Here is a 119,303-nt window from a genome sequence, read left to right as displayed (position 1 = left end):
ACCCCAAAATAACGACTTTATTCAACAATATCTGAGATGGGCGATTTTAAAACATTTCTTCATGAAGCTTCGAAGCTTTACGAATCTTTTGTTTCAAATCAGTCAATGGAAATTCTTTATGAGGCATCTACATCTGATGTTTCAAATCAGTTCAAATCAGTGTATCAAACTGCCGAAGTCACATGAACCACTGAAATTTCGAAACATTTATGACATAACGAAGCCTTGTTTACTGAAATCACGTGACTTTGGCAGTTTGATACACGCTCAAAGCACTGATTCAAAACAGAAGATTCATAAAGCTTCATGAAGCAGTGTTTTGAAATCGCTCATCACTAGATATTGTTGAATAAACTGCCAAAGTCACGTGATTTCAGTAAACGAGGCTTCGTTATGTCATAAATGTTTCGAAATTTCAGTGGTTCATGTGACTTTGGCAGTTTGATACGCGCTCCGAACCACTGATTTGAAACAAAAGATTCGTAAAGCTTCGAAGCTTCATGAAGCATCGTTTTGAAATCGCCCATCACTAGATATTGTTGAATAAAGTCTTTATTTAGTTTTTTTTGGTGCACAAAAAGTATTCTCGTCACTTCATAACATTAAGGTTGAACCACTGTAGTCACATGAACTGTTTTAAATATGTCTTTAGTACCTTTCTGGGCATTTGAAAGTTAATTATCTTGCTGTCAATGAAGGCCTCACTGAGCCATCGGATTTTATCAAAAATATCTTAATTTGTGTTCTGGAGATGAACGAAGGTCTTACGGGTGTAGATCAACATGAGGGTGAGTAATGACAGAATTTTCATTTTTTGGGTGAACTAACCCTTTAAATGTTTTCTTTACTTCAGTATGATATACAGACACTCCTTTTTCCACCCTGGCTTATTATTATATTTCTTGTCAGTGTATAAAATATGGTCTACTAGCCTTATACACTGCTCCCACAATATCACATAGCACAAAAAACTGTACAATGAGAAATTTCATTACAATTCACATCTGTACACATAATTGCATCTCTGGGTAATACCACCTCATTCAAAAGGGTATCAGTTTTCCCATATGTTATAAGGGCATCCTCTTCCATAAGTTTGATCCAGTCTAATTTTACCAAACCGGCCCTCTTAAACTCATAATTCATCTCAAACAGTCTTTCAATATCAGTAGTCATTAAAATGATATATGATCTGATGATCAGATGTAGATGCCTCATAAAGAATTTCCACTGATTGTAGAGCAGAATGAGCATCAGCAGTACTAATACAGTGGTCAAGCCATGAGGCTGTATGCCAGGCTTCATTTGTAAGTGTATAGCTATGCATAGGTATGAGCAATTGACTGGAAAACATAACTGAAACACAAATTAAAAGTGTTTTGTTTTCACATTTCACAAGTAGTTTTTATCTACAGTCCGTCTGACAGTCACTAAATCACTTTTTCTTAGCACTTTGCCACTTTCCTGTCAATTAATTAGATACTGGCATGCTGCTCATCTTCTCTTGTAGTGGTGTATTTGTTTTGTAAGACTCTCTTAAATGCACTGTCACTGTCTGTTACAGATGCATTTAACTACTCTGGAATTCCCATTGCTTAAAACATCGTTTAACAGATTTCCCAATCGTAACATTATTTACATTTGTGTTTACATACTCTATGCCTGTGATTTGTTTGCACAACCTATTGTCTGTATTGTTAATGTCCTGCAATCTGAGCCTCCTCAATGCCCTGCTTTAAAAATGACAAAAGGGCAGTTGACATGAATTGCGTTGACGTGCAATGTGGTGTGACATCTTAACTGTTTTTGCACACATTTGCATTTTACATGCATTATTATGCAAGCGGCTTATGAGCTCATTTATTGAAACGCATGGAAATTTGTATTACAAAACATTTCATGCATTATAGCATGACCATTTCAAATGATAGCGAGAAGAAGGAAAAACAAATGGTAGGCTACAATATACACGTTCATATGAATTTTAACCTAAAATCTTGAGGCTGATAATAAAAGTCCATGTTCAACACAAAAGCAACTTGACGCACATTTCAACGTATAAAAACTACTATTCCCATAATGCATATCGCAACCCAAGCTTTGGGCGAGTCTATTTTGTAACTCAAGGGGGGGATATCAATTGTGAAATTATGGTTTCGACAAACTGTATAAAATGTTTTTCATTATTTCCACATTACGGTAGTTATAATATATTACTTGAAACGTTTGACATTTTACCATCTATGCAATGCATGTATATGGCGGTCTAATATGAACACACGTTTGTGTTATTTCCCTGTATCTTGAATAATAACACAACCTCAACTCAAACTCTGCACATGTTGGTTCTACGCTCATGAACTGAAGAATACTTGCTGAACTGTTAACGGTACAGGGAATAGCCGGTCAGGCAACAGTCCAGCTTCCCCTCACACTGGAAAGTCACGGAGCTCCCGCCACTTCCAGGGATAAAGTTACAGAAACGGTTTGATTTGACCTTTTTGTTGTTTATCTTTTGCCCGCGAGGTATTTCTGTATTCAGTACCGTGGAGAGGCCAAGTAATATCGGATGTGGTGAGTTCTGCATACTTATGTGCCTAGCTAATGCTAACTAGCTAACGTGTCCACAAGAACACAGTTACAGCTAGCCAAAGCCAGGTTTTTACCGCTGAAGTCAGCTAGCCAGGCGCAACAATTTGCCTGTAAATTTTAAGTGGCCACTTTAGGAACATCCAGCTAACAGCATGCACGAGACAATGCGCTCCATGCGCGCATCACGAGCCGGGGATAAAAGAAACTAACTCATCCTTGCGGAAAAGTTGGCTAGTTCTCCAGTCATATGGTTTAGGTTATTTTTCAGAATTCCTTCATGCTCTGCAAGAAGCGTGTGCTAAGCTAACAAGCTTCGTTTTGCAGGCTAACGTTATCGCAAAATGTCCTCGCATCGTTTCCAAGAAAGCTAGCCTGGAGAGATAGCGAGGTAATCTGACTGCCCATATATCTGCACGCTTCTTAGATTACAGTCTTTAAAACATATCTCAAGATTCACATTAGGAAAAATAGACTAAATACTGAATCAAGCTTGTAGGGATGTGGGGTACCCGGTCATTGCTTTGCTTCTCTGGTTAGATCACCCATCATTAAGCCTCAACCTTATGTAACCCTGTGCATTGTTAGCATCGATTTGCTATACTGTAAACTGCAGCTTGTTTAAATCCCACGATCCCCTCTTTAGTACGCATATAACTGCAATCTGAAACTATCATCTTAAGATGGTGTTTTGCAGCGAGCTAACTGGCTCACGCGAAGTGTGAGGTTTTGACTATCAAGTGCAGGTGCGTGAGCGGCAGAATGATGCGATGCGTTGGGGGTTGTTTACATTATTTGTACCTGCTGTAAAGGTAACTCACACAGGGGACATTTGCTGCTTTTATGCTCCATAAGCGAGAATAAGCGGCCCACTTGGGCCTTTGTCACAAGCATCACCCCATCCCCCAACGCTTATTCCTCTCATTTACAAGAAAGCCCGTGCCTAACCCCTCATTTTAGTAGTCATTGCTTTGAAAAGGCACAGTTTTCTATGGGTTGTTGGTTTAGGGGAGGTAAACTGGTCCATGCAGGGCAATGAGGGAGATTATTCAGAGGTTATGAAAGCATCATTGCATTTAGGTGCATTTAAACTTTGGATGAGTGTAGACGTTCTTACAGGCTTTTATGTTATGGCTTTATTTTACGCCACTCTTTATCCCCATATGCATGCAGGATGAAATATTTTACCCACTTGGTTTGTGTCAAGTATGTCTGCTCCTTAGTAAAATAGTTGTGACCTACTTTACAGAGTCAGCTGTCAATGAGCAGGTTGTATGTTTACATTAGGTAGAGTGAATAAGTGCAGGACCTGCTTTAGTGTTTTGGTACATGATGTCTATTAAAATATCTCTTAAGCATCAAATAAGCGCTTTTCAGTTCCTCTGGCCATTTAAAAATATTCTGTAATTTTGAATGATTATTTATTTCAAAAAAGGTTTTGCATGCTATAATGTACTGTAATGACTAGAATGCTGCTTGTCTGACCTGACAGGAGGTTAGTTCATACTGTTTCCCATCACTAGTAATAAATATTCACTATTACCAAACTCACATGTACATTTAATTTTGGCTTTTAATTGTAAATAAACATTGCTGTAGCCTAAAGTGCCATTGAGAGACATTCACAACAATATCTTTAAAAATGGTGTCTAAATTTATGAGCATAAACATTTTCCATCCACAACAAGATTATAATTGTACTGTTTACATATAGCATTTGAAGCATGTGTATAACCCTTAATTGGGCAGGGACATTAAATATCTCAGAAAATGCTTTTGTTATTTTGCAATACATTAGGACTCAAATAATACGTCATATTTTTCCTCAAAAAATCGCTTTTTACCTTCAGTACCGTTTGTATCTCCCATGTAATTCCTATAGGATTTAAAACACATTTAAAAGAATGTGTTCGCCCAAAAAAGAAAATTCTGTCATTTTCTCATCCTTCATTGACTTTCTTCTGCGGAGCATGTTGGTAACTAAATAGTTTTGGTTACCACTGACTTCCATTTTATGGATAAAAAAAATTTCACAGAAAAGAAAAAAAACAGTCGCGGTATTAAAGGGATGGTTCACCCAAAAATGAAAATTTGATGTTTATCTGCTTACCCCCAGGGCATCCAAGATGTAGGTGAATTTGTTTCTTCATTTGAAACTTTGTTTCACAAATGATGATTTTTAACTCCAACCGCTGCAGTCTCTGTCACTCGTATAATGCATGGCAATGGGAACTACATCTATGAGAGTCAAAAAAACATGCACAGACAAATCCAGATTAAACTCTGCGGCTCGTGACGACACGTTGATGTCCTAAGACAGGAAACGGTCGGTTTGTGTGAGAAACCGAACAGTATTTATATCATTTTTTACCTCTAATACACCACTATGTCCAACTGCCTTGAGCATCAATGTGTCGTCACGAGCCACAGGGTTTAATTTGGATTTGTCTATGCATGTTTTTTTGACTCTTATAGATGGAGTTCCCATTGACATGCATTATACAACTGACAGACCGCAACGGTTGGAGTTAAAAATCATCATTTGTGTTCTACTGAAGAAACAAAGTCACCTACATCTTGGATGCCCTGGGGGTAAGCAGATAAACATCAAATTTTCGTTTTTGGGTGAACTATCCCTTTAACATTAAGTGGCATGGCATCTTAAGCACAGAAGCCATTGGCACGTGCTTAGTGGCACATCCGGTTTTCATTGGCATGTGCGGATAGTGGATAGTGCCATGTGCCACTAAAACTTGTGATGTGCCAATGGACAATGTTGAGGAACATGTCGCCGTATGTTGTGGTGCCTCCAGTAGTGACTGATGGATGAGTTGAGTACTGATGTAATTGTGACACAAGATCCTAAATAAATAGCCTAATTTAGTGATTTTTTGATCAATTAAATGCATTTACAAATCAGAAATATTTTTTAAACATGTCAGTTTGTGGCACATCTGTATCTGAATGCTATGTAATAACAGTGCCACTGTATGTTGTCGATCACGCAAACTGCCCATTCTAGGAAATACACAAAATAAATCTCTCATGGGTCACTATGAATACCGCATTAAAGGGATAGTTCACCCAGAATTGAAAATTATCCCATGATTTACTCACCCTCAAGCCATCTTAGGTGTATATGACTTCTTTCAGACGAACACAATCGGAGATATATTTAAAAATATCCTTAGTCCTCCAAGGTTTATAATGGTTGTGAATGAGGGGCCGGTGGACGACCATACGCAGAATGCGCAAGTCGGCCGGTGTATTTGTTTGTGAGTTAGATGGTAGCACAAACAAGTAATCAGAGTCTAAGATTGATCTAAATAAATATAGATATAATTTAATATGTGGTAATTGGTTCTCATTTATGGCTTTAAAGGAATAGTTCACCCAAAAATGAAAATTGTGTCATCATTTACTCACCCTCAAGTTGTTCCAAACCTGTATGAATTTCTTTGTTCTGCTGTACACAAAGGAAGATATTTTGAAAAATGTTTGTAACCAATCAGATTTCGCTCACCCATTTACTACCATAGCAGGAAAAATAAATACTATGGGGAGCAGAACAAAGAAATTCATACAAGTGTGGAACTACTGAGGGTGAGTAAATGATGAAACAATTTTCATTTTTGGGTGAACTATCCCTTTAATATTGCACAAATAATGTTATGGAACTATATAATAAGAAATAAAAACATTTTTATCAATGTTAACATGCATTCTTTCTGGAGATGCCTGAAGGTTTTGGTAAAGTATTTGACTTGCTGTAGCCACATTTTAATAGACATCTAGTTTAATATAATATAATATATCTACAGACCTACATTACTCTGCATTTTGAAGAGCCAGTGTCAAGGTCCAGCACACTTCTGTATGGTGGGTCAGTTTTCATAATGCATTTCAGAATGGTGGGTGTCACTATAATGGTTTGTGGCATTTCTTTCTCTCATGTTAGTTCACAATATGAAATACCTGATTGGTAAGTGTTAATTTGGTGGCACATACCCCTGCTGGTTTCACTTTTAATTGCGGCCACCTATCTAAATAGTGTCAATATCTTTTTTTTTTAGTTGTGGCCACCTATCTAAATAGTGACTATATTCTTTTATAAAATCAAATGACAGCTGAACTGTCATTCCTATGCAAGTTGAAATAAAGTTATCAAAACTGCAGTTACAGTATGTATAAAAATACATTGTAAAAATGTATAAAAAAGAAACTTATTATAATAAATAAATATAAATACATACAATGGGCCAAAAGGCAGATGGTTTGAGGCAGCCTAATGGTTGTAACCATTAACTCTGGGATGTAATAAACCCTATATTTAAAAGCAACTTCTTATATTAATTAAATGACACACTGCCGAATAGTGCGTTTTACACCATCTACATAATGTGCGACAGACAGCGGCATGTGTCACTAGGCCTGAACCTGTCCTGGAGCGCCCCCAGTGCTGCACATTTTGTATGTGTCCCTCGTCTAACACACCTGATTCAACTCATTAGCTCATTAGTTGAGACTGCAAGATGTGAAATGGGTGTGTCAAATAAGAGAGACATACAAAATGTGCAGTGCTGGGGGTGCCCCAGGACAGGTTTGAGAACCCCTAGGCTATTGGAGGTGCCACAACATACAGCAACATGTTCCACAACAATGCCAGTAGCACATGATGCAATCCAACAGCAAGTCACAAGTTTTAGTGGCACATGCCAGTGACAACTGGATGCCCACTAAGCATAGCGGCATTCTGTGCGTAAAAAATGCCATGCCACTTAATGGTAATACTGCCTCAGAAAAAAAAAAGACATTTTTCAAAAAAACTTTTGTTTTACAGAAGTCATGCAGTTTTGGAGCAAATTAAATTATGACAATTTTTTTTTTTGGTTCACTGCCCTTTTGCAGCATGGGCTCAGTACTTTATCCACAGCATCTTGACAGTGGATAACGTGGTTCAGTTTAATATGCGCATCTGAATATCAGTTACAGAACTCTAAAGTCCCGGCATATACTGTGTACGTACTTGAAGTGGGCGGGTTTTCCGTAAAGTCATAGATAGGACAGCCAATGGGCGACTGCAGAGGATTGCAGCACTCTTGGCGAGTCCACCTTTTCCTGTTCCTCCTTATCGGAGCAGCTCCGCCCCTGTACCACAGCTGCCATTTTGGTTTTGTTCCGTTCGCTGAAACAAAACCAGAAACGCGATACAGGCAGGCAGCAGACTGAACGACACAGTGACTCGGCAGGATAGTGAAGGGGGCTTTCTCACAGCATCTCGCCCAGCGCTGTTCGTGCTGTTGCTGTCCGTTTTCTCCTCGCATCTACATCAGCCCACAATCCGCACCATCTAAGTTAGTTTCACACGAGGAGCGGTTTGCTGACACTGAGAGTGGACTGAGAAGGATTATTGGTAAGAAGCAAACCATTGCACTATGAGCTAGCTCAGTACAAGCAGCTGTCTGCTTGAACAGAGCTTTATATCGTGTATTTCCTAGCCTATGCTCGTATAATTGTGCGGTGTTTGATAGGTATAAATCAGATCGTTGTATTTGTGCAGGCGCGGAGTTCTTTCATTCACTGGTTAGCATGCGAACTTGTTACTAGTGAGCTAGGCCTCAGGCTCAGTAAACTGCCTGCACCAACTATTACAAAGCATGTAGCAGGCTAGCAAGCTAGGTGTCTAAGAATCCCCTCGTGTTGCCTGCTAGTTTATCATCCGGTTAAATTAAATCAAATCGTTGATTAGCGGCACGCGCCCTGTTTGGATTTCACTTGGCGTGTCCGTTTAATTTAACGTTTGATGTCTTGCCATACTGCAGACGATTTTTTCTGTCTCGTCGAAACGGAAGTGAATATCTGAAATATACCAAGCAGGTGTAACCGTTGATGTTTACGTGATAATCGTAGATATTATATATTTTTTGCTTATGTCACGCACGGATTTATTCATGTTTCGGTTTTGCTTGGGTCATCCCAAATCAGAGGGTGGGCGCCTCAATCTGCCCGTACCGTAATTTTGATGTGCAAGATTACGTCAAAATATTAAGTTAGCTCGCCATCTGTACGTTAATGGAATTTGTTGGCATTCTTCTGATTTTGTTAAAGGGACAGTTCACCAAAAAATAAATGGTCATTTTCTTACTGTCACGTTGTTCTAAACCTGTATGACTGACTTTCTTCCGGGGGGGAAAAATGGAGTTGTCAGGCAGAATGACAGCCTCAGTCATTACTATGGAAAAAATGAAAGTGAATGATAAGTGCTGTCATTTTCTGCCTAACAACTCTTTTAATGTTCCACAAAAGTCATACAGGTTTAGAACAACATGAGGGTGAGTAAATGATGACAGAATTTTTATTTTTTGGTGAACTATCCCTTTTACAGAATGAAGTGTTCTGTTGACAACGGCACGATTGTATGCGGAACTCACGAGCGCAGTTTGTAGTCATTCTAGAATATACGGTTTGATTCAGTGGCCGTTGAACTCGAACGAAACTGAACTTCATAATGCTCCTTAGTTTCATTGTGAGCTATATATGTGGATGGATAGGTAACCGTAATGTTATAAGAGTTTGTGCTACACGGAACAGGTCTTGGGATGTGACATTCTCTGCAGTTTTGTTTTAATGAATCAGCGGTTTTTGTTAAGGCAGAATGGGTGAGCCAATAGATGCTCGAGCCATTCACCATAAACACAACGCTTTTGTCCGCGAGCTATTTATAGCCGAAGAGCTTAATCTTGCGGCAGAAATCAGGCTCTCCTTGTGCTGTGGAAAGACAAACCTTATTGTTGTAAATCCTCACATAAGTGATTTTAATGTAGTTTGGTGCTTTCCTTTTTTATTTTATTTTCATAGTACAAGCTCATTTAAATGCATTTATTTGTGAAATATGAGTAGTCTTGTAATAAAACTCCGCCTTGGTTTTATAGACCAGAATTCCCTTTGCCCTTTTTGAATGACACTGACTTCACTGCATTGCTGGTACAGTCTATTTTATACTCTTAAAGGAACTGTCCAGTGCTGAAATAACCATTTATCTGTATAATGAGGGCATATTTCAGCATTCTCCTAACTGCACACATTACATGTTTTACACGGATGATCATTAAGTTGCATTGCTGAAATTTTTGTGCCCTTTTGTTCCATCTTGGCTGTATACCCAGATCTTAAAACACGTTTTTTCAATAATGAACAAAAGTACAATTAGTAGAGCATATTTTTCCTTGTGCTTGCATATTAAATAATGTATTCAAACCATCTGGATGTTGCTATTATTGTTCATTTGCGCCACTGCTTTCCACTTGTTTGTGGGAGTAACACAAGAGCTTTTGGCAAGTCCGACCTAGAGCAAATAACCTGAAAATGCTTTTAAGCCTCTAAGATGTTAATCGGTTTGTCTAATTAGGAAAACTGATATGTTATTCCACCAAAACTAAGTGACCTTTCAGATGCTTTTCTTTTAATTTTCTCTGTTAGATGTTTAATGTGATCTGCAGTGTTTGTGTAATAATATTTAGGCACTTCAACCTCATAATATTTGCTTAAGAAACACAGAGATTACATTTTCTTTCTTCTCTTTTAGATGTCCAGCTCGCCGCTGTCCAAGAAGCGTCGCGTGTCAGGATCAGAGACGAAGACGGGATCCCACTGCTCCTCCTCTAACTCTGTCAGAACCGAACTGTCCCACACACCAGCTAACGTAGGTTCAAGTCAGGCTTTTCAAAACTAACTTGTTTGGATATAACTTGGACATGTAGATAATCTAAATTAATATTGATTAAGTTGAGGTGCATTTTTTTTTTTTTTTTTTTTTGGTTAAAAAAACTTTACTGTGCCTGGTTGTTGAAAGGCAGACAGTTTCATAAGTCATGTGCTTGACTGTCTATTTATAGTCTGTTAACTGTGGTTTTGGTCTCTGCAGGGCATGGCTAAGAATGGAAATGATGCTGAGATCGACGAGGGTCTGTACTCCAGACAGCTGTGAGTTTGGCCTTCATTTCGGTTTGATGTAGTCTTGTAATGTTCTTTTTGAGCAAATAAGAGAGACTTGATAACATGAGGAGTGGCTAAATTTAGTATGTGTCTCTCAGGTACGTACTGGGCCATGATGCTATGAAGCGCATGCAGAGCTCCAATGTTCTGATCTCAGGGATGCGAGGTTTGGGTGTAGAAATAGCCAAGAATGTAATTCTGGGCGGAGTCAAGAGCGTCACCCTGCATGACCAGGGCGTGGCCGAGTGGAGGGACCTTTCATCACAGGTCAGTGGTTGATCATGACTCATAATAACTGCAAGTGTGTGAATGCAACACACAGCCATTGCTTGTAAGCATTGAAAGGAAGCTAAAAATAACTAAACTAAAACAAGCATAAAACTAATGCTGCATTTGTTGGCACAAACAACAATTGAATTATGATACGAAAGTATCATAATTTCCCCCCAAGGAAATTAATGCTTTTATTCAGCAAGGGTGCATTAAATTTGTCAAAAGTTATAGTAAAGACATAAAATTACAAAAGATTTCTACTTCAAATAAATGTTCTTTTGAATCATGTTCTGTTCATCAAAGAATCCTGAGAAAAATGTATCACAAAAATATTAAGCAACACAACAGTTTTTAACGTTGATAATAGTAAGAAATGTTTCTTGAGCAGCAAATCAATGATTTCTGAAGGATCATGTGACCGAAGACTGGAGGAATCATTATGAAAATTCAGCTTTGCAATCACAGGAATAAAATATTCAAATATAAAACAATTATTTAAAATTTTAGTAATAATTCACAATATTACGGTTTTTACTGTATTTTTGATCCAATAAATGCAGCCTTGGTGATCCAGAGACTTTTCAAAAACATTTTTTTTTTAAAAACCAACCCCAAACTTTTGAATCATATAACCGTGTTCACTGGATTAAAAATATTAATAAAATTGAAACAGCAATGTAATATTAATAGTAATAAGTGTTTGTTACATGTCTTAGTTTTACCTCCGTGAAGAGGATCTTGGGAAGAACCGTGCAGATGTCAGTCAGACTCGACTGGCAGAACTGAACAGCTATGTGCCTGTAACCTCCTACACTGGCACCCTCACCAACGAATACCTGACCCAGTTTCAGGTACTGCCGTTATTCTCCACTGGACTAACACCCATCAGCTGAACACATGGACTAAATCCTACTTTTTCCACATACATATGGAATTTTGCATTAGTTAGTTTAACCGAATTTGAATGAGTTGCCTAAAAGGTGTTTGTGTTTGACCAGGTTGTTGTGCTCACCAACTCTAGCCTCGATGAGCAGACACGCATCGGGGAATTCTGCCACAGTGATGGCATCAAGTTGATCGTAGCAGACACACGTGGGCTGTTTGGGTAAGAATATCCCCCTTGATTTGTGTGCAGATATTCATGTTTTTGGATAATATTCTCATGTATGTTCTGTGTTTGAATAGGCAACTATTCTGTGATTTTGGGGAGGAAATGTTAGTGTTTGACACCAATGGTGAGCAGCCGTTGAGCGCCATGATCTCAATGATCACAAAGGTAAAAGCCTGTGTGATGGTAGCATTAAGCCTTGTTTATTGTAGAGTCAGAATGAATAAAGTGTCACATTGTCATTTGTTAAATTTCTTTTGCTCTCTTTGCGTTGTGTGTGTGAAAAGGACAGCGCTGGTGTGGTTACGTGTCTGGATGAAGCACGACATGGATTTGAGAGTGGAGACTACGTCACTTTCACAGAAGTGCAGGGCATGACAGAGCTCAATGGTTGTGAACCAGTAGAGATCAAGACACTGGGTGAGTTATCAGGGGTTTTCTTGCTGTTACAGACCCAGGAACATCCACCCAGGTTCTGTCAGCCCAGGAACCCCCAGAATACAAAATAGTTAAAAATAAAAAAAAAAAAAAATAAATAAAAAAAAAATGGCTTTGTCTTATGTTAAATAGTCATTTTGAGTTCTCCATGGAAGTTTAACCCTACTACACTGTATAATGCTTAATTGAGCATTAGTTAGAAAGCTAGATATTATTTAAGTTAATAAAAAGTCAGTGTACACACTTTTCCACAGACCCCTGATTAAACACTAGTTGTAGATGATACAAAACAGCTAAATAATCAACTATTGAATGTCACTTAGCAAAATAATTGAATAAGCAAAGAGCTTGACAAACTTCAATGTTCAAACTGTGTTCAGTGGATTCTTCTTTGCCTCTATCATCTTCCTCATTGTGTGTCAAAACCATATGCATCTGTGTCTTCATCCTTGCAAATGTACAACCTTTTCAGATGTCTGGAGACATCTAGTTGTTTTGACAGGTTTTACTGCTGTTTATGTTGGCCTACTTTTTAGAATGTAACTGGATCAGCATGGGGCAACAAGCATCAATCACTTAAGCAACTGATCACATCAGTCAACTACCTCTTTCCTGAAGGAACAGGATCTTATGAATGACAGAAAAAATGATCCTGGAGTCTAATGGCGCTTTTCCACTGCGTGGTACTGCTCGGCTCGGTACGGCATGGCTCGCTTTACTTTCGGTTTGGTTTTCCATTGCAGTTTTAGTACCGCTTCAAAGTAAGGATGGGCTTTTTTTTTTTTTATTTTTTTTTTTTGCAATTTTTCATTTCGATCATCGATAGGTTTCAAAAACAAGTAATCGAGTACTCGGGGGGCGGGGCATGGCCATCATGGAGATAATGAAAATATCTGAAGACTGTTATGAAAATGAATGTTAAAAATAAAAATATGACATGAAAACCTGTCTATGAAAACATGAACACGTGATTAGATCACTGTTAGATTATGATTATAATGCAGCAATGTTATTAAGAAGCATCTAAAAGGAATAGCTGCCTGAGGTGAAGAGTGACTTTATGCCAGTAAACTGAAGCCTGTTCTATGACACTTCCTATGATATTAATCAGATACATAACATAGACGTAACATTACAACTTGTATCTGCATAAAAGGATGCAAATGCCAGGGAACTTTAAGTTATGCGCTATAGCGAGAGTGAGAGAGAGCTCCCGCCATGATGCGCTTTCATGACAGCGCGATGAAACACGGGCAAGGATTTCTTTAAAGTTCTCATTATAATGCTATGTTTATGGCAGATTTGTGCTTTTTCATCTACATTATTATTATTACAAATTTCATCTGCAAAAAGTTTGCGAATGCAAACGTGAGCTTGACTGAAAGTGTAACTCCGATTGCGCTTTAAAACGAAAGCCAACGAAACGAAAACAACAAATTCACATTCTATTAGGCTACATTAGTGTCACTATTGTTACCATATAATGTCACAATTTTTTATTTATTCTAATATTTTAGCAATATTTTGTATTCAATTTGCACTTTCTGATCAACCAAAATGTTATTTTATGAAAATCCCTGATCATAAGCGCCAATTTATGTTTCTGCCGGTGGGTGCCCACTCTCCATGAGGAAAAAGCACGTTGAGATTCGTGACAGGACAAAGTTTGAGCGTGTCCAGTGCAAGAGTCAAAGAAATCCGCATCCGAGCAGAGCGATTCGTGCTTGTGAATTACATGGATGCGCTCTCGTGTGCGTTACAAATATGCTCTCGACATTAACGAAATAGAAACTGCCTTAAATGGACTATAAAAACGAAAAGAAAGCTGTGTCTGAAGGCTTCAATCGATTTTTATTGGTTGAAATGAAATGAGAATATCTTGTTTTTTTTTCCGTGGGTGTTCGGGGGCTCGGCACCTATGCTGAAGATTATTGCTAAATTAATTATGAATATAATTTTAAAGGATATTTTCAGCACAAGATAAAAGCTTGGCGCTGCACAGCTTGCACTGAACTGTATTTTCATCTGTCTTGTCAAAGTGAAGCCAGACATTCTCTCTCGTCTTTTGACGCATGCTGTGGCAAGCTAAAATCAGAGCTCAGGGCGATGGTTATAGCAGCACTTTGGGCAATCAGGAGAAGGGGGAAAAAACCCATTTCGATCATCGTTTACATGATCGATCGTCGCTGTCACGGTCGAGTACTCGATCACTGTTGCACATCCCTACTTCAAAATGTGGGTGGAATTATAGACTGATCATATAGTTTCGCCGCCTCTACTGCCGTGGATCTGCTCCTCGTCTACCAATGAGTCTGCACCTCATGTACTGACCACAATACATCCATTTCTTTTTTCAAGTCCTACGGTCGTTTCGAGCAAGTCGTTTCACAAACAAATGATACTACGGTGGCTGTTACTGACTATTTAAATCTAGCAGGTTTGGTGTCTCATGTTTCAAATCCAATGATGCTGGTAGTGAAGATTCTTTCTGACCAGTCAGTGATCTGCAGTGTTTACACGTCACATTTAGTATCGGTACGGCACGCTTGGAACCTCCACTGAGGTGGTACTATTTAAGCGAACCGTACCGAGCTGTCCCATGCAGTGGGAAAGAGCCAAAAAGTGAGCCAAAGTGAGCTCTACCGAACCATACCATGCAGTGGTGCATTGAACATTTTATTACTGTTACGAAGTGTGCCATTAACCGTACATCATTGAAGGTCAGTGGGCTGTTTTATGTGACTGTGATATCCTCTGTCTTCAGGTCCTTACACCTTCAGCATCTGTGACACAAGCTCATTCTCGGACTATGTGAGAGGTGGTATTGTCACGCAAGTGAAGATGCCTAAGAAAATTGCCTTTGTAAGTTCATGCTCCTGCTGAGACTAACAATATGGAAATCATGTAAAGTGAATATTTTACTGGATTTCATATGCACGCTTCTTTCTTTGCCCAGAAATCCCTGCCCTCCTCCATGGCCGAACCAGAGTTCATGCTGACTGATTTTGCCAAATTTGATCGTCCAGGCCAACTGCACGTGGGCTTTCAGGCGCTACATGCATTTGAGAAGAAGCACAGTCGTCTACCGAAGCCCTGGAGTCAGGTGAAGACTTTTGTTAGTTTTGTGTAGCCATATTTCTGACAACTGCGAATGGATGAATCCACATTCAAGCTTATTCTGGCCAAGAACTAATATATCTGCTCATACTCAGTGACTCCGCAATGATCTTTCTCTCTGTACTTCTGCAGTCGGATGCGGACGAGTTTGTGACTCTGGCTGAAGAGGTGAACGCTGCACAGACCGGATCTGCCAAGCAGGAGCAGCTGGACCAGGCAATCATCAAAAAACTGTCCTGCATGGCTGCTGGAGACCTGGCACCCGTCAATGCCTTTATTGGTGGGCTTGCTGCCCAGGAGGTTATGAAGGTAATACAGTCTCCCATTATAGCTTTGGATCAATGAGATATATCAGGAACGTTTTGCATTAGCCTCATCTGTCATGGTCTGTTAAATGTTGTTTTTTTTTTTTGTTTTTTTTCTTCATCTGCTCAGGCCTGCACAGGGAAGTTTATGCCCATCATGCAGTGGCTGTATTTTGATGCTGTGGAGTGCTTACCTGAGGCTGAGGATGTCGTTCTTACAGAGGAAGAGTGTGCACCTGTGAGTGCCTCTTGTCAATCACCTTCATTTTGCCGATATTTCCGTGTCTTCCGTATTTGTTTGATATTAGTGGAGTTGACATTAGTCAAATTTTGCAGCACACTCAGAAGATTGTGTGTTTCATACAAAGAATAATTTATTCAATCATCTGTTTTCTACAGAGGAATTGCCGGTATGATGGCCAGATTGCTGTCTTTGGATCCAAGCTGCAGGAGCTGTTAGCCAAACAGCGATATTTTCTGGTGAGGAACTGAAACTGGTCATTTATCAAGATGGGAGACAATTACACCATGCCAATTATGCAATTGTACCATGCTTGCTTTTTCCCTGAAGTTATATTGAGCCAATCAAACAAAATTGCTGTTATTGTCAACTAAAACTTAAAAAAAAAAAATAGTTTATTAAAATAAATCTAAAATAAAATATTAGATGGAAAAACTAAAACTTGTTTTAGTTAGGCAACGTTTCTAATTTTAGTTTGAAGTACTAAAATTACTAACGTAAAAAATTAAATCTGTTTAGAAGTATAAATGACACAAGCACTTTACAATTACTATAAAATTAAGCTAAAAAAAAGTATAAAAACACAAGCTAATTCAAAATATTAACAACTATAACAGTTTATAAATTAAATTAAAATAACACTGCTTTAGTCTCTGAAGTGTTAATTTTAGTGACTTATTTCCTGTATTCAGGTTGGTGCTGGAGCCATTGGCTGTGAGCTGCTGAAAAACTTTGCCATGATGGGCTTGGCGAGCGGTGATGGGGAGGTCATAGTCACTGACATGGACACCATAGAGAAGTCCAATCTCAATCGACAGTTCCTCTTCAGGCCCTGGGATGTCACGGTGAGATTGACCTGACACATTATTAGACTGAAGGAGGATAGAATTTTGGGGAGAGAACTTGATTATGGCTTAATCTGTGCACACTGTATGATTTTGGCCATCTGAGACAAATTTTGTGAATCCTAAAAGATTGCTCTGATCCTAAGCCAAAATCTGAAGCCTTTGAGTGCTGATTTGACATGTTCGCCAACAGCCGATTAATGACCATTGCGAGCAAATTTTACGGTTTGTCAGAAGATATGACGCACAGTCCTGTAGTGTGACTTCTACGACAACCGTCAAATCAAAAACCAATAGGAGCACGGAACTTGACGCAGTTAGCGAGATGACAACAAACCACTACTTGCTCCACTCACATCTTTGTTTTTTCCAGTTTTATTTTCAAGAAAAGCTATGATCAAAATTAACGTGAGATTGCTTTTATTTGCTGTCCACCATTTCTATCCTGCATGTAAATGCAGCACAGTCACCCAACGGCTTGATGTAAAACTCCGGACGAATATTATTGCGTATGTCCGTTTTTACCGCTTCTTGACTGCCGTACAATCTGACATTGACAACTGAGATCCTACAGTGGGGAACATGTTCATACAGTTTGACAAGCAACAGCCATAAATTGTACAGTGTGCATCTGGCTTATGGTAGCTGATGACTTTTTTCCTCCTTTGAGCAGAAGATGAAGAGCGAGACCGCCGCTGCAGCCGTGAAGCAGATGAACCCGACAGTCCGAATCACAGGCCATCAGAACCGTGTAGGGCCGGACACAGAGAAGGTTTATGATGATGACTTCTTTGAAAGCCTTGATGGAGTGGCAAATGCTCTTGACAATGTAGATGCCCGTAAGTAAGAGTTTTAGAAAGTAAAGTGGCTGGTCATGTAGGTCACTTCAAAATGTATTGGTCAAATAGCTGCTTGTGTGAAATCGACCCGGTATGCTTTGATTTTCCAGGTATGTATATGGACCGGAGATGTGTGTACTACCGTAAGCCATTGCTGGAGTCTGGTACTCTAGGCACCAAAGGGAATGTGCAGGTGGTCATTCCCTTCCTGACAGAGTCATACAGCTCCAGCCAGGATCCTCCAGAAAAGTCCATTCCTATCTGCACACTCAAAAACTTCCCTAATGCAATCGAACACACCCTCCAGGTAACAAGTAATATTGTGATAAACTTCTGTTGTTTTGAGCCTTAAGTACTTTCATTGATCTGAACTGACCTTTTACTGTTTATTCGTCCTCTCACTCTCTTAGTGGGCTCGTGATGAGTTTGAGGGACTTTTCAAGCAGCCTGCTGAAAATGCCTTGCAGTATCTGACGTAAGTTCCCGCCACCCTAAACAACCCTGTAAATTTGCCACTCATGGTGCTGTCAGTCATTTTAAAATGTAATATTCATATCCCTCCCCAGAGACCCAAAGTTTATGGAGCGCACGCTGAAGCTCCCTGGAGCTCAGCCGTTGGAGGTGCTGGAGGCAGTATACAAGAGCCTGGTGACAGACAAACCACGCAACTGGGAGGACTGTGTAGCTTGGGCTCGCAACCACTGGCAGTGTCAATATAACAACAACATCCGTCAGCTACTGCACAATTTCCCCCCAGACCAGGTGAGGCCTGCCTGTTCTCATTTTATCAGCTCTCAGTGGACTATGCTTTAATTTTCTGAACTTTAAAGAGTCTGACATGACATCTATTTTCTTATTAGTCTGATTGGATTTATTTATTCAAATACATTAAAATGCTATTTATACATACATTGACTTGAATAAACATCTTTTATTAGGTTTTATCATGTTCATTTAAATTTCTGAATTCATTTTATTGAGGCATAAAGTCAAAATTGTCAAGATAACTGTTCTGAGATCATAATGAGAGAAGCCTCATAGGTTTTTTTTTTTTTTTTTTGTCTCTCTTTATGACAAGTTCAGTTCAGGTGATAAAATGTCAAATGGTGTGACACCCCCCAAAAATTAATAATTTGTAATATCTATAAAAACTACCTTGGTTAAAAAAAAAAAAACAACAACAAACTTTTTTTTTAAAATAGTTATGATGTGTACATGTGTGGATGTAAGGTGTATGAGATTGACAACATTTGTGCATCAAGCTTACATATTAAAAAAAAAAAAAAAACCTTATATATATATATAAAAAAAATATAGAATTTGTGATGTAACAGAAGTTTTTAAAGAAACTGATATTTTCATTCAGCAAGGATCCATTAAATAGATTCAACAATGTTTAATATATTGATTTACAAAGATTAAGCATTGTTGATTTTTCAGTGCTGTAGCCTTTGGCGATTTTGAGGTGTCTTTGTTGAATCCCCAGTTTAGTGCTGTCCTGATTTGCGTCTTTAAGTCATGAGTCCATTCCATCTCAAATCTTGCTTTTTTGGATGTTAGTAAGTGTGATGTGCCTTTTATATAGGTATGCTCTCTGTCCAGCTTTGTAAATGTGCAATAAAAAAAAAATGTAAAAAGACTGTAAAGACATTTATAATGTTAAATAACATTTAAAATAATTTGAGTTCCTTTTTTCCATTTCATATTTCTATTTCAATGTTTACTCCATTAAAAAAAAAAAAAAATCCTGATTTTAAAAAACAGTGTTATAATGTTGCAGACCATTTTCTTTTGCAAGTAGTTAAGTTTTATCTTGTAAATCTGTCATTTACGCGCTTTAAACAAACGCCGTCCAAGAACACTTCAACCCCCTCCCCCCTTTCGAAGATATTCCAGCACCCCCTGATGTTCTCCAAACGCCCCTGTTAAAAAAAAAAAATGCTAGTTTATAATAAGGTCTTTAATGTGCATTTAGTAAATAGGGTTAATTTCCATGATTTTACAACTTTATTGAACCTTATTGTAATATCTTCCATTCTCTTTGTCCAGCTTACCAGCTCTGGGGCGCCATTCTGGTCCGGCCCAAAAAGATGTCCTCATCCATTAGAATTCAGCACTAACAATGTGAGTATTCACTGTGAAGACTAAAATAATGAAATTATGCACAGTAAAAAAAAAAAAAAAAGCAATCTTGATATTATTGTGATTGGCAGGATCTTCACATGGACTACATTATGGCAGCAGCTAACTTATATGCCCAGTCATATGGCCTGCCGACCTCAACTGACCGCCCGGCTCTGACCAAGCTGCTGCAAGAAATTAAAGTGCCTGAGTTCACACCCAAGTCAGGAGTCAAGATCCACGTGTCTGATCAGGAGCTGCAGAGTGCCAATGCATCAGTCGGTAAGAGAAGAGGTGATTGACAACATTTGGGTGGGCGTGGATTTGAAACAATATTTGAAAAAGTGTAAAAAGACACTAAAGCAAATGCAAGGTTTTACTGTCCTTGCATTGCTCATTCTATTATTGATGCAACTTGGTCTCTTTTTAGATGACTCTAGGCTTGAAGAACTGAAGACACTGTTGCCTTCTGTAGAAGCGACTTCTCAGTTCAAGCTCTGTCCCATTGACTTTGAAAAGGTGCTGCTTATAACCCCAATTTCCTGGCCAGTAGAACTTCTGAACTTCAGTTAAAATACTAAATACACTCTCTTCCTCAGGACGATGACACAAACTTCCATATGGACTTCATTGTAGCGGCTTCTAATCTGAGAGCAGAGAACTATGACATTCCTCCTGCAGATAGACATAAGGTGAGAGGGCAGCTTAAATAGTTTCTCAACTGTCTTGGGAGTTAAATCACAACATTGCAGATCCTCACCTTTAGTTTTCTTATTTCAGAGCAAGCTCATTGCTGGAAAAATCATTCCAGCCATCGCCACGACGACAGCTGCTGTGGTGGGTCTTGTGTGTCTGGAGCTGCTGAAGATTGTTCAGAAACACAAGAAGCTTGAGTCCTACAAGAACGGCTTCATGAACCTTGCTCTACCTTTCTTTGCCTTCTCTGAGCCCATAGCTGCCCCCAAGCACAAGGTATGCTGCAGCATTCTCCATTACAGCAGCGATGTTGAAATCCCTTTAAATGACTAAACTAGTCTAACTCTCTTGCCGCCTTTCACAGTACTACGAAATTGATTGGACGCTTTGGGACCGTTTCGAGGTGAAGGGCATTCAGCCCAATGGAGAGGAAATGACACTCCGACAGTTCTTGGACTATTTCAAGGTAATGTTTGATGCTCATTGTTGAAGTGTTTGAAGAAACAAGGGATGGGCACTGAAGTTGATTTATTCATTTGAGTACTCGACAGATAAATCAGCCGATTTCTTCATTATCCTGGACTAGGCTTGCTGCGATAGTCTGTTACCGGTGTTCAGCCACAATACTGGTTATATCACTTGACCATCGTGACACCCCCCCCCCCTCCGTCGTTTTGATATGTAACAAATCATTTAGTTCAGTTAGTGAACAGACACTACAAATAAAAACTGAACGCGTCTGCTCAATTGAGCGTGAGCTGAACAAGAGTCGCAGCGTGAGTCAGATTTCATTTCATTTCCCATTTTGCCTCACTTTTGACGGACAAGACAATGGCGGAAGATTTGGTTTCAAAGCAAAATGTAAAAGCGCCTATTTAAGTGAGTTTGTTATTGTACTGTTTTGTTGTTGTGTTTTTTTTAAGAATAATAATGAACCCACCATTCAAGCAATTGCTGCCCCGAATTAGAAAGCGAAAGTAAAATGCGCATAATGGTGCGTGTTCACTGCAAGCATTGTTTATTCCTAGGGAAGTTGAGCTTCTATAGGAATTAATTGAAAACGCTCGCTCTGCTCTGCGCCAGTGAACATGCACCGTAAGCAATTTAAAAGCGAGGTGGGAAAAAAACTGATGCTAGTATTACTGGTGTTGTCATATGTCAATTAACCGGTGGGAAAATTTCCTCTGTCACATCCCTATCCTGGACTATGAATGACATGTTTTTAAGATGAACAGTTTGAAGTGTTAAAAAGGGACTTTTTTTGAGTCTTGATAGTCAATTTGGTTGATTTTAAAAGTTTCATTTGAGAAAAGCTGTCATCTCTTGAAACGCAAAGGTCTTCATGACAACCTGCCGAAATAGCTGTTTGGTGTAACTTGAAGAAATTGACAGAATTATATTACTATTGTATAGTAAAATGTACATCTCAGAGTTATAATATAATTATATAAGAAATATCATACAATCAAGATATTTTTAATTTGTTTAATTTATACAATATATTTTTTTTTTTCATCTCATGCAATGTGTAAACTAAATGCTATAATTTGTTATAAATTATTTTCATTAGATTACTTTTTTTAAACATTGAAAGTAATTCGTAACTTTCTTAATCAGACACCATTTTAGATACATTTGTATTAAATATAAACAGAATCCAGAAAAAAAAAAATGAAAACATATTTGAAAAAAATAAATAAAATGGATTTCAGAAATGGAAGCTTACCTCTTAGAGTTTACATGTAAACAAACATGTTGTTTACATTAATTCTCAAGCAAACGTCTTGAATGCATTTCCTTCTCCATTAAAGCTATGACATGAATATTGTGATTAAATATTGATGTAGAATGACATGGAAAAAAAATACTGTGAAATTAGGCCATATCGCCCAGCACTGTTCGTGCCCATCTCTTGTATAAACAGGCAAACTTGGGTCTTTTTAATCACACTCTGTTCTTCCTTCAGAATGAACACAAACTGGAGATCACTATGCTCTCTCAGGGAGTTTCCATGCTCTACTCTTTCTTCATGCCCGCGGCCAAGCTTAAAGAAAGGCTGGAACTGCCGTGAGTTTTTTTCCTATGTTTTTAGACATATAGAATTATAATCATAATGGCATATAGAATTGAAGAAAATTACATTCTTTAACTCTGTTTTGCTCTATAGGATGACTGAGATTGTGACCAAGGTGTCCAAGAAGAAACTGGGGAAGCATGTTAAAGCACTAGTTTTTGAGCTCTGCTGCAATGATGACACAGAAGAGGATGTCGAGGTCCCCTACGTCAGATACACCATCCGCTGAGAGGGCTGTTGGGGTAGGGAAGGGGACATGTCGGAGGAGGGAGAGGGCGGCCCACTGGGAATGGGGAGTATCAGTATGCTTGGAGAGCCCAAAGAGAAATCAATCTTTTTTTATTTTAATTTTTTTTTTTTTTTTATTTAGTTACTGAATAATATAAGAATTAAATCTCAAACACCCCCCTCTTTCTCTATTGGTTGAGCTCTCTAGGGTATGAATTAATCAGGCTGGTTATCATTTGGAATATGGGGAGCATGTGAATCTTTGGCTGTAACTTATTTGAACTGGTTGTTGTAACACAGCTTCAGTGTATGAATTAATCTGTACACCGATTGTCACTCCCTCCCTCTCAATCATCTTTTTCGCACTGATCTCTGTTTCTGTCCTCATGATACATTTCTGGGCAGCACCATGTTGCTTTGTATTCTGGAGAAAAATATTGACTAATGCCAAAAAATGGAGTACAAAGGAAAAATATCAGTTATGTTTGCTTAATTTTTTTTCAAATCGCTTCCTTGGCTTGATGTCACGTTTAAATGTAACTTGAAATGCTCTTTTTGGCCAAGGTCTTGGAGCGAGTTGGTCCACTTACTGAACTCCTGCTCTCCCATAGGCCCAGTGGGAACATCCCTCTGCCTCTCTGGCTTCTGTATGGGTTGGGTTCAGGAACTTGCACATAACTTTTTTTTTTTTTTTTTTTCTCCCCATTTTTTAATTTTCTTTTTTTTTTTTCTTTTTTTTGGCAAACTTCTGGTGTACACCTTGTAGAACATAAACTCTGTATTCTTTCTACTTTGTTAAACTCCAAAAAAAAAAAAAAAAACATTACAGTACAAAAAAGTGATTTTACTCTGTAATGGGAGCACTTAGTGTGTTAGTGAATAAAGTTGAAAACATTTCCTTGCTTTATTGTCTTTTCTTTGCTATTGTTGTTTTTAAAATGTATCTATAAAGTTAATAAAAAGAATCTGCAGTTAAGCAAACTGGTTATCAGGAATATTTCAGTGTTTCTATCACTAAGCTGCACAGTACACATTCAATCCAGAGTATTTTTTTTGTTGTTTATAGAAAGAAAAGTCAAAATATAAAATCTTCCACTTAAAAACATTATTTTCGTAAGCTTTGTTAAAATATTTCACAACAATAATAAATAGTCTGGGTCAACATTTGATTAGGATCAAGTCTTTAAATGAATATAGATAATAGAATTTTCTCCAATTGTTGACAAAGTTTTTATGTGCTGTATTGTGAGTCACTCCACTTAAACTGGGCCACTTCATGACATGAACCTTTTTAGTTTAAATTCCCTCCAGTTTGGCCGTTAAACTGTTCTGAGTCACTGTTTTATTGAAAATTAAATTATCCAACTCCCACTTGCCTTGCAAATTACAGCACATTGTTTTTTTCATATGAGTTGTAACTTGTCCCTCTTTTCTATTGATCTATCTCAACCCTACTGCAAAGAAGTTCAAAGCGTGATGCTGCCACCATTAGGCATCACATTGGAAACTGTCTGTGGTGCTGTTTTATTTTTACTCTTGCTCTTATCTCATTACAGAATCATTCTCCAAATGCTTGTGGGCAAACATTTGGTTTTTATTAATGGTACTTTTCAAGAATAGATAAAGTTTGGTGCTTTGTTACTTTTTTTAAAAAAAAGCATTGGAGGCACCATGTTTTTTTTTTTTTTAAATTAACCTAGCATCTAAAGTAGTGAGTTTTAAATACAATAAATGTGTATTAAATTAAAATATAAGCAGAAAGACGCGTAAATCCCATTCCACTTACTCCATTTTTATGTAGTTTGTGTAGTGCTGTTCACATTTGGTAAGCTCAACCATTCTGTTATTGAGGAAAAAAATCTGTAACCCTCTGATGCTGCTCACGTGGCGGTCAAAAATGACAACTTTTTTATTTTAATGAAATGAATACTATATTTTAGTTTTATACTGTTTTTTTTTTTTTAATATATATTTTGTATTTTTAGGGGATTTTATGGTACTAGATTATATTTATGTAATAGTTATGATCCATTTATTACCTGTTAGTCACTTTTTGAGCATATACCTGAAAATTAAACTGTCATAAATATTGATTGCTTTGGAGCACAGACTTAAGTTTGGTCTCTTTTTACAGAAGACACTTGAAAAAAAGTTTAAAACAAAAGAAAAAAAAAAGTTGTAGAAGTTTATTATGAAAAATGCATAAAATACTATTTTTAAATTGTATATGAAATATATATTTTCCAAAACATGTTTTACTCTAAATTTGTGAATAAATCAAAGCCATAAATCTAAAGTAAGTCCAAATTTGTGGTTGATATCTCAAAAAATGAGCTTTCAGTAAGATTTTGTTTGGGCGCCGTACCAAACGTTTCCACTAGATGAAATTCACTTCCCATTCATTTCCAATGCGGTCATATTTGACTGCGAACATTACAGGTGTGACTATTTTCCAGGACAATTTAACCTTTCTGAAGCATGTCCATGATTTTGTGTGTGTTTTCACATAGCAAGTGCCAAAACCTTCATACCATTCCAATGAAGTAAAACATTTCTTAAAAAAAAAAAAAAAAAAAAAGCACTAGAGGGTTAAGAGAAATGTGAGCTAAACAATTAAAAACTAACATTTAGTCTCAAACTAGTTGGCCTCTTCTGACTGAATTTAGTCTAAACTTGCAACCATGTTAACTAATTCTGTTTTTATTATTATTTTGATTGTTGTAAATTGTTGCTAGGAAATAATGAAATCAGAAGGATTAGGGTTTTAAATTTTTAGATGTCTTAAATTTTGGTAACAGGGCTACAAAAATGTTCAAACCTCATTTAAGTGAATACGAATAGAAACTGCTCGTATAATATATAGTTTGAACATCAACATTTTCTAAAGGTTCTCAAAGATCATAAAAATAGGCCTTAATTTCTGTGAATTCTTTTTTTGAAAAACACTTTCTTCCTGACATGCTTTAGGAAAAGCCCAATTTATGACACGTGAGCATCTCTGTCATGTACTGAGCCAGTCATGATCTAATCAACTGTATCATTTTCAGAAATGGGTCAGAAGATTTGGTTTAACTTCCGTCCTCTTCAATGATGGCGTTATGTATGACTGGCGTAATTACACAGAGAACCAAGGATCTGTCAGAGACGTTAAAGAGTGGTGGTTTGGCTTCGTTCTGCCTGACAACAGGAAGTACACTTTTTTTTCTTGCACAGGATGTGGTTTCAGACATGCAAGTGTAAGAGGAAGAGGGGAGGGCTGGAAGAGAGTGCACATTAAGTTTTTTGTCTTTTCTTTGAAAAGTTGTAACAGGTGCTTCTAAGATTTATGGTCTGATTTTTAACGTAATACTCTTTCGTTTACCGGCGTTTCTATTCATAAGCACATCAGAAGATGCTATGAGAGAGGAAAATATGGAGCCTGAAGAGACGGAGGTTGATTCACCACCTTCCTGGTATGACTTTTTTTTTTTTCACAGATCATCAATAGTTACTTAAACTAAATCATTTTGGTGTCTAAATATCATTCTGATTGGCTGTTGTGCCCTATAAATTCACTTTAGTCTAATGTCCGTATACTAACGACTAAAAAAGATAATATTTGCATTATATTTTCTAAGATTATGTCTTTTCAGTGTAATAATACCACTTATTTGATATTACTTTTTCAGGTCTCCTGTATCTAGAGACAGACTCCTCACATGTGCCAACTTGTCAGATTACGCAGGGGTAAGATTTGTTTTGGGCATAAATCTTCTACAAAAAATTTTGTTGGACAGACCTTGCACTGTAGGTCTTGTTCCTTTGAGGGAAACCAATGTGTTATCTGTTGGTTTTCTGAGCAGAAGAAAAGAAAACAAGACCCAAGTAGTGATGCTGAGAATTCAGCCCGAATCTTGGAGGACTGTGTAAGTTGTTGTCTATGATATTAGATACAACATGTCTGTTGTAAAACATTTCTGAAATTGTCTTATGGAATATACTGGATGTCTGAGTGTGATAATTTGAGCATCTGTTACAAAAAGCCGCAATGTTTCCTGTTAGGCTGTCTTGAGGTGATCTAAAGATGATCTACTCAGATCTACTCAGGTTAAAGCTCCTCCCTATAAGCTTTAACTTAATAATTGATTATTTATGACGATTAATGGGCATCGATTGAGCAGTCTAATGTGGTGAAAGTGGTCTGCTTGTTTGTGCTCTACACCGGAAACTTGTTAAGACAGACCAGGTGACTTCATAACAATCAATGGTTTTCCTGGTCTGTTACACAAGGCATCTAGAGAATAGAGCAATCATAGCCATTTTTTTATAGAATTGAAGGAAGGCTACAGTAAAAGAATTAAGCAACTTGTTCTCAGCTGAAAAAAAAGCTGACAGGAAAAAAAGCTTTACAACTCTGTTTCCTGTCTCATTCCGCTACATGCACACACTTTGAGTGATAGAAGTCTCGCTCGCAGTTGGCATTGTGTTTCTTCAACTACCTTCATTTTTGGCTCTGTGGACTTATAAAAAATAATCTCTCTGAAAACATACTTAATGATCGATAAAAATAAAAAGATTGGATGTGGAAGCTGTGCAGCGGTGTGGTGAACAGGTAAAGCTGTTAATATAAGGTGACTTGAATTTTGTTTCGACCAATTAGCATCTAGGACCAGAACTATGTGTCTAAATTGGGGCTAATCATATTCTGTGGTGGAAATGATGTGGCTGAAAGGCCTAGTTTTTGACAGAGGCTAAATTAGTTAGAATTTAATATATCCTAAATACACTCAATATTTCACATTTGGAATAATTTGGCAAAATTACAGAATTTATTGGAAATGACACACGGTAAAAATATTCTGTGATATTTATCTTATCTTCACACAATGCATGGTTCATTTTTCATATTGAGCTCTTCACCGTCGTTGTCATCTCAAAATTTTTGATACAACTATATATTTTGATAATTAATTTTTGCTGTGGAAATTAAATCATAATTTGTCTTAAGGCGTTAAGATATTGATATAAAGACAATAAATGTATGAGTATTTATTTTTTAGATTATTATAGTTTTTAAAATGGATTTTTACGATTTGTTTTATATTTCACAACTGAAGTCTGGGTCTGGGGCAACAGTAAAACAAATTAAAAACAAATTATGAAAAAAGAAAGTTTCCAAAAACCATTATAAACAACCTTCGTATAGAAAAAAGAAAAAAGTTTTAATAAAAAAAAATGCATGTAGCTGAAGAAACACCCACTCTGTGTGAAAGCAAATATTTACTGATATTTAGATATATACATAGACATACTTTATATATACCGTATATGTTTACTGCTTTTATTTGATTGTTTGTGGTTATGGTCGTGCTGACATCTGTGCTATACTTCACGTCTCTTTCAGGAAGACGATGACTTTCCCATCAGTGACCACATACAAGATTCTGAGGTACAGAAATTATTATGCATCTTTGTTCCTAGTACCTTTCTGCTGAACACAGAAATGATCCATCAACCTTCATAGTAGTCAAAACATCACAATCAAAGTCTGAGAAAGCTGTGTCGGTTAACTTTCTCAGTTTCAGTAAATGTCTTGGTGATGCATGCTAGACATTTCATGGTCCATGTAAACATGTAAATTTTAACCTTGACCCTCATTCTCTGCTGCTGGCCTCATATTAGGGTCCATGTAACAAAAGAGTCAAACCAGTAGACAAAAGTGCTTCAGTCACTGGTATCATAACACCGGTGAAGACCCCTGCACTGAAACGCTTGGGCCAATCCATACAGGTGAGTTATGCACACATACTGAAACCAGTCAGCTTTTTCTCATCCATCTTATTTAGCCAAAATGTTGAAACTTTTTTTTAGTTTAACTATCATCGGCAATAACAATGAGAGCTACATTTTTGAGGGTTTTGCTAGGTATTATATATTTTTTAAATCAATAAAGTACATATTTAACATAAGGTAGATATTATAAATGTATTTAAATTAATAAGTTACATATATGCTACATTTATATTTAAATATATACAGTCAAACCAAAATTTATTAAGACACCTTCAACATTTCATTCATTAATACAGTTTATTCACTAAAGTTTTAAAAAATGGTAATAAAATATGACAAGATCTCAGAGTTAAACTGTGTCAGAAAAAAATAATCTTAATTATGATAACACTTAAGCAAAACATGGTCAGGTCAAAGTGTCTGAATAATTTTTGGGTATAATATGTCACAGTTTATTTTGCTATCCTCACTTACATAAATGAACCTGCACCCACTAGTAAAAATATATCAAAAATATAAAAAATGTCTGAATAATTTTTGGTTTGACTGTATGTATATATATATATATATATATATATATGGGGATTTATATAACATGTTTATATATCATCTTAATATATATATTTATATTTTTAATGTACATGAATATTTTACACACTCTTTCTCTCTCACATACACTGCCGTTCAAAAGTTTGGAATCAGTAAGACTTTTTTAAGTCTCTTCTGTTCACTAAGGCTGCATTTATTTGAACAAAAATACAGTAAAAATTGTGAAATATTATTGCAATTTAAAATAATTGTTTTCTGTTTGAATATATGTTAAAATGTAATTTATTCCTGCATTATTTCAGCATCATTACTCCAGTCTTCTGTCACATGATCTTTCAGAAATCCTTCTAATATACTGATTTGGTTCTTAAGAAACATTTCTGTTTATTATCAATGCTGAAAACAGTTGTGTACACTTTTCTTTGATAAATAGAAGGTTCATAAGAACAGCAATGATCTGAAATAGAAATCTTTTGTAAAATTATAAATGTCTTTACTGTCACTTTTGATCAATTTAATGTATTCTTGCTGAATTTAAGTATTAATTTTTTTCAACAAAAATCTTACCGATCCCAAACTTTTGAACGACAGTGTATATTCATTATTTTTTGATAATTTTTTAAAAATATATTTTTCAGTCCTTTTTTTAGATCTGTTTTTATACGTTCCATGAAAATATAAATTATATCAAATTTATGTATAATATATATATATATATATATATATATGTGTGTGTGTGTGTGTGTGTGTGTGAATATATAAATATTTGTTTTGTTTTGTTTGCTCAGCGTTCAATCAGTTTTCGGACAGAGGCCCGGCCATTGCCCCCAATGCCAATAAGAACACGTCAGAAGGCCTCTTCATTTCCACGGCGGCGGAGCAGCCAGCTATGGAGTGATACAGTGGACAGTCTGAGCCACGAACTCAGTACCAAAGAGATCAAGCGACAAGAGGTGTGGTAAAGCTGCTTGAATTAATGCCACAACACAAAGGAATGCTTCATACTCTAAATGTGTTTTTTGCATGATTAATTCAGCTCTTACTTAAAGTTACATTCTCATGCTTTGGCTTTAATTAAAAGATTCAAACTAGTAGTATGTACCTTAATACCTTTTTAAAGAGCTTACAGCTGCCCAACTCTGTCTTCACTACCTTAGTTGTGAAACAGGAAGTGAGCTGGTATATGAGGCCATGTTCTCTATTTCAGTGTCAGAATTTCCTCTAAAAGAAACTAGCTCTACCACACAGTAGCAATGAGCACTGGCAAAACTGACTGGTAACTTGTGATAGTAGCACAGTTTTAAATGTGTGTGTGTTTGCGGTACCTTCTACAAGGCCTCATGATAGCTACCTGTACACTTTTAACCCTTATTTGTATGTCATTAACCTCTTTATTTTCTTCACCTGCAGGTAATCTATGAGTTAACTCAGGGAGAGAAACAGCTCATTGAGGATCTAAGTCTAGTGAAAAAGGTTTGTCCAGGATTCAACAGGTTTGTCTTTATGATTTATATAATAGATTTTAATTTCAACTGTCCTCGCAGGTGTACTATGAACCGATGCTGAAATTAGACATCATGACAGAAAGTGAGCTGGGACAGATATTTGGAACCCTTGATTCTTTAATACCCCTTCATGAAGGTAAATGTCAGTGAACTCTTTGTAGGTGTCTCTTTGAAGTGTAATGATGTATTCACTACTATTTGCCTGTGCGTTCAGATCTTTTAGCTCGTCTTGAAGGTCTTCGTGGAGCTGAGAAGACTGTGCAAGAGGTCGGCCCGACCATGATGGATTGGGTTAGTCTAACATTAGATAGCCTAGATAATAACAAACAATTTTTCGTAGTCTGTATTTCATTCTTAAAACATTTTTGCCTCTGTTATTATTGATGCACATTCAAGTTCACCCATATAACTTCATGAGAACATCTGAGGTGTTATAAGCTCTTTGCTCTCCTTTTATAGTTTCCCTGTCTGGAGGCGTACATCACATACTGCTGTAACCAGGTTGGGGCAAAAGCTCTGCTTGATCAAAAGAAACAGGACCGGCGGGTTGAGCATTTCTTGCGGCTGTGCCAGGAGTCATCCTTCAGCAGAAAGCTGGACCTGTGGAACTTTCTGGACTTGCCCCGCAGCAGACTGGTGAAATATCCTCTGCTGTTAAAGGAGATCCAGAAGAGCACTCCACCTGACCATCCGGATGAGGAAGCGTTGCCTCAGGCTGTAAGTTCAGATGCTTCCACATACAAACTAACATTGGATATCAGGGCTTGACATTAACACCCGCCAAATGCGGGTGGATTTCAGCAGTGGCGTGTAATGCAGTCACTCCTACTAGCCCTTTGGCAGGTTGAATTTTATATTTAATACATTTTTCAATTGTAGTCTTTTCAGCATCTGAAATAATAAACTAAGTGCAATGTAGTGTTGTCAAAAATATAGAACTTTCAATACATGTCAATACTGAAATATTTGAAATTCTTCCAATACTAATTTTCCGCAGAATAGATACACGATACCAGCTGCGCTTTCTCGCTCTCTCATCTCTCCGACAGCGTGTTGACACACAAACCCGCCTTCCCTCACTCAGCCATTTAATTTGATCCGGATGAATATTGTTGGTGTTACAGGGCTTGAATTTCGGCACGCACATAAAGCCATAACTAAAATTTTTGCTGCTTATCACACTTAAACAGTCAAATACACACAAAACAATGTCAAAATGCCGGTCTTGGTGAGTATTGTTGTAAATACAGTCTGTTATGTTTTAAGTGAACATAAACAGTTAAGAAAGAAAAGGCATGTGTAACAGTATATTGGATCCATGCATCAGGTCTTAAAGTGACAGCAGCCTAATATACCTGCTGCCAAATTATGAGATAATATTAAAAATATCTATATGGCAGTTTTTCTCCATGGTTTTAATGTCAAAATTGTGGCCAGCAAAAATGCTGAATGGCTAGTAACTATGGAAAACCACTAGCCGCAGTGGCTGGTGAGCAAAAAAGTTAATGTCAAGCCCTGTTGGATACAAGTCACTTGTTTGGTTCCTGAATGAATCAGTGTTTTGAACAAATTGGTTGAGTGATTGATGAAACGATTCACACTTAAAGCCAGTGGCTGAATTCGGAATAGCATACCAGCATATTCTTTTTTATTTGTGCCATATAAATGAGAGAAAATGTAAGAGTAGTATGCTAGTATGCTACTTGAATTCAGCCAGTCACTTCAGAGTTCTTATTGTTAACTAAAACGAAAACTATTAAAAATAGTTTTTGTTAATTGAAATAAAGCTGAAATAAAATAAAATATAAATATCAGATGAAAAACTGAAACTTAAAAAAAATTTAAATGTTGTCTTGGCAACTAAATGAAATAAGAAATTCAAGTTGAAGCACTAAAATTGCTAAAACCGTTATTAAAAAAAAAAAAAAAAGCTAAATAGAAATATTAAAAAAAAAAAATAATACTAATAAATATGACAAATGCACAACAAAATTACTAAGATTAAAAAGAAAACTGAAAAATATAAAAAATAAGGCTAATTCAAAATGTTAATAAATACTATAATACTACATAAATAATACTTAAATAACACTAGTTTAGTTTCTAAATGAATCAGTGTTTTTAACTGTGCAGTAATCGATTTCTGAGAAACACTGTTGATATTAAAAATCGACACCCAAACAAGCACACCCCTTCCTTCATTGCTCCGCCCCCAAAATAACAAACACACTATGCAATACAGGCAACCAGCTGGTGCATCAGACAGCTCGAGTGAGTATGGATGAATCAGCGGTGATTCAACAACAACAGCAGCATGCAACAGCGTATCTTGGTTCTGTGAAACATAGCAACAACCAATGTTACTCACGTATCGAGCAGAAACAAAGCAACAGGCCTTCAGGCCTTCCCACTCTCTAACGTCTCTCCAGCGCTGGAAATCTTTTCCAATATTAATGCCGATTGTAGCTCTTGCCTGATTGTAACCCTTCTCCTTCCAAATATATTCCTCAGACCTTTTCCGCTTTGGTAATATTTCAGCCATCTCTGTTTCTACAGTCTTTCTACAAAAGAAAGACTCTCTCTCCCCCATCATGAGTGTATACGCCCCCTACTGCTGATTGTTTACAAGAGTATTTTGGTTCTTTGTGGATGATTGGTGATACACTTTGTTTTTTTTTCTCCTATTTACACAGCCAGGACTATGTACAAACATTTTTTCAGCAAACACAAAACAGATGTTTAACAATATTCATTGTTTGTTTAGGTGTTGATTTAAATTTTCAGCAGTGTTTCTCAGAAATGTGTTTCATGTATTCACTCATAAATACAGTCGTTTTTTTCCGCCACTTACTGGTGTAACAATGCAACCAGCAGAAAGAGTCACTGAAAAATCCCCACCGCTAATACACTGACTGACATTCTTTCAGCAATGCGCAAACACGGACAAGCGGAGTGATATAAACAGTGAAAATTTCCAGTGCTGTTGGACTATTTTAGGAATGCCGATCAGCCAATCAAATTCAAAGACTAGAACTGTTGTAATTCATAAATAAAATAATCTAATTATTAAAGCATTCTTTTATTTCTTGTTACCTCAGATGGATCTAATCCAAAGGATTATAACAGAAGTCAATCTTAAAACTGGGGAGGCTGAGTGTCAGTTTTACAGACGGGGTCTGTGCTACTCAGAAGACAGCCAGAGGGTTTCAGAAATACAGGCCTCTCGTTTTTTGTACTGTCACGGTGAATTGAAGAGTACTAAAGGACAGGTAACTCATACATTGTAATCTGTTTACAAAAGAGCTTTTGAATTAACACAGCAGGTCTAATAACTAAACGCAGTCCACACTTATATGCTACTCCTCCTTTCTCCTCTGTAGAAGCTGCATGTGTTCCTCTTTGAGCTGGTTTTGGTTTTGACTCGACCAGTGGCACAGGACAGGGAAGGACCGGTCCAGTTCCAGGTGTATCGTCAGCCCCTCCCAGCTGCTCACCTCCATCTGGAGGACCTACCCGATGGAGAGCCAAGCAGTTCTGGAGCCTTTCGTGGGGCCTTTACGGGCAATGATAAAAGTAATGGCATTGCATCTTACACTTGTAATAATAATAAAAAAATTAATAAAAATATTAACCATATTTTAACCAATTTTGCTTGCAATCAATAATATGATTCAAATGAATAAACATTATTTTAAAACAGTTACAGTCATATCAGTTATTTAGTTTGACATCAGTGTCTAATTAATTTCTTTTCAGGCAACATACCTAAATTATTAAATTTTTCGATATTAATTGATATATTATTACATTATTTTCTTTGTTTTGTTTTTTAAAATGAAAATTTAAATTTGTATTAACCCTCTGGTAACCCTCATTTTTGGCCAAAATGTTTTGCTGTTTTATATTTATTTTTTTAATTTTTACTCCATCAGAATAGTACAAAACTTGGTGACTTTTGTCCCACTTCCTATATGAACCCACAATAAATTGGGGACGTGATTCGAAAAGGCTAAATGGCCTTGAAAAAACATAGTCTCTGTTTGCTGTCAAAAGTGATTGCTATAGGCAATTAATGGAAAATATGAAAACAGAGCATATTCTTGTCACAATCTACAAATCTGCCAAAAAAAGAACAGCAATAAAGGGGTTAAACTCAAAACATCAAAAGTGCAAAATGACACTCATTGACGTACATACTTTCACAACCTCACACGCACACATATGAACTGATGTGACTGTAACAGAGCAAATTTTTGCTAAGTTGTGAAATAACATCAATCATTCAGCCACAATACAGGAAAAAGCACACAGCAATGAAGGGCAAACAGACACACACACACATACACACCACACACATATACACACAGAAATTAACTGGTGAGACTAACAAATGAAAAATAATAATAATAATTTGCGTACATCCAGAAACTTTAGGCAGGTGCTCGATCAGATAAAGCACTTCACTGAAAATAAACAAGAATCGGCACACAAGCCCTTGAAAAAGGTTTATCCTTTGTTCCTAAAACATATCATAATGAATTCTGTCTTTGTAGATTTTCAGAAGTTTTTTAGAACGTTATGACTTAAAAGTTTTGACATGAACAGCGTAATAAGAATTTGCACTCCTCAAAATGTTAAAGTAGTTCACCAACTAACTCTGGAGTTTTGCGTACTAAATCCACATTTTTTCCACCAAAAAAATTGAAATCCTTCATTAGAAACATACTGTCAATTGTTTGAAAGGGATGTGGGACAAGCTTTTAATAAAAAATGAGATTAATTTTAAAGAGCTTTTAATAATTTACCAAAAAGAGCTCAAAGAAATGCTTTACTGGGGTTAAAAAATAATAAAACTCAGTATTATGATCAAAAAATGTATCGACAACATGGAAATTAATCTTTTTACGTTAAGTTGAGAGGTGATCCAACTGCAACTTTTAAAGGGTTAGTTCACCCAAAAATGAAAATTCTGTCATTTATTAGTCACCCTTATGCCGTTCCACACCAGTATGACCTTTGTTAATCTTCGGAACGCAAATTGAGATATTTTTGGTGAAATCCGATGGTTCCATGAGGCCTACATAGGGAGCAATGACATTTCCTCTGTCAAGATCCATTAATGTACTAAAAACATATTTAAATTTATTCATGTGAGTACAGTGGTTCAATATTAATATTATAAAGCGACGAGAATATTTTTGGTGCGCCAAAAAAAACTAAATAATGACTTATATAGTGATGGCCGATTTCAAAACACTGCGTCAGGAAGCTTCGGAGCATAATGAATCAGCGTGTCGAATCAGCGGTTTGGAGCGCCAAAGTCACATGATTTTGGCGGTTTGACACGCGATCCGAATCATGATTTGACACGCTGATTCATTATGCTCCGAAGCTTCCTGAAGCAGTGTTTTGAAATCAGCCATCACTATATAAGTTGTTATTTATTTATTTTTTTTTGGCGCACCAAAAATATTCTTGTCGCTTTATAATATTAATATTGAACCACTACTCACATGAACTGATTTAAATATGTTTTTAGTACCTTTATGGGTCTTGAGAGAGGAAATGTCATTGCTCCCTATGTAGGCCTCACGGAGCCATCGGATTTCAACAAAAATATCTCAATTTATGTTCCGAAGATGAACGAAGGTCTTACGGGTGTGGAACGGCATGAGGGTGAGTAATAAATGACATTATTTTCATTTTTGGGTGAACTAACCCTTTAAGATTGTGATACATGAGACATTGCAATATTTTCTTCAAAGTGCTGGTGATATATCAAAAAATGAATTCAAATTTTTAAAATTTGATTATACTAACCACACCTGTAATATATATTTATGTACTTAAAGTACATAAAGATATTTTCAAACCACCAGTTTGACCTATCATTAGCAGAAGTGACAGTGTGCTGATTCTTGTTTATTTTCAGTGAATAAAACAAAGTAAATTTTGAGAATTTGTTAAATAAAATCAGTAATTCATCCAAAATGCAGAACACACATACAATAATGAAGGGGTGACATTGTAACATATCCAGAATGCACAATGTTCAGGTTTGACTGTAATCATAATGCAAAAACTAACACTTTAAATCAACATTTAAAAAAACAAACAAACAAAAAAACACTAAACTTTGACAAAAGTAGCCTTTGATAATGTCTACATACAAGTGTACAACCCAACAAGTGTGAGGCCCAAATGAACAGTACCAGAGGGTTATAACATGAAAAATTTTTGATTTACCATGGCTTTTATAATGCATGTGATGGCTTAAAAGTTCTCATTCTAATTCCACATTTTCTGCTTTTGCCGTTCCCAGTGAAGAATTGTTTCCGTGTGAGCACGACAGGCCGCTCCAAGTCTCAGTCCCACAGCCTGCAGGCTAATGACTCCTTCAATAAGCAGCAATGGATTTCTTGTCTGCGCCAAGCAATGGTCCAGTCACGGGACAGACAGGCTCAATCCAGCCACTGCAAACCCTCCGAGCGTTTAAGCCCTGACCCGGCACTCTATAACAACATCGCTGAACTGAACCTTAACTCTGATGTGGAGATGCCAGACACATAGGCCAGGGCTACCGGTGCTCTCCAGGTCAATGGTTCATTCACAATCACAGGATTTCACTTGTAATGTGATTGTGACCATGACAGCCAACTTTCACAGGACAAATTAAATCACGCACTTGCGGTTTCACGCCCTGTCTTGGAAACTGTGAGAATAATGTCATGTAGCTATTTTTGTATACTTCATATGTGGATGTTTGTTGGTGTCAGATGTCTAATGTAGGAAATATTTTGTATTAGATGTTTGCTTTTTGCTTAACCTGTTTATTTTTTTACATTGAGAATTTTGTGTGATATTTGTTGAATATGGGACATGTGAACCATCTCTCAGTTCCTCGTTCCTTTAAATTGTGTTTAAATGACATATCATTCCTCTCCATCTGATCTGGTCAATAAACATTAGTGCAATCTGAACGGTAACTAATCTTATGTGCGGCCAGGCATTTTGTCGTTGCACTTTGGCAGCATTAGGGCTAATAGTACTGCAAGTTTTTATTGATATAACCTGAATGTAACCTTAATGCTTATTTTTGCCATTTCTCTTAATTTAAAGGTACTCTGAGCCATTATAAAAAGGTATTTGTTTCCATTTTCCTTTCAGTGCATAATGGTTACCGTTTTGTTTTCAATAAACTGACAACTTCCATAAATGTGGACCTATTTAGTTTTTAACAAAACACAGTTAAGATTATTTGTAGCCTATGCATTGTTTCAGCATAGAATAGTACATATTGTCACACTTTTTACTCCAAAGTATATTTCTCATGGTAGGTTTAGCCTTTATTTTACAGTTACAATTACTATATGGGCACATATCGTAAAGTCTTTTTTCTACATTTCACTGTTATTTTCCAATAGTGGGGCATGTTGACACACTATACAGTTGTCACAACTGAATCAGCTATAAATCTATAAATTTAAACCAGAAGGGCGACCCCTAGGTGATCTGTGGTGGTAATACAGTTTGTCTGCCAATTATTGTTAGATAGCTCGGTGTAGCTGCTGTCAGATCCAATACAATACAGCTGACTGCTTCATCTGTCAACTAAAGTTTCTTTGCAAACTCTCCATTACTGTGCTTTTTTACAAAACAATCTGCAGCCATATTCTCAGAACAAACATATTTCTCAGACGCGATCCATGACGCCATTAAAAATACACCACCCATTTGTTCCTGCTCAGTTTTTTTTTTGCGCAAATGAGCTGTTTAATGAACGGGCATCTGTATGCTGTATCCAGTGTAGACAGCTTCAGTGATTATAATGAGTTCTATTTGCTTTTGAAGAGACGTGACGCTCGTAAGTGTCAAGCCCTATGGTCAAGCCTTGTTAACGGCTTGTAAAACTATTCGTCTATCATGTCTTGCTCTGGTAAGAATGTTTTTTTGTTTTTTTTTTGGCCAAAACTATATTTTGTTTAGTAGGCCTACTTAAACTTTTGCAGATAAAATCATTTAACTTATATTATATTAAATTGTAGTTTCTCAGGCAAAATGTGATGCAATTTTAACCTGTTAATTTAAAGCCATTATAATAATATGGCTAGCTAAACAATGGCTGGCAGGGATGGGGTGGGTTGATGCTGCGTTCCAGGCAGGTTTTTGAGCCCGTAAGTCATGACTTAAAACCACAACTCACGACTTTGTAGCGTTCCAGGCAAGTCATGCCAAGCTGCCTGAGCACAAGGAATTGTGGTAGCTAGATGTAAACAAACCAGCATGGCGGACCGCACGGGGCTTATGCTCATTTACAATAATTTCTATCGTTTCAGATACATAACATTGTAATACATAATCGTGTGTGTATTATTTATCATTATTATATTATTATTAATTTGATTGCAACGTTATATTGTCCTAAAACCAATTTCTCACCATGTACCACTTGCATAAACACCGCATCCGTAGGGGCTGCCATTGTTGTTTCGCGGGCTATGTGACGTCATAGCGCGGAACTGGGAGTCACGGGTTTGACTGCCGTTCCAGTGCACTTTCACGGGTAGAAGGTTGGACCCGTTATGGTTCCAGGCAAACCACGGGTTATGGTTTGCCTGGAACGTGGCATGAAACACAACTTTGAAAAATGTTACAACCATCCCCTTGCATACAACTAAGAACATTTTCTTTTTAATAATTTTATTTTACTAGAAAATGAAAAAGAAAGACGGATAGAGGTGTGCCTGTCAAATATTTTTAACTGATGAGGTTTCAAAGAATATACCCTGAATTCTCGGTTGATTAACCCAAACCTTGCTTACTTGAGGTATGCTGGTTCCAAAAACGCGTCTGGGAAATATTTCCCGTGACACAATACGGCAGAGGAATGGCATGCATGGGTGCTGTCCACGAAAGAAGCCTTTCCTAAAACCCAGGCACAAAAAAAGCCCACCTAGAGTTTGCCAGGCCCCATGCTGACAAAGATGAAGACTACTGGGACTCTATACTCTGGAGTGATGAGACCAAGATAAATGTTTTTGGAACTGATGGCTTCAAAACTGTATGGCGTCGCAAAGGTGAGGAATACAAAGAAAAATGCATGGTGCCTGCAGTGAAACATGGTGGTGGCAGTGTCCTTATGTGGGGCTGCATGAGTGCTGCTGGTGTCGGGGAGCTGCATTTCATTGATGGCATCATGAATTCACAGATGTACTGCTCTATACTGAAAGAGAAGATGCTACCATCACTCCGTGTCCTTGGTTGTCGTGCACTTTTTCAACATGACAATGATCCTAAACGCACATCTAAGGCCACTGTTGGATTTCTGAAGAAGAACAGGATGAAAGTGATTCAGTGGCTCCTGATCTGAACCCAATCGAACACATATGGGGAATTCTGAAGAGACAAATTGAGCATCACTCTCCATCCAGTCTCTAAAAGAGGTCATTCTTGAAGAATGGAAAAAGATAGATGTTGCAAAATGTCGGCAACTTGTTCATTCCATGCCTAGAAGACTTGGTGCTGTCATTTAAAATCATGGAGGCCATACAAAGTACTAGATGTAGTAGTTTTTGTTGTGGGGTGTACTCATTTTTGCATCACCCTAATTTGAGTAAAACTGAAAAATGTGTAATCTAAGTTATATTATTAACCTTACTTTCATGGTATAAGTTAAACAGATGTTATATTAAACTTAGTCTTGTCAACAGTTTGGAAATTGTTTTTGTGCTCATTGAGATATTGTTTAAATTTTACTTTTCAAAGGGGGTGTACTCATTTACGCTGAGCAATGTATACTGTATAATATAACATTGCATATATAACTGTAACTATATAACAAATTTAGTTACATTAATATAACTATATTAATTATATAACACGCATCTGAATACCTCTTAAGCAAACTAACCCTGTACATAACCTGCTCGGGTAGGTTTAGTGATATGCAAAGTGGGAGGAGTTGGATCTAGACCCCACCCCCTGGATCTTGTGTTCTGCAGTGAGAACCATCTCCAGATTTCATCAAAAAGATCTTCATTTGTGTTCCAAAGATGAACGAAAGTCTTGTGGGTTTGGAACGACATGAGGGTGAGTAATTAATGACAGAATTTTCATTTTTGGGTGAACTAACCCTTTAAGCATAAATATCGTTAAGGAAGTTTGTTCACACACTCCTGAGTCAAACAGTAAGTAGATTTGAGCTGTTGTCAGTCACAGAAAGAAAGACATCGTTCTGTAGCCTACTGTTCTTTTGGATTGTTCCAATAAACCTGTTTTGAAGCATTTTGCATGGCTGCTGTTTTTGCTTCTTTTGTCTAATTGTTACAACTTACCCCAGCATGTGTTACATCCTACCCCAGTAGTGAAGTATACACCATGTAAATGACATTAACTCATTAGGGCTGTGATATTTTTACAGAGGATTGAATCGGTGCTTTTTATAGTAAATAAACGTAGGTACTTTGTATAAAAGTTTGAGCACTCTAGCTACATTTAAGTTACAGATGCTGAAGTAAAAATTGTTACAACCATACCCTATACTCTTTATAAACATTGAAACTGGCATGCTTTCCATCATTTTTTCATAACATGTGCTGTAGTTTAATATACTGACTGTAGGTTGCGTGTAGACACGCTATGTCAGTGTCAAAGCTGTTCTTAAGCAAAGGAGAAGACATGGCTAATTATAGAAGGTCCTACAGAGAGAGAGGAAAGATTAGCCATGATTAAAGCTTGTTCACAAATACAGCGACAGGACAGACAGGTGAACAGCGGGTGTATTGAGAGGACAGTAACGCTTAAATGTTTAAAAATTGGGCTTGATGTTTAGATAGAAACACTGGCGCTCACTTACCATCAATCAAAAAATTAGTGGAGACAATACTGGGTTTCTAAGGGTGAGTACACAAAATGTTTGTGTGATCGTTTTATGTAATTAATGTAAAAATCATTTAATATACCTTTTATTTTATTTATTTTATAAACGGTTATGCTATTTGAATGTTTCTACATATTATTGCCAAGCATTGAAACAGTGCTGTATTCTCTATAGCTAAGTGAATTTTCACTTCTCTTTATATTCACTTTAAATAGAAAGTGGTTTTGTCAATAATTTATTAATCAGTCAAAATAGATGACGTAGCAGGCATTTTTTTGAGTTGTCAACTTCCTATCACTGCAAAACTGACACACTGTCAAACAATGTGACCATATTAAATATTCATGTTCCAGTGCATGCTGGGAAGAGGACTGAATCAAAAATTAATATTTTCAGCAATATTTACTATCTAAGAATGATTTGTTTTATGGTGTAGACTATTTCCACTTCGATTTAACACACGGCACACTCAGACAATCATAGCCGCTTAACATACTTAGTAAATAACGTATTCAAATTCGTTTCATTATTCGTCATTTCATTCACAGGCTCAGTGGTGAGGTTGCGTATTATGAAGACGTGGTAATGCCAAGATCTGAATCCACTGCAATGGACAGCTCTTGTCAGGCCTTGTGCCGCACCTTAGTCTCTCAAAACGGCCTTCAGCCAGAGAACGTGGACATTTCACAGTCTGTACTATACACGTCCATCATGGGACTCCTGCTGGTGACGGACAAAGAGGTGAGACAGTGCTGTGCCGTTGACACAATCTGTCTTATTAGTGTGTTTGACACATGGTATATATTATATATAGGCCTATCCTGTCAACATTTATATGTTGGAAACCGAAAGGCTTAGCTTGTCTGCAAACCAAATTAATAATTAATATAAAAATAGATGTGTTTTGGCACCTGTATGGGTTCTCACTGCCGTTTCTCCAGTGAGTTAAGTATATCTGGTCTTAACCTCAGTGTCATATGTGATAGTGTCTTCCCTCCCTCTTATAATTGGATCAGAGATCTATAAATGGACACTCAATCACTGCAGGAGGAATGCTAAATGGCAAACCTGTCACTGCTTGTGATGTAATTGAGGAAGTCACGCTGACAGTCATTTGCTGTCACTTTTTTTCCCACAGAGAGAGCTGCAATTGGGAAATGGACAAGTTGGACTGCGTAACATTGGAAATACTGTATGTTCTAATTAACAAATATGATGTAATGCCTATGTTTTAAAAAATGGTATCGTCTTCCATACATATTCACACAATATCTTTTGTTTTTAGTGTTTCCTCAATGCCATCGTGCAGTGTCTCTCCCACACTCGTAGTCTTCGGGACTACTGTCTGATGAAAGCTTTCCTTCAGGACAAGCACTCCAACCAAGAACCTGTGCTTATGAATGGTCAGCTGTCATTTAAACATTATTTTTTGAGGTGTAGTGGTACCAAAAAAATCAAAATTTGGGGCAGCATGATTATTTAAAAAAAACACACACACACACACAAATGTATTATTATTTATTTATTATTATTATTATTTTATTATATTACATTTTGTTTTAATTACATTCTATATTATTTTATCACATTTTTGTATCAGTTTAAAGATTTTAAAATCAGACATTCTTTCTCAGGTACTCTCTTTGTAATATTTTTGTTTATGATTTTCTCATAGAATTCTCTAAAGTTTTGTCTGGCCTGTGGGAATGTGATGGTGGGGAAACCACAGTGAATCCTGGGAAGTTTTATCGCGTCTTTAAAGAGTCTGTGCCTTACTTCAGTGGTTATAGGTATGTTCAATACAAATTATAACTGAATAACACAATATTCAAAATGTGTTAGTGTATTAACATTTGTCAATATTATTGGTATGTACCGTATATAATATGTTGCAATCAAATAATCTACTCATCTCATTTCTTTCTCTCACACAGTCAGCAGGATGCTCAGGAGTTCTTGCGGTTCCTCCTGGACAGGCTACATACAGAAATTAACCGTCGTCCATCCAAACGTCCTACAGTTATTGAAATTAAGGAACCAACATACACACGATTCAGGTACTCCATGAAGAGACAGATCCTGCAAAGAACAAACTGAGCTGGAGGTATTCAGATCCTCTAAATCACTCATTCTCTCCTGCAGGATTTCAGAGGAAGCCTTTGCAATGTGGCAGAGGCATCTTGACAGGGATGACAGTAAAATTGTTGGTAAGTAGCAGCGCTGTTAAAAAAATGATGGTATGATGCAACAGTTTTTCCAATAAAATGACTGGTTCTTTAATAACTTTAAAGGGTTAGTTCAACCAAAAATGAAAATTCTGTCATTAATTACTCACCCTCATGTCGTTCCACACCCATAAGACCTTCTTTCATCTTTGGAACACAAATGAAGATCTTTTTGATGAAATCTGAGAGCTTTCTGTCCCTCCATTAGACAGCTATGTGGACAGAATTTTCATTTTTGGGTGAACTAACCCTTCAATTTTAAGTGCCATCTGGAGGGCTTTGCATTACATTACTGTGCATTCAACAGTAAAATTTACTTAATATTTAAATGTTTTGGTTGCATAAATTATTAACTTTTTAATTCACTGCTGTAAAAAAACCTAATACTGATATGTTGTGCTATCTTTTTTCTTTTCTGTCCATCTTAAATCCTGATCACCTGGTACCCAAACATTTTTCCCTTGTCACAGATTTGTTCTCTGGTCAGCTGCGCAGTTCCTTGCACTGTTCAGTCTGCTCCCATTACTCCAACACCTTTGATGTGTTTTGTGACCTGTCACTCCCCATCCCAAAGGTAACACTCTCAGGTCCTGTCCTCACCTTCTGGTGTTGTGTGGATGATGTGTCATTTTGTGTGTGTGTGTGTGTGTGTGTTGCAGAAGAGTGATTATGGCCGAACTGTCACTCTGAGAGATTGTCTAGACCTCTTTTCCCAAGAGGAAAAACTTGATAAAGAAAACTCGCCGGTAAGTGAAAAGCATGTCCAGTTTGCTTGCATTTAAAATGGGCTTTTTACGCTGATACCTGTGGATTTGTGTGTGTCTTAGATGTGTGAGCGGTGTAACCGTCGCACTGAGAGCACAAAAAGACTGACCATCCAGAGGTTTCCTAGAATCCTGGTAATACGTATCCTTTTCAGTTTGTCAATGCTGAGTTAAAGGTGCAATGTGTAAAATTTATGAGGATCTATTGACAGACATTCAATATAATATACATAACTATGTTTTCAGTGGTGCGTAAGACCTTACATAATGAACTGTTATGTTTTTATTACCTTAGAATAAGCCATTTTTAACTCATACACCACGGCTTCCCCCTCCATGTCAAGTCGCCATTATGCATTCGTGTTTTTAGAGGCAACTTGTATCGTCACTACGTTGAGTAAGCACGAAAAAGTAGTAGTAGTAGTAGTAGTAGTCGTCATCTGGTTTATTAGAAGCAGAAATCGTTCTTTGTCAGAAGTAAGAACAAACCTCATTGCTTCACACAGGCTAATCTCTGCTGTCTCAGATGACGACATCTTTGTCTTGTGTCGCCCAGATGGCCACTGTAGCTTCTCCAAAAGGGAAGGGTGAGAGGGGTGTGTGCTGTTAGTTGCAGTTCACAACCTCACCGCTAGATTCCGCTAAAATTTACACATTGCACCTTTAAAGGGTTAGTTCACCCAAAAACGAAAATTTGAATAACAGAAGACATTGATTCATTCCACTGGGGTCATATGGATTACCGCCATGATTGCTGTGTGTGGTTTTTCAAGCATCAGCAAAGCGCCACTCATTCTTGCATTATATACAGTGTTGGAGAAAGTTACTTTTAAAAGTAATGCATTACATTATTTCGTTACTCCCTAAAAAGTAACTAATTGCATTACTTAGTTACTTTTTGTGAAAAGTAATGCGTTACATTACTTTTGCGTTACTTTTTCTTACCTGGGCTAGGCTTGCTTGTTTGTTTTTTAATATCAACAAAAAAAGTTCTATTTTTGGCAAATGTTAAGGCCCTTTCACACCAAAAGTGAAATGAATAAGCCTTAGGCTGAAGGAAATCCATATTTACGCCTGTACAGTAGAGGGCGCAGCTCAAACAAACCTTTCATCTGTGCTGCCATTCTGGATCGAAGAAGAATAGGATACAGGAAAAGGAAGTTCAACACTCTTATTTACTAATTTTTGATAATTAGTATGGTTGAATTAGATCATTGAAGGTCAGCAGCAAAGACATTGGTTTATAAAGTGAGATTAAATACAGAAAGTATATTTGTGTAATTTAATATAGTTAATTATTACAGGTTTGCATAAAATTCTGAGTTTGCATTTCACTGTTTTTATTCATTTTGAGGAATAATAAATGTTTTCGTGCAAGAGAGATGAGTAAATGCATGTTCACATTTAGTGTAGAACTACAATAACCATCATGTTCACACAGCGCACACAACACCTCTGCACTTTATTTCTCTCAACAAGGGGACAGGAGAGCTGTCAGTCAATAAATGTGAAAAAATAACTTGCGTTACTTATTTGAAAAAGTAACTTAGATATTTTGTTGTAAACTGAAAAGGTAATGCGTTACTTTACTAGTTACTTGGAAAAGTAATCTGATTACATAACTCATAAGTTACTTGAAATGTGTTACCCCCAACACTGATTATATGTCCCACATAGATTGATTATTTTTCTAAAAATCTTTGTGTTTATTGAAAGAAAGAAAATCATATACATCGGGGATGGCATGAGGTTGAGTAAATGATGAAAGAAATTTTATTTTTGGGTGAACTATCACTTTAATCAAACAGTAATGGAGCAGTAAGTGTAAGATCGTGTGACCAAGTACGTGCTTTACAAAAGGTACATGCTTATTGACATTGACTTAACTTGCCATCTCAGACTTAAATCGATTTACCATGTCAAGGTACTCAATCTCTAAAAGCACAGTGTTCGTTTCCTTCCCCCTGACCGGGCTGGATTTAGGGCCATTTGGACCTGTTGACTGTGGTGAGAACAAGAATGAGTATAATGTACTAACTTTATACATGATAAAGTTTGAATATTGTTATGTTTAGTGATGTATGCAATAAGGCTGAATGTTTGCTTTCAGGGCCAGTGCTGTATGATCTGTATGCAGTGTGCAATCATTCGGGCACGGTAAATATGGGTCACTACACAGCCGCATGTCGAGAGGAGGAGGGCTGGTGCTACTATAATGACTCATGGTGGGTGTTGTTTTTGCTCTGACCTTTTCTATACAGTAAAACAATGGTATTTAAAGGGCAATTCAAAGAGAAATCCTCTTACAATATACAAGAATAGTAATTTGCTCCTATTAGAGATAAAATAGAAAAGATTATATTTCTTTGTTTGATGACATTAGGATTTTTTTTATCGTAATAAAGAATTAATAGTTATTTTGATTAATAGAGCAGAAAACATTAATGCTCTGTTCCTTTCACAGTGTTGATGCAATATCAGAGGAGAAGCTTCAGTCCAATCAAGCATATGTTCTCTTCTATGAGCTCCAAAGCTGCAATATCACCAGAAAATGAGGGCAGAGAATGTATGTTGCTATGAGAGACTTCAATGATTATTTGGCAAACTTCCACTGGAAAAAAGTTGCACTGTGATATGGTTTAAAAAGCTAATGAGCAAGTCTGGTCATTTTAATTCATTGTTAAATTTCATTATTAAAGCCATGTTATTGAGGTATTTTTTTACTACTGTAAATAATGTTTGTATTAACTTATTAACTTAATGTTCATTCTTTTAGACAAAAAAATGTATGTTGTAAAAAAATCTGTAGATGTGTATGGACTTGTTTGCATCAAAATTGTTTTTGTTTTAATTTTCTTGCATGTTCTTATTCTGCAGTTAAAATCTGAATTTTGTTTTAATGTTGTTTAATTACGCAGGGCTAAACTAAACAAGGGATTTGTCTGGCTTAACATATATGAGGACTTCCATCATATAAAAGCTCTTGTGATTCATGCAATGACGTAAAATACCGTGCCATAAATGAATTCCTCCAATTTAAGTTTAGTCTATAGGTTGATTATAGCCATGTATTAGATATAGTTTTAAACTTACTTTGATTTAACATATATTCACTGCATATATGTGTTAAAAACCTTTAATGTTTGTTTTAGTTTAAATGTAGAAGAGTTAGTATAGGGAGTATTTTACTGCAGGCCACCCACATATAATTTAATAAATTAATATTTTATACATCTGACTCCAGTTCACTTATTTTAAAGGCACAATATGTAAGATTTGTGGATTACAATATCAAAAAACCACTAGAACAGTGTTATATTTGTTGTGTACTTACATTATCCCAGATGTTTCCAAGAATGTTTAAATCCTGAGAAATAAGCAATTTTAACCAGGACACGGAAAGTGTCCGTGCGTTGCCTATCAAGGGAATAACTTGATAGGCGGAATAACTGTTTGGATACATTTATAGACAGAAAACTAATAATTATTATATAGCTCAACACATTTAGTCTTATTGTTTGAATCTCGTTTTCTTGTTTATATTAATATGATAATATAGATCTAGCTTACTGCAGTGTGCAACAAGTGTCTCATAGCAGCCACAGAGCGAACGCACAGAGTAACATTATAACATCATTTTCAACACACTCAAATATATCTAATATGATAAACAGCGCTGCGTTACCCCACAAACGTTTGACCGGAGGAAGTGGAAGCATCGACTGCTCTCGAGCCACGTGTCGCGTTTGTCTCTCATTAATAATTGCTCCAGCGGCCTTGTTCAGCTTTCACAGCACTCGGCCCTGCTCTGCTTCATATTACAGTAATGTTAATAATCTCATCCATGAACTCGAGTCCCGTCAGATTCATTTCCCCTGGCTGTAAGGTGAAGACAACCTCCCCCATGATTCTGCGCTCAATCACGGCATCATCAAGCTACACCTTTGTTTTGAATAGGCGACGTCTAGCGGCGAAAAAATACATACTGTGCCTTTAATTCACTGTGTTACTGCATTAAATAAATATGAGCTTCAAATGTGATTGCTTTTACAATAATAAAATTAACACACACACTTTTATTTATCAAGGATTTATTAAACTGATCAAAAATATCTTTTTTTTTTTTAAATAAATGCTGTTCTTTTGAACTTTCTATTCATTTAAAAAATCCTGAAGAAAAAAACTTTCACGATTTCCACAAAATCTCAAGTAGCAAAGACTGTAACTGTTTCAGAAAAAAACCCATTGATATTAATAATAAAAACCATTATTAATAACTGAATAAAGAAAATAATTGAGCATCGAATCAGCTTATCAGAATAATTTCTGAAGGATCATGTGACACTGAAGACTGGAGTAACGATGCTAAAAATTCAGATTTGCCAACGCAGGAATACATTACATTTTAAAATATATTCAAATTGAAAACATTTATTTTAAATTGCAGTAATATTTACACAATATATAAATGAATAGTTGAATAGTTCAGTCATTCACTGCTCTATTCTAAACTTGGTTGCTTATTGATTTATAGGACAAACACCGCCATCTGCTGCTGGGTTAATGTGAAGTGAAACTTCTCAACGCAGTCTTCTCTCCCCTCTCTGTCCATAATGGTTTAACCCGTTGCCTAGGCACTCGGTCCAAGCTATTGCGAGCAGCTGCAACAAAACACTTGGTAGGCCTCATGAGATACGGCACTCTAGTGTTGCATCAATATTTGCAAACAGACAGGCATAATTAACCGGCTCAAATCGATGTTGAAGGACAACGACAATCTTAATTTGTTTTATTTTTAACAGCCGCCTGGAGGATATGAAAATAGGCTTGTGCGTAATACCTGCGGACTAGCCCGCTAGCCAAAGTTAGCGGACTGAGACTGTGCTAGGGTTAGAAAACTTTTTATATTGTAGTAAAAACCCGAAGCAACATTATTCCTGTCATATACACCCGTGACTGCAGATAAATTGTGAATATGAGAGAGAAAGTTTTTATGACGGATGATAATGGATTTTGGATTATGCAGAAGATCTTGTGTAGTCATTTGTTACAGTTGTATTGTTATTAGTGTATATAAAAGTTGTTGCTTAAAGCTGTATTGTGTTCATTTAAAGGCATGCAAACTATGGTAACACACTGAGTTATGTTTTATGTTTCTCTTTTCTTCTTTTTTTTTTATAGTGAAGTGATTAGGTCAGAGACTGCCATGGGCGGACGCAAATGCTGGAAACCACAATCTAAACTTTGTTCTCATAAACACTTCTGGCTAATTTGCAAGTGATGCACGGACTCCAGTTCAGCTGTACTCGGTCATGGAAAAAAGAGAGGTATGGTGTCGTCGTTTTTATATTTATAAATACGATATAAGTAAGCAGGAAACAGTACATTGAGACCATGTAATATGCTAATAATGGCAATTGACAATATGACTGTATAGTATGGCAGTAATTCTCAACCTTCGTAAAAAAGTTACACACAAAATTTCCTCATGTACGTCTGATTAAATTGTTATAAAAAAGCTTCCCTCCTCCCATAAACTCTATTTTTATCAGATACTAATTTATCTCAAGATATTTTAATGCATTATCACGCTGTCCTGATGCTATGAAAGTTCAGTGGTTCTCAAACATTTTGACTTGATATGTCTGGTACTTCCGCTGTAATGAGAAAGCTGCTTGTTCTATTTATAGAAAATACACTGTCGATCTAAAGTAATTATACAGAAATTATATATTATATTTAAATTAATTAAAATAGTTAAATTCTGTAATTTCAGTAGATTCAAGAACTGAGTGTTCATGGTTCAGTAATGAATTTTAATGACTATGTGGAATAAAGTTTTTAAAATTATTTGAAATTTATGGCAATTTCTCAGCAAATTCTACTACATATTATAATTTCAACATATTTCAGAGCTTGTTATAAAAATAATTTCCATTGCTTTATGATATTATTAGTTTTCGTAACTTTTCCAGGTCTAGAAATCTCATATTCAAAATTTCCTCATATATGCAGCTTTCCCAAGACTAAGGGAACCCCAGTTCTTAAATAAAAATGACAGTTGTTGAGGAAAATAATTAAAATAAAAATATATCAGTTGTCATTTTGATTTTTAGCTGTTTTGGTTTATTTAAAACCTTGTTTTGTCTTATTTTAAAACTTTTTAAGTCATCTTGCAGTCCCCTATCCAGCCCCCTGGTTGAGAATTACTGATCTATACACAGATACAGACATTAATTAAATAGAATTTATTTTGAAGCATTTAAAAACATTTTGCAGCCCCTTTAGAAGTTCAGACACCCCCTAGTGGGCCCCCGGCCCCTCATTTAAAAAAAATGCTTAAAGATTTAGTTCACTTCAGAATTATGTCCCTTTTCACAAAATCTAATATCTATCTAATATCTAATCTAAAAGTCTCTGGTGTCCCCAGGATGTTTCTGTGAAGTTTCAGCTCAAAATACCCCACAGATCATTTATTGTAGCTTGTCAAATTTGCCCCTATTTGGTTGTGAGCAAAAACACACAGTTTTTGTGTGTGTCCCTTTAAATGTAAATGAGCGGCTGCTCCCTGCCACTTTCCAAAAGAGGGCGGAGCTTTAACAGCTCACGCTTCGGTTGCTCAACAACAACAAAGCTGGAGAATCTCACACTGCCAAAATGACGATTGCTACGGTGTTCAGCCTTACATTGTTCAAACCGGAGTCGGACACTAATGGAGAGACTCAAGAAGAAGTTACAACTTTGCAACTAGATGTTTCTGAATGGTTAGTTGATAAATTTATGTAGTTGCTGTGAAGACTTTTGCCATGGCCTTAGAACTGGTACTTGCTGTACTTTTTGCCTGCGAAAACAAAATGAAATGGCGCCGTGGGTGGAAACGTGCAGATTAAGGGGCGGTAATATTATAATAAGATCCCCTTCCTACGTCACAAGGGAAGCGAAATTTGAGCGGTTCGTTTTTTCACATGCCTACAGAGAAAGGCTTGCCAAAACAAAGTTACTGGGTTGTCCTTTTTCATGTTTTCTGGGTTGGTAGATACACCAGGGACCCGATTATAGCACTTAAACATGAAAAAATCATGTAAAGCCCTTTGAAGCTACAATGAAATTGCAGTTGGTAGCCGTTGAAGTCCACTATTTGGAATGTTTTCCTCAAAAAACCATAATTTCTTTTTGACTGAAGAAAGAAAGACATAGACATCTTGGATGACATAGGTGAATAAATTATCAGGAAATTTTAATTCTGAAGTGAACTAATCCTTTAATGATACAGTTACAGTATAGAGAGATATTAGGCACCTTCCGAGACCTGCTTCACACAGAACAATTAGACACGCTGTTGACAGGGTGACAACTAGATGGTGTCAAGTAACCCAGGCCTCACTTACACTGTTCAAGAAAAAAAAAAAAAAAAGAAGTCTCATTGTTTCATTTCCTCCTAAGGAAAAGGAGCTGGACGAGATCACCCTGCGCTTGCACAGGGACGGTGTGTCCCCTGAGGCTTCAGCAGAGGAGCGAGAGCGGCACCTGTGGTGTTTGCTCCAGCGCAGTGAGGGCAGCCTGACTGCAGCCACTGAAGACCTGCAGACTTTGCGCACACAGCAGGCCAGCGAGATGAGAGAGGTGAGCCAGCAGATGGCAGGCCGGGCCTCGACCATAAAGAATAGCTAATCATGGTCTCCCACATCAACATTGTAACATGACAACACTGTTTCCTGACCAAAATAAACTCCTTCTGTAGCTAATGCCTTTGCTGTGCCGACTGGTTGTTTGATGGGTTTTTTCAAGGTGGAAAATTACGTGGAGCATATTCGAAACATGCTGGAGGAGCGGGAATCTCTCACAGCGGAGTACGAACGTGACAACGAACAGCTCCGTGCTGAACTCGCTCTAATGAAACACCAACAGGGTGAGGGTTTTATATTGATTTTTAGCATACTTAAGACTGTGTTCGTAGTAAACAATGTGCCTCGCATTTTTTTCCTTGCCTGTTTTGCGAATAGCATAATACTCATACTATTTCTGCATTATACATACTTTTTTTGTATCCTTAGAATAGTTTTCTGTAGTCTTAGAACACATAGATCAGCTACCACATTTGTCAAATGTGCAGTATATAACAGTGTAGATTCATGGTCCAGAATTAATATCAGCCACAACTCATTTGATCTGGCAAAATGTTTTTACCAGTGTTAAACGGAAAATTTTTAATGCGTCTTTGGCCGTTCATTTACATGTTATCATCTCCATGTAAACTATAAAAACGTGAATTTGTGAAAATGGTGACGTCATGCACATGCATATTACGTTCAGTCTATAGGCAAGCACTGTTTCTTTAAAGTGTCATCGCCACCTATTGGCCTGGCATGCATAAAACAGCGTTTTTAGTCTTCGATCTGTGTGAAAGGGGATTGTTTTGACAACATTGTTGTCTGTACGCGAAAAACTTTAACGTTTTTAGTACGTTGTTGTTGTGTAAACATACCCTTAATGTAAGTGATATATTATTATAGTATTTATTAATATTTTGATAATATATTTTGATATTAATAATAATATTATTTTAATATCTTTTTATATTAGCTTGTATATTTTCAAATTTCATTTTAGTTTTAGTTATTTTGTTATGTGCTTTTGTCATTTTTAATTAGTTTTTTTAAAGGCACACTATGTAAGATTTTTGGATTAAGATATCCAAAAACCTCTAGAACAGTGTTATATTTTGTTGACTTGTGTACTTATATTATCCCCGATGTTTCCAAGAATGTTTAAATCCAGAGAAATAAGCCGTTTTAACCAGGACATGGACCGTGTCCGTGCGTCGCCTATCAATGACATCATACCTGCGTCACCAAAAATGCTTTAATATACATTTTTGTTATTGTTATTGTATTATTATTGTTTTATTGGACAAGGGAACAACTGTTTGGATACATTTATAGACAAAAAACTAATCATTGTTAGATAGCTCAACACGTTTAGTCTTATTGTTTGAATCTCATTTTCTTGATTATATTAGTATGATACTCTAATATCGATCTAGCTTACTGCAGTGTGCAACAAGTGTCTCATAGCAGCCGCCGAGTAAATGCACGTTATAACATAATTTTCAACACACTCAAATGTATCTAATATGATAAAACAGCGCTGCTTTACCCCACATACAATTGACCGGAAGAAGCGAAAGTGGCATAATAAATGTTTTGCTGCTCTCGAGATTGCGCTCGTCTCTCATTAGCAATTGCTCCAGAGGCCTCTTTCAGCTTTCACAGCACTCGGCCCCGCTCTGCTTCAAACTACAGTAACGTTAATAATCTCATTCATGAACATGATTTCTGCCCATGTCCCGTCCTGATTCTTTTTCACTGGCTGTGAGGTGAAGACGACATGTCCCATGATTCCGCGCTCAATCTCGGCGTCATCAAGCTACGCCTTTGTTTTGAATAGGCGACCTCTAGCAGCGAAAAAATACATATTGTGCCTTTAATATTCATATTTAGCTTTAATTTATTTTTTATTTCAGTGTTAGTTTTTAGTATTTTTAGTACTTCAAGTTAAACTTATTTTATATTATTTAGATGCCATAGCAACATTTTGTTTTGTAAAGTTTTTTTTTTATCTAATATTTATATTTTACTTTATTTTTTTCCGCTTTTTTTCAATTAACAAAAATGATTAATATTTTTAGTTTTAATTAACAACACTGGTTTTTACATAGAATTTCATTAAGAATGCAAAATAATGTTTATTGCAGAAATGAAAAAATAGTATGCAATATTAGTATGCTAGTATTCCATTCGCAACATAGCTCTTGCATTCTGCACAATGCTCAAATTGAACCCACTTAAAGTCCAGTAAGTAGTCCTTACGTACCTTGTGTCTGTCAGACTCCCAATGTAAGGAGGTGGTGGAGATGCTGGAGCAGGAGGGTCTAGCAGAGATCAGCCAAAGCAGTGCCAGTGAGCAAGTGGCCTATTTGCTGGTGGAGAGAGTCACTTTGCTGGAGAGACTGGAGGCTGCTGAAAGAAAGCTGGACACCCAGACCCTCACCGGCAACCTCAGAGAGGTGCATCTACAGGTACTATGAGAAATAAAGCCTAACTTCAGTAATAGTGTTCTTAAAAGTGTAGGTCAACAGGTAGACCATTATGCAAAAACTACATTTAAATATTATTGTGTGTATTTAGGATACAGAAAATGCTTGAAGAGCCTATAGCAACATAAAATGTATACCTTTAATGCACTTTGGATGAAAGAATGATAATAATGCCAATATACGTGTTAGAAATATGTGGACTCTTCTCTTGATAGTAATGCCTCACTTGTGGCTTATTAGTTTTATGGCCATTTTAATATCTCCTCTTTTATGGAAATCAGGAAGAGCTGGATCATATCCGTCACGCACTGGAAGAGGAACTCAGACAGCAAAAGGATAGCTTGAATAAGGTGAGAAGATCTGAGTGTCCCATGAGCAGGCAGCAATTTCAAAAGCAGTGGATTCAAAGAATATCCCATATTATCAGTGTCTCATCAATATTTAAGTTTTTCATTGTCCAGCTCTCTATATGTTTTGCATCATAATTTCTCCTGATTCTTTGTCCCTCCCTAAATGGACAGGAGTCATCAGTTCAAAGTCCTTGGAGGAAGTTCTTTGGTGTGCGCAAGGCGTCACTTAGAGCACAGAACCTTCCTGTACGTTCCCGTACCTGTCATAACTCGATTGGACTCATAAAAAATGCATGATAGAAGTGTAAATCAACAGAGGTGGAACCTTCCGTATTGTCCTTGAGAGGATGATCCACTTAAAGCAGATTAGGGCAGCATAATGCATGCCTTGGTTGAACTCAAAGCAGAGAATAATGACATCTTCTCACATGCTGAGCATAGCATGATCATATTAACACCTCTTATTTTCACTCTGGAGCGCTTTCTTTCGGGGTGGTTACTAACCAGAGGCTGTTTGTCCCAATGTTACCATTGTCTCTGATGGTTATAAGGGAGAGCAGACACATGTTAAACTCTGTTCACACTGGAACATGATCCACATTCAGCTTCACCTGTGTTCTGTGGCTCATGCATGTTAAAAACGCTTGGAGGCCGACATGCTTCTTGCTTGTCCAACCAGTACAGCCAGGTTTATGTCTCACTGAAAGCTCTGTCCCCTATAGGCCCACGGTGAAGAACTCGGTAGAGAGCGCACAGAACGGCAGAAGCTAGAAAGGGATCTGGAAGAGGCGTCAAGTCGTCTTGCTATGGCACATAAAGAGATTCGCCACCTGACAGATGAACTAGATCTCGCTCGTAAGGTCCAAAACTTGTCTGGTAAGTGAATAACAATTCAGATCTCAATATTGATAAGCTGATAATTACTTTCATATTATGCCTGATGACCGATAAGTGGCAGTATTAAAATACATATACGTAAATTAAAAATAAAACACAAAGGAAGATATTTGGAAGAATGTTTGTAACAAAGCAGATCTCGCCCCCCCATTGACTACCATAGGTGGAAAAAATACTATGGTGGTCACTGGGGGGCGAGATCTGCTTGGTTACAAACATTCTTCCAAATATCTTCCTTTGTGTTCAGCAGAACAAAGAAATTTATACAGGTTTGGAACAACTTGAGGGTGAGTAAATGATGACAGTTTTCATTTTTGGGTGAACTATCCCTTTATATTATTAGTGTTTTGAAAAACTTCAAGTGAGCATTAGATGCAGTGTTATTTTAGTATTCAACCCTCTACAGACACACTGAAGCTTGAGTCGCCATTGGCTAGTACATTTTTATTTTACTCGGCAGACTTTTTACATGGAATGTAAGAATAATGCAAATGAAAAAATTCTACATAAATATAATTTATAAATTTCAAACACTATTAAAGTCAAGTAAACAGTCTGTAATAAAATAAAGTCAAATAATCAAACTACAAGCAATAGCACAAACAAACACAATAGAAAATATGCCAATTAAATAAACAGTGACAGTTCTGTCAAAGAGCCTTGCATGTGCTCTTTCCCTCACGTTTAGTGTACATATGCGAGAGAAAACGACAGGGGGCGCTCTCAGCCAAACGACGGTGCGTATAGCTCAGTAGGCAATGAAATGATATCCGCGCCAAACTTATTTTTTTTGCCTCAAACTCAATTACAGGCAACGGAAATCATACAATTTACTAGCCATTGCCTAATAAAATATATTTTTAGTCGCCTCTTGTGAAATTTGATCACATATGCGACTGATTTACTCACATTGTAGAGGGTTGGTATTAAAGTACATTTAGTATTTAGCTTTTATTTTTATTCAGTTTTGTTTATTTTTTTAAATTTTTTTTTTTCAGTTTTCATTTTAATTTTAGCTATTTTATTGTGTGCTTTGGTCACTGCTTAATACAATTTTTATTTAGATTTCATTAATATTCATTTTAGTTTTAGTAATTTTAGCACTTCAACTTACTTTATTTTAGTGAATAGCTGCACTCATTTTCATATAACTTTTAGTTTTTCATCTAATAATTATATTTTATTGCATCTTTATTTCAATTACTGAAAATTATTTTTTTTTAGTTCACAATAACAGCACTAGTCAGATGATAGCAATGTAATTTAAATGTAACAAAACCGGAATTGAGCATTAACAATTGAATATCTAATATTAACTGATGCCGTTTGACTGATTAACTGATGAACTCTTTAATATCAACCAATATGTTTTGAATATATTGTGCATCCCTGCTTATTTGATACACATCTAAACTAACTATCTTCCCCTGGCGAATGATAAAACAGACAAAACCACCTGGAACACCCTGGTAATGGTGGTGGCGACCAAGCAACTCATTTTGTACTTTGAAAATGTAAAAGTATAGTTTTAGATTACTGTTTCTGTTTCTCTATTTTGTCTTAATGCCTAATGTAAACTAAAAAATTTACATTTCAGTACCTGACCTGCAGAAAACTGGGGAGGAAGTGGAGCAGTTAAAACAGGAAGTGGACAAGCTTAAACAGTGTGGTGAGATTTTGTCAGAAGCAAGTTATCATGTCACTCATTGAAAATCTTCACACATTTGCCTCACACATTTTTATTTATAAAGACGCTTCAAAAAACTACAGTGTAGACCAAACTACTGTAAATTAAGATATAACAAACCAGCTAAATCATGAAAACAATTCAAAGGATGTCTTCTGGTTGTAATCTCAATGTTTGACAGATATGGTGGAGCTGCAGAAGGCCAAGGAACGCAATGAGCGACTGGATGGGGAGATCCGTGTGTTGAGGGATAGAGTTCGCTCATTGGACACAGAGAGGAGGACTCTTCTTAAACTGGCAAGAATAATTTTTTCAAAATTTTATTTTAGTGCCACGAAATGTTAGATATTTGCAATTTGTAAATGCAGGAAAGATATATATTGCCATGTCGGGTGTGCCACAGGTTGAACAATCAAAGCTGCACTCGGCTCAAGGGATCAACGAGACATTAGAGCTCAATAAAATACACTCTGCACAGGTAGATATACATTCTACTACATTCCTCTCTTGAAGGGGCTAGTTTGCATGTATTGCATGACACAAGTAAAGCAATATTTGTATAGTTTCTTCTTAGAACACTTACAGATGCTTTTTTTTCAGGATGTTGGGAATAATGTGGATTTATCTCTGGCTCCTGATGACGAGATACTCCACAAAAGGTGAGGCTTTGACTTCCTTTATCTAACTTAAAGTTGTACATGTCATTGCTTCCACTCTTTAAAGATGCTTATATGGCAGTTGCGTTTCGGCAGGTGTCGAAGAGAGTCTGAAGATAAGGACAGCCGTCTTCGAGAGCTGGAGAGGAGGTTGCAGAAGCAGCAGCGGGAGCACGAGGAGCTGGTGGAGCGGAATGAGGAGCTGGAGGCGCTGTTGGGGGAGGCGCAGAACGCAGCCAAAGACGAGCGAGAGCATCATGAGTGTGAGATAGAGGGGTTACAGAGAAAGGTGCGTTTTTAGCTGTGATGTTATGGGGCTGAATTTGAAAAGGAAAAAAAAAAAACACCCGAATGTTGAGGATGACTCTGATTTGCTTCTAGATTAAAAGTATAGAGGAAGAACTGAGTAAGAGGGAAACCAAGAAAACTGAGAAGAAAGATGAAGATCAGGTTCGAGGGACTGACTCTGAGGTAAAGGTTGAAGGCCTGTTCACACCAAGGACAATAACTATAACAATAACGATAAAGATATAGTTCTAAAAATCATTCTAAATATAAAAGAATAGCACACACCACAACTATAACGATAACGGCACAGAGAAACAATATCGTTGGAATCACTTTCAGAATTTTTTCCACTTTCAGATTTTTTCCAGCTCAATGAACGATAAAAACATTGACTGCCAATCAGAATCCACTCTGCTTAAAGTGCTTGTGCATTTAAAGTGGCAGGCAACATAACTGCAGTGTGCACTTAGAATAAACAAAACGATACTGTCTGTTAGTATGAATGCTAATATAGTTACCGTTATGAAAAAGCCACTTCCTTGCACCCTCTTATGTGGTATGTGGTAGATAAGTGTTATTTTCATGATCTTTTAATCTAAAGCTTAGTGAGAGCATTCAAGAAAGACTGAAGTTCCTCGAGGGTCGTCTTGCTGAAGAAAAAGGTTGGAGGAAACAGCTGGAGGTGGATCTATCTGTAGCCAAGGCTGCTCTCAAAAAGGAAAAAGAGGTAATGTCATTGTTACGCATGATTTATCATAAAGTACACAGTTTAGAGTCCTGGAAAGTTGTCCATTTTTTTATATTGCACTATGCATTTGTTTAGAAGAATTATAATAAAGTGATTTGAAACCATGAAATACATAGTTCAGTCATGAAACTCTAGATGGCGCAGGCTGATGGGTCCTTAACGCAAGCTGATGATAATTACAGCATTAACTACTTGGCACAAGCTGATTGGTCCATGTTATTTCTGCAGCCAATGAGCTTGTTGCTCACACATTTAAATGGCTGGCACTATAGCAGTTTGCAGCGCGCTTCAGAGTTCATCTAAAACCCTTCACCTTCCCCAGCTCCACCTGTATAAATCTGCTATGGGATATTTATATATGCTATTTGTGCAGCAGCACTATGTGCAACAGCGTATCGGCGTATGTATTGGCAGTAGCAAGTTCCTGTACTTGCTCTGCAGCAGCAGCAGCAATAATCTACAACAACAGCAATAATCTACAGCAGTAGCAATTCAGCAGCAGTGTAGCAGATCTATTCTGATCTATGCAGACCAAATACATTAACATTGTCATATCCATTACCATGCTAAAAATCTTCCAAGAGTTGTCATGATTGAACTACACATAAATGCTACATGTGGACAGGTCATGCAAAGAGACCATGAGGAGCTGAAGAGGTTACGTGTGGAGGTCCAGAGACTAGAGGTAGAATGTCGACAAGGGAAGACACTTAACAAGAACCTTACGCAGATTAAAGGAGAAAAGGGAATTTTGGAAGAAAAGGTAATATAAATTAAGGTCATTCAATTATAGGTTTATATCACAAAGAAAGCAATCCGTTTGTTGTTGGAATACTGTGATATACTCCCTGTAGCTTGCAAATACTCACTGAGGCTATGTTTGTACTCTGCAGGTGGCCCAGTTGGAGCGTGCTCAGACACGGCTCCAGGACAACCTGACACTTCAGACAGAGAACAGCCGGGCCGAAGAGGACCTAAGAGACAGCAGGGGACAGGTGGCAGAGCTTAAGTCCATGGTGGACAAGCTGAGAACAGAACTGACTCGACTAGAGAAGGAGCACAACACTCTAAGGTAAGGCAGTCTGCCACAGATACATCACTTTTTCCCCCATTTTCAATGTCATTTTTTATGACAATAAATTTATAAACAATTATAAATGTTGCTGAAGCTCCTGGATTCAGTAGAAAGCATCTGGTAAGATGTACTTTGCCTGTGTTTAGGGATGAGCTGATGGAGAAGCGCGGGCAAGTGATGCAGCTACAGAGGGAGCTCAGCGAGAAATCCCATGAGAGGCTTCAGACTGACGGGGAGAAAGAGAGACTTAGTCTGGAGCTCCTGCATGTGAAACAGCAGCTCCAGTATACCAGAGAGCAGATACCCAGAGCATCACAGGAGCACACGGCCAACCACAAGCCTGCTGCACAGGAGGGGCTTTGTCAGGTAAGACTTGTTTCACACTGGATGCGTAAGCAACGCACATTTTTTTTCAGCGCCCATGTTAACAGATTAGAGCATTCACACTGCATGCCGAGGCAGGAGCAGAGCAGAAGTGGCTGTATCGCCAGTGTCTTCTTGAATACTTTCCGCCTGACTCTACTGTTCAAAAGTTTGGTGTCGGTAAGATTTTTTTTGTTTTTGAAACAAGTCTCATGCTCGCAAGGCTGCGTATATTTGATCAAAATACAGTAAAAATGGTAATATTGTGAAATATTATTGCTACAATTTAAAGTATCTTTCTTTTTTAAAATATTTTAAAATGTAATTTATTCCTGTGGTGCAAAGCTGAATTTTCAGCAGCCATTACTCCAGTCTTCAGTGTCACATGATCCTTCAGAAAACATTCTAATATGCTGATATGTTGCAAAAGAATATCTATCTATATATATATATATATATATATATATATATATATATATATATATATACAGTGGGTACGGAAAGTATTCAGACCCCCTTAAATTTTTCACTCTTTGTTATATTGCAGCCATTTGCTAAAATCATTTAAGTTCATTTTTTTTTCCTCATTACTGTACACACAGCACTCCATATTGACAGAAAAACACAGAATTGTTGACATTTTTGCAGATTTATTAAAAAAGAAAAACTGAAATATCACATGGTCCTAAGTATTCAGACCCTTTGCTGTGACACTCATATATTTAACTCAGGTGCTGTCCATTTCTTCTGATCATCCTTGAGATGGTTCTACACCTTCATTTGAGTCCAGCTGTGTTTGATTATACTGATTGGACTTGATTAGGAAAGCCACACACCTGTCTATATAAGACCTTACAGCTCACAGTGCATGTCAGAGTAAATGAGAATCATGAGGTCAAAGGAACTGCCTGAAGAGCTCAGAGACAGAATTGTGGCAAGGCACAGATCTGGCCAAGGTTACAAAAAAATTTCTGCTGCACTTAAGGTTACTAAGAGCACAGTGGCCTCCATAATCCTTAAATGGAAGACGTTTGGGACGACCAGAACCCTTCCTAGAGCTGGCCGTCCGGCCAAACTGAGCTATCGGGGGAGAAGAGCCTTGGTGAGAGAGGTAAAGAAGAACCCAAAGATCACTGTGGCTGAGCTCCAGAGATGCAGTCGGGAGATGGGAGAAAATTGTAGAAAGTCAACCATCACTGCAGCCCTCCACCAGTCGGGGCTTTATGGCAGAGTGGCCCGACGGAAGCCTCTCCTCAGTGCAAGACACATGAAAAAACACCTGAAGGACTCCAAGATGGTGGGAAATAAGATTCTCTAGTCTGATGAGACCAAGATAGAACTTTTTGGCCTTAATTCTAAGCGGTATGTGTGGAGAAAACCAGGCACTGCTCATCACCTGTCCAATACAGTCCCAACAGTGAAGCATGGTGGTGGCAGCATCATGCTGTGGGGGTGTTTTTCAGCTGCAGGGACAGGACGACTGGTTGCAATCGAGGGAAAGATGAATGCGGCCAAGTACAGGGATATCCTGGACGAAAACCTTCTCCAGAGTGCTCAGGACCTCAGACTGGGCCGAAGGTTTACCTTCCAACAAGACAATGACCCTAAGCACACAGCTAAAATAACGAAGGAGTGGCTTCACAACAACTCCGTGACTGTTCTTGAATGGCCCAGCCAGAGCCCTGACTTAAACCCAATTGAGCATCTCTGGAGAGACCTAAAAATGGCTGTCCACCAACGTTTACCATCCAACCTGACAGAACTGGAGAGGATCTGCAAGGAGGAATGGCAGAGAATCCCCAAATCCAGGTGTGAAAAACTTGTTGCATCTTTCCCAAAAAGACTCATGGCTGTATTAGATCAAAAGGGTGCTTCTACTAAATACTGAGCAAAGGGTCTGAATACTTAGGACCATGTGATATTTCAGTTTTTCTTTTTTAATAAATCTGCAAAAATGTCAACAATTCTGTGTTTTTCTGTCAATATGGGGTGCTGTGTGTACATTAATGAGGAAAAAAAATGAACTTAAATGATTTTAGCAAATGGCTGCAATATAACAAAGAGTGAAAAATTTAAGGGGGTCTGAATAGTTTCCGTACCCACTGTATATATATATATATATATATATATATATATATATATATATATATATATATTTTTTTTTATATATATATAATTTTAGGATTTTTTTTAATGAATAGAAAGTTCAAAAGAACAACATTTGTTTGAAACAGAAATCTTTTGTAACAATGTAAAAGTCTTTACTGTCACTTTCAATCAATTTATTGCAGTCTTCCTGAATAAAAGTATTAAAAAAACAAACTGACCCCAAACTTTTAAACAGCAGTGTACATGGAGTTTTAGGACTGGTAGCTGAAGTTGTAATGTGTAAACTGTTTGATGTTATGTGCTGCTCCTTTAGCTGGCCTGTGTGAAGTCAGAGATGAGTAAGCTACAATCCACCCTGGAGGAGGAGAGACAGCTGGCCGGCCAACACCAGCTGGCCCTGCAGGCCCAGATCAGTGAAGCTCAGGCCCGGGCTAAGGTCAGCCCTGCTCTTCATCTTCATACAACCACACAAACATATTCACATTCATTTTTACTTACTTTCATAAACAAAACATTTGTATAATATGCTTAATTTTATAATAACACTATTGTTTTTTGATATTTTCCTTGTTTGCTATGCATAACGTGACCATTATATGGTTGTGCACAGGCTCAGGACTCACTCATACAACAGAAAGGAGAAGAGAGCAAACAGCTGAGACAGGACCTGCAGAGAACCCAGCACCTCTTCACCTCTGCTGAGCGAGAGCTACGCTATGAGAGAGAGAAAAATCTAGACCTTAAGAGACACAATGCACTCCTAGACCAGGAGAAGATCAAGGTAAAAAAAAAAAAAAAAAACACAGAAATTGTGCGGGGCACCAAAAAGTATTTGGACACTTCAATTACATTTGAAGTGAATGAATGTTATTACAATAGAAAACAACATATGAACCAAGTGGCAAGTGTTTTAAATAAATATAGTAGATTACGTTTACTTTGATATTTTGTTACATAATGCATAAGGAAATATGAATTGTGGCATAAGTGTCTAAATAAATTTTTGGGGTCAGTAAGATTTTTTTTATGTTTTTGAAAGAAGTCTCTTATGCTCAATAAGGCTGCATTTATTTGATCAAAAATACATTAAAAAAGTAATCTTGTGAAACTCCAGACTTCAGTGTCGCATGATCCTTCAGAAATCATTCCAATATGCTGATTTGCTGCTCAAGAAACATTTCTTATTATTATCAATGTTGAAAACTATTGTGCTACTTAATAATTTTTTTGTAGAGACCATGATACAGTTCAAAGTAACAGCATTTATTTGAAATTGAAATCTGTATGTATTGTTATAAATGTCTTTACTGTCAATTTTGATCAATTTCATTTGTTCTTGCTGAATAAAAATATTTGTTTCTTTTAAAAAAAAACACATTGACCTCATACTTAAGAATGTTATTTTAATTTTTTTTAGAAAGTAGGCCTAATTTTAATTTTTCTAATTTGTTTCTTTTTAAATTATGTTGAACATGGGCTATCCCTAGTCAGAATTACACAGCACTATCTTTAATGCTCATAAACCTTATGTTTCTTCTCTGTTCTTTAGCTGTGTGCAGAGCTGAAGCAGGCCCAGGCCAAAATAGCCCAGCAGGAGGGAAGTGCAGCAGGACAGGTGGCAGAGCTGGAGAGACTCCAGCAGAGAGCCAGAGATCTGGAGCTGGAGGTGGCCAGAAGCGCTCAAAACCGGCAGACTAACAGCAGCTTGGTGGAGGAGCTAAATTCAGAGAGGGCACGTGTGATTGCTGCTGACAAGAAGGTGCGTGTTTATTAGAGCAGGCTGAAATTCTCTTGTTCAGCAGTATAACAGTTATGAGGAATGTCTTTATTTATCAGTTCCTCAACATCTCTGCAGGTCGTAGAACTGCAGCAGCAACTGAAGAACGCTCTGCACCAGCTGCGCCTGGAGGAGGCCCGAGCGGGAGAGACCAGCAAACTAGAGAGAGACACCAGAGACATGTCTGATAACCTGTCTGCCCTCAGAGTCCGACTGCAAGAGGATCAACTACAGAGGTCAGACGGGTCACTGCACCACAAGCCAATCTTAATCTTGGTCGACTGATAAATAGCACTTAAGCAGAGAGAAGATAAATAGCGCAGATGCAGAAAAAAAGGAAGCAAATGGTATAAAATATTATAGCATTTGCCTTTCTGTATCAGTAATAGAAAGGCAAACGCTATAATACTTATACCATCACCATTCAGAAAATTCTATATCACTTAAACAAGTCTTTGAATATCTAATAAACATTTAAATTCATGTACCTTGCAACCTTTGGTGAATTTTTGGCAAATCTTCTGAAGTGAGCATTTGTAGTCTGTGTACAAATGTGTGAACTCTGTAGGTGACACTCCAACCAAGTGAACTGGATGTGGACATTTCAGACCACGCTGCGCTATAACCAGTTGGCTGCTGTGTCATATTTGTGTCATATTTATGTCATATTCACTGTGTGCTGTTAAAATGAGCAATTCCTGGTCTTTGACAAAATATGATTACCAATGCACACTGACTTACCAGATTACTGTTTTTCCCCCCTTTTTACCTATTTATTTGTGAAAAATAATAGAAACTTCTTGATTCTGTAATACTATTATATCTAAAGTATAAATTTGTTTATTTTACAGAATTATTTTTCATCAAGTTCAAATTATGTTTAATTATTATATCTAATTAATTATTTCTAAATTAGTAAATATGTAAAACAAATCAATTTTATTGCAGCGGTCCCACGTTATATTAGGTGTCTTTAACTACTATGCACTCAGATTTAAATGAATCATTTGATACAATGCACTTATTTTATTTTGTATATGGCTAAGAGATGACCAGCCTAAGATAGCTTTCATATTGGGAGATTTTTGCATGCATTAGGGAGCCGCTTTTAAAAATGTGAGGTATTGAAATCGCATTTGAATGTGCAGTCGCGTTTTACTTTCGCTTTCTCGATCACGCATACTCTGTGAATAGGGAGTGGCAGTGCTGAGCACGAACTCTACAAGATAAGACATTTATCAGACGCTTATTAGCCTTTGTTGTGCAACGAATCCTCTGCCATGGTCTTGTCAGTCATCTCGTTACGTGATCAGTGAACTCTTGATTCGTATCACTACGTATGGCTCTGCTGCTCGTGTTGGATGAGCTGGATGGGATTGAAGTGACCCTTATCCAACTGAATTAAATATTTTTTATTTCTATAAAAAGCAAAACAACAGTGGAGGCATAATATAAACGTAGCGGTGGCATATTCTATCCTTATTTTACCCTCACACTCCGTAATGACAATATCGCAAGACAGCTTTTCATCTCGACAAGAAATCTTGTCACATTTTAATCTCATGAGATCTGGTGGCAGTTACACTGTTGACACTTTCCTTACCCCTTAACCTACACTTAAACCTAACCATACAACCAAACCTGTCCCTAACCCCATATCCACCTCAATAGCAGCAAAATTGTTTTGCAAAACAACATGAACACAAAGTACATTGTACCTAACAATTATTAGTTTTTGATGTAAGTACTTGGTAGTTTAAGACACCTAATATAAAGTGTGACCATTGCAGCAATTGTTATCCATGTGTTATTTACTATATCACTAGCCAATATACACCTGTGTTTTCTGATAGGAAATTACTTGAGCAGAAAGACGAGGAACTCCAGCAGCAAGTGCGTTTATTGCGGGCAAAGGAGGCGACTCTGACACGCACCAACATGGAGATGTCACACCGCACACAGGAGCTGGAGACACGGCTGCAGGTGCTAGAGAGTGAACTTAACACGGCTAGAGAAGAGGTTTGTGAGATAAAACTATCATACTAATTGCTGAAATGATGCACTAGTGGAGCTGGTGACCATAAACTACCAATGTGCCCTGCAGCAGAGAAGCAGTCAGAAGAGCTGCCACAGGCTGGAAGAACAGCTTCTGTCTTCCCAACATGAGTCTGAGAGACTGCAGGAGGAACTGAAGCTGGTTGTTCAGCAGCTCGACACTCACATCAGGTATCATTATTCACTGGATGGACATTATAGTCTTAAGGCTGGAATACAAGACATGACTTTTGCTCAGATTTTTGCCCTGATTGCAGTTTGAATGAGTTGATGCTAGTTGCGGAAAGTCAGAGCCAGCCTGCAGATTTTGGGCAGTTGGATTTCACAGAAATTATGTTTTATTAACAAGTTCAGGAAGGGCACATTCAGATAATCTATCCAGTCAGGAGGAGGGGAGGCCCATATATATTCACATAGCCGACTTGCCTCTGTCCGATGACGGCATCCCTTCATCACCCGAACTCCTCACTCTCAATTGTTCCTATCCCAGCCTCTGGGTTCTGGCCAAATTCTGAGCTCGGAGCCCTCCCCTCGAACAGCATGCCAAATATGCATACTCTATTCTCTGATTATATGTTAGTGTGAACTTGTGAAAATCATGTAGTGTTTGATGTAGGGTTGTCAAAAGTACAGGTACTTCAGTACCAAGTCGGTACTGAAAAGTTAAAAATGTGACAATACCAGCACTTCCCCCTAGCATTTTGAGCGCTGTTGAGCGGATTCTGACTTAACTTAAACACCTCTGATTGGCCATTGTGTTCACGTGCTCAACAGATACGTATGTCTGTGATTGGCTACAATGATCAACTCCTAAAAAACATGTTGTAAATAGACATTTTTTACGCTCTTCACCGAGCACTTACACAGATACACACGGGAGCGTTTGAAATCAGTTGTCTATCGGTCCACTGATAGCCTGCTTTCAAGCGCTGACTCTTTCAAAATGCTTTCAAACGCTCCCGTGCGTTGATCATTGTAGCCAATCTCAGACATATCTGTTGAGCTTGTGAACACAATGGCCAATCAGTGTTTAAGTTAGTCAGAATCTGCTCAACAGTGACATCCAGTTGGAGGATATCGAACATGTTTGATATTTTGAACCAATATTGAAACATTGTTTTCATTTGGCACACGTCTTGCATTTTTTTTGCATTAGTTTGTGTTCAGAACAACTTGAAAGTCTGGTAGTGTGTGAACCTCCGTCATTTTGTGTATGATCATGCCTAGTGTTTTACAGTCGGTTCAGGTTTTAAAAGTATTGTTGTGTGTTCCGGCCTTTACTCTTACAGCAAATATACTATTTTAAAAGTACATAATATTACATGCAATTTGTTAATATGCAATCATGAAACTTGTGTCCTGCAGGAGACACAACGAGAAACATTCTCAGCACAAAACCAAGTTGCGCAAAGCTAAACAGATCTTCATGAAGACAGTCTCCCAACATGAGCACAGAATCCAGCAGCTGGAGAACGATTTGGCTCTTGTGACAAGTCTCTCAGAGAAAGTGAGTGTTTTCAGACTTGAGCTATAACACTATATACGCAGCATGTACTTCACCTTGAGTGTGTTCCACTATGAGCAGGAGAAGGACTGGATTAGGACTGTGACAGAAGAAAACGATCAGCTCCTCTTGGAGAGACGAGAACTTCTGCAGCGAATAAGTGAAGCTGAGGAGATGGGAAACAATGGACTGAGAACTGCCACTAGCATCCAGCAGAGGTAAACATCTCATTACCCTCTTCTACACCTGACAGGAAAGCACAGAAACATCCTAACTGTCTCTTTGTCCTGTCTTCTCTTAGAGTTAAATTCCTGGAGATGGAGAATAAACAGCTGCAAGAAAAAACTCTAACACTGGCCAATCAGATAGGAATTTTAGATCGTGCATTGAGAAACCTTCAGTCGATGTGTACTGTTGAGGTACACATTTATTTAGCAAATTTTCTTTTATTATAGTTTAAATAAGCATTTCAAATTAATTGGATTGCACTGATGCTTTTGTTTTGTGTTTTTATCTTAGGAGGTCAAGAAAATGTTTCCTTCTGGAGCTCATCATGATAGCCTGTTGCGGACATCAACTCGAGGTATAATAACTTTTTTTCAGTCTTCCAACTTAATATTTCTGTTCCAAAATCTAGTCAAATCAAAAAATACATGGCACACAAAATATGGGGTAATAAATTACTGTAAACTGTTTTTTTTTTTAATCAATTTTCTTTACTTAATTTATGTTTAGTATTCAATATACACTTCTGTTCAAAGTTTGCGGTCAGTAAGATTTTCAGAAACTAATATATTTATTCAGGAGAGATGCATTACATAGTCAAAAGTGACTGAAAATGTATAAAAATGTATCACTATTTCCACTTAAAACATTTATAATAAGAAACGTTTTGACCAAATCAGCATATTAGAATGATATATGAAGGATCATGTGACACTGAATACTGGAGTAATGATGCTGAAAATTCAACTTTACCATCACAGGAATAAATTACATTTTAAAATAAATATTAACAGAGAAAAAGTTACAAGTGTTTTACTTTATTTCTGATCAAATAAATGCAGCCTTTGTGAGCATAAGACTTCTTTCAAAAACATGAAGAAAATCTTGCCAATTTTTTGAAAGGTATATCTTGTCTCATCTGCCATTTTGGATTTATTTTTCCACTGAGGCTGCAGTGCAATATGGGATTATTTTTCTGTGTCAGTAAACAAATGGTGACATCTTACATCGCAACATCTTGCTCTAGTCCACAGCCTGGGCTCTGTGACTCATGGGGAATATTGGATGCCATTCGCAAAGTCAAAGTGGGTGAAAGTGGAGTGAAGAGCCTGGAGATCTCCTCGTCTGTGCCCGTTTCACAGTCCACTGAGATAGGCTACCTGAATGTGACCTCACCTGTGGCTCCCAACAGCAGGTTAGAGCAGGAAGAGAGTCTCAGTGCCACAAGCGATGAGGCCTGAGGGAGTTACAAAGACTGTGAAATGCCATTACAGAGTTTGCCAATCTGAAAAGTCACTGGATCAGTCAAAGCTTAAAAATAAGCAACTGTGGAAGGGTCAAATGTTTAGATGGGTAAAACAGACAACTTGCTCAAGAAATAGTTTCTGTGGCACCATGACTGTGTGTCATGTTTTAGGTCTTCAGTTCATTTCCTTATACTTTATTTGTTTTTTAAAGCGAGTGTGAAGAGATGTATTCTTGCTCAGGCTCATATCACCTGTGTTGAATTCAGTTACATTGCCTTTGTGGCTCACATAGAGACAGGCTAGAATGCATGAGATTTTATATCATTCACAAACATGACACTTCATTGGATGCTTTGGTCAATAGCCTTGTCACATCTATAAGATGCCATATGTATTTTTTTTATACATTTACCCTATAATGGTACAACTGTGGAAAAGCACTTAAAGCACTATTAATTTGTGTTCAGATGGTACCATCTGCAGGTGTTTACAACTGAAATGCACTATTGCCTTTGGATAAGCAGCAAGTATTTGAGATCAAGTTGAAATCAAGTGTTTGTTTTGTGAGATTTGGTGTAAATGTCTCCCGATACATTTTGAAACCCTTTTATGTGTCAGCAGACCTTTTCTCATTTCAGTCCTGATTTTAGGTGAAAAAATGGTAAAATGTTACATGGAGCTGAGAGTACTACACTCCTTTGTAGCTGAAAGCGTGTACACTACCATTTAAAGTTTTGGGGTCAGTAAGATAGATTGAAAGAAATTTATACTTTTATTCAGCAAGGATACATTACATTTATCAAAAGAGGAAGTAGACTTTTACATTGTTACAAAAAATTTCTATTTCAAATAAATGCAGTTCTTTTGAACTTTCTGTTCTTCAAAGAACCGTGACGAAAACATATCACAGTTTCCACAAAAGAAAATTATTTTTTTTATCAGCGTTGAAAATAGTTATGCTGCTTAATGTTTCCACCAAATCATGCTGATTTCTGAAGGATCATGTGACACTGAATACTGGAGTAATGATGCTGAAAATTCAGCTTTGCAATCACTGTAACAAATTCAAATTTATAATATATTTACAATAGAAAACATTTTTTGTTGTTCACAATATTACTGTTTTTAGATCAAATAAATGCAGACTTGGTGAGCATAGGAGACTTATTTCAGAAACATTAAAAAATCTTACCAACCCCAGTCTATTGAATGGTAGTGCATCTGTGTTTAGTTCACGGTGTAAAGACTTTTTCTATATTATCGTTTCAGTGGATAGTTGATCTATGTATTGCAACTTTTACATGTCCACTATTTTCTTTCAGTGAGAGGGCAAAAACTACAGCCATGTAATGACAGCATATTTATTTAGACCTCTGCTTATGTGTAGTATATGCTTAATTACTAATACAAGCAGTGTGGTTGTGATGAATAATTTTTTGCTGGAGAAAGGTTGGTCTGCTGGTATTATGTTTGGCTACTGACAAGAATGCAGGCCTGGTAGCATTAGCAACCTTACGGTATTGTTGTTTACTTATGGGGTGAAATGGGATTTTTTTTTTTAAATACTTTATTTTATACTCCCTTTGTGTTTTGTATATAGTCCTCTGAGACTGAAATGACCTGTGATCTGGGAGCAAAATCATCTGACAGATGAGAAATTGTATCACTTTGAGCTGTGGCAAAAGGATGAAGATCCTGCAGTTGTGCCTGTACATTATGAATGCATTGTGCATTGTGTCCTGCTGCTATATGATATTAGGATGCAACTTTCACAAAATATTCCTATAGGGCTCATGTCATTTAAATTGCGACAGACATCAGTGTACATGGTACACACTGACAAAGCTTGTATTTTCTTAATAAACGTATTTTCATGATGCCTGTTTGATTGGTTACATCAATCTGAGATAAAAAAAAAAAAAAAAAATTATTACTTCATACTCAGAAAACATTCAAAACTACACAGACTTGTACTGAACTTACTGTTCTCAAAGCAACGCCAACAGCTGTTGTTCATGAACAAATTATTGGCAACATGATCAGTGTTGGGGGAACACATTCAAGTTAAGTAATCAGATTACTTTTTTCAGGTAACTAGTCAAGTAATGCATTTTAAATTTACAACAAAATATCTGAGTTACTTTTTTCAAAGAAGTAACGCAAGTTACTTTGTTTTCCTATTTATTGACTGATGTCTCTACTGTCCCCATGTTGAGAGAAATCAGATTCAGTATTGCTGAAATAACATGTATTTAATCTCACTTTATTAACCAATGTCTTTGCTGCTGACCTTTGATGATCGGTAACACTTTACTTGTAAAGTTCATTAGTTAAACATTAATGTATTAACTAACATGAACTAACCATGAGCAATACATTTGTTACTGGATTTACTAATCTCCGTTAATGTTTATCAGGAAACTCAGATAAATGAGTCATTTCATCCTTCAAAAGAAAAAAAAATCCAGAAATCCATGTCATGGTGCTTTTTGCATGTTTTCTTTCTTTATATTTTACACTCAAAGAGTCCCTGAAAATTATATGGTATTGCCATCTAAGTAAAGTCTTAGATCTAAAGACAAAAAGGAGTCAATGTTTAATCTAAGGAAGCTAATATGAGGAGGCAAATTTTATCAATATTGTGTCCATATCAAAATGTGATAACAGGATCATAACTGATCTTTTGACTCCAGTGCATCTTAAAAAAAAAAAATACAAAGGCTCAGGTATAACAGTCTGAATTTAATAAACAAGATAGAGATACAAAGTGTTCTTGACATTGATATTTTCTTAATTCACCTATCAGTCATGTCTGTGCATATTAAACAAAAATTTTATATGGAACCACAATGCAAGACAAAGGAAAATGTGAATTATTTCAGAACATATATAACAATGTCTTACGTAATACATGTTAACAGTTAATTAATAACGATTACAGTGTTCCATGCGGAAAAAAGGCTTAAGAAAACCGAATACTGAAAAACATCGACATGGAGGAAGAAAGAGAAAGAAACCGGTCTTTCAACGATGATAAAATTAAGGCGTACATGTAAAAATGACAAGGATACCTATAAAAACAATGATCAGTACTTACAGAAAAACAAATATTAATAAGTTGAAATATACTAAACAGATACAAAAATGAACAAAGTACAGTATCTAAACCTTGCAATTTGCACTATTAATGAATACAGGGTATATTTTATAGCAAATGTACAAGTCTTACTGATCTAAAGTGGATTTGAGGCTGAAAAGGCCAGGATTATACTGTAATGTAATAATCTATTCCCGGCAATGAGCTGAGGTTTTGTAGAAAGCACCAAGAAGTAGATCCTCATCAAACTGCTGTTATCTAAAATGGCGGTATTGGTCACATTCCCAAATATTAAAGAAAAAAAATTTGACCCAGTAAACCATTACTGTGTAATAAATCACCTATACTGTATATATATTCAATATTACATATATTTGGGGGAATTTTGAGAGCATTTTTGTGAGCAACAACTTGGTCCTTTGCAAACAGACAAATGAAAATACAAAAAAAAAAAAGTTTCCTAAATATACATGAATTGAACACAATAAGCTTAACAAATGACTGGTATGAATGACCACAAAAGTAAATGAATGTTGTAGAGCTGCAGTGTTGTGGCCTGTTGACATCACATAAATCACATACGGCAAGTATGATCACGTATGATCAAATTTGGCTAGAATAATTCAATAGACCAAGTGTGCTTTAACCCAGTAAGTAACATTTTAAACGGCTGCCAACTATTGTTAAAAACATGTTTTATCAGCTTGTATGCTGGTTTTGCTTATCAGAGCAAACATATATATAAAAAAACAAAAAAAAATATTGTTAAACAGATTTACAGAGTTATTTATTTTGGATGAATTTATGTAACAGAAACGCACTGGTGGAAATGAACACGACTACATTCAAAATTCAATTTTTGATTTCTATATTTTCTTTAAACACCATTACTGATGTTTTGACTTCCAATTTGACAAATAAAAACATTTCAAAATAGGCCACTGTAATTAGATCATATCATAATCTATAAAACCCCTAAAACTTTCAGCTATCCATCGGTGTAAGTTAATGTCTCAAGGTGCTTTTGCATCGTTTGTCTCAGGGAGAATAAAGGGAATTAACACTTAACGGAGTTCAGAGGTCACGTTACACCCTAAAAGTGTAATTCAGTTAACACTGATCCCATGTGACACTTCTTCTGTTACATCACAACAAAAATCCATTTAATGGACATTGTCATGATGCATTTATGCCATTTAATTTAAAAAAAAAAATGACAAAAAAGGACACTTTTTCCTCAAAATACTGTGATTGGAAGGGATGACGTTTGCATTGCACTCAAAAAAAGGCCTTGTCTGAAAAAGTAAAACTAGTAAAACATCTATGATGCAAATTACACAAGCCATTATTTTAGAGAGCGTCATATCTTTTTGACCCTCTTTTATGTAAACGAATCGTCTGGGGGATTTTTTTTTTTTTACAATTCCTTATTTGGGTCTCTTTTGCCAGTGTAAAAATACTGGGGCAATGAACATGCTCATAAAATCCACAAAAAAATGGACCTCAACTATGCCACATCACGGCATACAGAACTCAAAACATCACTTTTCATTTCTCAACCATGACCTAATACCCCTTATAAAAGGATAATACAAGCTTAAAGTGGAAGAAGTGTCACATCCACAGTAAAATAAATCACAATATCCTGTTAAAACAAACGACAAGGAGTAGAAGTGGAGGCGGAAACCAACAAAATCCGTCAGACTTTCTAAAACTATGTTTGAACTCTCATAGCTGCCCAAAGCGAGAAGCTGCTCCCATTCTGAAAAAATTCATTTTACTTTGAGCGAAACCACGAGGCTGAAAAAGTGCTTAAAGAGTATCTTTGGAAGTCTCCCTTACACACCTTTGAAACAAAATGTTAAAATGATCACAACTGTGACATTCTGTTTTTGGAATAATCAATCAAATCCTTTTAGACTGGTGTCTGTAGTTGAATTGAACAATTCAGTTCAGACAGCAGTTGTTGAGTCTGTGGCCTATAGGCTTTATATCACTAAGAGCTAAAGGGGCAAAGACAATATCAGACTCAAATGTCCTCCGAAAACTCTTATCACATTCTTCTTTTTTCTCTACGGAAGACCATCGTGGCGAACAAAATACCTTCTCATGGAAGAGAAACATAAGGGAGGAAGCTCAAATAAGTGAAATGCGTATGGGAATGCTGGGAGATTCTGTTCTCTGTGGGGAATGGTGGCTGACCAGATGCTCCACCACGGTGTGTTTGGACATGTGCTTCATAAGGTAGGTCTCCTGAAAAACAGAAGATGGTGTTAGAATATGACAAGAGAGATATTTTCCCATATGTTGAGGAGGATCGGTACTCACTGAGGTGTATGCGCGGCCACACATGCTGCAACAGTACGATTTAGCATTCTTGATGGCATGTGCGGAGAGATGGATCTGTAAGGAGGCCGAGTCTGTGTAGGCCCGGTAGCAGTTTGGACATTTGTATGGCTTGTCTTTGTTATGTTGTCTCTGGTGAGACTGAATAGGAAAGGAAATAAGGAAAAAAGTTTAACACCTATTAAGACGGTAATGATAAAAACAATACATATACACAAATATGCTGTATATAAAAAAAAATCTATTTATATTATTTATATATTACATTTGCATAATGTAATTTCAGTTCTGTATGTGTGTGTGTGTGTGTGTGTATGTACAGTGCTCAGCGTAAATGAGTACACCCCCTTTGAAAAGTAACATTTTAAACAATATCTCAATGAACACAAAAACAATTTCCAAAATGTTGACAATACTTTTTATATAACATCTGTTTAACTTATAACATGAAAGTAAGGTTAATAATATAACTTAGATTACACATTTTTCAGTTTTACTCAAATTAGGGTGATGCAAAAATGAGTACACCCCACAACAAAAACTACTACATCTAGTACTTTGTATGGCCTCCATGATTTTTAATGACAGCACCAAGTCTTCTAGGCATGGAATGAACAAGTTGGTGACATTTTGCAACATCTTTTTCCATTCTTCAAGAATGACCTCTTTTAGAGACTGGATGCTGGATGGAGAGTGATGCTCAATTTGTCTCTTCAGAATTCCCCATAGGTGTTCGATTGGGTTCAGATCAGGAGCCACTGAATCACTTTCATCCTGTTCTTCTTCAGAAATCCAACAGTGGCCTTAGATGTGCGTTTAGGATCATTGTCATGTTGGAAAAGTGCACGATGACCAAGGGCACGGAGTGATGATAGCATCTTCTCTTTCAGTATAGAGCAGTACATCTGTGAATTCATGATGCCATCAATGAAATGCAGCTCCCCGACACCAGCAGCACTCATGCAGCCCCACATAAGGACACTGCCACCACCATGTTTCACTGCAGGCACCATGCATTTTTCTTTGTATTCCTCACCTTTGCGACGCCATACAGTTTCGAAGCAATCAGTTTCAAAAATATTTATCTTGGTCTTATCACTCCAGAGTATAAAGTCCCAGTAGTCTTCATCTTTGTCAGCATGGGGCCTGGCAAACTCTAGGCGGGCTTTTTTGTGCCTGGACTTTAGGAGAGGCTTCTTTCATGGACGGCACCCACACATGCCATTCCTCTGCAGTGTACGCCGTATTGTGTCACGGGAAATAGTCACCCCAGTTTGGCTTTCTACTTCTTTAGATAACTGCAGTGAACTTGCATGCCGATTTTCTTCAACCCTTCTCATCAGAAGACGCTCCTGTTGAGGTGTTAATTTCAGTGGGCGACCTGGACGTCTCTGTGAGATGGTTGCAGTTCCATCTTTTTTAAATTTTTGTACCACTTTTGCTACAGGTATTCTGACTGATAAGTAAAGCTTTGCTGATCTTCTTGTACTCTTCATCTTTCTGGTGTAAAGAAATTATTTTCTTTCTCAGGTCTCGTGAGATTTGTCTTCTATGTGGTGCCATTGCTGACAGCATGAAATGGGAAGGGGTGATAACACCCTTTTGTAGTCAACTGTCTGCTGGACATCTGTGTAATGAATAATTAGACTCATCTGTGGTTGAATTCTTGTTAAATTAGACATTTGTAGTCTAAAATTTAGCTTTGCTCCAGAGACTTTCAGTGGGGTATACTCATTTTTGCATCACCCTAATTTGAGTAAACTTGAACATTTTGTTCTCTAAGTTATATTATTAACCTTACTTTCATGTTATAAGTTAAACAGATGTTATATAAAACTTAGTCTTGTCAACATTGTTAAAAATGTTACTTTTCAAAGGGGGTATACTCATTTACACCGAGTACTGCATATATATATATATATATTTCAGTTGCTATTTATTTTTTAGATATATCAACACTCAAATAAAAAAAAATGTAAATTGCACGTAAGGCAGGTTTTGCAGTAACTTCTAAATCTAATTGTAAAATTATTATTCCAATTCAATTTTGAAATATAATCATTTACACAGCATTCAAGCGCCCCTTGTTGATTGGAGTGTGAATCGTCTGTGACTGACTGACTGAACATGAACCAAACCCTATATTATATATATATATATATATATATATACAATTTTATTTTTACTCTTTACATTTGTACAATGTAACTATAATCCTGCCTTTATTTTTAAGCTGTCCTCACCTGTAGGTTTGAGAGTTGTGTGAATGCCTTTTCGCATCCAGGTTGGGCACATTTATATGGTCTGTCACCAGTATGAATCCTTGAAAACAAACATATATTAATCAAAAGAACTCTAAACTGGTTTTATAGTTTTCAGTGGCACATGCACTACAGGCTGTACAGGTGAGCTTTGCTGACCTGGTGTGCTGTTGGAGGTGTGATAACTGGCGGAAAGAGTTCTCACAATAGGAGCAGTGGTAGGGCTTAATGCCTAAGTGAATACGTAAGTGCTGTGCTAGGTATGAGGCGTTGGCGAAGGACTTCGAACAGTGAGGGCACTTGTGGGGTTTGGCCTCCGTGTGGGACTTGGAATGAATCTGCATCTCTGACTTGTTGAAGAAAGTGAGCGGACACACTTTACACCTGTATGAAACGCAAAAATGGAATAGCTGATTACTGAAATCAAAGTTTATGTGTAATACGAGATTTAATACAGGTCGTAAATGATATGATTCATTATTGACAGTGAGTTAAACCTGTATGTTTTTCCCTCTTTGGCGATGGTAACCGCCTGGTCAGGGCCTGAGGCCAGAAGTGGGTAGGGCACCACTAGCAAGGGGCCCGTGTTGTTCTCTGCTTTAATCTTCTTGCGGCCCCGTGGAGCTTTAGGCTGTGGTCCCAGCATACCCATCAGACCTCCACTTTTCATGTGCTCCATGCCAGGACCACTGGCCAGGCCGGAAATGGTGTTTAAGGAAGGTGCTCCGCCTAAGCGGTTCTGACTGCTAGATGTCGGGGTGGTGGGAGTTATAGCCTCAGAGGTGTTGTGGCTTTCAGTGCGCGATGACAGCGTGAGACCTGTTTTTGAACATCAAAAAGAAGGTTTTTAAAACTCGTCTATGGCAAATGGAAACTTAATATGACTTCTGTGTTTATACACGCATGTCTTCCACCTGAGCGATGATTTGCTCTGGAGGCTTGGTCCACTGCTTGCCGCATATGCCAGTCTTCCCATAACCCCTTTGCCTTCACCGCAGACTTGTCATCAATATTCAGCTCTGAAATTATGTAAGAAAATAGCATGGATGTCACTACAGGGTCAATGACATACAAGAGTGTCCATGATAAAGAAAAATTATTATTTTCTTTTAAAAAACGAACCAAATTCTTAGAAATTTAGACTTTGTATTTATGCTGGTTTCACATGGTTTTGATAAGTTACATTTATTTGTATTATCGTGTGGTGTAACCAAATTTTTTTTTTTACAGATATCATAAATTATTAACTCAAAAATATCATTGGGGAGTTGCACTGAATGACTATGATGTATTGTTCTGCATATTCACACATGACTTTATTAAACATTAATAAGCAGTTATTAATTAATTATTAATGAAGCAGGTTGGTTAAATTCTTATCCTTTCTTTAATGATAATATAATTATTGTATATTCTTCTATTATATTATACATTATTATATAATTTTACACCACACTACTTAAGGTTTTCTTTTTGAAAAAATATTTTTTAAAGAGGCATTTTTTCTTCATTATGATTTCAGGACAGTTGAATCTTTTACTTTATGCCTGATTAAAACAAAAAAAGTATATATATCAAAATATGATTTTTAAAAAAAAAAATAAATTAAATTATGATCTCTCATAAAAGACTTCACTGTTTCATTACTGGATGAATCAGCGTTTTTTAGGAATCTTTTGAATGAATGATTCAATGACATACATTTTAAGAGTCACTTGTCGCCACCTACTGGCGTAACAATGTAATTGATACAATTTTTATTTGAAGTATAGGTGTTTGAATAGAGAACGTGATCTTTTTATGATTAATGGTGCAGTTCTAATAGATAGGACAAAAAAATGCATCAGATTGTTGACCCACATAAAAGATTACAACATGCACAATACTAAAATGTAAAATACATAACGATGAAGCATTGCATGTGAACTTTGTCACGGAAGGGCTATCAGTACCTGCAATGCTGCTTGATGCTGGGCGGGCGTGCAGGGCGATGTCAGGCTGAGAGGAATTGTGGGCCTGAAGACCCGGCACCTGCTGCAGCTTAGGGAGAGACATCACATGTTGCCCACCATCTGAAGGTGGAGAGGCCACCAGCAGGGTCTGCTGAGAGGGAACAGTGGTGGGCGGCAAATGCGGAGGTCTAATCTTTTCAGCCATCAGTTGCTCTTTGATTTTGTCGATAAGAACCAGGTTATCCAGCTGAAAAAAGTCATTGGTTAAGCTTGACTGAGGACATCAAGTGACGTAAACCAACTGAACAAAACATGGGGGGAAACTTTCATCAAGGTTTCAGTGCACGCCGTGGCAGACCACACTGGTTTGTACAGACTTGCAAACATGCTTATTGTCATGCTTTCTTATGGTCAGACAATCGCTAAATGCCACACAGTTTCGCTCTGTAATGTACAGTATGTCCAAGTATCCACTTGATCTGTACCACTACTGAAAAACACTAGTGCATGTCAGGCAACTCTTATAAAACACAATACTCACTTGACCAGGCATAGAGGGAGGCGGTGGCCAGAAATATGGATTATTGAATCGAGGCTCTGCCATCCTTCTAAAAAAAAAAAAAAAAAAAGAGCGAGAGTCAAAACACATATAACAGGTTAAAATCATAAATAGGCCTAAAAGCTTGTAGTTAGAAACATATTTCTCAACAAAATCTTAGTGTTTATAAGTCAAATACAACAGACAAAATAGAGTCTAGTTATGAATTTATTACTAATAACATGTAAATAAATCATATTTATTTTAGTTTTGCATCTTTTGTACATTTTAGTAATTTATTAAAAACATAATACAGACTAGTGCAATATCTATAATATAAAGTAAACCATGTTTTTACCTGTTTTCAGTCATATGCTTGTATGCTTATTTTAATTGTTCACAACTCCCCTACACACTTGATGAAAACGATTCTGTCATCATTGTCATCTGATTCCAATCTTCCATGTCATTCTTTTCTATTTTTTAAAGGTATTTTTTCCATAAAATAAAAGAGAATAGTGACTGAGGCTGTCATTCTGTCTTTTGTGTTCCGCAGAAGAAAGTCAGTCATAGTGGGTTGGAATGGAATGAGAGTGAATAAATGATGACATAAGTTCTATTTTGGTATGAACAGTTCCTTTAATTTATGCTTTTCCAAAATTCTGTGCCCTGCTTTAGACAAGAGCAACTTGTTTCCTGTACATAAATTCACCGTGCAACCCATATTTTCCATCAAAATTTCGTAATTACTTGAGTTGTTACTATTTTTGTTTTTATGACTGTAGCGGTTAACACCTAGTTAAGAATAACAGACTTTTTGGCAGAAACTTTTGTTAATAGTGTCAGAAATTATTTTTGACAAATTTTTAACCTTATGGTTACTATAGTGATTTTTTTTGTTTGTTTGTTAACAAATTACTTGAGTCATCGTCAGCTCAAGTGAAGTGTAAAGAATTGTAATATTTGCCATGTGACTCATATCTGACTCCAGCTCAACTCTCATGAGTAAACCACGGTAAACATCTGAATTTCAGAATTGTAATCGAGGGTTTTCAAAACTGTTTGGAAAGAAAGTGACAGAATTCAACAGACCCGTAATATCTAAAGTAGAAAAATCCTGACCCCTCTTTACAGGAAAACAACAGTCACAAAACTTTTGTCATTTGTTTTCCCCATACAGCAGCTGCACAACACTGTTATCTCGGTATCTACTGATTACCCAGAGCCTCTGACTAATTCCTGCACAATTTCAACAAAAACATTTCAGACAAAAGAAAAAAACAAAAATGGCAGCCTGTTATATTTTCATAAGGACGCCATATTCTGCAGAGCCCAAAAAATCACATTCGAGTCGGTCCATTTTTTTTCAGGGAGGAACCGATCGATCAACGAGGTGTTTGTGGTTATAAGTGTGTGTGTTTGTTTATGAAGAATAGCACCTTTGAATTGCCCGGCCCCCCTTGAAAAAAACTGACACTTCCGACAATCATGCCTTGCAAAAATGTCTTACAATTGGCGAAACGCTGCGCACGGCTGTGTAATTTTTACAACATCTGCCGTCCCGATCGGTTTATAACAGCGCTATAGCGAATGCACATTTAAACCATTAGTACATGCATGTACAATGCATTCAGATAATGCCATTTATAATGTTATATTTCGCTTTGTGCAACCTGTGGTAGATCAAAGGCGATAAATCGCTCCCGTCGAACAGTTATCTGTCGTACAATGCAATAATGTGCACGATAGCTCAGTGTGGGCAAAAGGAAAAAGACGATATGAGTGCACAAACCTTTTATATCGATGTCAGAGTGTTTTTTTCTCGCAGGAGAGGCTTTAATAAAGCAGTGAAGAGGCTGGATGTTCTCTATGCGCCTCCAGACAGCACAGCTTCCGGGTCAGCCTGTTCACTTCTGGGTGCTGTACACCAAAATCTCTAATTTTAGCTGGTAGCCTTCATCTGAGGCTTTTTTGTTTCGCACAGATCATTGCTTTTAGGCTAAAGTAGTTGGTCAGTCATCTCCGTCTGTTTTAGCTGTGTGCACTGCTTCTATTTAGAAGGGAGGCATTTAAGAGAACACAGAACTGAGACTTTCCCATTCAAAATTCACTATAGTAACCAGATTTACTATACTTATAGTTCCTACTATAAAATAATATTTTTAAATTAAAGGCATTTAAGTTAGCAAGTTAACCCAGATTAATTTTATTAAAGTTGTAGTAGCTAGTTTGGTGGTTGTTTTGGTAAATTTAAAGGTGCAGTAAGCGATTTCTGAGAAACCTTGTTGAACACTTGATATTTGAAATCAACCCAAAACATCCTTTCATTGCTCTGCCCCCAAAATGCATGAACGCAATGCAAGAGTGGATGTCTCTTTATCATAGCTCAAGCGAAGCAAAATAATGCTTTGCGAAAAATAAAGTAGATGACGAACAAACGACAAGGAAGAACAAAAAATGAACATACAATACACATGAGTATATACAAGCAAGATTAGTTGTTAGTCGCCAGCAGCACACCAGCTTCAGACAAACAGTTGTAGATCGTCTACAAGTGTGTTGTGGTGCTTGGTGTGATCCACTTTCAACAGTGTTTGTCAAAAATCATTTACTGCGCCTTTAAATAATGGCAGCAGCTATTTGCAATAAGTGCAAATACATTAAAATACATTAATCAGCTTGAGGACACGTATTATGTATGTTTTAACATTCCTGTAGCTCAAACAGTAGATCGTGTTGCTAACAATGCCAAGGACATAGGTTTAATTAAAGGCAGCGGCTATTTAGATGCTATTTTCACTAAGTACAAATAGCAATAGATGCTATTTACACTAAGTGAAAATAGCAATATATTCTATTTACACCATGTAAAAGTATCAGTTCTTTGCAATAAGAGTAAATAGTAATTAGATGCCATCTATACTTTATATTGGCAGATACTATTTGCACCTTAGTATTTTTGTACATTAACAGAGTGTAAATGATTATATTTATTAAAATTACTAAATGGATACTGCCTTATTGGGAGAATAAAAACCCTCCCTACACCTTCCCATAACCCTACCCAATAAACACTTTTAATATTATTAAACACTCGTTCGCAGTTTATTTCCACTTTCAGAACATTATTTTCATTTTTATTGAAAATAAATGCAGGCTCGACAAAAGGCAGATTCGAACCCGCGTCGGTCACGTTAAAAGCCAGATGTGTCAGCTTTACTCGCTACTGCTGCGCCACTGAAGACATCAATTTCTGTGTCTTTTTTAAAACTTGAGTGGCCCAACCAGACATTGGTGGGTGGAGCTAGCGAAAATAGCGTTTGCCAACAAAGGCAGCTATTTGTACTTAGTGTAAATAGATACTCCGTTAAAGGACAATGGTACTTTGTCTTTGGGTTGATAAATCTTTGTTCACTCCAATAAATAATGATGTGTTATTACTTAGTATCATTACTTTACACACTAATAACAATTACAATGTAAGGCACAAGAATAGAATGTGAGGTAATAATTGATGTTATAAGGCTCAAATTACCATTTAAACAAATATACCAACTTTGATGTTCATTTGAGTAAAATGTTTTAAGGTCGGCATGAAATGGAAGTTGCAATAGTCTTTTCTTCCTTATTGTGATGTATAGCCAAGAGAAGCGGCTTCTCAATCAAGAAAAAATGTAGGGCGGGAAATGATTTTTTTCCATCGGGATTGATTGGATCACTGGATGGTTATGGTTTGCTATTGCTGTGATTTCTGTAAGTGACAGATTGTCATACCCTCGTGCCAGTAAACCTGTCATCAGATGAGAAGAGATGTCACTGCAGGAGGGAGGGAAATTTAGTTTGATTAAAGATAATGAGGGTACATGAATTAAAATAATAATAATAATAATAATGTGCATGGATAAATAATTTATAATAAATACTGTATATTCCATAAAAAAACAAAAACAACAACAACAACAAAAAAAAACAATAAATGTGAATTTTGATTTCATGGTGACTTTAAAAACTTGAAGTTTAAAGGTTTTACAAGCCCTACAAAAAGACACAGATAGACCATCAAATGAAATGCACTCTCATTGACATTAAGTCATGCCTACAGGCTTTGTGTGTTGGTGGTAGTAATCTGCACATCATAACTTCAAACCCACAACCGGTGATTCATAAACTTCAAAGTTACAGTATTTCCCTTTATCACACTTGTAATCTGCAGTTTACCTTAAAGAACTATTTATACCTTAATTTATTTTTATTAGTGCAAACTAATGTATTTAGGTTGATTCAGTGATGTGAAATAATATTTAGATTTGAATAAACACAGTTTACAACAGTTAGTTCCTGTTCTCGAATCTGATTGGCTGAGCGGCGTTTCCACAGCACTCAGACTCTTCACTGTTTGTATCACTCCGCTTGTCATGTTAGGGGCTGTTTACACGACACAGTTTTCAACTAAAAACGGAAAACTTTTTATGCGTTTTGGCCGTTCATTTACACGACAATGGGGTTTTGGTGGCCTGAAAACGAAACATTTGAAAACGGGTTTACAGATACCGTGCTGTCATCTCCGTGTAAACTGCAAAAATGTGAATCTGTGAAAACGGTGACGGCATGCACATGCGTATTAAAGGCCCGCTGAAGTGTCTTGGAACGCGCAGCATTATTCAATGTGTTGACGTAATTTCAACTGAAACAAATACATCGAACAGCCCCGCCCCTTTTTTTAAATAGCCAATAGCGTTTCGTTTATATCACAGCTCGGCCAGAACCATTAAACTCAGTAAAACCTCTGTTTTCTTTTAATATCTAACCGTTTATCCTCATAATTGTCTCTTTATCACTTTAAAATACAACATTCTGTGCAGAATTCAAATGGGTCCGATACCTTTTGGTCTGAGCCGACAGATATTATCCGCTTTCATGTCCCTGGGCCAGAGCAAAATCCGTGATCCATTTTAGCAGAAGTGAGAGACTGTAAGTTTTGAATGCTTATATCTCCTAAATGCAAATTTTGTCATTGTTTTGGGACACACCAGCTTATTCATAACATTAAGGCTAACATATTCATACTAAAAGCTAAAAAACTTAAATTTTGATTTCAGGGGGACTTTTGTTTACACTGCACACGTCTGCGGCGCGTCACGGCTCTGGCCTCTAGGCGGTGACAACTCACACCAGGAGCATTTTAGGAGCAAAGCGACAGGATTCGCGAGACCACGTGATATGCCTGTCCTACGTTGTTTTTCTTGATTTCTTTGGTGTTCTAAAATGGGTAAGTTAAATGTTTGTTTTGTCCAGTTTAATTCTGTTTATTGTTGTGTTTTTGCTATCCCACATGAGTCTGCACTGTGTTTATTTTGAAATTGACAGGTTTTTGATCTTTTATTTTATATAAAATAAAATGGCGCCTATCTTTAGCGAAGCAGCATCTTTAGCGCGGCTCCGGTAGCCGCGTCGCAGCCGTAACGAGCCGCAGACGCGTGCAGTATAAACAAGGCTTTACGTGTTTAGCCTGTTATCCACCTTATTTGTCAACGTGGAATTAAGGTATTTTTGTGAATGTGCAAGACTTCCAATTCATTAGCTACTATAGGGAAATATTGAGAAGAACATCGAAGTGCAGTAAATTATAAAAATAAGGTGGATAACGCAGGCATGCGCGTTTGGCGCGAGTGCTCTGTATAAGAATGCGCAGGCGCGTAATCGTTCTTTACAAAGTGACATCGGCAACTACTTGTCTGGCATGTGTAATACAGCGTTTTTAGTCATTTTCGCTGATCCGTGTGAATGGGGATAGTTTTGATAACGTTGTCATATGTACAAAGCAAAAACCTTTCCGTTATTAGTACATCGTTGTCGTGTATACTCTTAGAGAGATGGCAGGATTTTCTGCAAGTTTCTTCTTTACACCCAGCAGGTGGCGACAAGTGAACTCTTTGTGGGTGAGTCATTGAATCATACAGTCAACAGATTCGTATCAAATATATTTTATATATATATATATATATATATATATATATATATATATATATATATACACACACACGTTTAAATGATATCACATGAAGCACATTTTAGGCCTAAAGCAGATACCAAACTACAGAGAGCTAGACCAAGAAGCAATTAGCCCACAACATGCTAACATGGCCTTAAGTGGTCATAAAGACACAAGAGTACTAATCTGTCTTCTTTGCTTGGCTACAGTAGAGAATTTAACCCTATTGAGAGTACCACCTAACCAAACTAGCATAGTTTTACTTTATCAAATCGAAGTTATATTCAAAGTTGAGACCCCACCATTCAAACTATAAAAACTTTACTGAGGAAAAATTAAAATTTTCATCCACTGGATGTCACTGTTTCAAAATGTTGGATTTGGTTCCTCATAATGTCATAAATTTTTTTGTTACGTTATGGAATGTGTATTACCTTACGATAAAATTAATGAATGCATAAGGATAAGTTTATTAAACAAATGACAGACCAAACGATCTGATATTCAGCCGTACCACGCTGAAGTTATTGGTCTGACGTGTTTTCCTGTTTCTCATTTGTCACACTCTGTTACATCTTGTACATAAAGCTTTCTGGGTTGGTTACTCACTTTCCTGTCTGCACAGATACTCTGTCAGTGTGAGGCAGAAGGTGGATGCCACAAATGCTGACATGAAGCAGAGTTGGAATATTTCATGTTTTCATCAATTTGTAAGTCTATGAATTCAAATCGTACTGTTACTCGTCATTCATGACTCTTTAGCTGAAACTGAACGTCTCATCATGACTGTGTCCACACTGTGTTTTGATTTGGTAAGTCCTCAATTCTTACCAGAAAATCTGTTATTGATTTTCCTCAGACATGTATAATTGCTACAGTTCCTTATTATAAATGTTTGTAAATCATGCTCTCAGTTTCAACTGTTATTTTTTTCAATTTCTAATTAGTTTGTTGAGAAATAACTTCTCAGTAACCACCATCCTGTTACAATAACCAGTCCTAATTTGGCTACATATTATTGCGACTTGTTTGGTTAACCTCAATGAAAATAACAGATGTGTAATTTAACAATGCAGATTTATATGTACATTTTCATATAATTTGTAATAAATAATTTAAGTGTGATAAAGACAACACTTTACATATACATTGAAGTATCAACATTGTTTCTCCTGAAATAAAAGACAGCTGTTGATTTGCACTAAGAGCTGAGCTACAGAGCTGTCATATTAATGTGAGTGGCATACTCAGATTATTCAAAGAATTTGATGAGAAATATTTGATATCTGACTTGCTTCGGTATTTTAGCAAATTTGAGAACAGTTTGAGACATTGTTGAGATTGCATGTCATTTTCGGTAATTACATCAATTTCATTCAGCTTTGGACATAAACACATCCTCAAAAATTTCAAGCTAGCAGGAAGAATACAGAAAGAACCCTTTGAAGTTAGCCAAAAGTAGACTTTAAAATACTTTTAATCTTTTATATATATATATATATATATTTTTTTTTAATCTTGATTCTAATGATCTAATAAATCTTATTTCTTTTTTTAATAGTTCCTTCTACCCTACCCTTTTTGAATTCATGCTGTTTTGCATTGAGGCCTTAAACCCTCAGGCTTAAAGACCCACATATGATAAAAATTTTAAAAAAAATCGCTTGTCATTATCTTATATTATTAAATAATAGACCTTTACCAAATGTAATTTGTGTTATTTATTAAATATATTATTATATAATATATATTTTTCTCACATTCCACAAAGTGTAACAGATATCTACCGCTACTTAGTCATGATCATTTATATTTTGCAAAGGGAGTCCCTTGCAAGGGAACACAAAATTTGGGGGTCTTTGCCATCAAAACATTTGAAACTCTCTGATTTAATAAACCACTATTCAGATAATATCTGGATTGTTAAATATGGTGGTTTTTCATATGTTCAGAAGCCACTGACAGATTGTTAAACCTCATGTGTTTTTTTTTTAACTTGATTGCAGTTAATTGTCTTTATTTCAGGTATTTATACTATTTATAGCCTCCCAATACCAATGCCAAAACACAAGAGCACCCATGAAAGATGGAAGATGTTCAGCAGGTAAGCAGAAATGCCTCCCACTGGTTTAAATAAAAGTAATAGTAAAACCACAGTGAAACACACAAAAGATGGACCTCTACCTCTCTGAAATAAGTATTTTATCTTATTATTTTGCAGGATATTACAAAAAAGGACATGAGTGTGTGATGTGTAAGAGTGGTTTTTACACGAACACTTCAAATACATTGGCATTTTGTATTCCATGTAATAATTGTGATGAAATGGGTGAGTAAAATATCAGAATACACTAGATATTTGTCATTTATATAATTGTACCAGGATGATCTTTATATCTGAATGTAAGACTCTGACAGTCATGGTTTTACAGCTCATGAAGTAGAGAGTACCACCTGCAAATCAACACAGAACCGAGTCTGCGATTGTAAACCTGGGTTTTACAAAAGGGATAGTTTCTGTGTACCCTGTCACGATTGCCCAAACTGCGCAAAATGTAAGTACCACTAAAGGACACAGATGCTTTAACAATTGCTGAACATTTGTGGCCAGGAAAATTGTGACTGAATATTGTTTTTCCTTTTATCTGTCACTCAGGTTTGAACTGTAAAGAGAAATGTAACCGACAAACAACTATTACAACCACAGCAGTAGTTTGTGGGATGGGCTATTTTCAGGATGGTGGAAAATGCCAAAGCTGTGTAAAGTATGTGGTAGAATTTTTTTTTCTGTACTTCCTTTGAATCTTGATTAATATTTGGTAAATTACTACTTATTTGTGGAGAATAAGGATATTTTGAAAGTTTTGGTTTGATTATTCTAGGCTTTAGCATGTAGGTCAATGGGTTGTGGTTTTCCTGTGCATAAGGTTTAGCAACAGCATCAGAATTTCCTGCATTTGTGATCGTTTACTAGAGGTGTGGAGCAGATCCATCTGTTTCTGTAACAGTCTCAAAATTATTTGTAAGCTATCTGTATTTGAATAATTCCGGACGTGGGCGGGGCTTTAACCATAAGTTAGTAAAATTATATGAGTAGACCGTTTTAAAGGATTAGTTCACTTTTAAATGAAAATTACCCCAAGCTTTACTCACCCTCAAACCATCCTAGGTGTATATGACTTTCTTCTTTCTGATGAACACAATCGGAGATATATTAATAAATATCCTGATGCATTCGAGCTTTATAATGGCAGTGAGCGGGATCAACAATGCTATCACAACTAATTTGTACGAATTCGTATGACCTCACTCGTACAATTCATACGATTTGTCTAAACCCCAGTGACGGGTAGGTTTAGGGGCAGGGTTAGGGGTAGGTCATTCTTACTCATAAAATACATACAATTTAGCAAAGAACATACGAATTCATTCGAGTGAGGTCGTACAAATTTGCCACCTTGTAAAATATGTACGAATTGCCGTGAGATCGGGTTGGGATCAACGAGTATGAAGCTGAAGAAAGTGCTTCCATCCACATCCATCCATCATAAACATACTCCACATGGCTGCAGAAGGTTAATAAAGGCCTTCTGAAGTGAAGCGCTGCGTTTGTGTAATAAAAAATATCCATATTTAACAAGTTATGAAGTAAAATATCTAGCTTCCACCAGACCGCCTTCCATATTCAACTTACGAAGAAAGTGTAAACTGGCGTCACGTCAGTTAAGCTTTTTCCGTGAGTTGAATAGGACAGGCGTAGGACGTAGCGTAAGCTTTTTGAACTGCGAGAGTTTTACACTTTCTTCGTAAGCTGAATACAGAAGGCAGTACTTTATTAACCCCCACCCCCGAGCCGTGTGGAGTATGTTCATGTTAGATGGATGTGGATGGAGGCTCTTTCTTCAGCTCATACTCATTGGGCTTGGATGCATCAGGATATTTATCAATATATATCCAATTGTGTTCATCAGAAAGAAGAAAGTCATATACACCTAGGATGGCTTTAGGGTTGAGTAAAGATTGGGGAAATTTTCAATTGAAAGTGAACTTGCGCTGTTCTCATTTCATTCATTAGTTTAAACTCATTCATGTATCATCGTATAAGGTCTGAAACATTTAAATATACATATCAAATAATAGAAAATGTGGATGATAAAGACTAGTATTTTAGTTGATATCGCTTTTGTCAAATTCTTGATTTCTGAGAGTCGCACAAAGACTGCAACGTGGCTATAATTTGCTAAGGCAAGCTGTTCATTTCATTCATAAAGTAACTCATTCACTTCACACATTCATTATTGTGAATTTAGAGGTTTATGTATAATATCATGCTATGCTATCCCCTGGCTCAACTGTTATTCAGCAAACACGAGGAGTGACTGTGTCTGCCAAATATTTATTTGGTAGAATTTGTTATTTGTTTTGAAGCCATTATCCGTGTCTTTCTGAATAAGGTATATTGAGCTCCAGGCACATCTCTATTGTTTACCCATGATATTAGCAATAAAACACTATTTCAGTTTCTACCACACCAAAGAATAGAATAAATTGTTATATAGGCTAAGCTTGTGAAAATGTTTATGTGGTAAATATGTTGGTTATTTTATAGTTACATTTTGCAGACATTTGTCATAAAAGTATTTTAAGGCATAGTAAATGTTAAATTGTTTATAAAGGTTATTGCTTAATGTAATTTGTTTCAGGTTTAGCTGCAAGAGTGACTCCTGTAAATCTTTTTGTACCACGGTTGAAACAGGTAGCCTATATCACAACATCCTAACATGCATACTTTACCATACCATACAAGTAAGAAATACTAATCTTTGTGTGTGTGTGTGTGTGTGTGTGTGTGTTTATATAAACTGTCCTTATCTTAGACTTTCCTCACCCGCTGTTGCCGGTGTATCTCACCATCGTGGCCTTATTGGGTGGTCTTCTCTGCCTTTTTCTCATCTGGTTCTGTAAACGGAGATGGTTTTGCTGCCAATCCAAAAATTTGCATGTTGGCAAACATCCAAACATTCACATTCAACCAGGTTCATATACACTCACATGTACTCGATTTGGATTAAATGAAGCTTGTTATGCCTTTAATGGGGCCTTCACTCAGAGAGAAGCAGTTTAATGTTAGTTTTGTTTCTGTTAATTTTGTGGTTTGATAGAGAGTTAATTCTTAAAATAGGAAATGCACATTGATTTAAAAGAATTGTATGTTGTCATATTCCAGATAATATATACAGTGAAATTGTCTTTTTTTTTTAGCAGATCAACCTAATGACGTAACCAACATTCCCATAGCAACGGTTTGTATTTTTTATTTAACATTTTTCTATTATGCACAATGAAAGTACAAGGTAGAAATGTTGAGGATTATTTTTTCCATGATCTCTGACATGTTAAGTGACAAGCGTCACATTGATAATCATTTGTTTGTCTTTAAAGGAAAGAAACGCCTCAGTCTGCAATGAAACCAGTATCAAAACTTTACCAGTGACCAATTACCCACACAGCGTCTTCAGTGGAGACTTACAGAGCATCATGGCTCCCCTGATAGCAAATGGAAACCCAAAATGTAATTATATAAAAAACTAAGATATTGCAAAACTTAATAAATTGTAGCTTAGATGTACTCTGTTTTAAATCAGTTTGAATCTTGTGATTGCTTTTCTGACCATTTCAAGTCTTTCAGTCTTATCCATTTGTCAATCATGTAGGCGTATGAGAAATTGTATGCTACGCCTGAAAGCTAGGTGATCACAATCAAAGTCAAATAACTTCTGAGAACTGTCTAATCAGATAGTAATTTCTAATAACTCACACTTTCAGTTGCTTCTTTGTCAGTGTGGTAGAAGCCTCATGAACTTCATGTTGAAAAGGGCATTCAAAATTGCTGATTAAATACAGCAGATAATTTTTTTTAGAGTAGGTGCGAATAAAAAGAAAGGAGGGATTTTTGTTTTAGTTCTTACTAAATAGCCGTAATATTTTTTACCTTTTATTTTTACTAGGCACATAAGAAAACCCTGAATGATACAACTGCATATTAAAATTGCAGTTAAAAGTTCTTATTACATTGCTCTCAGAAATACGTGATTCTGATTGGTATATTCGGGCATTCAGCAGTCTGATATTTGCTAAAACACTGTATATCCCAGGAGAAACACCTGTGAAAAATCAATATGGAAAATTCCTTCATATTAACACAGTACATTGGACTCTATTTTTATGGACTTTTTTGGATTGTACTGACAGTGACCTGCAGAGGAATTCAGCATAATACCGTAATATTGTTGAAATGTTCGTCTTGTTGCTAGATTGATTGTTACATTGTAATGAACTGTTTGTTTCTTAGCAGAAACATTTAGCAGAAGAACATTGTTTTGGTTGTGTTTTGGCTCTGTGTGATTGTGTGGATGAATATGGTTCTAGAGAATATCTAGAGAAAGAGATTATCCTACTACTCATAAAACATTCACTACTAGGCTTACAAGATATAACCGATGGAAAGGATCTCAGGCTGAGCTGATGACATTACTGTAGCTATACCCATTAACCAAAATAAATTCCAGCACAATGCTACAACAACCCATAATGAAATGACCCTTCACAATAGATAATGCTTCACAATGAACTCAGTTAGAGAGCCACATATGAAAATGTATCTGTTCAATACCTTTTATTCACCTGTTGAGTAATAAAAATGCCATCGCCATTACAACATTTCAAATTCCTCAGTTCTTGCCATCTCCGAAAACCCAAGCCAATATTAATTCTTGTTTTATTACTCTGTCGCGTTCTCTTTTTACCAGCAGACTTTCCTCTATTCTGCATTTTTTTTAAAAAAAAACAACGGGTAACTTCCCTAAGGTTAGAGATTAGTCAACCTTCTTGCTCATTGTGACAACTAACCTATGCCACTCGCACAACATACACGCTTCAAAGTAGCCGGAGCAAGTTTACTCTATTTACGGATATGAGACACGCACAGGCAAGTAACGCATGTATGCAATTTCCTGCGCAAACATTCCAGCCTGGTCTAAAATATAAACATTTAATAATAGACTTACCATTGTGAATCAGGGTAAGAAAAACACGTTTTTGGAAAAAGGATTGATAATGTATTGACTCATTATTTACATTTTTTTCATCTTGAACAAAAAAAAAAAAGTTACATAGTGTACCAACTCAAACATCAAAAGCAATCAACAGGAGATTTAACCTGACAGCTTGGGGTTTCTTGACCTTTTACACTCAAAACCATTTTACTTTGTTTAATCTGTATTTAAAGGCCGTATCTATATTTTCTCCAGTAATGCAGGTGTTGCAGAAGGAGTCCTGGCCAGCACCAGTGCTCTACACCATCATAAGAGAGATTCCCGTGACACGCTGGAAGGAATTTCTGCGACTGCTTTCTGTGTCAGATGATCAGATGGAACGAATCGAACTGGAGGCAGGCCCATCCTATCTAGAAAAACAGTACCTGATGCTACGTCTTTGGAGCCAGAGCAGTGGCGCGAAGCTGGAGAATATCTACTCAACATTACACTACATGAACCTATCAGGTTGCGCCCAGGAACTGCAAGAGAAGCTAGAACAACTGCAGGCATGCATGCAATCTGCCTCATCTTGACGCCATCTCCTCATGTGTGAGGGCTGCAGTTGAATTTTGCAATCATTTACAGGGAACTCTGCACAGCAGATGTTCTGTCTTCTGTACTTTTAACAGGAAACGCTCAGTCATGGATAAAAATATTCATGTTCATGAATTGTTTTATTTAAGCATAATGTAAAAATAAATGCAAATTATTAAGCACATAAGTGGCTTTGTAATAAGTGATTATAATCTTTGGTCACATGAATCTGCCTTGTGTCACTATACTGTACAAATGTGAATATTTAAAGAGTAATTGACCAATTCTAAGTTTGAACTTAAAAATAATTTTTGATGTATGTTTGAGGTGTCTTAACTGAAAGCAATTTGCACTGACATATCTTAAAATATGTCAGAGCATTGTTTTGTCTCAAGATCCACACAACCACACCAGTAATTTTTTTAAGGCTCGTTTATAAAAGCTACTTAAATGTCCTAATTTAACTTAGGCCTAGTCCTGGCTTAGTCTAAGCCCTGTCTGTGAAAGCAATCCTTTATCATCCACTATCAGCTTAAGAAGGTACTGTACTGGTTTTCAGGATGAATAGGTAGGTGCTTAAATGTTAAAGGTTATTATAAGCTCTCAGTCATATTGTACTTGGGCTAGTATTACTTGACTCACTTTGTCACACCACTGTATATTTGTTACTTTTCTTAATAAAAACATAACTGATGAATGTGTGGAATATGTATGGCTCAGATCTTGACAGCAATGTGTAGTTATAAATTAAAAGTGTGACAGTGAAAGTGTCCTTGCTGTGCAGAAAGAGAAAAGTACTGACATTAAGTTTAGTGAATGTCAGCAAACAATTGCTGTGGCCTCTGAACTAGGAAATTCCCCTCATATGAAGGTTCATCTATACTGTTTAAACCACAAGTGAAGATCAAAAGGATTTTTACTTTTTTTTTTATTTCGTTTTTCCAGGCTTGTATACTACCATAACCTAGTTGTTGTCAGTTCGAAGAAACGTATGCTCTTTGGGAAATGTGAAATGTCCCCCCTCAAACCCATAACTTTAGTTATTTCAAATGACATTATATTTATTAATTATTGTGATTATTAAATAAATGTGAAACTTGGTAAAAAAAAAAAAAAATTGTTTTACTTGCTAGTATTAAGTGTACTGTATGAATTGCCTTGTTAAATGTAATATTTTTTCCAAATATTAAACCAAACAGTAATAAATACTTTTTACTAAAAAAAAAACAACATATTACATTACAGTATTTGAATGTAAAATTAAATGTTTTGTTTTTAATGTTCTGTTAAAATTAAAAACATTTTAGTGTTAAGAAGGTTCTGAGTAAACATTTCAGCAGTAACGTCACAGAGTGAATGCAGTCAAACTTATTCGAACCAGTAAGTCATTTTTGAGCAATTCAATAAAAGAATGACAGTCGTTTTGTTTGTGACTCAGACTACACTTTTTCCGTGCATTGCGGGAGGTCAGGAAAACATTAGAACTAGTGTAAATAAATTGTATTTTCCATTATTTTGCGTTACACGGCCCTGTTAGCCTTTTAATAGGCCTATGAAAATAATTTTTCTACAGTACGTCATAACCAGACATAACCAGACAGCGCCTGTCAGAATAAGTTGTTTACTTAGCTAGATAGTTGAGTTTTGATGAGTGGATGATCAAAATATTATAGGCTATATTGATTATCAGAGATAACATAGATTTACTTAGTTTACATTGTTAGAGTTAAAATTCTTCAGACAAAGGTAGGCTTATTATACTTACCTAGCTATCAACTGTAGCTTAAAGGGTTATTCTGTCATATACTCACCCTCATGAACACACCAGGCCGACGCCGACGAACTAATGGCCACGAAAGTAGACTATGGGGTTGGCTCACGTCGGCAGCGTCTTGGTCCAAAGTTGTCCTGACACATCAAACCGACGGCCAAGTAGCACGGCCGTTCTGCGCCTGCGTAAGATGAAAATCCTTTCCGTATCAGCAGGTGGCAGTAGCTGAACAGCCAATCAGAATGATCAGATGGCCCGACGAGCTCCTACGCCGATTCAACATGTCGAAATGGCCGGAAAAAAGCCGACGAGGACCAACTTCAGCCGACGGCGCGGAACACACTGAGAAAACTTAGTCGGCCGACGAATAAAAACTGCCCGGCCGATCGTCGGCTTAGCGTGTTCCTGTCTTAATCTTCGGAAGACCATATAAACACTGATCAGCGAAGTGAGCGAACATAAAGAGAGGCTGTTTCTCAGTATGCGTTCTTAAGCGATATTGCGTCCTTGTGTTCTTGCTCGTCAGGGATGGGCAACTGGCGGCCCGCAATGTCTTTAAATACGGCCCGCTGGACATTTGAAAAGCAAGTAATGTAAAGATTGCGTTCAGATTATAATGTTACGGATGTTATGGATGAATGGTAAGGAACGGTTCCAGTTGTATTTCCAATTGAGCCCGGTACGGCACTACTCGATTACTCCACCCGGAATTAGCCAACTGTGCCGAAACGTTCTGCTAGCAATAGAAATATAGAAATAACTGACCATCCTACATAACGCGGTCACTATTTACATCGCGTATCGTATGTAAACTCTTGCGTTACTAAGGAAACGACTGAAGAGCTCCGTTATCAGCCCCACAGTGGAAAACGAAATCATATCCTTACCAGCCGACTTGGATCAGTATGGAACGGTAAAGCAAAGAGAACGGTTTGGCCCGACGGTGGAAAAGTGGCTAACGAGAAGTATGAAAGATACACATGTGACGCAAATACGTGACGGCTTGTGAAAGTAAACATTTGTCCGTTTGTTTTGCATAATTTTAATAAAGTGATAACCTGAAGAAAGCCTGCAGTATTTTTATTGGCATATAAAAAATAATCTTAACATTGACAAAGCATATAACACAAAGGCTACTCATTTTCATAAATACACGTGGTAAAATAAACAGATATTTAAAATTATATGAAAACTGTCTATAATATTATGATAAAAGTCTTTTAATAGGTTATTACATTTGTTTGTGATGTTATATTGCATTTATTGTGCATTAGCCTCTTGTAAGATGCTGGGATGGTCAGTTGAGCAACAAGATCGCAGCACATCTCAATTCTCAAATGATGCGTTCTGTGTCCTCGCGTCCTTCTAAGTTCGTTCTTTCAAGGTCGCCTGGCAAGACCGGACTCCACGAGAACGCAAGTCCGTTCTCTACGTTCTTGGAATTGAGAAACAGCCAGAAGCTCAATGGAAACTGCATGATGTGCAAGAACAAACCTCTTCCGGAAGCTGAAACGTGCTGCGTAACACCTGAGAATGAACCTCATTAGTTCTTCTCGCACACATCAAGCAAACATGCTTGAGCTTCTGTTTACCACAACTGATGTGTGATGTGTGAGTTTATGAATGTTTATATGTGAATAAAAGCCTAAATTCAATCTGTTCATCATATAAAGCGACCGTGTCTCTTCAGAAAATTTGGACTAAACCACTCAATTCATATGGATTAGTTTTACGATCTCTTTATGAACTTTTTGAAGCGTCTATGGAGGGACAGAAAGCTCTCAGATTTCATCAAAAAGATCTTCATTTGTTTTCTGAAGATGAACGTAAGTCTTATGTGTTTGGATGAGTAATTAATGACAGAATTTTTGGGTGAACTAACCCTTTCGTTCCCGCGCTGCCCACTATTTTCTCAACTTATTGCAGGTGTCTCTGTACAACAAATCATTTGTCACTGATAAAGAAAAATAATGGGAGGGGAAAAAGACATCGTTATATTTTGTCCATGGTGTTTCAAAGTTTTATTTTGTCCATAAGTATTATAAAGACAGCTTTACAGAAAATCAGGTCTCACTGATGCTTATGCCCAGTTTACATGTTTTTTTATCCTGTTTGTCTGTATTTCATCAGCACCTCTCTCTCTCTCTCTCTCTCTGCAGCCTGCAGATCCATTCCCTGAATATGACCTACCACAGAGCATTGTTATTATAGTATTGAGATACTATTTTAGTTTTTGTTAATATTTTGAATTAGTTTTTATTTTTATATTTTACTTTTTCATTTGATATATATAAAGTGCTTTAGGCTATTTATCTATACTATTTTTATTACTTTATGTTCTATTTTAAAATTGTTTGATTGTAGGTTACTTTTGTCTAAAACTCTTTAACTGTCGCAAATTCAGTCATAATCAAGTTTCTTTAAAAGTTTGTAAATTTGAAAAACACGTTTGTGGATAATTTCGGTGCATAAACAACATGAATATAAGCAAAATGCAAAGAGGATGTACATAATAACAAGATAGAATGTTTTAATAACGTTTTCTAGAACGTTTGTATAACCAGAACGTTTTAAAAACATTTTTAAACATTCCCTGAGTTTTCGGTAATAACGTTTCTATAACGTAATGGCTAGGAAACTTAAACTTTAAGAAGTGTTCTTAGAACACAACATTGTTAGTTGATCGTTTCCATAGCAACCAGTGAACACATGCAGCTCGAAGCGTGTGTTTGCCTGAAGCCAAAGCTTTTGGAATTTGGATGTAACAAAGTCGCGCAACAGGTGACTGAATAAAGACCCTTAAGACTTCATTACATTTTTGCCCTATACGTTGCTAAGATATAACAAGATAAGTATTTAATGAAGACTGACGCGTTGTGTCACATAGTCGTAAGTAGCCTAATTATTAGTATTCTTACTAGAGAACAGACGAGCACCTGCCCAAAACCTATACATCCCTTAACGTCTTAGATTTTGTGTTTTCTCTATGTTAAAAATTGTATTTATTTATTTATTTATTTATTTATTTGAAGGTTTCGTCTTTCTATCGTCTTTCACTTATGGGGTCGGCATATTGAGTTTCAGCAAGACCTTTTTTTCGGGACCAAGCTTTTCTTTAACCAGACAGTCGCATCTTTTTACAGTTATCTTGAATAAAGTCTACGAAGATTCGTATGTGGTCCATCTAAATAGTGTTTAATATGCGGTACATCTCAGAAAATAATGTCTAACTCGTTTAAGATAAGACAGGAGAAGTCGACCAAAAGTGCGTGGACTGTACCCTCTCTCTCAGACTCTCACAGACACAGAAAGGTGAGTAAACATCATTAAGAGGTGTGTACGATCTCATATATTGTTAGACGATAAAATGCCCTGCTCTTTTAATAAATATTGTAATCTGTTTTACATTGATGTCTGTTAAAGCCATGTTAACATTTATCGCTTAGAACTGATAATCCATCGGTAGGCCATCTGTTTTTTATTTTTTTATTTTTAACAACTATTCATTAGATAGCCTTATTCCAACAGCGACTGTTCAGTTAATAACTAGTACTATCCGAAAAGTGACAAGTAACTAGTAATATTTTTAATAAGATTAGTACTTGAACTTTTAAGTAGCCTGACTAGCCATTATACCATAAGGAAACAAGTTTAAGAAATGTTAAATGGAATAGATACCTAGTTACAAGTTACTACTATCTAATAAATAAGCACTAGTAACACTGGAATAGATACTTGTTACTTGGCTAATTACTACTAGGAAATACACACCTAATGATTAGTTACTGGTACAAATGGACTAGGTAGCCTAGTAAATATTGGAATAAGTACTAGTGTCTATGAATAGTTATTAGTAAAACAAAAAAATATACTCATCACTCTACTTTAAAAATAGCTAACATAAAAAGATGCTAGTTATACCAGCAATAAAACAGCAATATAGTGTCATTTATTTATGCAATTCATATTTATAGTAACTCATTCAATGCGTGATATTAATAAGAGCAAGAGAAAGATGCCTTTTAATAATGTGCTGTCAAATTCTTTTAAAGGTCTTTGAGGACCATCATGGAGGAAATATCCAAATGTAAATAGCATTACAGAGAAGAGAGATGAATGGCATACATAAAGGTGCAGCTGAACTGTGCAGAGAGGGGGACAAAATATTGCTCTCTGGGGACCCTGGCAGAGCTGCGGCTCTGTACACCCATGCTTTTGGAAATCATGCAGGATCCACTGTAGGACACATGCGTGGCCTTGACACAGGTTGTTTGGAGGAGGTGATCTCAACTCTGGAGGCCTGGCTTGATGATGTTTCGCACAACTCAGTTGAGGGTCTGAGCAAAGGTCTTATTGCTGTATTTCTGTCTACATTATGCCCCAATAATATTTCTGCTTCTCTTTATAAAATGGAGTCTGTCCTGCAGGGGACAGGTCATGCCTCGGACGAGATTTTCGCACGATGTTCTGCTCTTCTAGAGAGAAAACAAATGCCCCAACCTGCGGGCCACACACGGTTAGTTCTGGAGTTAACTAGAGCTCTGGCCAGCTTGCTCTCAGACCCTCAAAATCCCAAAGGTCCTCAGCTTTATCTGCAAGCCTTTCATGGAAATAAATCAGAAACTATTAGACTTGTTAAAGAAAGGCAAACTCAACATGTGGAGCTATTAATTAAAGCCTTTTATCAGCAAATGTCTCTGAGATATTCTATTCTTCAGATGAAGAAAGAATCGAGTCCTACACAAGCAAGTGACGACATCGATCCTACTAAAACTGTTGAGTTTTTACTTGCCATTTCACCTAATGACATCCAGGTGAGAGAGCTTCAAGCTGCAGTCTTGTTTTCATCAGGAAAGTTCACAGAAAGTGCAGAAGCTTTGTCGCTGGCTCTTAAACTAGGTGAATCACAGACCGAACATGTAATGGCACCAGAAAAAAGAGCTTGTTTACTGGTGGGCAGAGCAGCTGCTCATTTTTCAGCAGGAGGACGAGCAAAAGAAGTCTGCAAAGACCTGGGTGACGGCTTTGCACTTCATCCGGCAACAGCAAGACAGCAATTCCAGAGCCTTTTCTCAGACAACGGTATAGGGTTGGCTGCTCGCATCCAGCTGCGCCAACAGGCCGAGAAGGGTGTCTTGGAGTTCAGGGAGGCAGTTCTTATGAGGCCTGACCTTCGGTCTTCGAAAGGAGTGGAGTTGTTGGATCCCGTTATTGCTCAGCTGCGAGCTCTCTGCCACTTGGAGTCAGACGGTGGAGGTAGGGAACTGCGGGTGCGTCTGGCAGACTGCCTCCTCTTGCGTGGGGAACATAAAGAAGCCCTTTCCATAAGTAGCCAGCTAGCCGCTGCAGCTCCAGCCCAGCAGAGCTACCAGAACACCGTGCAAGTGCTCAGAGGGTTTTCTCGACTCTTCACTGAGGACCACAAAGGCGCTCTGGAAGATTTCCAAGCGGTTATTGAGCATAGTACTCCTCACCCGCCCAGCTGTGTCCGTGCGCTCTGTGGTAGGGGTGTCCTGCGTATGATGGCTGGCTCACACTACCTTACTGCTCTAGATTATGTTACGGCGAGCCGATTACAGCTGCAGGACACCGCTGTAAGTGTTAGGTGCCTGGTGCCATGGAACTACCGTGGGTTGCTGTGCACTGTGCTGCTGGAACAGGGAAGAGTTATGCTTGAGGGGACTGAAGAACAAAAAGCTGACTCAAATCCTACAGCACAACAAGAGCATGAGGAAGGTCATGCCAACAACAAACAGAGGTACAGTTGCATTTTTCAGATTCTGAATGAAACTTAATTGTCTTGCAATATCTTTCCGTTTGTCTTAAAGTGAATATCCATTTTTCATACTGTAAATTGTAATGTTGTCATGCCTAAATTCATTTGGTTTTGAATTATTAATTTATTTAGACAACATACTGTAGTATAGAATCAGCCATGACATGAAAATAATTATCGGCTTATCAGTGTTGATAAGCACTCCTGGAGGGCCACCTTCCTGCAGAATTTAGCTCCAACCTACCTGACTAGAAATGCTAAATAGATATTTTTAAAGGGGACATATCATGAAAATCGGACTTTTTCCATGTTTAAGTGCTATAATCTGGTCTCGGTGCATCTACCAACCCAGAAAACAGGAAAAAGGACAACCCAGTACCTTTGTTTTGGTAAGCCTTTTTCTGCAAGCATGTGAAAAAACCAGCTGCTCAGATTTCGCTCCCCTAGTGACATAGGAAGGGGATCTTATTATAATATTACTGCCACCCACATAACTGACTGTGTTTATGTGAACTGTGTGTGTTCTTGACAGAACCTTCTGTGTATTTGACTGTTTAAACGCAACAAAAAATGTGAAATAGAAGTTACTCAGAGAAGGTGCTCTTTATTATTATCTCATAATTTGGCAGCAGGTACTTTAAGACCTGACACATGAATACATTGCACTGTTACACATGTATGTGTTTTTTTTCTCAACTGTTTACTTTCACTTATACATAACTGACTGTGTTTATGTATTGTAAATACTCTCCTAGACCGACATTTTGACATTATTTTGTGTGTATTTGACTGTTTAAGTGCAATTAGCAGTGAAAAAGAATTCAATTTGGTACTGAGAGAAGGCTTTATGTGCGTGCACTTTGGGTGTGAGCACAAAATCTGCGGGAATGAGTAAAATTTTGCACAATACACACAATCCCATGCCGAAATTAAAGCCCTGTAACACCAAAAATATTCATCCAGATCAAATGTTTATTTCAGATGCTTTTTTAAAAGACTACAATTGAAAAATGTATATATTATAAAATTCAACCCGCCAAAGTGGCTAGAAGGAGTGATTGCGTTGCATGCCACTGCTGAAATCCACCGACATTTGGCGGGTGTTAATGTCAAGCCCTGGTTGTAACTAACATCTGCAGGACCTTGGCCCTCTTGAAGCAGGATTGGACGCTACTGTCTTATTCAGTCTCCTGTGCTTCCTTCAGGTCTCCCGCAGGTGTGCACGCTCTTGCTCTTCTACTAATGGAGTTACAGCCCGGTGCCGATGGACCCCAGATTCTCACAGCAGATGCTCTATACCAGTTGGGTCGTGTTGAGGAGGCTTACCGTCTTCTTCTCAACATTGAGCACACAGCCCCACGACCACCGATTCTCGCACGCCTTGCAATACTGCAGCTGCATCGTGGCTTCCTCTATGATGCCTATCAGGTGCCAGATTATATTCCTTCTGCAGCTCACCATAGTGAAATCACATTTCAATTATATAAGTATTTCTGTGATAATAATGTATTAATTTTGGTATTAATGTATTAATTTTGGTGTCTTACAGCTACTGAAGAAGCTGATTAATTCAGGAGACACCAGCTGTCTACGTCCCCTTCTCTCTGTAACGTCTTTACAAGACCGAGCACTTCTAGAAAAACATTGTCTCTCTGCTTCCAAACGTATACTGTGTGGCCAACAAGCAGAAAGTGCAATAAGGGAAGCTGTGGCCTATTTGTCCATTGCCATCATGGCTTCAGGTAACAAGGACACATTCAGTAATATATTAATTTACATTACAAAATATTTCTGGTTATCAAATGTAGAGGAAAAAGTGCAAATGCAAACAGGAATTCATTTCACACCACTGATTTTATCTGACTGACGCAAGTTCTATTTGGGAAAAAAAATAGTTTCCTCTTCAGCTCTGCAATTTTCATTTACTTCTATCTGTAATTGATTTCCATTATTTAATCTTGGTTTTTATATTTCATATAACTCTCATAATTACTTAACAGAAATTATATTATAAAGAAACAGATGAAGGTAACTCAGAACACTGCTATTTTCTTAACTGAGTTAACCGATTATTCTTTAGGTGGTGGAGCAATAGATTCCCTGCTGGAGAGAGCAAGATGTTATGCTCTATTGGGCCAATGGAAGACGGCTATCTATGACTTCACTGCGATCCTTAAAGAGCACCCAGACCACGTGCAGGCTTTGTGTGGAAGAGGATTTACTTATCTTATGCTGAACCAGCAGAAGGTGTGGTAGCAAAAACAAAGACCTCCACCTATAGGAAATACCTCCACCTATTTGTAAAAATGTGGTTTGATGGTCATGATTCAGTAGTACATTGCAATAAGGTTAACGCATGCAATAGATATCACAAAATGACAATAAACAAACTTTTAATAATCTTGGTTAATGTTAACTTCTACATATACTAATACATTTTCAAACATTTTTTCATTTTAATTTATATTTATAGATTTACTTAAACTTATTTATGAAATGGATGGACACCTAGGCCTAGTTTCACAGACAGGGCTTAAATAAAGCCAGGATTACACCTTCGTTAAATTAGGACATTTAAGTAACTTTTTTAAATGTGCCTTAGAAAAAACATTACTGGTGTGAATCTTGAGACAGAACAATGGCACTAAGATTTTTCACTAAGATAAGTCACTGCAAGTTGCTTTCAGTTAAGACAGCTCAAAAATGCATTTTAGTCTGGGACTAGGCTTAAGCCTTGTCTGTGAAACCGCACATTAAAGTTATATTTCCTGCATGTTTGTAAACTGACACTGTAATATCAATAATTCACCAGGAATGCACACTAGACATACTAGTTGCCCTTCAGTGTGGTGCTGAGGAGGTCACTCAGAGCATGCTGTCGCTTAAAGACAAAGCGAAGAGACTTGTCAGTGAATGGTTGGGTCAGCACTGTCGCAGCAGCCTGTCAGACACTCTGTTGGCCAACCCTGTACCCTGCCGGGAGGAGCACCTGCGAGAGGCCTTTTTAATTGGTGGAGCACTAATGAACACTGACTGCAGGGAACCCAGGTGGCACCTCCTGTACATAGATACACTACTTGCCAAAGGTAGGGAGCAGTATACAGCATATAGGCGTTAAGTATGTGGGCCAGTAGGTTGTTTATTGCACATTAAATGTGTTAGACAAATTAAAAATATTTATGTTGCACATTATGTCTATGTTAAATGTTTTTTATAAAAATTATGTTTGTAAAGGGGAGGTGAATGCTGCAGGAGCACACCTGAAGCAGGTGTTTGGTCAAGAGCCTCGAGATGTCGCAGCTAAGGCCAGATGGGGTGTCGTGAAGGCCTGGCAGCAGAACTACAAAGTGGCTGTCAACTATCTGAGTGTGGTGGCTGAGAAAGATCCAGAAACTCTAGACTTTCTAATCAATCTCATGCAGTCAGCTCAAAGAAAACGCTTGGCACAGGTAATCACTAGTCGTGTGTGTATTGATATGTTAAGTACTGATAAACTGCACTGTCAGAAAAAAATACAGTACAATAGCTTGACAAATTAGGGTTGGAAAAATAATGTGTTCATTTTTATGATTAATATAGACCAGGGGTGTCCAATCCCGCTCCTGGAGGGCCACTGTCCTGCAGAGTTCAGCTCCAACCCTAATTAAACACACTTGAACCAATTAATCAAGGTCTTACTATAGGCTAGAAGCCTCCAAGCAGGTGTGCTGAGGCAAGTTAGAGCTAAACTCTGCAGGACAGTGTTTGGACACCCCTGATATGGACTGTTCAGTGCATTAAAAAATAATTAATGCACAATTAATAAAGCGTCTATGTTTTGTTCCCTTTGCCTGAGCTACACTATGTTTTTCTCCATTTTCAGAGGCTAATTGCTCACATAAAAATATAGAGAAATGTTTTAATTAATGATTTTACTGTATATTTAGCATGAAATATATATATTTAGTAATATATATAATATATATTTAGCCATGTTGTTTAATTGACAAATGCATTTGTGCCCATTTGTGCGCCCATGGGCGTGCTGGTCTGAAAACGAGGTGTGTTCAGGTGCGTTGCTGTCTTGAGGCAACTGAAAACGACTGTGCAGTATTTTTGCGTTAGTATTAAGAGAGCATTGGTATTATGTGCCTATAGACATGCGTACACTCTGCTTATTACACACACAGGGACGCACAGCAGCACACAAACATGCCAAATATTAAAAATAAAAGGATTACAATGTAAAAGATTATTATTGTGTGCGTAAAGATAAAAATGCTTTGGTGGAATCCGGCTTGTCCCGTAGATGATCTGCTTGCGCGCTTTAACCTCGTGCATGAGCAGATCCGTTTCCTCGCTAGAGAAGCGTTCCGTTTTTCCACTTGCAAATTCTGCCATGTAAATCCGCCATGGCACAAGCACATCTGGCTTTTAAAGGAAATGTGAGATGAGACTCTGATTGATTTATTTCACGTTACGCCCAAAATACACCCATTACTCATTAAGAGAATAGGGACAACCCTTTTAGACCATGCGCCAGCCGCGCTGACCATTTCTCCCATCGTTAAACTAGCTAAAGTGAATTCAGACACATCCCAAGTGCACTTGTGCCGTGCGTTTTAGACCATGAGCTTAGATCGTTAAAATAGGACCCATAATGTTAATTTCAAGGCAGGTTGAGGTAAAAATGAGATGAGAAGGATCTAATCACAGGCAGTAACAACAGTCTATTAAACTTTAACACACTAAACAAAAAACTCTGGGCAAAACAGAATCAGAACAACTGGGTAAAATGCAACATGAACGGACAATGAACAGAACAAATGCAGGGTTTAAATACCAGGGAGTATAATCAACAAAATAGAGAACAGGTGCAAATCATTATAAAATCAATAAGAAACCATGGGAACTTATATAAACACAGGAAACAGAACTAAAACACATGCAAAACGCAACCAAAACAAACACAGACAACCCATTACATTTAAACTGCGCATAAATTACACATTTTATCCTTGAAGACTGAAATTCTATTGTTATTAGTATTGTGCAGCACTGGCCTTGTTTAGTACTTTGTTAAAAGATTTTAAACAAATATTTTTTAACCTTTTTTTTTAATTCTACGTTAATATGGAGATTCCAAGATGTGATCGATTGCGGGTTTTTTTTAAATCCATTCACAGCCCTAGTACAAATACTGTTCTTTTTCTATTTTCTCCTTCTGTATTGATGATGTTACTCAAGGCAAATTCAACTCTACAGTGTCTAATAAAGTGATTCTGTGCTTCCAGGCAGCATCTCAGCAGGCCAGCATTGTTTCTGAAAGTGGTCAGTGGGAGCACGCTTTAGCCCTCCTTACACTAGCAGTGCGAGCGGTCAATGAGATGAAGCTTCAGTACCTCAGGCAGCGTGCAGCCTGCCTGGCCCACCTGGGCCTCCACGACAGGGCCGTGTCTGATTTGAGTAAGGTCATCCAGGGCCACAGTGCAGATGCGAGTGGGGAGCCAAGGGTTTGGGCAGAGGACCTTTGCCGCCGAGGCCGTAGTCTGCTGTTGTGTTCCCATGAAGAGTCTGGCTTACAGGACATTTCTCAAGCCCTGGATCTGCACGAGGGACAGGCTCTGCTGTGTGTGGAGGCTGGTCTGGGAACACAACGCCTTGCTGAAAAGTTCCTGCGCTTTGCCCTGCAGAACTATGGAGAGCAGAAACTTGACAAAGCTTGGCTTCTGACAGAGACCGGGCTTAAAGTGGACAGTGGCCATGTAGAACTGCGCAGACTGAGGGCTAGAATAAAACGAGAAGTCTCTGGTCCATGTACTGTCCACTAGAGATGAAACATACATAAGATGTTTAAATGTGAACCGATAGCGACAGAATGGTTTATGTCTTTGTATTACCATAATTTATGGTTAATCAGGCAAACATAAGAGCAAGAATTTCTAATCATAAGAATGCAGTATTGTAACTTACAGTCTCTTACAATTTACCTTTGTGTAAAAAACATTTTTATACAGTTTTTTTTTGTGTGTTGGAATTTTTAGTTTTGTCAAAATTGAACATTTGGTGTAGCCATGTCTGACATGTACGCTACTGTTTTGTTTGGGGTCAGTATGATTTTTAATAAATTGATTATTTTATTTAGCATGGAGTGACAGTTACCCAAAGTGACAGTAAAGAATTTATAATGTTCCAACACATTTTTATTTCAAATAAATGCTGCTCCTTTAAACTTTCTATTCATCAAAGAATGCTGAAAAAAGTATCATGGTTTCCACAAAAATATTAAGCAGCACAATAGTTTTCATCATTGATAATAAGAAGTGTTTCTTGAGCAGCAAATCAGCACATTAGAATGATTTCTGAAGGATCATGTGACACTGAAGTCTGGAGTAATGTTTGATGAAAATTCAGCTTTTCCATCACAGGAATAAATTACATTTTAGAAAAGTTATTTTAAATGACTGTTTTACTGTATTTTTCATGTCTTGGTGTGAATAAGACACTTCTTTCAAAAACATATAAAAACGATTCCAAACTTTTGAATTTTAGTGTTCGTTCAGCTATTTGTGTTTTGTTTGTAAATGTTTCTCTTCGAACAGTTATGCTGCTTTACAACTATAAAGTAGTTGTCATAATGTATAGCATATTGTATTGTAGTCATGTTTGTTGTAACAAAATTACGGTCAAACTTGTGAATAGCACAAGTATATCGAAATTATATCTGTTTTCTAGTTGGGCTTAGTAGGTCAGTATCTTCAGCAGTTTTCTGATTTGTGGAGGGGACACGGCGTTGTTCATGGACTGTTGAAAAAGCTTCAGTCTTGTGGTTCTTGTTAGGATGTTTGTCCCCCAGCCCTCAAAGACAATGTCTACTCAAGTTCAGACATTATAGCTGGTATCGTCATTCTTGGAAGAAATTCCACCACTCAGTAAACCACAACTGTCTGTCGCCTCTTTGTACACTGTCTCGGGTTATGTGTCTCACATCCACTGTGTCGTCAGTCGTCAGCAAGTTTTATGAAGTGGCTGCTAGGTGTCTGGTGACACACCCACGTGTGGGTGAGTTGTGAACAGTTAAAAGCTAAAAGAAATCCAGTAGCCTATATGACAAATTGTTGCACCTTTTAAATGTGTGAATGTAGATTTTGGTAAAAACTAAATACATACATTACAGATTCAATTCTGACAGCTGTATTTATCACTGCGTCCACAAGAGGGAGTACTGCCTCAGGTGATCTTGATGCAAAAGCCTACATATCTTCATTCATCCAGCTCACAAATTAACATAGTGAATTAATGACATGGACTGAAAAAGAAGCGGAAATTCTATAGTATAAAGACCATATATTTACCATATATTTAAGAATAAGAACCCATAACTCAAAATATAGTTCGACTGAGAAAAGGAGAGATGCGATGTGAAATAAAAATACAGAACTAGGAGAGAAATCAATGCAAATACTTAAGTGCAAACGTCATTGATAAGACCCGACTCAAATAAACCGTTTATTCATTAATTGTACATTACTGTTTATGAACATCAATTTTTTTTAGGATATCGGTCTGTTCCTAATAGCCTACAAATGTATCGTTTAGTTACAAAGACTCGTAATATAGGCCACCACCCGTGTACCACTTATGAAAGTGCTTTTATAGCGTTTTTTTGTAATTTTAGGCCAGGATGTTCATCTAAAATTTTATGTGTTCCGTGGAACGATGGCATGTTCTTTCAAGTGTTGCTCTTGCGTCATTTGAACGTCATCGCTCAAACGTAAACACGGAAGTAACAAATCCATAGTGAATGAGCCGAGCACTCCAGTCTTCTGAAACAGAAGCTGTCAGCCTAAATTGTCTCTGTGTTTTGTTTTACATATGTTTACATATGTAATCAAGGGTCAAGTTTGTATTTATACACGTAATCACGCACATAACCTGATTCAGGATCAAGGAGTCCGATGTGAGGTGTTATTGCGTTGTTAAAGCGCGCTGGGAGCTCGATATAAGGTAACGCATGAAAGCACAAAACCCGTCCCTTTATATTTTATCAGATAATATCACACAGCGTTTGATCTGTTTGCAAAAAGACAAGTTCATTTTAATGTCTCTGCCATTCAGATTCACAGTATATTGTTTGTCACTGCAAATTTTTGATTTAGCATAAATACCATGCTAAAATGCCACTTTGGACTTAATAATTTACTGCAGTCTGGTAACCAGTATCTAACCCATCATAAAGCCACACTGACCTTTATAATCCTGTTAAATTAAAGGAAAGACAAACCTATAAAGCAAAGTCCCAACCACAGATATTCAGTCTTAGGAGTTATGCATGGTAAGATGTCAAATGCTAGACTATTTAATATTTAGATCAAATTATTATGTTTGGCTAGTGTTTACTGATTATTTGGTTGTAGGAAGAATGAAACTTAAAAAATATTAAGTCTATGTGTTGTTAAATCTGCAGAGGTCTGCTATAATGCCTTCGCCTGTGGATGTTATCGTGGTTGGAGCTGGCAACAGAGGAGAAAATTATTCTGACTATGCTGTGATTTATCCTGACCGCATGCGGGTATGAATTGTGTTTTAATCTTCACATCGACAGTCAGCAACTCTGTTATTTATGAATAAAAATAACCATGACTATAACTGTTTCCTCATAGGTAGTGGGAATTGCTGACCCTAGAGATTTTGCTCGAAAGAAGCTTCAGGCATGTCACAAAGTAGCTGATCAAAACACTTTCAATGGTATGTCTAGCTTCGTGTCCCACCTTTTTGTTACAATAAAAGTGTTGCATGTGTTTCTTTTTGAAGAACATTTGTTTGCTTTTTGCATAGATTGGCGTTGTATAGCAGAGAGAGAGAAATTTGCAGATGCTGTATTGATCTGCACTCCCGATCGTCTTCACAAGGTTTGTGTTTGGTCAATGTTCACAGTTTTTTTTTTTTTTTTTTAGATCAGCATGGTGTGCTTAGCAAATTTTTACTTGTTAATGAATGACATAACTTGCACTTCAAGTTGTCTGCTGTGTCCAACCATTGTTTTGTTCTTCAGGACCCTGCTGTGGCTTTAGCTAAGAAAGGCTACCATGTATTGCTGGAGAAACCAATGGCTGTAAGTGACTTTTCGCCAAAAGACTCCATGACCGATTCATTTAAAACAGCTTATTCATTCAGGAACAAAGCAAGTGACTGACTTTATGAATGGGTCATTGAATCATTCACTCAACTGATTCTGTCCAAATGCGAATTCATTCAGGAAGGAAACATCACTGTGTGTTGCTCTGAGATGCACAACAGTTCTGCTGTGGCTTTGGTTAGATCTATTTTCGTTGGCAAAAACAGACAATATTGTGTCTAAAATGAAAGAAATTTCATATTATCTTCTTGGTTTTTGAACTGTTGTATAAAGTCAGTATCACATTTGCAATCGTGCTGATATTCGGGAAAACAGCATTCTTGCTTGTGTAAACTATAAATATAAAAAACAAGAAAACTCATTCAGGGGCATTATCTTGAATTTCGGGGACATTCCATTTGGTGGCGTTTTTTTGCCCCAAGCCACCGTTAATTTCAACCCAGCATATACCATTATCGTAAGGGTGAAAATGATCCACTCATGGGTTTATGTATTGGTATGCATTTTGAGAAATGTATGGGTGTGCATGCAGCCTGGGTTCCGGAAGTTAAAGTCCCAGGGACTCTGATATTTCAGTGTTCTGCTTCTGGGTAAGTCACACATTGAATTGAACAGATTTCTGCATAGACTAGAGTATGGTGGTCATATCTTTACCTTCCAGACATCAGTTTTAAGGGTTAGTTCACCCAAAAATGAAAATTCTGTCATCATTTACTCACCCTCATGTTGTCCCAAACCTGTATGAGTTTCTTTCTTGTGTGGAACATAAAATAAGATTTTTTTTGAACAATGTTGGTAACAAAACAGTAGCTGGTCCCCGTTGACTTCCACAGTATGAAAAAAAATACTATGGAAGTCAGTGGAGACCAGAAATTTTGGTTACCAACATTCTTCAAAATATCTTCTTTTTTAAAAGAAACTCATACAGGTTTGGAACAACATGAGGGTGAGTCTTTTTCTTTTTCTTTTTTTTTTTGTCGGGATCTGTTAATTGTTTTAAAAATTAAAATGCAGTTCATACACTGCATACATTATTTGAATACACTTCTATTATGTTTTTAATTTCTGAATTAAAATTCATTTTGATATTTTTGGGGGCCATAAAGTAAAAAATAGTACAACTGTCCTGATATCATCATGAAGAAAAAAATCTTGTTATAGTTTATATTATTATTATACTATATTATTATTACTATTAAGTAGTTTTGTCATAAACCTTTATTATTATTTCTAAATTAGTAGGTTGTGAAATGTCATGTGACAAGATTCTAATTTTAAATAGTTCACAATATTTGCAAAAACTTACTATGTGAAATTTTGTTATATATAAAATATTTATTATACACCATATATATTAAGTTGGAAAAGGTGTAAGGAAATTTTATTAATAGTTACACCACAACATTTTTAGATTTGCTAAAAGTAAACTTTTCTTGAAAATAGTATTGTATATTAGGTTTTCTAAAGCATATAAAACCATCATTACAAAGAGTACATAAACAAGATTTTTCACTTTCATACTATATTTCATTGATACACAATCATTTGTGGTATTGTTCGTGATTTGTGTATGATTTTATTTTATTATTAAATTAAATAATATAATAATATTTCTAAGGTTACAGAGGAGGACTGCACAGAGATTGTAGAGACTTGCATTCAGAGTGGTGTCATGCTCACGGTGTGCCATGTTCTCCGATACGACCCAGTCATCCACAAAATAAAAGTAGTTGCACTTTCCTTTAAATCCTGATAAACAATTATATTAGTTATAAACATTTATACTCAGGCAAAAGTAAACATGTACATTTTTTTTTTCTACCGTTCAGGTGCTGATTGACAGCGGTGTAATTGGAGATGTCATCCACATTCAACATTTCGAACCGGTAGGATGTGTTTAAATAAACTTGCAGTGTGCGTGTGCTGCGTGCAGTGTCTCTTTGTGTTGTGTCAGCCCTGTCCTTTCTGATAGGTGGGGTTCTATCATTTTGCTCACTCCTTTGTCAGAGGAAACTGGAGAAACGAGGCAGAAAGCTCTTTTGCTCTGTTAGCCAAATCCTGCCATGATTTGGATCTGATTCATCATTGGGCTGGTGGACGAAGGTACACTTAATCTAACATGACTTTCACACATGTGATAGAGCTGAGCTGAAAAAAAAAAAACAATAATAGTGAATAGAGATTAAGAATGAATGGAATGTCTTATCTTCTTTTATCAGTGTTTCTCTATATGTTCAGGCTGATTGCATGGGATGGTCTTTTTTAACCTCATGTTATTGGGTCACTAATATGGAAAAGGCTCTCAAGTTTTAGCTCCGTCCTTTTGCTCCTGCCTTTTTTTTACACTCCTTTCCACAAATATAACTTTCAGCTTCTTCGTGTATTAATATTCATAACATTTTAAGGTAGATCTTAAGGTTTAGATGGTGAAATAATAGTTTTATTTTACAGGTGTGTAAAAGTTTCATCATTTGGGTCGCTTAGCCACTTCACAAAAGAGAACAAGGTTGGGGTTTTTATTATTACGTAATATTATTTTTTATCTGTTAAATGAAAAACATTGCCAATAAATTTCTTAATTATTTCACAATTTTCCTAGCCGGCAAATGCTGCAAATCGCTGTTTAGACTGTCCTGTAGAGGGGGATTGTGCGTATTCTGCAAAGAAAATCTACCTGGATCGAGTAAAAAGAGTAATGTATTTATGTACACACCAAAGTTTATGTACATTCCAAAGTTTGGGATCAGTAAGATGTAAATGGTAAGAAGTTAATACTTTTATTCAGCATGGACACATTAAATTGCTTAAAAGTGACAGTGAAGTAACATTACAAATGATTTCTATTTCAAATAAATGTTGTTCTTTTAAACTTTCTATTTATCAAAGAATCCTGAAAAACATGTATTACAGCGTTTTTACAAAATTATTAAACGTTTTCAACTGTGATAATAATCAGAAATGTTTTTTGAGCAGCAAATCAGCATATCAGAATGATTTCTGAAGGATCATGTGACACTGAAGACTGGAGAAATGATGCTGAAAATGCAGCTCTTAAAATATATTCAAATATAAAGCATTTTAAAGTGTAATAATATTTCACATTATTACTATTTTAAAAGGTTAGTTCACCCAAAAATGAAAATTCTGTCATTTATTACTCACCCTCATGGCGTTCCACACCCGTAAGACCTTTGTTAATCTTCGGAACACAAATTGTGATATTTTTGTTGAAATCCGATGGCTCCGTGAGGCCTACATAGGGAGCAATGACATTTCCTCTCTCAAGATCCATTAATGTACTAAAAACGTATCGAATCATGATTCGGATCGCGTGTCAAACCACCAAACTGCTGAAATCATGTGACTTTGGCGCTCCGAACCGCTGATTCGACACGCTGATTCATAACGCTCCGAAGCTTCCTGAAGCAGTGTTTTGAAATCGGCCATCACTATATAAGTCGTTATTTTGGTTTTTTTTGGCGCACCAAAAACATTCTCGTCGCTTTATAATATTAATATTGAACCACTGTACTCACATGAACTGATTTAAATATGTTTTTAGTACATTAATGGATCTTGAGAGAGGAAATGTCATTGCTCCCTATGTAGGCCTCACGGAGCCATCGGATTTCAACAAAAAATATCTCAATTTGCGTTCCGAAGATTAACGAAGGTCTTACGGGTGTGGAACGGCATGAGCGTGAGTAATAAATGACAGAATTTTCATTTTTGGGTGAACTAACCCTTTAACTGTATTTATGAACAAATACATGCAGACTTGATGAACATATAGTACTTCCTTTAAAAACATATGTAAAATATCTTACAGACCCCAACATTTTTTCAAACCTTCTTTACTGTGCTTTTTGAAGTTTATAATTATATGATGTATATAATACAAAAATAATATATACTTTGTCTATTACATGTTATTCATAAATCAGGGGGATGTTGGCTGGCCAGTTTCAGTGATTTGCAAAAACTCGGTTCCTGATATTGAATCCGTGACTGAAGCCCTCAGAACAGGACCTTATGGCCGCTGTGTCTACGAATGTGACAATGATGTGTGCTCAAATCAGGTTGTAGAATCTCATACAGTATATACTTGCTTGTCAGATAATCAGTAATGATGTTTCCTGTCATTAACAAAGTATATTGTTTTATTATTTAATTCATTTATTGCAGGTAGTGACCATGGAATTTGAAGGAGGCTTGACTGCCGCATTCACCATGGTAGCATTTACAGAGGAAATATGTAAACGCAGAACATCTATCCATGGTAGTAAGGTGGGACTTCAGGCTCATTTATGTCAACATTTCAGCACTTTGATGACTGTAAGGGGGTGTAACACCTATTTGTTTATTCTCTCACAAGGGGGAACTGTCCTATGATGGATATGAGATCAAAGTGTTCGACTTCCTCACTAATAGGACCACAAAGCACACCGCAGACATGAGAGTTCCAGGCAACTTTGGTAAAGGGGGTCACGGGTCTGCAGATTATCACCTTATCGACTCCTTCATTGCAGCTGTGATGGTAAGACGATAGATCTGTAAGATCATTTTTCTCTGTATTTCTTGTAGAATCTGAGTGATTTGATCATTTCCAATGCTTCTCTCTTTCTTAATATAGAATAAGGACCCAACTCTGATTAGGTCAGGTCCTAAGGAGACATTAGCAAGTCATAAACTAGTGTTTGCGGCTGAACGTGCCCGTTTGGAAAACAGAGTTATGTTCTGTGGGAATCCACGTGATGGCGAGAGCAGATAAATGTATATGAGCACATTGTGGACTTGTTTTACATTCCACTACATGTTCACATTCTCTTTGTTGTTCTAGATGTCACTTACAGTCTTACATTGTGATTTATTCAGTGATTTTAGAAATTGTCCAAATGTGATAAATGTAGATTTTTTTTTATGTAATCGTGTCTGCTTTATTCAGAAGACTTAAAAAACAGTACATGTTGAATCATGTTTCTTGCATTTAATGTGACTTAAAGATACTTGAATTTATTTGTGTAACACCTAATGTTTTATATTAATATTTATCTAGATCAAGTTATGTGACCATGTATTCAAATTAATCATGTGTAATTATTAATTACCTCAATAAAAATAATCATATTTTGTCCGTTTTGTTCAGTTTGAATGGATTTTTATTTTGTTTTATTATTTTAGTAGCCATCCAAAACTTGAGAAAACAAAATATGGATTTTACAGAATCAATGACAATTAAAGTGCAAATTTTCATCTTCATATTCTGTTTATCTTTCAGAAGTTTCCTCCGATAATGGTCTTCTGTGTTTGTACAAAAGATGCATAATCATTTGCGGTCATGCAGTGGACTATGAAAAAGGCTCACAGTCAAATTAAGTGATTGTCTGCATATGCTTTGAATTTATATAAAGTTTTTTAAACATCAGTATTTTTTATGGAATGAAAACAGAATATTTCTTAAAAGGGTTAGTTCACCCAAAAATGAAAATTCTGTCATTAATTACTCACCCTCATGTCATTCCAAACCCGTAAGACCTTCGTTCGTCAGAACGCCGACTCATTTTTGTCCGGCTCCTGCATCAGCTTCACATGCAAGCATTGTGCTGGTCATGTGAACAGCGTGGGCCAATAAGGAGTCGGCGTTCTGACGCAGAACCTGGAAGCGCTGAACGTAACAGTGTAGGAGAATGACAGAAGAGAAAAAAATGTTGAATAAAGTCGTTATTTTTGTTTTGTTTTTGCGCACAAAAAGTATTCTCGTCGCTTCATAAAATTAAATTTGAACCATTGCAGTCACATGAAGTGTTTTAACGATGTCTTTACCTTTCTGGACCTTGAAAGTGTTGATTATATTGCTGTCTATGGAGGAGTCAGAGAGCTCTCAGATTTCATCAAAAATATCTTAATTTGTGTTCTGAAGATAAACGAAGGTCTTACAGGTTTGGAACGACATTTTTGGGTGAACTAACCCTTTAATTTAGACCATTTAGTGCCATATTTTAAAACAATGACAAATGATCATTGAAATATATTGAAATGTAAATGCTGATGACGTGATAGTGAAATTGTCTATAGTTATATAACAGCCATTTTTTACATTAGTCACTATACGTAAATGGCATTTCAGACTGAGGAGAGGTGGAGTGTCACAGTGAGTTGAAGGGTGTCATAACCTTGCAGTCTGTCCACACAGTTCTCAACCTTATTAGTTTGGTGACTTTGTGGGTTGGTTATCTTACTTGAACAGATTACAAGAGCACTGCATTTGACATTCATGAAGGTAAAAAACCTTTATGAATGTCTTTATAAACACTATGTACCACCTTTAAAAATGCTCTGTAAATAGCGACTGTTTTACAAAACATTTTGTTTTCTTACAAAAATCATGGTTGAAACACGAGCAGAATGTTAACTTTGTTAATCATACACTACATTCAGCAGTGATGCATTAAATTGATCAAATAATGTTACTATAATGTTTATTTAATGTCCTTTTCAAATAAATATTCATTGAAGAATCCTGAAATTAAAAAATGTATCATGGTTTCCACACAAAAAGGTTTAAGCAGTATAACTGTGTTTAAAATTGATAATTTTCTTGAGTTTCTTGAGCAGCAAATCAGCATATTAGAATGATTTCTGAAGGATCATGTGACACTGAAGACTGGAGTAATGATGCTGAAAATTCAGCTTTGCCGTTTCAAGAATAAATTACATTTTAAAATATATTCAAATAGAAAATATTTTAAATTGTAATAATATTTCACAATAAATGCAGCCTTCGTGAACACCTTAAAAAATCTTACCGACCCATTTTTGAATGGTACTGTGTGTGTAAAACCATTCTTATGTAAATAACTGATTTCAACTCAATGGATGTATAAATGATTTACACAGAAATTAATGGTTGAGGCAGAACTGAAGTCCATACAGTAGTGCTCATGAAACATTATTAAATCTCTGTCCTAAGCTTTGTGGTTAAGGCCCTGTTGAAGTCATTATTTCTTTCTCTTGTATATAGAGCCAGGGGATGAATCTTGGTGCATTTTAATATCTCTGCCCTAACTGACTCACAAAATGTCAAATAAATACTCTCTCCTTGCCACAATGTCTAAAATACAGGATATACCACATTGCGTCACTTTGCTCACTGGCCACTTTTCAACAAGCATAGTTTCGTTATGACTGTGAGGGAGGGTGAACAGTGAACTCACTGGTTGTGTAATGAATCAGATGACGACTAGCTCCCACCTCTAACATGAGCATTGCACAGATGGATTTGATTATTTAGCCAACAGAAAATGCTCTTTTTTTTTTTTTTTTTTGCTATGACATCTGAGGCCAAAGCAAAGAACAAATGATTTCCATTCGAAACCAGCATGCATCATCATGAACTCAGCTTGAGAACCTTGTGACTCATAAAATACAGCTGTTGACTCAGACAAAAGCAGGCTTTTTATCCTTTGGAAGTACAATTGCATTCTTACTGAGCTGTGTGATATGCTTAGTTAGTTATCTAGGTTTTGTGATGTCACTAGGATGTGCTAAGGTGCATATTGCACACTCAAAGTTGCGCACCTATTTTTTCATCTGGATTTTTATGTTGATTAAAATCTCCAGTCAGGTTTGGACATATTCATGGTTTCTAGTGAGCACAAAAGTCATTCAAAACCTTATTGTGAAATTATGTTTTTAAACTTAAAATGGGTTGCTCAATAATCCACTCAAATGGCTCTTATCATGTTTTCTGTCATAACAGAGTTAAAACGGCAAACTATCCATCCAGAAGTATTGTTTTTCTTGTGGTCAGTTCGGGAAAGCAATGTGTGTTTTCTGAGTAATTGGTTAATGGGAGTTAAAAAGGTTAAGTATGGCAAACTATAAGCCACAGGAAGTCTAAGTAAAAAAGAACTCCATAATTGCACATGGCCTAAATCTTTGAGTCGCATCCTGAAAGTCTCTGAATGACACTCAAAATCTCTTTTCTTTTGATGTATGTAGGTCACGCTGATGGAATCAGGAAAAAAGTCAGGCCTGGAACTGTTACTGTTCAACATGACTCTGATATGGTGAGTCACAGGATGTAGCTTGTGAGGTGAGTGTTGGCTGAAAAACGTGGAGGCAGCAGCAGCCTCCTGGATTCCAAAACAAGTTCCTGGCTGGGACCTCAGAGGAAATCTGTAGGACTAAATAGACAGACCGCTTCCGTATTTACAACCGGATACTCCTTTCCACACATGACTAGTCACTCCCTCTCACTTTTTAATCTCTTCTGGCCTTCAGTAAGGGTAAAAACATAAACGCTATATGGTATTGTTGTTATATTTAAAAAAAAAAAAATAATTTTAAAATAATGTTTCTTATGCTCACCAAGGCTGCATTTATTTGATCAAAAATACAGTAAAAACAGTAATATTGTGAAGTATTATTACAATTTAAAAGAACTGTTTTCTATTCGAATATATTTTAAAATGTAATTTATTCCTGTGATGGCAAAGCTGAATTGTCAGTATCATTATCAAAATGAAAATTACCCCAAGCTTTCCTCACCCCCAAGCCATCCATCCATCAAAAACATATTCCATACGGTTCTGAGGGCTTAATAAAGGCTTTCTGAAGCGGAACGATGCGTTTGTGTAAAAAAAATAATCCATATAACAAGTTGTGAAGTAAAATATACCGCCTTCCGTATTCAAGTTACGAAGAAAGTGTAAACTGGCGTCACGTCAGTTAAGCTTTTTCCGTAAGTTGAATAGGACAGGCGTAGGACGTAGCGTAAGCTTTTTGAACTGCTAGAGTTTTACACATTCTTCGTAATTCTTCGATATTGTTTTTTACACAAACGCATCGCTTCGCTTCAGAAGGCCTTTATTAATCCCCTGGAGCCGTGTGGAGTATGTGTATGATGGATGGATGTGAATGGAGACACTTTCTTCAGCTCATACTCGTTTAATGCTTACTGCCATTATAAAGCTCGGATGCGTCAGGATATTTATTAATATTTCTCCGATTGTGTTTATCAGAAAAAAGAAAGTCATATACACCTAGGATGGCTTGAGGGTGAGTAAAGCTTGGGGTAATTTTCATTTTAAAGTGAACTAATCCGACTTTTGCCTCAATAAACACCTAATTTACTGTTTATTAACAGTTAGTAAGGTAGTTATTAAGTTTAGGTATTGGG

The 119,303-nt window shown here is 36.9% G+C and overlaps 8 protein-coding genes across 16 annotated transcripts; 7 read left to right on the top strand and 1 right to left on the bottom strand.

Annotated features, from left to right (window-relative positions):
- Positions 1–2,338: 2,338 nt before the first annotated feature.
- On the top strand, positions 2,339–23,850 carry uba1 (ubiquitin-like modifier activating enzyme 1). 4 transcript variants are annotated; one of them, XM_051879502.1, is made up of 26 exons: positions 2,339–2,574; positions 10,175–10,291; positions 10,514–10,572; positions 10,683–10,851; positions 11,574–11,708; positions 11,856–11,962; positions 12,043–12,133; positions 12,253–12,385; positions 15,168–15,265; positions 15,360–15,506; positions 15,653–15,829; positions 15,956–16,063; positions 16,225–16,305; positions 16,759–16,911; positions 17,585–17,750; positions 17,861–18,057; positions 18,161–18,225; positions 18,317–18,512; positions 19,800–19,874; positions 19,964–20,165; positions 20,302–20,390; positions 20,471–20,563; positions 20,652–20,843; positions 20,932–21,033; positions 22,534–22,634; positions 22,735–23,850. In XM_051879502.1, the coding sequence occupies exons 2-26, from the start codon at positions 10,175–10,177 to the stop codon at positions 22,868–22,870; spliced, it is 3,189 nt and encodes a 1,062-aa protein (XP_051735462.1). In that variant the 5' UTR covers positions 2,339–2,574; the 3' UTR covers positions 22,871–23,850. The 4 variants fall into 4 exon arrangements, with proteins under 4 accessions (XP_051735462.1, XP_051735463.1, XP_051735464.1 ...); XM_051879503.1 differs by having other exon boundaries at positions 2,365–2,485; XM_051879504.1 differs by lacking the exon at positions 2,339–2,574 and adding an exon at positions 7,728–8,002 and having other exon boundaries at positions 19,964–20,153.
- Positions 23,851–25,940: 2,090 nt separating this feature from the next.
- On the top strand, positions 25,941–37,911 carry arhgef3l (Rho guanine nucleotide exchange factor (GEF) 3, like). 2 transcript variants are annotated; one of them, XM_051879505.1, is made up of 13 exons: positions 25,942–26,321; positions 26,538–26,595; positions 26,712–26,774; positions 28,253–28,297; positions 28,531–28,638; positions 29,979–30,143; positions 30,601–30,663; positions 30,735–30,831; positions 30,910–30,986; positions 31,155–31,412; positions 33,794–33,964; positions 34,076–34,268; positions 37,018–37,911. In XM_051879505.1, the coding sequence occupies exons 1-13, from the start codon at positions 26,266–26,268 to the stop codon at positions 37,263–37,265; spliced, it is 1,602 nt and encodes a 533-aa protein (XP_051735465.1). In that variant the 5' UTR covers positions 25,942–26,265; the 3' UTR covers positions 37,266–37,911. The 2 variants fall into 2 exon arrangements, with proteins under 2 accessions (XP_051735466.1, XP_051735465.1); XM_051879506.1 differs by lacking the exon at positions 26,712–26,774 and having other exon boundaries at positions 25,941–26,321.
- Positions 37,912–42,159: 4,248 nt separating this feature from the next.
- Positions 42,160–47,730, top strand: usp21 (ubiquitin specific peptidase 21). The gene is made up of 12 exons (XM_051880239.1): positions 42,160–42,315; positions 42,713–42,766; positions 42,860–42,977; positions 43,250–43,364; positions 43,509–43,631; positions 43,717–43,781; positions 44,270–44,373; positions 44,459–44,545; positions 44,627–44,705; positions 46,463–46,570; positions 46,674–46,788; positions 47,028–47,730. Exons 1-12 carry the CDS (start codon positions 42,160–42,162, stop codon positions 47,116–47,118), a joined length of 1,215 nt encoding a protein of 404 aa, XP_051736199.1. The 3' UTR covers positions 47,119–47,730.
- Positions 47,731–49,133: 1,403 nt separating this feature from the next.
- ccdc30 (coiled-coil domain containing 30) lies at positions 49,134–71,517 on the top strand. Of its 3 annotated transcripts, XM_051879845.1 has the most exons (29): positions 49,249–49,452; positions 49,745–49,890; positions 52,007–52,186; positions 52,352–52,472; positions 54,451–54,641; positions 54,941–55,009; positions 55,181–55,255; positions 55,732–55,885; positions 57,504–57,575; positions 57,775–57,890; positions 57,997–58,071; positions 58,194–58,252; positions 58,346–58,538; positions 58,631–58,720; positions 59,139–59,264; positions 59,911–60,048; positions 60,179–60,357; positions 60,507–60,726; positions 63,146–63,268; positions 63,443–63,613; positions 64,382–64,591; positions 64,688–64,845; positions 66,463–66,628; positions 66,714–66,835; positions 68,030–68,171; positions 68,250–68,386; positions 68,470–68,587; positions 68,688–68,748; positions 69,417–71,517. In XM_051879845.1, the coding sequence occupies exons 2-29, from the start codon at positions 49,876–49,878 to the stop codon at positions 69,632–69,634; spliced, it is 3,699 nt and encodes a 1,232-aa protein (XP_051735805.1). In that variant the 5' UTR covers positions 49,249–49,452; positions 49,745–49,875; the 3' UTR covers positions 69,635–71,517. The 3 variants fall into 3 exon arrangements, with proteins under 3 accessions (XP_051735803.1, XP_051735805.1, XP_051735804.1); XM_051879843.1 differs by lacking the exon at positions 49,249–49,452 and adding an exon at positions 49,134–49,241 and having other exon boundaries at positions 68,688–71,517; XM_051879844.1 differs by lacking the exon at positions 55,181–55,255 and having other exon boundaries at positions 68,688–71,517.
- Positions 71,518–72,362: 845 nt separating this feature from the next.
- znf362b (zinc finger protein 362b) lies at positions 72,363–81,776 on the bottom strand. The gene is made up of 9 exons (XM_051879846.1): positions 81,627–81,776; positions 79,838–79,904; positions 79,297–79,543; positions 78,259–78,363; positions 77,842–78,163; positions 77,504–77,728; positions 77,327–77,405; positions 75,066–75,224; positions 72,363–74,990 (listed from the first exon to the last, which is right to left on the bottom strand). Exons 2-9 carry the CDS (start codon positions 79,898–79,900, stop codon positions 74,874–74,876), a joined length of 1,317 nt encoding a protein of 438 aa, XP_051735806.1. The 5' UTR covers positions 79,901–79,904; positions 81,627–81,776; the 3' UTR covers positions 72,363–74,873.
- Positions 81,777–86,451: 4,675 nt separating this feature from the next.
- si:ch211-112c15.8 (tumor necrosis factor receptor superfamily member 1A) lies at positions 86,452–94,154 on the top strand. 3 transcript variants are annotated; one of them, XM_051879849.1, is made up of 10 exons: positions 86,452–86,536; positions 87,852–87,930; positions 88,048–88,155; positions 88,259–88,381; positions 88,483–88,591; positions 90,530–90,582; positions 90,704–90,862; positions 91,092–91,129; positions 91,269–91,398; positions 93,137–94,154. In XM_051879849.1, exons 1-10 carry the CDS (start codon positions 86,498–86,500, stop codon positions 93,454–93,456), a joined length of 1,158 nt encoding a protein of 385 aa, XP_051735809.1. In that variant the 5' UTR covers positions 86,452–86,497; the 3' UTR covers positions 93,457–94,154. The 3 variants fall into 3 exon arrangements, with proteins under 3 accessions (XP_051735809.1, XP_051735807.1, XP_051735810.1); XM_051879847.1 differs by having other exon boundaries at positions 91,089–91,129; XM_051879850.1 differs by having other exon boundaries at positions 86,452–86,638; positions 91,089–91,129.
- Positions 94,155–102,118: 7,964 nt separating this feature from the next.
- On the top strand, positions 102,119–107,749 carry ttc34 (tetratricopeptide repeat domain 34). Its single transcript, XM_051880125.1, has 6 exons — positions 102,119–102,432; positions 102,554–102,746; positions 103,085–103,251; positions 103,817–104,090; positions 104,239–104,453; positions 106,278–107,749. Exons 1-6 carry the CDS (start codon positions 102,247–102,249, stop codon positions 106,812–106,814), a joined length of 1,572 nt encoding a protein of 523 aa, XP_051736085.1. The 5' UTR covers positions 102,119–102,246; the 3' UTR covers positions 106,815–107,749.
- A 997-nt stretch (positions 107,750–108,746) lies between these two features.
- Positions 108,747–115,256, top strand: zgc:154075 (uncharacterized protein LOC556929 homolog). The gene is made up of 14 exons (XM_051880823.1): positions 108,747–108,990; positions 109,451–109,555; positions 109,647–109,731; positions 109,822–109,895; positions 110,039–110,098; positions 111,741–111,848; positions 111,952–112,008; positions 112,095–112,225; positions 112,574–112,628; positions 112,722–112,814; positions 114,067–114,201; positions 114,308–114,409; positions 114,498–114,659; positions 114,756–115,256. Exons 2-14 carry the CDS (start codon positions 109,463–109,465, stop codon positions 114,891–114,893), a joined length of 1,293 nt encoding a protein of 430 aa, XP_051736783.1. The 5' UTR covers positions 108,747–108,990; positions 109,451–109,462; the 3' UTR covers positions 114,894–115,256.
- Positions 115,257–119,303: the final 4,047 nt, after the last annotated feature.

This window comes from Ctenopharyngodon idella, chromosome 22 (genome assembly GCF_019924925.1).
Source record: "Ctenopharyngodon idella isolate HZGC_01 chromosome 22, HZGC01, whole genome shotgun sequence".
NCBI lineage: Eukaryota > Metazoa > Chordata > Actinopteri > Cypriniformes > Xenocyprididae > Ctenopharyngodon > Ctenopharyngodon idella.
Note: the sequence above shows the minus strand (reverse complement) of the source record. Positions and strands in the feature narration are given on the sequence as shown.

Excerpts from the sequence above, each read along its gene's own strand:
- usp21 (XM_051880239.1), top strand. The coding sequence starts at position 42,160 with ATGCCAAGATCTGAATCCACTGCAATGGACAGCTCTTGTCAGGCCTTG. Across the intron at positions 43,632-43,716 it reads CCAACATACACACGATTCAG|GATTTCAGAGGAAGCCTTTG; the intron begins GTACTCCATGAA and ends TCTCTCCTGCAG. Across the intron at positions 46,571-46,673 it reads ATTTGGACCTGTTGACTGTG|GGCCAGTGCTGTATGATCTG; the intron begins GTGAGAACAAGA and ends GTTTGCTTTCAG.
- znf362b (XM_051879846.1), bottom strand. The coding sequence starts at position 79,900 with ATGGCAGAGCCTCGATTCAATAATCCATATTTCTGGCCACCGCCTCCC. Across the intron at positions 79,544-79,837 it reads CTCCCTCTATGCCTGGTCAA|CTGGATAACCTGGTTCTTAT; the intron begins GTGAGTATTGTG and ends GACTTTTTTCAG. Across the intron at positions 75,225-77,326 it reads CACAACTCTCAAACCTACAG|TCTCACCAGAGACAACATAA; the intron begins GTGAGGACAGCT and ends TTTCCTATTCAG.
- uba1 (XM_051879502.1), top strand. The coding sequence starts at position 10,175 with ATGTCCAGCTCGCCGCTGTCCAAGAAGCGTCGCGTGTCAGGATCAGAG. Across the intron at positions 10,292-10,513 it reads TGTCCCACACACCAGCTAAC|GGCATGGCTAAGAATGGAAA; the intron begins GTAGGTTCAAGT and ends TGGTCTCTGCAG. Across the intron at positions 11,963-12,042 it reads GACACACGTGGGCTGTTTGG|GCAACTATTCTGTGATTTTG; the intron begins GTAAGAATATCC and ends GTGTTTGAATAG.
- si:ch211-112c15.8 (XM_051879847.1), top strand. The coding sequence starts at position 86,498 with ATGAAGCAGAGTTGGAATATTTCATGTTTTCATCAATTT. Across the intron at positions 90,863-91,088 it reads AAACATTCACATTCAACCAG|CAGATCAACCTAATGACGTA; the intron begins GTTCATATACAC and ends TTTTTTTTTTAG. Across the intron at positions 91,399-93,136 it reads AGCAAATGGAAACCCAAAAT|TAATGCAGGTGTTGCAGAAG; the intron begins GTAATTATATAA and ends TATTTTCTCCAG.
- zgc:154075 (XM_051880823.1), top strand. The coding sequence starts at position 109,463 with ATGCCTTCGCCTGTGGATGTTATCGTGGTTGGAGCTGGCAACAGAGGA. Across the intron at positions 110,099-111,740 it reads TGCTGGAGAAACCAATGGCT|GTTACAGAGGAGGACTGCAC; the intron begins GTAAGTGACTTT and ends AATATTTCTAAG. Across the intron at positions 112,629-112,721 it reads ACTTCACAAAAGAGAACAAG|CCGGCAAATGCTGCAAATCG; the intron begins GTTGGGGTTTTT and ends CAATTTTCCTAG.
- ttc34 (XM_051880125.1), top strand. The coding sequence starts at position 102,247 with ATGGAGTTACAGCCCGGTGCCGATGGACCCCAGATTCTCACAGCAGAT. Across the intron at positions 102,747-103,084 it reads CATTGCCATCATGGCTTCAG|GTGGTGGAGCAATAGATTCC; the intron begins GTAACAAGGACA and ends ATTATTCTTTAG. Across the intron at positions 104,091-104,238 it reads AGATACACTACTTGCCAAAG|GGGAGGTGAATGCTGCAGGA; the intron begins GTAGGGAGCAGT and ends ATGTTTGTAAAG.
- ccdc30 (XM_051879845.1), top strand. Across the intron at positions 58,539-58,630 it reads TAGAGGGGTTACAGAGAAAG|ATTAAAAGTATAGAGGAAGA; the intron begins GTGCGTTTTTAG and ends ATTTGCTTCTAG. Across the intron at positions 60,049-60,178 it reads AGGGAATTTTGGAAGAAAAG|GTGGCCCAGTTGGAGCGTGC; the intron begins GTAATATAAATT and ends TGTACTCTGCAG.
- arhgef3l (XM_051879505.1), top strand. The coding sequence starts at position 26,266 with ATGAGAGAGGAAAATATGGAGCCTGAAGAGACGGAGGTTGATTCACCA. Across the intron at positions 26,322-26,537 it reads GTTGATTCACCACCTTCCTG|GTCTCCTGTATCTAGAGACA; the intron begins GTATGACTTTTT and ends TTACTTTTTCAG. Across the intron at positions 26,596-26,711 it reads ACTTGTCAGATTACGCAGGG|AAGAAAAGAAAACAAGACCC; the intron begins GTAAGATTTGTT and ends TTTTCTGAGCAG.